This window comes from Macaca nemestrina, chromosome 5 (assembly GCF_043159975.1).
Source record: "Macaca nemestrina isolate mMacNem1 chromosome 5, mMacNem.hap1, whole genome shotgun sequence".
Lineage (NCBI taxonomy): Eukaryota > Metazoa > Chordata > Mammalia > Primates > Cercopithecidae > Macaca > Macaca nemestrina.
In genome coordinates, this window is record NC_092129.1 from 107,329,343 (window position 1) to 107,473,521 (window position 144,179).

The following is a 144,179-nucleotide window of genomic DNA, read 5'->3' on the forward strand; positions in this document are numbered from 1 at the left end:
GGCCTGGTGGTGTGCATCTGATGTTTCAGCTACTTAAAAAGCTGAGGTGAGAGGATTTCTTGAGCCCAGGAGATTTGAGGCTGCAGTAAGCTATGATTGAGCTACTTGCACTCCATCCTGGGTGACAGAGCAGCAGTCGCAAACAACAACAACGACAACAACAAACTCAGTGATTTGGTTGCAAATACCATACGTGTTAATAGTAAATGTCTAAATGTTAGCTCAAACTAATTTATATAGGTCTTTTTTTGTTGGAATAAATAAAGAATTTGCTTTCATTTTGGAATGCAGATAATCATATATTAACTCCCACATTTGATCTCATAATTCATGCATTTATTTTAGTAGGCTATAAGAACTCCTCACTATTACATTCTTATCAACAAATCTGACAGAATTGAGATATCCCTAGCCCACATTCCTGAGAAGGAAAATTACAAAACAATAATTATAGGATATGAGGTACAGCATCTTGAGTTACAAATTATTTTTCTAAGTCCTATTTGTTTACATTGAACTCAAACTGACTGTCAAATAAGAATACTGCTAAAAGTACATTGTTACTATAAAAAAAGGAATTTTTAGTATGCAACTGAATGGAATCCTAAAATTCATTATGAATTATCAGTAATATATGAAATCTTATTTTAATAGCATTTCCTTTTAAAAAGGAGTTTAGAATATAGTGGGTCTGTTTCAAATACCCTATTTAGAATTTTATTTTGTCTTTTGGAAAATAGAAATTATAACTTTCCACTTTCTGGAAAGATTTTTTTTTTTAAGGGAGTTCAAAAGAAGGAAATTCTAACAAGATTAAGGTTAGGATAGGTTTATTCTAGTAGGCTTTGTGGCACAGGTCTCCCTAAGTAATTCATCATAAGAATCCAGTGTATGCCACATATCAAGAAATTAAATTGCTATCAACTGACAACTAAATTTGATACCCTTTAGCATACAGAATACTACACATAAGTCTTTCCAACCTTTGAAGGATTTCTTCCCTAAGATCTTCTATGGAAAGATGTAGGATTCTATACTTTACAGGATTTTTTTTTTTTTTTTCAGAAGCAACATCTTTAAAAGTTCCTGGATATTCTAAAAAGTGCCTGCTAACTTAAAAAAAAAATTGCCTTTAGGTATTTCATGCTAAGTTGAAAGCTTCTTTATCAAATATGATGAAACCAAATATAGCATGAACCCATAGCTAAAAGAAAAACTACCCATGTGATTAAATTTTTATTGAGAATGAACAATTTTTTTCTTGATGCACAGTCTCATTCTACTTTTCTGTACAACTGGATAGTAACTTTTGGTAATAAAAATTCAACATATGTTACATTGGTTTTCTGATAACTTTATTTTTAATATGGCTATTTAAAAATTCTTCCAAATGGAGGATTTGGAAAAGCCAACTTTTAACTGAGCCGACAATAATCAAACAATGCGGTTGATATATTTTGGCTACTACTTTCAGAGTGACTGCTATGTGCTAGCCATTGTTCTCATGATCATGTATTTATCAACTTTAATTCTTATAATGACGCTGCAAGGTAAGTACTATTAGTCTCTTTCATTTGTAAGGAAAAAGGAAGATTAAAGAGATTAAAGTAACTTGTCTTTTATCCAGCTAGTAAATTTTCCCAGCAAATATTTGAGAGCATACTTGGTATTGGCCTTGAGACTACCTCTGGGGCTGGGAACACAACTGTGAACAAGACAGATAAGATCCCCATTTTTAAGGAGCTTACAACTCCAGTTTGAATATAATGGTGTTGGACTCAAACTCTTCTTAGCTTCTACTCTTCCCCTACAGCAACACTCCAATAAGATGAATAAAATTGTTTCAGGACCACTTTAAAAAGTAGGTGAAGATGGACACTGTATACTGGAATATGTTGTAAGAAAGTAATGTTGGCATATAAACATCCAGATTTATCAATAGAAAAACGCTATGACCTAGATGTATACAGAATGGAAAGCCTATGCTGCACAACAGATATGGCTTATGATTGCCTGTAGATAATATGTAATTCAACAGCAGTAACACATACTTGCTGTCAACTTTCAAATGGCCTTAAGAATCATTATTATCTCAGTGCTGGACCTTGCTCTGTCCAGCAAGGTAGTCACAAGCCATTTGCGGCTTTCAAGTACTTGAAATATGGCTAGTGTGACTGAGGAACTAAATTTTAAATTTTATTTAATTTTAACTAATTTAAAAAATGATACTTGATCCAGTTACAAGATTTTTTAGGCATGCTAGAACAACCTGGGTATGTGAATCTCTTTTTCTCAATTGTATATTTTAGGAAATTTAAATATGGATCAAATATTTCTGATGAAAATTTAGCATCTGAATTGAGATGTGCTATAATGTAAAAAAATACACTGCATTTTGAAGGCAAGATAAAACATAAATATCTCACTAATTAAAAAAATACTGATTACATGCTGAAATAATATTTTTGCTATATTTGGTTAAATAAAATCTTATTAAAATTAGTTTCAACCCTTTCTTTTTTAAAAAAGTTTTATTTTTAAAAATGTGTGTACAGGGCCAGGTGCGGTGGCTCATGCCTGTAATCCCAGCACTTTGGGAGGCTGAGGCGGGTGGATCACAAGGTCAAGAGTTCAAGACCAGCATGGTCAACATGGTGAAACCCCATCTCACAAAAATTAGCCAGGCATGGTGGCATGTGCCTGTAATCCCAGCTACTCAGGAGGCTGAGGCAGGAGAATCCCTTGAACTAGGATGGTGGCGGTTGCAGTGAGCCAAGATCGTACCACTGCACTCCAGCTTGGGTGACAGAGCAAGACTCCATCTCAAAAAAGAAAAATAAAAAACGTGTGTATTAGGAAATTTTAAATTACACGTATCATTTGCTTTGTATTTGTATCATTTTAAGGAGTCCTGTTGGAGTCTGATTCAAATATTAACTCTTTTATTTTTGGCATCAAAACATTTTCCCATTATACCTCATTATTCTTTTGTAAAAAGCTATGAATTATCTATCACTATTTCTATTCATGTTGTGAAGTTGTTAAGGTTGGGGTTATTGTCTGCATCAAATGGTTTCTGGTCCTAGTAAAGAAACTGTTAGATGTGAGATAGCCCTCAATAGACTTCACCTTCCTACACATATTGCTAGGTGTGGCTACCATGCAAGACCTTGACTGTACTATACCTGGGCCATTTCTCAGTATTGAGTTTTGAGTGAGCATCTGTAAGGGATAAGGCAAAGAGCAGGTTTGCATCTGTTCATGGATAAAAAGCAGTGAACCCTCCAAGCTCAGTATTCTTTACCTACAACTAAAGCCCACTGTATATGTAGCCATATTGTGTATGGCCATATCATTTTGCCCCCACGGGACTTGGGACAAGGGAAGCAATGAGAATGTGCTGATGCTTATACTCCTTGTTGTGCCATGAGTAACAGTCCTTTGTTTCTGTCCAGGAATCTCATGTCTTCTGTTAGCATCCATGAAAAAGTAACAGAGTAACTACTTAGCTTCTAAGTAAAGTAAAACCAAATATCAGACCTGACAGGATACACTTAAAATTATGTATTTATACTCATTTTTAGTTGTGGAAAATTATTAGGTTTGATGGGATATAAGAATTCTTTTACATAAAAATTTTGTCTTACAATTTAAAAAGTTTAACTTATTGAAGCCTAGTTTTTACATAAAATTTGGTTTTATATAAAAATGTGGCTGAGAAAATGTTAGCTTAAATATCTTTAAAAATTATCAAATGCAAGGGTCAATATTTGTCCTTATAATAGAAATATTACACATGTGCTTGTACGAACTGTCAGTATATAAGTATATACATAATACATTTATTTCCCAAGAGTGTTTTCCAGAGTAGTCTTTTAAAAATAGGAAGTGAATGTAAGTATTCTGTGGGACTATATTCAAAGATTTATAGATTTTGGAAAGAAATAGCTTATCTCCTATACAATATATATATATATATTCAGGACAAAAGCAAACATTATAAAAAGTATAAAAATAGGTAAAAAGATACAAGTACAATAATAATTTGGTTGGAATTTCAAAGGTGCTTTTTTCTCTTCTCTTTCCCCTTTATCTCAAAAGTTATAAATACTTTTGAAGCAGCATGTATTGTTGCACTTTTGATTTTTTGTTGTACAGTTAACGAACTTGAGAGTCTGGATGACTGGTGATCATCTATTTGGCCTTCCCATTCTTTTGTTTCTTCTTCTTTGATTAGTAAAGGTTTTCCTAAGGTTTGGCCAACAAGGTTACAGACTTCTTGAGCTTTGCGCCACGCATTCTCAACAGCAACAAGACAGGCTTGCCGTCTTAGGAATTAAATGGAGAGATTATTAATATGACACTCAATGAAATGTAGCACTGGATAGTTTTGTTTAAAGAATATCTTAGTTAAAGATGTGCTTAAACTTACCGAAGATTCTCAACAGAACCTGGAGTATGATAGAACTGGGGTGGGCTGATGACAACAGAGCTATCTAGCTTTTCAACAAGAAAGTTACAAATATTTTGCATTTTTCCAAATTCAGTAAATGTAATGCAGACCTGTAAATGAAATGACACGATATTATTTTCATGTCTGATGTACTGTTTCAAGATTTTCTCTGCATCTAAGTAAAAAAGTATAGCCAGATGATGAGGTCATTATATAGTATGTAACAGATTTTTAAAAGTCTATTTGATACTTGTAACTGAATTATTTTGTTCTTTTTTTGCTTTTGAATTTTCAAATTTAATTAATATTGTCTTGAACATTAAAAAATTTATATTTTAAACCAGGGATTTTTAAATGAAATTGGAGGAGTTTCCCTTAAATCTTACTACTTGGCTAAATTTTAATCCTGATAACTCGACATGATTCCTTTGTCTGGTCAATGCCCTTAGCTTCCTGATTAGTAGTAATTATGTCATACGTCACTGCTGTCATTGAGAAATGTTTCTTCTTCCAATAGTTCTGTTCAGATCCATATGTGGAAGCTAATGTATTTCACTCTGTCTTCTGCCTTTAAATATGTGGAAGCAGTCCTTATATTTGGCAATACTTTAAAACTGGTCTGTAAACTCTTCAATGAAGAGAACTAAACCTTGTCTTTTTTTTTTTTTTTTTTAAAAGAGAGACAAGATCTTGCTACGTTGCCCAGGCTGGAGTGCACTGGCACAATCATAGCTCACTGCAGCCTCAAACTCCTGGGTTCAAGCGATCCTCCTACCTCAGACTTCCAAGTAGGAAGGGCTACAGGCATGCACCACCATGCCCAGCTAATTAAAAACAATTTTTTTGTAGAGGTGGAGTCTCACTATGTTCCCCAAGCTGGTCTCAAACTCCTGGCCTCAAGCAATCCTCCCACCTCAGTGGTTGTAGGCATAAGCCACCACACCCAGCCTAAACCTTTTGTTCTAAAGAACCCTTACACAATCTCAATATGCAAAACAAAAAGTACAGATATTAGAGAATAAGCTGGAGTAGCAAAGACAGATATAAGATAACCTCACCTTATACAATGCAGAACATCTGTCTTTAATCATATATATACACATATATATATACATATATATATATATATATTTTTTTTTTAAGACAGGGTCTCTTTCTGTTTTCCTGGCTGGAGTGCAGTGGTGTGATCATGCGCTCACTGCAACCTCAACCCTCGGGTTCAGATGATCCTCCTGCCTCAGCCCCCTGAGTAGCTGGACTACAGGAAAGTGCCACCATACCTAGTGAATTCTATTACTTTTGAAAAAGGGATAGGACTTTGTAACCACCATAACAAAAATTTAGACCTGTTCCAACACCCCTAAAAATTATCTCGAGTAACTCCTTTATCAGTTCCTTCCCCAGTTCCTAAACCCTGGCAACTAACTGATACATTCTCCACTGTTAAAGATTTGCCTTTTTTAGAATGTCATATACATGGAAGCATACAGTCTGTAATCTTTGAGACTACTACTTTCATTTAGCATAATATATTTGCAATTCATCCACATCGTTGCATAATAGTTTTTGTTCCTTTTATGCTGAATAGTATTCGTTATATGATCTAATCACAGGTTTGTTTGTTTGTTTGTTTGTTTTTTTCCATTTAGGTTGCTTCCAGTTTGGGGCTATTATAAATAAAGATGCTGCTTTTTCAAAGTAGTTCTAGATCCTTTGTATTTCCAAATATATTTTGTAATCAGTTTTTGTCAATTTCTATTTTTTGAAAAGCTGGCTGAGATTTTCATTAGGATTGTATAGATTAATTTAGGGAGAACTGATATCTGGAATAGTGAATCTTCCAAACCATGAACAAGAAATGTTTCTCCACTAATTTAGGTCCTCTTTAATTTCTCTCAGCAATGCTTTGCAGTGTTTAGCATACAGGTCTTTCACATCTTTATAACAGATTTATACCTATGTATTTTAAATTTTTTGATGCTTACTAGTTCTAATAGCTTTTTTGTAGATTCTGTCAGATTTTCTACAAAAATGGTCATGTTGTCCATGAATTAAGATAGTTTTACTTCTTCATTTCCACTCTGGATGTCTTTCATTCTTTTTCAAGCACAATGGTGAAAGAAGACATGAACGAAGACATCTTTGTCTTGTACCTGATTGTAGGCACAAAGCATTCAGTGTTTCACCATTAAGTATGACAGCTGTAGGTTTTCATGGATTCCTCTTATCAGTTTGAGGAAAATCTCTACTGTTCTTATTTTACTGATAATTTTTACTAGGAATAAATAAATAATAGATTTTGTTAAGTGCTTCTTCTGTATCTATTGAGAAGATCAGGTGATTTTTTTCAGTTTGTTAATACAGTGAATTAGATTGACCAATTTCTCAATGTTAACCAACTTGAGATACACAACACTTGGTCATTAAGTATTAATATTATTCTTTATACCTGCATGTAAAGGATACATGTGTGTGTGCAGTGTGTATGCGTGTATGTGTATAAATCATTAAATTTGGCTAAAATTTAGTTTATGATTTTTGCATATGTTTATGATGGATATTGGTCTGTAATTTTCTTTGCTTGTAGTGGTATTTTTCTGGTTATCTTCTGACCTCAAAGAATGAGCTAGGAAATATTTCTTCCTTTTCAGTTTTTCTGGAAGAATTTGTATAGAATTGGCATGATTTCTTCCTTACACACTTTCTAGTTTCCTTTTCAACTTCTTTTTTGACACATGGGTTACTGAAAAGTACGTTTTTAAAATTCAGCGTATTTGGGGGATTTTCCTGAGACCCTTCTATTAGTGGTTTTTAATTTAATTACACTGTGGTCAGTGAACTTTGTACGATTCAAATCCTTTTTTTTTTTTTTTTGAGATGCAGTCTCGCTCAGTCACCCCAGGCTGGGGTGCAATGCCATGGCATGATCTCGGCTCACTGCAACCTCTACCTCCCGGGTTCAAGTGATTCTCCCGTCTTAGCTTCCCGAGTAGCTGGGATTACAGGTGTGCATCACCATGCCCAGCTAATTTTTGTATTTCTGTACAGATGGGTTTTCACCATGTTAGCCAGGCTGGTCTTGACCTCAGGTGATCTGCCCACCTCGGCCTCCCAAACTGCTGGGATTACAGGTGTGAGCCATTGTGCCTGGCCAAATACTTGTATATGACACAGAATATGGTCTATGTCGGCAAATGTTCAATGTACACTTGAAAGGAATGTGTAGGCTGCTGTTTTTGGAGTGTTCTATATATGTCAAGCAGGTCAAATTGGTTGACAGTGTGATTCAAATCTGATATATTCTTACTGATTTTCTGTCTATGGTTTTATCAACTTGAAAAGGGGGGGTATTGAAATCTACAAAAACTGTAGACTTATTTCTTTGTAGTTCTATCATTTTTGCCTTAAGTATTTTGTAGCTTTATTATATGTATAAATATTTAGTGCTGTATGTCCTCTTGATTGACTTTTATCGTTATGAAATGACCGTCTTTATCTTTGAAAGTCTTTGCTCTGAAATCTACTTTGATTACTATAGCCACCCTAGCTTTCTTTTCATTTATGTTAGCATGACATATCTTTCTCCATCCCATTAATTTTAAACGATACATGTCTTCATATTTAAAGTACACTTCTCTCAGGCAGCATGTAAGTGGAGTTAACTTTTTAAATACAACTGAAAATATCTGTATTTTAATGAAGGTATGTGGACCATTTACATTTAATGTGATTATTGATATGGTTAAATATAAACCTGTGGTCTTGTTATTTCACTTTTACTCATTTTCTGTTTTCTTTTTGATATTTTTATTATATTATTTCATAGCTTTCATTGACTTATTAGCTGTAACTCCATTATTTTAGTGTTTGCTTTGGATTTACAGAATACATTTTTAAGTTATTACAATCTACTGTCAAGAGCTAGAATACCATTTCACATACACCTTTATAACATTGTACTTCTGTTCTTCCCTTCCTGACCTTTGTGCTATTGTTGTTATATATTTTATTTTTACATATGTTATAATCCCCATAGTTTATCATTATCATTTATTTAGTCATTTTTTTTTTTTTTTTTTGAGACAGAGTCTTGCCATGTTGCCCAGGCTGGAGTGCAGTGATGTGATCTCGGCTCACTGCAACCTCCGCCTCCTGGGTTTGAGCAATTCTCCTTCCTCAGCCTCCCAAGTACCTGGGCCTACAGGTGTGAGCCACCATGCCTGGCTAATTTTTGCACTTTTAGTAGAGACGGGGTTACGCCATGTTGGCCAGGCTGGTTTTGAACTCCTGACGTCAGGTGATCCACCTGCCTCGGCCTCCCAAAGTGCTGGGATTACAGACGTGAGCCACTGCACCCAGTCTAGTCAGTTATCTTTTATATAAATATAGAGATTTCTAAAGAGATTTATATTAAGAAAAACCCACATAGTGTAAATTCCTATTTCTTTCTGGTATCATTCTTTCCTGCTTAAATGATGTCATTTAAATTTCTCAAAGAGTAGGTCTACAGGTAATGAATTCTTTCAGTTTACTGGAAAAGTCTTTGATTGGTCTTTGTTTTTGAGCACTACTTTTGCTGGATACATTAATAGAAACTCTTGGTTGAGATATATATATATATATATATATATATACCTTTTAGTCGTTTAAAGATGTGGCACAACTGTCTCCTTGCTTGCACTGTTTTCAACAAGAAATCTGTTGTCTTATCTTTGTTCCTTTGTAGATAATATGTCTTTTTTCCCCTCCTCTGGCTGTTTTAAGATTTATCACTGGTTTTGAGCAATGTGATTATAATGTGTACTGGTGCATTTTTTTTTTTTTTAATTTATTGTGCTTACAGTTAGTTGAACTTTTTGACTCTGTAGGTTTATAATTCTCATCAAGTTTGGAGATTTTTGGGTCATAATTTTTCCAAGTATTTTTCTTGTCCCCCAATTTCCTCTGCATTGGGACTTCAATTATATGTATAACAGGCTATCTGACGTTGTCCTACGTTTTATTAACTCATTTTTATGTCTTTCTTTTCTGTGTTTCATTATGGATAGTTTTTATTGCTACATTTTCAGGTTCACTAAGCATGTCTTGTATAAGGTCTAATTTGCTGTTAATCCTATTGAGTGTATTCATTATCTCATACACTGTAGTTTTCATCTCTGGAAATTCAGTTTTTTTTTTTTTTTAATATCTTGCACATCCCTCCTTAATTTCTGAGCATGTGAATTACAGTCAAAATAACTTTTAATGACTATGTCTTTTAATTCTAACATCTGTGTCACTCCTGAGTTGGTCTGATTTTTCTCCTTATTATGAGCTTTACTTCTCTGCTATTTTACAGACTGGAAATATAGGTAAACCAAATTAAGATAAAATTTCATAGAAATAAATGTAAAATCCCGTAGTTCACACTAAAATAGCAGTAACACAGTATAAGATGAAAGAAATATGATTTAAAGGTAGCACATGATAAAGACACTTTTATTGGTTATAATTATTATGACTATAAGCTGAATTGAGGGAACAATGTGAAGCAAATGCCAAAAAGTTAATTCAGTCTTACATGTGTTATTAGAAATAAATATTCTAGAATAAGGGAGATAATCAACTTTCTCTAGTTTGGACTGGCTAAATCATAAGCAGAACAATGTAGTTGTAGATGGTTTAGAATGAAACTGGCTAACTAAAGAAAGAGTTTGTTACATAAGAAATGGCCAAACAGGATTATTACCCTGGAAAAGAAAAAAGTAGCATCAATATTAAAATGAACTTCAAGTATATATTTTAAGGAAGAAGTATTTACCTTGTTTTGTTTCTTCTTACAGAAGTACACTAACCTATGGCTACTAGTGAGACAATTTTGGCTTAATGTTCAAAGATTCTGTATTGATCAGATGTCTGAAATGGAATGAGTCTTATATATTCCTGCCTATATATGTATAAAATATTTCACAATAAAAATAAATATTTAAAAAAGATTGGATGGAATAATATATGGAAAATGCTTAACACATAGCAGGCACGCAAGGAAAAGGAGGGGGAAAGAAGAGGGAGAAAACTATATGAGAAGTTACACTACTACTTTTTCTACCTGATACACAGTATTGAATACCTATTATTTCCCAGGATTAAAAAATTCCTCTAGGCTGGGCACGGTGGCTCACGCCTGTAATCCCAACACTTTGGGAGGCAGAGGCAGGTGGATTGCCTGAGGCCAGGAGTTCGAGACAAGCCTGGCCAACATGGTGAAACCCTGTGTCTACTAAAAATACAAAAATTAGTCAGGTGTGGTGGCAGAGCCTGTAATCTGAGTTACTCGGGAGGCTGAGGCAGGATAATCACTTGAACCTGGGACACGGAGGCTGCAGTGAGACAAGATCACGCCATTGCACTCCAGCCTGGGTGACAAGAGCAAGACTTCATCTCAAAAAAAAAAAAAAAAAAAAAAAAAAAAATCCTCTAAACACTAAGGTTATAACATGAAAATAATGTAAAAACTGGAAAGAGTACTGGTATAGGAATCACAGAGTTAGGATTTTAATCCAACCCTCCTTCCCACCTCCAGTCATTCACCTACCATTAAAGTCATCACTTAGAAACTTTCTTTTAAAATTAAATCAACAGTCAGTGTTTGTATTATTATAATTGTTTACAGCTGAACAATATAGTGTACTATGATCGCATTTCTTTTCTTTTAGTCTTCATTGAACTCCTAGGAGTTAATAATCACTTCATTTTTATTTGTTTGCTTTCTTAGCTGTACATGTCCTTCAAACCCTCTGACAAGAGCTACAAAATTCAAATAAATAGGTCAAATTAATTGGGTAATCTATGAGTTCCTTTATTTTTTTCTTGGAGGCATTTTACTGAAGCCTTAGTCCTCCTGTCCCCTGAATCTGGGGATATTCCTTTGCCATTACCTGGGAACCCCTGTTTTTCTATTTCTTGGTTTACTTCCTCATGTATGGTAGGGAAATGTTTTGAGACCTTGTATGCAGGAGTGATGTTTCACATTTTTAACATCTTTAAGAGGGCATTAATCCATCAGATCCTGGTCAAATAAAGAACAGTGTGACAGTTCTGGTCAGCCCTGTCTGCTTGTCCTTGTATTACCTTCTCCTTTACTGTTTTTTGGATGGGTAAGGATTTCTAGATTAGACATTGTTTTCTCTCAGAATTGGAAGATGTTGCTGTCTTGCCTTTTAGTTACTAGCTTCCAGTGTTGACACTGAGAGGTCCAACTGCTGTTCAGATTTCTGACCCTTGGTTTGGAACTATTTTTCTTTCTCTAGAACTTTTGGGGTCCTTTTATTCCTGGGGTTCTAACATTTCCAGTACGCTTTGATGAGTTTGTTGTTGTTGTTGTTCATTGTGTTGGGCACCCACTGGGTCCACTGAATATGGAAATTCAAATCTTTCATTTTAGTACATTTTGGAGAAATTTTTTTGATTATTCTCTTTCACTCTGTGCTCTCTTTTTGGACTTTTTTTTTTTTTTTAATTATACTTTAAGTTCTGGGATACATGTGCAGAACATGCACGTTTGTTACATACACATACCATGGTGGTTTGCTGCAACCATCAACCTGTCATCTACATTAGGTATTTCTCCTAATCCTATCCCTCCTCTAGCCCCCCACCCCCCTGACAGGCCCTGGTGTGTGATGTTCTCCTCCCTATGTCCATGTGTTCTCATTGTTCAACTCCTGAGTGAGAACATGCAGTGTTTGATTTCCTGTTCCTGTGTTAGTTTGCTGAGAATGATGGTTTCCAGCTTCAACCATGTCCCTGCAAAGAACGTGAATGCATCCCTTTTTATGGCTGCATAGTATTCCATGGTGTATATGTGCCACATTTTCTTTAACCAGTTTATCATTGATGGGCATTTGGGTTGGTTTCCAGTCTTTGCTATTGTAAATAGTGCCACAACAAACATACATGTGCATGTGTCTTTATAGTAGAATAATTTATAATCCTTCCGGTATATATCCAGTAATGAGATTGCTGGGTCAAATGGTATTTCAGGTTTTAGATCCTTGAGGAATTGCCAGACTGTCTTCCAAAATGGTTAAACTAATTTACCCACCTATCAACAGTGTAAAAGCGTTCCTATTTCTCCATAATCGCCATTCTAACTGGCATGAGATGGTATCTCACTGTGGTTTTGATTTGCATTTCTCTAATGACCAGTGATGATGAGCCTTTTTTAATGTTTGCTGGCCACATAAATGTCTTCTTTTGAGAAGTATCTGTTCATATCCTCCACCCACTTTTTGATTTTTTTTTTTTTTTTGTAAATTTAAGTTCCTTATAGATTCTGTATATTATCCCTTTGTCAGATGGATAGAATGCAAAATTTTTCTTCCATTCTGTAGGTTGCCTGTTCACTCTGATGATGGTTTCTTTTGCTGTGCAGAAGCTCTTCAGTTTAATTAGATCCCATATGTCAACTGTGGCTTTTGTTGCAATTGCTTTTGTTGTTTTAGTCATGAAGTCTGCCCCTGCCTATGTCCTGAATGGTATTGCCTAGGTTTTCTTCTAGGGTTTATATAGTTTTAGGTTTTACACTTAAGTGTTTAATCCATCTTGAGTTTAACATTTTTATCTTTGAAACAAAGATAAGCGGCATGGTAGGTGGAAGGTAGATAAAGAATTTCATGCCTTTTGGAATGAAATTTTCGGATATTATGTCAAAAGTAATGTTCTACTGTCTAATATTTCTTCGTTTTTTTATTTTTTATTTTTATTTTTTTGAGACAGAGTCTCACTCTGTTGCCCAGGCTGCAGTGCAGTGGCATGATCTTGACTCATTGGAACCTCTGCCTCCTGGGCTCAAGCTATCCTCCCACCCCAGCTTCCAGAGTAGATAGGTCTATAGGTGCCTACCATCACATCTATCTAATTATTGTATTTTTTTGTAGAGACAGGGTTTTACCATGTCGCCCAGGTTGGTCTGGAGCTCCTGGGCTCAAGCAATCCGCCCACCTCAGCCTCTCAAAGTGCTGGGATTACAGCCTTGAGCCACTGTGTCTGGCCTCATCTATTCTTTAAAAAAAAATTATTTAGGGCAGGCTGGGTGGCTCACGTCTGTAGTCCCAGCACTTTGGGAGGTCGAGGCAGGTAGGTCACTTGAAGTCAGGAATTTGAGACCAGCCTGGCCAACATGATGAAACCCCGTCTCTACGATAAATACAAAAATTAGCCAGGTACCTGTAATCCCAGCAACTCCAGAGGCTGAGGCAGGAGAATCACTTGAACCTGGGAGGCAGAGGTTGCAGTGAGCTGAGATCATGCCACAGCACTCCAGCCTGGGCGACAGAGTGAGACTCAGTCTCAAAAAAAAAAAAAAAAAAAATTGGAGCTGTACTGAGGTGTAATTTATACATAAAAACTGCACATATTTAGAATATACAATTTGATGAGTTTGGACATACACATATACCTGTGATATCACTATAATCAAGACAATAAACGTTATCTATCACCTCTAAAATTTTCCTTGTGTTCTTTGCTTTGTGCATGTGTATGATAAAAGCATAACATGAGATCTACCCTCTTAACAAATTTTTAAGTGCACAACACTGTGTTAACTGTAGGCACTATGCTGTATAGCTCATATCTAGAATTTATTCACCTGCATAACTGTAACTTTATACCCATTGAGTAAGAAATCCCATTTCCCCTTCCCTCCATTCTTTGGCAACCAGCTTCTATTTTTTGCTTCTATGATTTGATTATTTTAGACTCCTCATGTAAGTGGAATAATCCAGTATTTATCATTCTGTTACTGACGTTTCTCTTAACATACTGTCTTGCAGGCACAGCAATGTTGCAAATGGTAGGAGCTCCCTTTTTTTTTTTTTGAGGCCAAATAATATTTCATTGTATGTATATAACACATTTTCTTTATCCATTTATCTGTCTATGGACATTTGGGTTGCTTCCATATCTTGGCTGTTGTGAATAATGCTACAATGAACATGCAAATACAGTTATTTCTTCCAGATCCTGATGTCACTTCTTTTGGATAGACATCCAGGAGTGGGATTGCTGAATCATATGGTAGTTCTATTTTTAATTTTTTGAGGAACCTGTATACTGTTTTCCATAATGGTTACACCATCATACATTCCCACCTGCAGTGCACAAGCGTTCTAATTTTTCCACTTTCTCATCAACACTGTCTTCTGTTTTTTTTTTGTTTTTTTTTTTGAGACAGAGTCTTGCTCTGTCGCCCAGGCTGGAGTGCAGTGGCGCTATCTTGGCTCACTGCAACCTCCACCTCCCGGGTTCTAGTGATTTTTCTGCCTCAGCCTCCCAAGTAGCTGGGATTACAGGTGCCCACCACCACACCCGGCGAATTTTTTTGTATTTTTAGTAGAGATGGGGTTTCCTGACCTCGTGATCTGCCCACCTCGATCTCCCAAAGTGCTGAGATTATAGGCATGAACCACCGTGACCAGCCAATCTTCTGCTTTTTTGATAATAGCCATTCTAATAGGTGTGAGATTATAGCTCAATATAGTTTTGATTTGTATGTCTCAAGTAATTAGTGATGCTGAACACCTTTTTTTATACCTTTTGTCCATCTGTATGTCTTCTTTTGATAAATGTCTATTCAAGTCCTTGGTTCATTTTTAAAATCAAGTTATTTGCTTTTCTTCACTTGAGTTGTAGGAGTCTACCAACCATCTAATCTTCCATATATCTAACAGTACTTAAGAATACTGGTATGTGTTATACATTAGGTTTTAGTGTTTGCTAAATCCATAGCCATAAAGCCACACATTGTTATTAATGCTTAGGTTAGTACATTTTGTATTTTGTGATCCCAGTACTCTGGTTTCCACTGACTGCTGGTGCTGACCTAAGGGCAATCATGTATTGGACTGTGTGATATGATATAAATTCTGGCTACCTGGAATCCCTATACAAAATATAATCAGATTATCTCTTAAGAAATCTGAATATAAAACATTAAAAAGGTAAGTAAAGTAGAAGGAAGAGGAGCAGAGTTTAGCCAAACTCCCATTTAGTCATGTTTTAAAACAAGCAGCTCTAATGCTCTCTTTCTGCATCTGAAAGGTCAGTTCCTAGAACAACTCAGTGGTTTCAAACACGTTCCAGTTTTCCATGAAGCCTGGCTGTGTAGTTTCTGGGACTGTTTCCTTTTTCCCATTATTCCCTTGGTTCCTTCTTAATAAACCTACTTAACTAAGATAACTTGCTCCTATTTATATTCATTACAATCTGAAGTGCTAACACGTGATAATTACTGGAGGAGTACTATAACATACTACCAGCTTTTAACCTCTGTAATTTGGATCAGACTGCTCTTCATACTGTTTTGAAAGGCATTTTTCAGTTCCTACTACTACAAAATAAGTTTTGCCAAGTGGATCCCTAAAATCATAACGAGTCATTTAAGAATTCCTTGACACAGTAAAATTTTAAGTGGAGAAATCACAAAATGATTACAGGAAGCATTGGGGCAACAAACAGAATACTGTGGAAGTTGCTTCTCAAGAGATAAGAACCCAGGGTTCTAATTTCTAATCTAATTCTTGTTATATGACCTTTGAGAAATCTGGGCCTAAGTGATTTGAACCTAAGGTCACCTCCTTAAAGTCAGAAAACCAATGTATTGTCTGCCTGAAGACAGAAACAGGTGATGGGGATATTTTCTATTTCAAAAGACAAAGATTCTCTCATTTGATACACAAGATTTCAATATAACCCCACCCTTTGTTTCCTGTTACAAGGAAGTGACATGGACTAGGCACATACTCCAAAATGTTTGGAATCAGAAACAGCAGTCCTGTAACCTAACCACCACTAGAACACACTCTGATTTCACAAAATCCTGGCCATCAAATCTTTAAATATAAGTAAAAAGTATAGGCAGCTGTAGGAACTAAATGGTGTCATTAATTGAGTATACTGAAAATAGTTTTATTCTTTTTAATTTGTATAAAGGTTAAAGGGTTTTCATTTTTAAACAATATTTATCACAATACAGTAAAATTGCACTGCAAAACAAAAGACTGCTGAAAAGTATTTCAAATCCTTTAGGTTATCACTTTGTTTATTTGCTTTTTATCTAAAAAGAGATTTCTGTAGTGTTACCTGCACATTAGATGATAGTACTAAAATTTTATTTAGTGGCAATTAACTACTATTTCCCACTTGCTGTTTTTATTCCATTTTAAACTATTTCTCTTAAATCTCACTAAATTTATTTAAAAGCTGAAATAGATACATAACACCAACATGATTTTGAGAAAAATAATCTTCTATCAATATCATGAGAAGCATTTTTCACCATTCCAGTTCAAGAATAAAAATAAATGTCTCCACAAAATCATGCTGCTTCCAATTATTTGTTAAGAAAAGTACATACCTCTGCTTCCATGTGATAAGCATTTTCCACTCTCCTAAAATCCTTTGTCACAGTGGTATTTTCTGCCTGAAACAGAAAAAGTCCAAGAGTATGATTACTAAACATTTGATGCAATTACACTAAAACATAAATTAGAAACCTACACTAATTAAAATCAGAAAAACATAAAGTATGCAAAAAGAACTCTGCCTGATGTTTTAAAATTTTCCTAAAAGTGACATAAAATGAATTCAGAAATCTATAAATATTTGCTTAAAATTTCATGTCACTCCTTTTATAATTTATATTAGCTTGTAATGAAAGTATGAAGTTAGGGTGATATATATATGAGCAATTGTTTGCACATAAAGCATACTTAATGTTGAGTGTCAGCATTTTAAAAAATATTTAATTTACAAATATTTTAATACAAAATTACCAAATATGTATCATGTGCAACTCTGGGCAAGTTACTCAATATTCAATTTTTTGAGCCTTAGTTTCCATATTTATAAAATCAGGTTAATACCATGTACATCACATAGCATCGTTTTGCAGACTTAATGAGAAGTTATATATCAAGTAGTTGGCATAGAGAAAGCACTCGCCAAAAGTTGAGACTATACCACTATGATATAAATATTTATTGAAACATCTAACCTGAGCCAGTCTGGTTTTAAAAAAGTAGTATTAATACTTACATATTCTCAGGGTAAATACAAGGCATATAATTCTGACAAAAAAGTTGAATTTCTTATTTGCTTTCCAAAAGGGTTTTTAAATTCAGTGACTAAAATCTTCAGCTACTATCATTCTTTGGGGACAAGCAAAACTTGTATTTTATGTAATTTTTTTGTACCTTTCAAAATATATGTTAAATCAATATATGATTATGCCAAGCAATTTAATTATGTTATTTGAAGAAGACATGGTTGCATCTAAATTTTAAGATATAAACTATTTACAAGCAGTTTATGTTATCCAGAAAAATTCTTAAAAGTTTTAACCTAAGTTAAAAGCTTTTGACTCAAGTTCCAAATATCACTCTGATGTTGGTCAGTCCCATGAAAATATTAGTGCAACATTTTTATTATGAAAGTAATACCTACTCATTGTGGAAAATTTAGAATACAGGTTAAGTACAAAACAGTACAGTAGTTCTCCCTTGTCTACAGGGGATAACTTCCAAGAGATACCTGGAACTTGATACCATTTTCCAGTAATTTAGGACACTCTCTGCCCCCATCATCTTAAGCAGTTATGTCACTCATTTGTAAGAACTGGGTTCATTTGTCAAGAGAATACATTTTATCCTGGGATTGATCCTGTGATAGGTTCTTTGATGACTTTTTCCCCCAGTTTACATACATCAAGCTTCACTATTTGTGATTTACAGCTCTGTGAGGTTTGACAAATGCATAAAGTCATGTACGTACCACTCCAGTACCATAAAGAATAGTTCTTTCACCTTAAAAATCCAGCAGATACCTGAAACCACAGATAGTATCCAACCTTATGTATAATATTTTTTTTCTGCTCTGATAACCTAGACAGCTACAAGTGACTAATGGGTAGGTAGCATATACAGCATGGATACACTGAACAAGGTATGATTCACATCCCCAGGTGGGACAGAGCAGGACACAGAGATTTCATCACTCTACTCAGAATGGTGTACAGTTTTAAACTTATGGATTATTTCTGGAATTTTACATTTAATATTTTCGGACCAAGACTGACTGCAAGAATTAGGGGTCTGTACTATACATATTGCTTGTAATCATTTTTTCACTTGATTAACATGAAACTTTTTGTCATTTAATATTTTATGACATGTAAACATACGTCATAAAACGTGTCTCATTTTTCACTTTTCTGCAACTTCACTTGATGAACTTCTGATTGAAAAATTATGAGAAATAATTTTATGAAAGGTAACCGGAAAGCAAAGTATCTTTTATTGCTATCTTTGTTTTTAATAGTGTTTTTTAAATAAAAATACATGCCAATCAAAGAAAATCTAATACTAGCGAAAATAACCAAAAAGTAGTAGCATTCTCAAATCCCATTACTGTTAATATTTTAGTAAACATTTTAATAAACCATCAATGCATATAAATGTATCTAGATCTATATACAGACTTTTTCATAAATAAAATTATATTGTACATTTTGTTTTTAACTATTGATTGACAGGGTCTTGCTTTGCTGCCCAGGCTGCAGAGTAGTGGTACAAGCATGCCTCACTGTAATCTTGAATCCCTGAGCTCAAGTGATCTTCCTGCCTCAGCCTCCTGAGTAGCTAGGAGGACACCCGAATTTTCTAAAAATTTTTTTGTAGAGCTAAGATCTTGCTATGTTGATAGGGTGGTCTCAAATTCCTGGCCTCAAATGATCCTCCCACCTTAGCCTCTCAAAGTGCCGGGATTACAGGCATGAGCCACCACACTTGGCCTGAACTTTTTAAAATAAACTTTAAATTTTGGAATAATTTAAAACTTTAAATTTTAAAATAATTTATGGAGAAGTTACCAAGATAGTACAGAGTTCCCATCTACCTCAGTTTCAGACTTCTCTGATGTTAATACTATAGTATATCTGTCTAAACTAAAAGCCAACATTAGCAGATTACCATTAACTAAACTCCAAACTTTATTTGGATTTCACCAGTTTTTCTATTAAATGTGCTTTTTACTACTACAGGATCGAATCCATGATACTGTATTGCATTAACTCATCAAGTCTCCTTAGTCGCCTCTGGTCTCTTGACAGTTTCTCAGTCTTCCCTTGCTTTTCATGACTTTGAAAGTTTTTGTCATGTATTTTGCAGAATGTCCCTCATTTTGATGTTTTCTCATGATTAGACTAGCATTATAAATTTTAGGAAAGAATACTGTAGAGGTGAAATGCCTTTTTAATCACAACACATGAGGCAGTACATGGTATCCACATGACACTACTCAAGATACCAATACAGGTCACTTGGGTAAAGTAGTGTTTGCCAGTTTCTTCCACTGTAAAGTTACTATTTTCCCCTTTCCATACTTTATTAATTGGAAGCATGTCACTAAGTGTAGCCGACACTCACTCAATAAATACTACTTTGTTTATTTTGTTGTTCAATTGTTCTAGCTTTGGCCATTGGCATTTCTTTCAGCTTGGCTCCTTTATCTGTTTGAAATACCCCTTTCCTTTACTTGTTGAGCACTTTCTTACTTTCTGTTACAATATATTACAGGCTTATGTAGTTTCCCTGTCCCAGTCCTAGAATAAGCCATTTCTCCAAGAAGCATAGTACCTTTTCTTTGAGATTTGTATGTAAAACCAAGATCTGAATGCTGAGACTGCTCACTGCTATTGGGGTGTCATTCCTTCCAGGCTATCTCAGTGGACAGAGCTAGGGTATATATATACACACATAGACACACACACATACATACATACATATATATATATATGCACACACATAAAATTTTGTTTTTCCATCTGTACAATATACAAAGCTAAACATGCGTTCACACTGATGTTTTCAATTCTAATCCTGAATCACAGAATTCATTTTAACCTTCCATTTTTATCTGTAACTTCCCTCTCTTAGAGTGAGAAACCTGGCTCCCACCATCCGCTATCTACTTATTTGTTTAATCTCAGTACACATGTAAAGCAGTTTCAGACATGTTAACAAATACTCCTTTGAAAAACATATTTACCAACTAGAACATACAGTTTTTGTATCTTTATTCTTCATCCTTATAATTTCCAGTCAAAACACCATTTTCCAGTAATTTAGGACACTCCCTGCCCCCATCACCTTAAGCAGTTATGTCACTCATTTGTTAAGAACTGGGTTCATTTGTCAAGAGAATACATTTTATCGTGGGATTGATCCTGTGATAGGCTCTTTGATGCCTTTTTCCCCCAGTTTACATACATCAAGCTTCACTATTTGTGATTTACAGCTCTGTGAGGTTTGACAAATGCATAAAGTCATGTATGTACCACTCCAGTACCATGAAGAATAGTTCTTTCCCCTTAAAAATTTCTCCGCGCATCTCTTTTAGTCAACCACTTCGCCCTCCAACAGATTGTTAACCACGAATCTGTTTTCGGTCCCCATAGTATTGCTCTTCTCCAGGAGATCATGTGAATAGAATCATAAAATTCAAAGCTTTTGGATCTGGCTTCTTTCACTGACTAACATGCAGCTAAGATTCACTCACATGGTTTTGTGAATCAATTCTCATTCCTTTTTATTGCTGAATAATATTCTTTTGCTTGGATGTACCAGAGTTTTTAAAATCCATTCCACTGCTGAAAGACATCTTGGCTGCTTCCAGTTTTAGAAGTTATGAATAAAGCTGCCATAAACATTTGTGTACAGATTCTTCTATGTACTTAAGTTTTCAATTCACTTTGGCAAATTATCCTAGAATGCTGACTTCTATGGTAAGTCTAATTTAACTTTATAAGAAACTGTAAGACTACCTTCCAAAGTGGCCATATAATTTTGCAATCTCACCAGCAATGAATGAGAATTCCTGTTGCTCTGCATCCTTCCCAGCATTTGGCATCAGTGTTACCATTCTAATAGGTACACAGTAGTATTTCATTGTGGTTTATTTTCCATTTCCCTAATGACAAGTAATGTTGAGTATCTTTTCATGTGGCTACTTGCCATCTGCATAAGTTCCTTGGTGAAGTGTCTGTTAAGATCTTTTGCGCATTTTTATTGAGCTGTTTGTTACTGCTGAATTGAGTTGTACATATGTTCTTGATAGAAGTCTTTTATCAGCTATGTAATTTACAAATGTCTTCTCCCAGTCTATAGACTGATTTTTCATTTTCTTAACAGATACAAGTCCTTTATCAGCTATGTAATTTACAAATATTTTCTCTCAGTCTGTAGATTGACTTTTCATTTTCTTAACAATGTTTTTCACAAAGTGAGTTTTTAATTGTGATAAAATACAATTTATCTTTTTTCTTTGATTCATGGACTGTGCTTTTTGGTAATACAGGATGAGCATCCTAAATGTGAAAATCCAAAATTCAAAAATCTCCAAAATTCAAAACTTTTTTTTAGCACCAACATGATGCTCAAAGAAAATGCTCCTTGGAGCATTTCGAATTTTAGATTTTTGGATTTGGGATATTCAGCCATTAAGTATATAATGCAAATATTCCAAAATAAAAATCTGAAATCTGAAACATTTCTGGTCCCAACATTTCAGATAAGGGATACTCAACCTCCGTATCTAAAAACTCATCTTCAATCCCAAGGTCACATAGATTTTCTCCTTTTCTTTTTTCTAGAAGTTTTGTGTTTTACTGTTGGGAAAGGCAATCTCATGCTATAGTCTTTTGATCTACACTCAACTGCCCAGGAATGGACCGTGGCCCTGGAACACTTGGTTACTAAGAGATAAAGTATCTTTCAGAGCTTGTGCTGGGCTTGTTTCCTGGTATGGGAATATCTTCCCCATTTCAGACTCAATATGTACTTTTTTGTTCTACTTTTTAAAGGTTGTATGTTGTATGACACCTGGCCAACCTCACACTACTGTATCTGTACCCTTTAGGAAGGGGACTGAGTCCTTCTGTTGCAGCACAAGAGATGTGCATCCTGGTCAACTGCTCCTGCATTAGCTTCTGGGAAGGAGTTGCTGGTCATGGGGGACTGACACCTACTAGTGACTCTGATCTCACTCTTGTCTTTTCTCTACATAAGTAAGGTTTGTTCCATCCAGTGCTTGACTGCATTGTTTTCTTGGTGACTCTCATACTAAGATGCAGTGGGCAGAAGTGCTTGGACTTCTATCCTGATAACAGGCAACAGATGCTACATGCGCAATACTGACCAATTTTGAACAAAGTTTTGTATAAGGTGTGAGGTGACTGTGGAGGTCCATTTTTTTTTTTTGCATATAGACATTTGACTGTTACAGCAACATTTGTTAAAAAGACTCCTTACTTTACTGAATTGCTTCCACACTCGTATTGTTTTTCTCTCTGAAAAACAATCTTAGAACCAGTAAAATACTTACTCATTTTAGTCCAGTGACTTTTATTTTCTATTTTTTAAAAAAAATTTTATTATTATACTTTAAGTTCTAGGGTACATGTGCACAATGTGCAGGTTACATATGTATACATGTGACATGTTGGTGTGCTGCACTCATTTACTCGTCATTTACATTAGGTATATCTCCTAATGCTATCCCTCCCCACTCCCCTCATCCAATGACAGGCCCTGGTGTGTGATGTTCCCTATCCTGTGTACAAGTGTTCTCATTGTTCAACTCCCACATATGAGAGGGAACATGTGGTGGCTGGTTTTCTGTCCTTGTGATAATTTGCTCAGAATGATGGTTTCCAGTTTCATCCATGTCCCTACAAAGGACAGGAACTCATCCTTTTCTATGGCTGCATAGTATTCCAGGGTGTGTATGTGCCACATTTTCTTAATCCAGTCTATCTTTGCTATTATGAACAGTGCTGCAAAAAACATATGTGTGCAAGTGTCTTTATAGCAGCATGATTTATAATCCTTAGGGTATATACCCAGTAATGGGATGGCTGGGTCAAATGGTATTTCTAGTTCTAGATCCTTGAGGAATCGCCACACTGTTTTCCACAATGGTTGAACTAGTTTACAGTCCCACGAACAGTGTAAAAGTGTCCCTGTTTCTCCATATCCTCTCCAGCACCTCTTGTTTCCTGACTTTTTAATGATTGCCATTCTAACTGGTGTGAGATAGTATCTCATTGTGGTTTTGATTTGCATTTCTCTAATGACTGGCAATGATGAGCATTCTTTCATGTGTCTGTTGGCTGCATAAATGTCTTCTTTTGAAAAGTGTCTGTTCATATCCTTTGCCCACTTTTTGATGGGGTTGTTTGATTTTTTTCTTGTAAATTTGTTTAACTTCTTTGTAGATTCTGGATATTAGCCCTTTGTCAGATGGGTAGCTTGCTAAAATTTTCTCCCATTCTGTAGGTTGCCTATTCACTCTGATGGTAGTTTCTTTTGCTCTGCAGAAGCTTTTTAGTTTAACTAGATCCCATTTGTCAATTTTGGCTTTTGTTGCCATTGCTTTTGGTGTTTCAGTCATGAAACTATTGCCTAGGTTTTCTTCTAGGGTTTTTATGGTTTTAGGTCTAAGATTCAAGTCTTTAATCCATCTTGAATTAATTTTGAATTAATTAGTAGTATAGTTTGAAGTCAGGTAGTGTGATGCCTCCAGCTTTGTTCTTTTTGCTTAGGATTATCTTGGCAATGCGGGCTCTTTTTCGGTTCCATATGAATGTTAAAGTAGTTTTTTCCAATTCTGTGAAGAAAGTCATTGGTAGCCTGATGGAGATTGGTAGCATTGAATCTATAAATTTCCTTGGGCAGTATGGCCATTTTCACGATATTGATTCTTCCTATCCATGAGCATGGAATGTTCTTCCATTTGTTTGTGTCCTCTTTTATTTCATTGAGCAGTGGTGTGTAGTTCTGCTTGAAGAGGTCCTTCATATCCCTTCTAAGCTAGATTCCTAGGTATTTTATTCTCTTTGAAGCAATTGTGAATGGGAGCTCACTCATGATTTGGCTGTTTGTCTGTTATTGGTGTATAAGAATGCTTTCAATTTTTGCACATTGATTTTGCACCCTGAGACTTTGCTGAAGATGCTTATTGGCTTAAGGAGATTTTGAGCTGAGATGATGGGGTTTTCTAAATATACAATCATGTCATCTGCAAACAGGGACAATTTGACTTCCTCTTTTCCTAATTGAATACCCTTTATTTCTTTCTCCTGCCTGATTGCCCTGGCCAGAACTTCCAACACTATGTTGAATAGGAGTGGTGAGAGAGGGCATCCTTGTCTTGTGCCAGTTTTCAAAGGGAATTTTTCTAGTTTTTGCCCATTCAGTATGATATTGGCTGTGAGTTTGTCATAAATAGCTCTTGTTATTTTGAGATATGTCCCATCAATACCTAGTTTATTAAGAGTTTTTAGTATGAAGGGCTGTTGAATTTTGTCAGAGGCCTTTTCTGCATCTATTGAGATAATTATGTGGTTTTTGTTTTGGGTTCTGTTTATATGATGGATTATGTTTATTGATTTGCATATGCTGAACCAGCCTTGCATCCCAGGGATGAAGCCAACTTGATCATGGTGGATCAGCTTTTTGATGTGCTGCTGGATTTGGTTTGCCAGTACTTTATTGAGGGTTTTTGCATCAATGTTCATCAGGGATATTGGTCTAAAATTCTCTTATTTTGTTGTGTCTCTGCCAGCCTTTGGTATCAGGATGATGTTGGCCTCATAAGATGAATTAGGGAGGATTCCCTTTTTCTACTGATTGGGAGAGTTTCAGAAGGAAAGGTACCAGCTCCTCTTTGTACCTCTGGTAGAATTAGCCTGTGAATCAGTCTGGTCCTGGACTTTTTTTTAGTTGGTAGGCTATTAATTATTGTCTCAATTTCAGAGCCTGTTATTGGTCTATTCAGGGATTCAATTTCTTCTTGGGAGGGTGTACGTGTCCAGGAATTTATCCATTTCTTCTAGATTTTCCAGTTTATTTGCGTAGAGTTGTTTATTGTATTCTCTGATGGTAGTTTGTATCTCTGTGGGATCAGTTGGTGATATCCCTTTTATCACATTTTATTGTGTCTATTTGATTCTTCTCTCTTCTTTATTAGTCTTGCTAGAGGTCTACCAATTTTGTTGATCTTTTCAAAAAACCAGCTCCTGGATTCATTGATTTTTTGAAGGGTTTTTTATGTCTATAGCTCCTTCAGTTCTACTCTGATCTTACTTATTTCTTGCCTTTCGGTAGCTTTTGAATGTGTTTGCTCTTGCTTCTCTAGTTCTTTTGTGATGTTAGCAGTCAATTTTAGATCTTTCTTGCTTTCTATTGTGGGCATTTAGTGCTATAAATTTCTCTCTACGCATTGCTTTAAATGTGTCCCAGAGATTCTGGTATGTTGTGTCTTTGTTCTCGTTGGTTTCAAAGAACATTTTTATTTCTGCTTTCATTTTGTTATGTACCCAGTAGTTATTCAGGAGCAGGTGTTCAGTTTTCATGTAGTTGAGCAGTTTTTACTGCGTTTCTTAATCCTGAGTTCTAGTTTGATTGCACTGTGGTCTGAGAGACAGTTTGTTATAATTTCTGTTTTTACATTTGCTGAGTGCTTTACTTCCAACTATGTGGTCAATTTTGGAATAAGTGCGATGTGGTGCTGAGAAGAATGTATGTTCTGTTGATTTGGGGTGGAGAGTTCTGTAGATGTCTATTAGGTCTGCTTGGTGCAGAGCTGAGTTCAATTCCTGGATATCCTCATTAGCTTTCTATCTCGTTGATCTGCCTAATGTTGACAGTGGGGTGTTAAAGTCTCCCACTATTATTGTATGGGAGTCAAAGTCTCTTTGTAGGTCTCTAAGGACTTGCTTTATGAATCTGGGTGCTCCTGTAATGGGTGCATATATATTCAGGATAGTTAGCTCTTCTTGTTGAACTGATTCCTTTACCATTATGTAATGGTCTTCTTTGTCTCTTTTGATCTTTGTTGGTTTAAATATCTTTATCACAGACTAGGACTGCAACCCCTGCTTTTTTTTGTTTTCCATTTGCTTGGTAGGTCTTCCTCCATCCCTTTATTATGAGCTTATGTGTGTCTTTGCATGTGAGGTGGGTCTCCTGAATACAGCACAGTGATAGGTATTGACTGTTTATCCAATTTGCCAGTCTGTGTCTTTTAATTGGAGCATCTAGCCCATTTACATTTATGGTTAATATTGTTATGTGTGAATTTGATCCTGTCATTATGATGTTAGCTGGTTATTTTGCTCATTAGTTGATGCAGTTTCTTCCTAGCATCGATGGTCTTTACCATTTGGCATGTTTTTGCAGTGGCTGGTACTGGTTGTTCCTTTCCATGTTTAGTGCTTCCTTCAGGAGCTCTTGTAAGACAGGCCTGGTGGTGACAAGTCTCTCAGCATTTGCTTGTCTCTGAAGGATTTTATTTCTCCTTCACTTAGGAAGCTTAGTTTGACTGGATATGAAATTCTGGGTTGAAAATTCTTTTCTTTTATAATGTCAAATATTGGCCCCCGCTCTCTTCTGGCTTGCAGAATTTCTTCCGAGAGATCCGCTGTTAGTCTGATGGGCTTCCCTTTGTGGGTAACCTGACCTTTCTCTTTGGTTGCCCTTAACATTTTTTCCTTCATTTCAACTTTGGTGAATCTGACAATTATGTGTCTTGGAGTTGCTCTTCTCCAGGAGTATCTTTGTGGCATTCTCTGTATTTCCTGAATTTGAATGTTAGCCTGCCTTGCTAGGTTGGGGAAGTTCTCCTGGATAATATCCTGCAGAGTGTTTTCCAACTTGGTTCCATTCTCCCCGTCACCTTCAGGTACACCAATCAGACATAGATTTGGTCTTTTCGCATAGTCCCATGTTTCTTGGAGGCTCTGTTCATTTCTCTTTACTCTTTTTTTCTCTAAACTTCTCTTCTCATTTCATTTCATTCATTTGATCTTCAATCGCTGATATCCTTTCTTCCAGTTGATCAAATCGGCTACTGAAGCTTGTGCATGCGTCATGTAGTTCTTGTGCCATGGTTTTCAGCTCTGTCAGGTCATTCAAGGATTTCTCTACACTGTTTATTCTAGTTAGCCATTCGTCTAATCTCTTTTCAAGGTCTTTAGCTTCTTTGCGATGGGTTCGAACATCCTCCTTTAGCTCAGAGAAATTTGGTATTACCGATTGTCTGAAGACTTCTTGTCTCAACTTGTTAAAGTCATTCTCTGTCTAGCTTTGTTCCGTTGCTGGCGAGGAGCTGCATTCCTTTGGAGGAGAAGAGGTGCTCTGATTTTTAGAATTTTCAGTTTTTCTGCTCTGGTTTCTCCCCATCTTTGTGGTTTTATCTACCTTTGGTCTTTGATGATGGTGATGTACAGATGGGGTTTTGGTGTGGATGTCCTTTCTGTATGTTAATTTTCCTTCTAACAGTCAGGACCCTCAGCTGCAGGTCTGTTGGAGTTTGCTGGAGGTCTACTCTAGACCTGTTTGCCTGGGTATCACCAGCGGAGGCTGCAGAACAGCAAATATTGCAGAACAGCAAATGTTGCTGCCTGATATTTCCTCTTGAAGCTTCGTCTCAGAGGGGCACCTGGCCATATAAGGTGTCAGTCAGCCCCTACTGGGAGATGCCTCCCAGTTATGCTAATCAGGGGTCAGGGACCCATTTGAGGAGGCAGTCTGTCAGTTCTCAGATCTCAAACTCTGTGCTGAGGGAAGTTTCTTCCCTTAGCACTCTCTTCAAAGCTGTCAGACAGGGATGTTTAAGTCTGTAGAAGTTTCTGCTGCCTTTCAGCTATGCCCTGCCCCCAGAGGTGAAGTCTATAGATGCAGGCAGGTCCCCATGAGGTGCAGTGGGCTCCACTCAGTTTGAGCTTCCCAGCTGCTTTGTTTACCTACTCAAATCTCAGCAATGGTGGACGCTCCTCACCCAGCCTTACTGCTGCCTTGCAGTTCGATCTCAGACTGCTGTGCTAGCAGTGAGCAAGGCTCCATGGGCATGGGACCGTCTGAGCCAGGTGCAGGATATAATCTCCTGGTGTGCTGTTTGCTAAAACCGTTGGAAAAGCACAGTATTAGGGTGGGAATGACCCGATTTTCCAGATGCTGTCTGTCCTGGCTTCCCTTCACTAGGAAAGGGAATTCCTTGACCCATTGCGCTTCCCAGGTGAGGTGATGCCTCACCCTGCTTCAGGTCATGCTCCCTGGTCTGCACCCACTGTCTGACAAGCTCCAGTGAGATGAACCTGGTACCTCACTTGGAATGCAGACATCACCAGTCTTCTGCGTCGCTCATGCTGGGAGCTGTAGACTCGAGCTGTTCCTATTCGGCCATCTTGGAACCTATCCCAGCCCAGTGATTTTTAAAGGGAAGTATGTGCAGTCTGAAAGCAACCCATATAAGAAGATAGTTATCTTGCTTCTCAATATAGTAAAATATTTGATAAATTTTGAAATTCTAAATAATATTACAGGGAATGGAGAAATAAAAATTGCCTGTTAACAATCAGACTGAGGTGGTCTAAGCATAACATAAACAGCGTTTCCAAGAGGACATAGAATCTAAGGAAAGTTTTTAACAGAGCCAAAGTTTCTAACAGAAACTAACAGACCTGTAACCACAAAAAATAATTAAAATTCTTTTTCTGCTTGATTGCTGTGCCTTTGGTAAAGGCACACCTAGCCTAACTTTAATCCTCTGGGTTTCCTATGAAAAAAATCAATAAAATAGTCAGTTACCAATCTGTCCCTGCCTGCTTCACTGATCCTTCCCTTGCACTGCTCGGCATACGGCCAAAACCTGTAAGAGGCTCCTCCTGAACACCTGTTTCTGAAACACTCCTAAGGTCCTTTCGGATGCATTCTTCTTTGTTGCATCATGCTAAGTAAACCTAACTTTGTTTCACTATAGATATATTTCTGATAGTCTGGTTGGTGGTTCCCACACAGAGCATGAGATTTTTTGTTTATCGATAGGGCAGTGGTTCTCCACCAGATGACTTTGCCCTAGGGGACATTGCCAATGCCTGGAGACATTTTTTGTTGTCACAGTTGGGGAAGAAGAGTACACTACTAAGTGGATACACAAGATGATCAAGTGTCCCTGTGAAACTCAAACTGAGGAGGTTCCTGAGACATGGGCCTGCCAGTCTAAAAAGTTGAACAGTTTCAGGTAAAGGAGGACATGGTAGTCACTCCATGGGTGGGGGCCAGGAATGCTCCTAAATATCCTATAATGCACAAGACAGCCCCCAACAAGAAAGAATTATCAAATCCATAATGTTAATACTGCCAAGATTGAGAAAGCCTGCTATAAGGGGCACAAAACTGAAAATTATTGAAATATATCAGCCTAGTCTGCTAAGTTATCTTGATTAAGCTACTGTTTATTTCTAAATACAAAAGGCAGAGTTTTAAGACAAAATGGTCAAGACAGGAATAACTACTTAAGTAATATGGGTGTATTAGTCCATTTTCACACTGTTATAAAGATACTACCTAAGATTGGGTAATTTATAAACAAATGAGGTTTGACTCACAGTTCCACATGGCTGGGGAGGCCTCAGGAAACTTACAATCATGGCAGAAGGCAAAGGGGAAGCAAGGCACGTCTTACATGTTGGCAGGAGAGAGAGAGAGAGTGATAAAGTGTCACACTTTAAATCATCAGCTCTCATGAGAAGTCCCTCACTCTTACAAGGACAGCATGGAGGAAACTGCCCCCATAGTTCAATTACCTCCCATCAGATTCCTCCCTCAACACATAGGGATTACAATTCTAGATGAAATTTGGGTGGGGACACAGAGCCAAACTATATCAATAGGGAAGCACAAATCATGATGATAACAATCTCAATAGCCATAAAAATTATTTTCATAGGAATCAAAAAGAGTAAACAAGAAGAAAACCCTAAAACTTCAAAAAGTCTTTTAAAATCTTTTGGTAAAACATCCCATCTACTCAATATATATATTTTTAATTTTATTTATTTATTTTAGATTCAGGAGGTACATGTGCATGTTTGTTACACGTGTACATTGAGTGATGCTGAGGTGTGGGGTACAACTGATCCCATTGCCCAAGTAGGGAACATAGTACCTGGTTACTTTTTTAACCACTTCTGTGCTCCTTCCCCACTTTTGGAGTTCCCAGTGTTTATTGTTCTTATCTTTGTGTCCATGGGTACCCAATGTTTACTTCTCACTTATAAGTGAGAACATGTGGTTTTCTATTTCTGCACTAGCGTAGGATAATGGCTTCAAGCCTTATCCATATTGCTGCAAAGTACATGAGATTTTTCCTTTTTATGGCTACATAGTATTCCACTGTGTATAAGTATCACATTTTCTTTAATCCATTGTTGATGGGCACCTGGGTTGATTCCATGTATTTGCTATTGTGAATAGTGCTGCAATAAACATACAAGTGAATGTGTCTTTTTCGGTAGAACAATTTATTTACCTTTGGGTATATGCCCCGCAAAGAGACTGCCTGGTTGAATGGTAATTTTATTTCTAGTTCTTTGAGAAATCTCCAAACTGCCTTTCACAGTGGCAGAACTAATTTACATTTCCACCAAGAGTGTAAGCACTCCTTTTTCTCTACAATCTTGCCAGTATCTGTTATTTTTTGACTTTTTGATAAAAGCCATTCTTACTAGTGTGAGATGGTATTTCACTGTGGTTTGGATTTGCATCTCTCCAATGATTAGTGATGTTGAGCCTTTTTTCATATGTTTGTTAGCTGCTTGTACGGCTTCTTTTGAGAAGTGTCTACTCATTTCCTTCGCCTACTATTTCATGAGATTGTTTTTTGTTCCTGCTGATTTATTCCTTATAGGCTTCTGGACATTAGACCTTTGTCAGATGCATAGTTTGCAAATATTTTCTCCCATTCAATAGTGTTTCTGTTTACTCTGTTGATAGTTTCATTTCCTGTGCAGAAGCTCTTTAGTTTAATTAAGTCCCATTTGTCTATTTTTTATTTTGTTGCATTTGCTTTCGGGGTCTTCAGCATAAATTCTTTGCCTAGGTCAATGTCTAGAAGAGTATTTCCTAGAAAACCAAAAAACTTTACAGAAAAACACAGCATTTAAATAAATGGACTGGGACACAACACTGTAAAATCAGCCATTATCCTGAAATTAATTCATAAACTTAATGCAAAATATAAATAGAAATTTTATTTGTTGTATAGAAATTTTCTACCCTCTGGAATTTCTGACTATAATTCCATGCTGTCACTTAAAATGTCCCTCTGTTCCTTGCAGACAGGGAATTTTTTCAGAAGAGTAATGAGGGGAGAACTTGCCCTACAAATGTTTTATGAAGATAATAATTTAAACAGAGTCGTACTGACACAGGACCATAACAAGGATCAAATGAACTAATTAATTCTGTAACTAATACAAGAACATTTGAAGATTACAAATAGCAATAACCAGTAACATTTCAAAGCAGTAGGTAAAACAAGGAATACGGAATCCTCATATCATACATCCTTCCCCTACTCCCTCTGAGCAGTAACTATGTGATTCAGGTAAGCCATAACAGGTCTAAACTATTTAGGATGATCACATCTGATTTACTACAGGGTTAGTTAAAAAATGGACAGAAATCCGAATCTAAACTAACTGGTCTGGCATTTCTCTGGCCACAAAAATAAGCTTAGGTTTTCTATTTAGAGTAAACTGTAGTATTTTTAAAAATAAATGTGGTTGCAGGAAACAAAGACTATTATTTTTCTTTTTAAGCTACAGTATAAGATGCAAGGCTTGGGAATGTTGCAGCCATTTTAGTATCACGCAGGAAGATGAAGGTAAAGCCAAGAGAACTACATCAAAGTATGCAGAGCCTTGACAATGAAAGCCCATATTACAACTTGACTTTTCAATTATGTAAAGCCAGGTTCTTGCATGTGTAGTAAGGGAAAGACAGACTTCAGTAAATGGTGTCAGTACAGTTATTTACCTATGTCAAGAGAAAATAAAACCCTTATCCTTATGCCAAAGTAAATTCCAAGCACAGCACACATATCTAATGTACTACAAAGGTTCCTTAAGAGACCAGGAAATATTTGTTAATAGTTCTATAAGGCTAGGTGTGGTGGCTCATGCCTGGCATTCCAGTGCTTCAGGAGGGCAAGGTGGGAGGATTGATTGAGGCCAGGAGTTTGAGACCAGCCTGGACAACACAGTAAGACCCTGTCTCTACAAAAAATTAAAAAAAAATAGCTGGGCATGGAGGTGTGTGCCTGTAGTCCGAGCTATTTGGGAGGCTGAGGTGGGAGGACAGCTTGAGTCCTGGAGTTTTAGGCTGCAGTGAACAATGATACTATCACCCTACTCCATACTGGGCAACAGAGTGAGACTTTGTGTTTAAAAAAAAAAAAAAAGTTATATAGCTTTATGCTTGAGAAGAACCCAACACACCCAATAAACGTTATATACAAAGGTAGAAAAAATACAGAAAAAAATTAATGACTTTGGCTAAACAAAACTTTAAGATTTTGAATGTTCAATACTATAAACTAAGTTATACAGCAAATAAAAAACTGAGAAAAATTTTTGCAATATATGACAGGTTATTTACAATCTTTTTTTTTTTTTTTTTTTTTGAGACAGAGTTTCACTCTGTTGCCCAGGCTGGAGTGCAGTGGCGTGATCTCAGCTCACTGCCACCTCTGCCTCCTGGGCTCAAGTGATTCTCCTGCCTCAGCCTCCTGAGTAGCTGAGATACAGGTGCCCACCACCATGACTGGCTAATTTTTATATTTTTAGTAGAAACAGGGATTTTCATGTTAGCCAGGCTGGCCTTGAACTCCTGACCTCACGTAATCTGCCTGCCTCAGTCTCCCGAAGTGCTGGGATTATAGGTCTGAGCCATCGTGCCTGGCCAGGTTATTTATAATCTTAATTTTAAGTTTCTTATAAATGTAGTAAGGTAAGGACAATATAAAAATGGGCAAAATATTGTGAACTAGAAATTTGTATTTTAAAAGTTTAAGTTCAAATGATAAAGAAAAAAGAAATGACAGTATCAATTTTTGGACTACTAAATTGGCATAATTACAGAAGAAAATAATGCCTACTGTGCCAAGTGAAGGTATAAATGTATATTTTTAGAGTACAATTTTTCATAAGCCTTCAAATATACATAATCCAGGAATTAATGTCCAAAGAATATTACTAGTTGAGGATCCCTAATCCGAAAAACCAAAATGCTCCAAAATCTTAAACTTTTTGAGTGCCAACATGACACTCAAAGGAAACTGGAGCATTTTGAATTTTGGATTTCCAGATTACAAATATTCCACTGGTACATATAAAATACAAATATTCCCAGATCCACAACTTCTGAAATCCAAAACATTTCCGGTAAAGCATTTTGGATGGGATGTTCAACCTGTAATTACGGACATGTGTAAATATGTAGCTTACAAGGACATTCATGTTGTGACCATTTTTAAAAATGAAAAACTTTATCCAATGTCTATGTTCAATTTGTTGCCACTACTTCTTAATTTGGATGCCCCTAGAAACAGATCCTAAGACAAAAATTTGCATACAGTTAATTTTGAAGGTGATCCCAAAAAACACCATTAACAGAGTGGGATGCAAGACAGATAAGGAAAGAAAGGCACTAAAGGATGTGTTGTCAAGCAAATTACCACTGTGGTCAACTCAAATTTAATCCTGCAGAGAAACTCTAGGAACCAGGGTGCAACATATACCTCAGAATTATCCTACCCCAAGGGGTGAAGATGCTGAGGTCTCTTTCCATTCATTTCCCTCAGTCATTCTAGTTCCACATTAGCCTTCAGATGAAGGCTGGTGGGGCTCGGGGAGAGGACTTTAATTCCCTGGCATTACACTCTGGCCCCCTTTGCAGACAGAGTGGATTCTGGCACCCAGGGAAAGCTTTCAGGCAAAGAATTTACAAATGTTGTTGGAAGCTGGGCCTGCATGCACACAAATGTGAAATGCCAAAGGATGTAAGCAGTGGTATCAATAGCATCAGCAACATCTTCCCTACCTAACACCTCAATTACCCACTGTCAAGAGAATAAAGCAGCAACACCCTGTAGTGGTTAAGAGCATGGACCCTAAGGTTAAAATTCTGCCACTTCTTGGCTATGACCATGGGCAAGCAACCTGCCAATAATCACCCTGGTCCTCGGAGTTCTCATCTATAAACAGCCTTATCCTCATGTCCCAATCACCTCCTAGAAGCCTCCTCCAAATGCCATCATACTTGGGATTAGGTTTCAACATACAAACATTTAGTCCATTGCAAGAACTATATGACTTGATATGTCATGATACAAGGTAAGTTCTCTTCTGCTGCTCCTGTGGAATACCTCCTACTGGGTGTCAGGGTGGCTGAGGCGGTCTGTTGTGAAGCAAAAAGGAGAAAAGGGGTCTCTCTTTTGGCTGCACTCTGTTAGAGGAATCTTACAGTAGTTTTGCTCATACTGCAATGGGTTAAAGGGGTTAAACACTCCCTTCAGCATTTACTCCTAGTCCTCTCTTGCACTAGAACTTACATATGCATCCTGAATGACAGAAACACTTTTGTGAAGGGAGGACCAGACATTGTGAGGTCATTTTATGCCTATAGTAGGAGAAAGGAGAAAATAAAAGGGAAGCAGAGATATCAGGGTAATTCTTGGAAGCATTCACTATATACCAAATCTACTAGCTCCTTGATCTTGGATGCCCAGCTTCCAGGACTGTAAGATATAAATTTCTGTTGTTTACAAGCTACCCAGTCTATGGTTTTTCATTACAGCAGACCAAACAAACTAAGACAATATTAAGTGTTGTTTAAAAATGAACAATGGGCCAGGTGCAGTGGCTCATGCCTGTAATCCTAGCACTTTGGGAGGCCGAGGCAGGGGATCAGTTGAGGTCAGGAGTTCGAGACCAGCCTGGCCAACTTGGTGAAACCCCATCACTACCAAAAATACAAAAATTAGCCAGGTGTGGTGGAAGGCACTTGTAATCCTAGCTACTCGGGAGGCTGAGGCAGAAGAATCGCTTGAACCTGGGAGGTGGAGGTTGCAGTGAGCCTAGACCGCCTCCATTGTACTCCAGTATGGGCGACAAGAGTGAAAGTCCATCTCAAAAAAAAAAAAAAAACAAAGACAAAAACAAAAATGAACAATGAAAAGAAAGGCTTAATGTTTGTTGGTTGAATGAGTAAATACTGCTTAAAACTTTAAAACACTTTTCAATGAAAACCACATAGCTGAATAATTTGTTCATTTATTGTTTCATTGTTTCTTTTATTCATGCAGAAGGTATCTTCTGAGTAAACATTATGTGAAGTGTATGGACCATAACTCATACAGGCAAAAAAAGAACAAATGGTCTCGGCTCTGGAGAAGTTTAGAATATGGAGGAGAGACAAGTAAATTAAGAATTATGATACGGGATAAGTTTTTATTACAAGTATAGGGAGTGAAGTGTTGTATGGCAGGGATTAGTGTTATATTAGGAAAGGAATGCCAAGAAGGTGAATTTGGGCTGATTTTTTTTTTTTTTTTTTTTTTTTTTGAGACAGGGTCTCATTCCATAGCTCAGGCTGGAGCTAATTCTTAAAGAAAAATACAATAGAGGGGAGGAAGATATGATAGGAAATGAGGATAGACAGTCAGGCTGTTTTGGCTTTTTTTTTTTTTTTTTTTTTTTGAGATGGAGTTTCACTCTTATTGCCCAGGCTGGAGTGCAATGGTGCGATCTCAGCTCACTGCAACCTCCGCCTCGCAGGTTCAAGCAATTCTGCCTCAGTCTCACAAGTAACTGGGATTATAGGCATGCACCACCATGCCCGGCTAATTCTGGTATTTTTAGTAGAGACGGGGTTTTGCCACGTTGGTCAGGCTGGTCTTGAACTCCTGACCTCGGGTGATGTGCCCTTCTTGGCCTCCCAAAGTGCTGGGATTACAGGCATGAGCCACCTTCAGCTCTATCTTTTAAGCAAAGGAGTTTGGATTATGAGGAGCCCTTTAAGCAGGGAATTGATGTTTATAAACCTTACAGCTCAGAATTCTAAAGTTTAAAATGAATAAGGACTTTGTGAAGACCCATAATTCATCCTAATAATATAAACGATATTTTGTATTCTCTCCTAAACAAATTATCTACATGACTTCTTTCATCAATTAGCAGAGATAACTGCGAGGTTACTGTCCTTCTCATGTATTGAATTGAACACTGAATCTTAATATAATTACTCTAAGTTGGACTTAGTAATTTATTTACTTACTTATTTGAGAGAGTCTCTTTCTGTCGCCCAAACTGGAGTGCAGTGGTGCCATCTCGGCTCACTGAAACCTTCACCTCACGGATTCAAGAGATTCTCCTGCCTCAGTCACCCTAGTAGCTGAGATTACAGGAGTGTGCCACCATGCCCAGCTGATTTTTGTATTTTTACTAGAGATGGGGTTTTGCCATGTTGACCAGGCTGGTCTTGAACTCCTGGCCTCAAGTGATCCACCTGACTTGGCCTCCCAAAGTATTGGCATTACAGGCATGAGCCACCATGCCCAGCCTATGTTGTTTTATAGAGTCATGTGAGCTCCATTTTTATTTTATGTAAATAACTTAAAAACTTGTTATCTTATTCAACTATGGCACTAGTAGCAGTTTTTAAAATGATTTTTCTACATATTAAACCCACTTTACTCACATTATTTATATTTGTATTTTTCTAAATTGTAAAATCGTTTGAAGAAATCTTGTCCAAATGACTTTGTAATAACTCACATGTTTGTATTATAAAGGCAATGCAAATATCTTTTCTTGTTAAAAATAAGGACTTGCTTTTTCGGGGTATGGCATTTCTTGCAATAGACTGGAAGTAACAATGTCTGCACTTTTACCAACTTAATGTTATCCTGGATAAGTCACATCTGTGGCCTTTGGGGTCCTACTCTGTAAAATGAGAAAACTGAAATAGTTCATCTCTATGATTTCTAATTTTCTTTCATTCTAATTATCAGCAGAATTGGAAGCAACTTACATTCTGGTTTCAGGAATACATGAGTTCAAATATTGCTCTACCTAAAGTTCACAGCATTGTTTAACCTCTTTAAATTTGGAAAACGGGGATATTAAAACACGCCTAACAGTGCTATTGTGTGGATTAAATGATGGTTTCAATCTTTTTTTCTTTCCTTAGGAGTAGGCTTAAGGTAAGATTTGCTTAGTGATTTGTCTCATGGACATCTCCGTTAAAAGTATTTCATGTATGTGGTATCCACAATACTGGCTTGACTTTTTCTTTTAAGTTAAACCTAAGAAGGCCGGAGAAATTTTGGGGAAATCATTACAAAATGAAAATCATTATAAAATGAAAATGGACGCAACTTCTTCCCCACTCCCCAACGTTACTGTTTGCGGAACATATTCAAGAACCATTCCATGCAAAGTTTTACATGATCGGAAGGAAGCAGGTCGTGCTCTTCACTTGCCAATTCCATGGTGCAGAATAAAAACAAAACAAAACAAAATATTTAGTGTCCAGCACTCCACTTGGGCAAATATTTACAACTAACATTTCAAGTTTTACCATTTCATCACTTCAAATTTAAAACAAAATTACTGAAGCAAATATCGCCTGATAAAAACCTACCCAATTTGCATTCTTTCATTTTTAATTTGCCTGAGGCCAATAATGACCTTCGTCTAGGAGAAGAATGGTTCAAATATTCACTCTGCCAGGTCCAGGCGTCCCGGAGTACCTTTGCGACGAAGACGTCCTAAACGCTCCAGACCCTCCACATTTCCCTTCCCTCTAGAGCCGGCCGTGGGGCCCGACCATCTGCCAACCCTTTTGTGTCGTCCGGCTCGCATTTCCTCCCCCGCGGAGATCTCACCTGCACGCCCTGCTGCTGGAGGCTCTGCGTGATGTAATCTAGACGGCGACAAACGCTCTTTTTGGCCTCGGCTGCCGCCTCCTTGGTGCTGCTCACTCGCATCACCACTTGCGCCCGGTCCGGGCCCCCAGACACTTCTGAGGTTCCGCTTACGTGCACCTCACGGGTAGCAGTTTGGGCTTGTGTTGAGGAAAGCGGGTGGCGGAGGCCGGGTAGCGTCTCTCCGCCTGAGACCAGGTTGTTCGCCGGGCCCCTGTCAGCCCAGGGAACCAGTTCCACGAACACCCGGGTCGGAGGGGTCTTTTGTAGAGACATAGCGAAAGCAGCTCGGTTTCCATAGTAACTACCGGCAGACGGCGGCCGAAGGGGCCAATGCGCGCCAGGGCTTTCCTGTGCACGGCGCAAAGTATGCCGGGATGGCTGTGGAGGCCGCGGAGTTTGTGGCGGGCGGAAGCTACGCCTTGTTGATCTTGCCGCATCTTTACTAGGTGTCGGCTGAGTGAGTAGCTACGGTTTTTAACATATTTACCTTACGGCCTTCAAAAAATGTTAGCGGGCTTTCTCTGTGGCTTCCTCAGTGAGCCCTGCCCTTTCTCGCAACTCCTTGGCGTCCCACTCGCGTCTCTGTACCTCAGAGGAAGAAGAGTAGCGAGGCCGAGCGGGTGGTTTTAGATTTCTCTGTGATTGCACCCAGCCCTGTCTTTTCTGACTTTACCGTCCCCGCTTGGGGTACAGCGTTTGAGGCTCCCTCGGCCACATTTTTGTGGTTCGTGAGAGGTTTCAGTTGAGGCGAACTTTTTGCCCCTGTGATCTTGGACAGTTTATGATTCTTCGTATCTCAGTTTCATCTTCTCTAAAGCAGCGTTGATAATATTTTTGTATTATTAATATATATTGTATTCGAATATATAATATATTAATAATATTATCAAACCAATGTTGACAATATTTTTCACATTTGCTATGTGCTTATAAGGTGCCCATTGTATGTAGAGTGCGTTGCATATGGAAAGCAGAGTGAACATAATGGATGTCTGTAAAAATAGCTATGGCTTTGGCATCATTTTCATGTCTCCCCATTTTTTTCTAAAATCCTTGGAATGGTTCGGTCCTTGAACTCGGACAGGAGAGATTTAGGTGGTATCAAAGCACATCCAACATGGACATTGCTGGGCGTGTACAACTTGGAGTTTCTCTGTACCCTTTTCTTGAGAGAACCTTTAGAACACAACCCTCAACTTCCCGTCTTCTGGATTCTCTTCCTAGCACTAAGCAATGATCTTTGTAAAAATAGCCCCACTGGCTTATACCTCTTTACTGTCTGAATTTTATTAAGAGAATTGAGGGGGGAAAAAAGAATTTTGAATAACTGGTTTTAGAAGGATAAGAACTATTGTTTTAAAAGGAGCCTGAAAAAGCTGACAGTCTTCTTGTAGTTTCTTCACCATTGTTTTTTCTGTTCTTTTCGATGAGTATAATGCAACTAAATCAAATGGTACCCCCCTCCTTTAATTAGGCTCATCACTGGATTAACATAATTTTGTGTATATTCATCCTGTTCGCTGAACACAATTTTAATTTAAAAACTAACGTTAAGAGCTTTCCCTCATAGTCTTTTATGATTTAAGACACCCAAAATAATGTTTCTTAAACTTGCTGGAAAATTATTTTTCCGTTACGATAAATGTGGAAGAATATAGCCTCCAAAATAAATTACTGAATGAATGAATGTCATAAACAAAAAGCAACAGGAGTTAAAGTGTAAGTATTTAGTATACGATAAAAGATTTCATATCAGTGGAAAATGATTACATGGTACAGGGATAATTGTAAGCGCTCGCTCTCTCTCTCTCTCTCTCTCTCTATATATATATATATATTTTTTTTTTTTTTTGAGGGGGAGTCTCGTTCTGTCACCCAGGCTGGAGTGCAGTGGTGCGATCTCGGCTCACTGCAAGCTCCGCCTCCCGGGTTCACACCATGCTCCTGCCTCAGCATCCCCAGTAGCTGGGACTACAGGCACCAGCCACCACGCCCAGCTAATTTTTTTGTATTTTTAGTAGAGACGGGGTTTCACCGTGTTAACCAGGATGGTCTCAATCTCCTGACCTCGTGATCCGCCCACCTCGGGCTCCCAAAATGCTGGGATTACAGGCATGGGCGACCACGCGCGACCCATTGTAAGCTATATTTTTAAAAAATGTATACCTTACATCATACATTGAAAATGATAAATGAGACCAAAAAGAAAAATAACTGGAAGAACCTATATATAAATATAAATATTCTGGGGGATGAGAAGGCTGGCCTTAATCATAATTTCATGTGCAGCAACCATAAAGGAAAAGTTTGAAAAATTGGACTTTCCAAAAAAAATCAGTTATATAAAGCAAAATGAAAACAAAGGTGGGGGGGCAAATAAATTGGGAAAAATGTTTGTTAATGTTTATTGTGTATAAAGGGCTAGGAGTCTTAATGCCTAGAGAGCTGTTATTAGAAGAAACAAACGTGTCAAAAGAAAAATAATGAACACTGAGGCAAACTGCATTAGATTGCATTAGATTGCCATTGCCATAACAAAAGTCTTTAAGCTTCAAAGACTTTGGAGCTTACACAGCACAAATTTGTTTTCTTATAGTTCTGGGGCCTAGAAGTCCAAGATTTCGGTGTCAGCAGGTTTGGTATCTCCCAAGGCCTTTCTCTTTGGCTTGCAGATGGCTACTTTCTTGCCGTGTCCTCACATAGCCTTGCGTCTGTGCATATTACCCTGATGTCTCTTTCTAGAGCCTCACCTTTATGACTTCCATTAAACCTTAATTACCTCCTTAAAAACCCTATTCCAAATACAGTCACATTGAAGTTAGCACTCCAACATATGAATTTTGGGGGATACAATTAAGTCCACAATACAGACCAAGAAAGCAGAAATGTTAATAGTCTGTAGGATGGAAAAAAAAAAAGTTTATCCTCCCCAGTAGTTTAAGAAATGCAAATGTAACTGCAGTGTAATGTCTGTTTTTGAACTGTCATTTTGGCAAGTAATAAAGTCCATGAGAATAGAGAAGAAATAGATAATACTGGATTTTGAAAGAAGAATGAATTAATTCTTTGTGACAGAACTATAAATCAATAGTATATGAAAGAGAAGGATAAGCCTAAACTGACTTAGGTTTTCACCTGGGATGATTGGGAGAATGAATGAAGAGGATAGAGCTATTTGTTCAGATCATACTAGCTCAATTCTCTCTCAGAGTCAAGGCTGAGCCCCTAGCAACTGTTTTGAATAAGGTGACTACCAAGTTGATTGGACTAAGAATAGGTACCTAATTCCGGTTGAATCTGTTGGAATTTTTCACACGAGAATCTGTATTTATTTTTTTTTCCTTTTTTTTTAAATTATACTTTAAGTTCTAGGGTACATGGGCAAGAAGTGCAGGTTTGTTACATATGTATACATGTGCCATGTTGGTGTGCTGCACCCATTAACTCGTCATTTACATAAGGTATATCTCCTAATGCTATCCCTCCCCCTCCACACCGACAATAGGACCCGGTGTGTGATGATCCCCTTCCTGTGTCCAAGTGATCTCATTGTTCAGTTCCCACCTATGAGTGAGAACATGCGGTGTTTGGTTGTCTTTTCTTGTGATAGTTGGCTGAGAATGATGGTTTCCAGCTGCATCCATGTCCCTACAAAGGACACAAACTCATCCTTTTTTGTGGCTGCATAGTATTCCACGGTGTATATGTGCCACATTTTCTTAATCCAGTCTGTCACTGATGGACATTTGGGTTGATTCTAAGTCTTTGCTATTGTGAATAGTGCCACAATAAACATACATGTGCATATGTCTTTATAGCAGTATGACTTATAATCCTTTGGGTATATACCTAGTAATGGGATGGCTGGGTCAAATGGTATTTCTAGTTCTAGATCCTTGAGGAATCGCCACACTGTTTTCCACAATGGTTGAACTAGTTTACAATCTCACCAACAGTGTAAAAGTGTTCCTATTTCTCCACATCCTCTCCAGCACCTGTTGTTTCCTGATTTTTTTAGTGATTGCCATTCTAACTAGTGTGAGATGGTATCTCATTGTGGTTTTGATTTGCATTTCTCTAATGGCGAGTGATGATGAGCATTTTTTCATGTGTCTGCGGGCTGTATGAATGTCTTCTTTTCAGAAGTGTCTCTTCATATCCTTTGCCCACTTTTTGATGGGGTTGTTTGTTTTTTTATTGTAAATCTGATTGAGTTCTTTATAGGTTCTAGATATTAGCCCTTTGTCAGATGAGTAGATTGCAAATTTTTCTCCCATTCTGTAGGTTGCCTGTTCACTCTGATAGTAGTTTCTTTTGCTGTGCAGAAGCTCTTTAGTTTAATGAGATCCCATTTGTCAATTTTGGCTTTTGTTGCCGTTGCTTTTGGTGTTTTAGACATGAAGTCTTTGCCCATGCCTATGTCCTGAATGGTATCACCTGGGTTTTCTTCTAGGTTTTTATGGTTTTAGGTCTAACATTTAAGTCTCTCTAATCCATCTTGAATTAATTTTCATATAAGGAGTAAGGAAAAGATCCAGTTTCAGCTTTCTACTTATGGCTAGCCAATTTTCCCAGCACCATTTATTAAATAGGGAATCCTTTCCCCATTTCTTGTTTTTGTCAAGTTTGTCAAATATCAGATGGCTGTAGATGTGTGGTATTATTTCTGAGGGCTCTGTTCTGTTCCATAGGTCTATATCTCTGTTTTGGTACCAGTACCATGCTGTTTTGGTTACTGTAGCCTTGTAGTATAGTTTGAAGTCAGGTAGCATGATGCCTCCAGCTTTGTTCTTTTGGCTTAGGATTGTCTTGGAGATGCGGGCTCTTTTTTGGTTCTATATGAACTTTAAAGCAGTTTTTTCCAATTCCGTGAAGAAACTCATTGGTAGCTTAATGGGGATGGCATTGAATCTATAAATTACCTTGGGCAGTATGGCCCTTTTCACAATATTGATTCTTCCTATCCATGAGCATGGTATGTTCTTCCATTTGTTTGTGTCCTCTTTTATTTCACTGAGCAGTGCTTTGTAGTTCTCCTTGAAGAGGTCCTTTACATCCCTTGTAAGTTGGATTCCTAGGTATTTTATTTTCTTTGAAGCTATTGTGAATGGGAATTCGTTCATGTTTTGGCTCTCTGTTTTTCTGTTACTGGTGTATAAGAATGCTTGTGATTTTTGCACATTGATTGTGTATCCTGAGACTTTGTTGAAGTTGCTCATTAGCTTAAGGAGATTTTGGGCTGAGACAATGGGGTTTTCTAAATATACAATCATGTCATCTGCAAACAGGGACAATTTGACTTCCTTTTTCCTAACTGAATACCCTTGATATCTTTCTCTTGCCTGATTGCCCTAGCCAGAACTTCCAACACTATGTTGAATAGGAGTGGTGAGAGAGGGCATCCCTGTCTTGTGCCAGTTTTCAAAGGGAATGCTTCCAGTTTTTGCCCATTCAGTATGATATTGGCTGTGGGTTTGTCATAAATAGCTCTTATTATTTTGAGATACGTTCCATCAATACCGAATTTATTGAGAGTTTTTAGCATGAAGGTCTGTTGAATTTTGTCAAGGCCTTTTCTGCATCTATTGAGATAATCATGTGGTTTTTGTCTTTGGTTCTGTTTATATGCTGGATTATGTTTATTGATTTGCATATGTTGAACCAGCCTTGCATCTCAGGGATAAAGCCCACTTGATCATGGTGGATGAGCTTTTTGATGTGCTGCTGGATTCGGTTTGCCAGCATTTTATTGAAGATTTTTGTATCGATGTTCATCAGGGATATTGGTCTGAAATCCTTTTTTTAGTTGTTGTGTCTCTGTCAGGCTTTGATATCAGGATGATGTTGGCCTCGTAAAATGAATTAGGGAGGATTCCCTTTTTTTCTATTAATTGGAATAGTTTCAGAAGGAATGGTACCAACTCTTCCTTGTACCTCTGGTAGAATATGGCTGTGAATCCATCTGGTCCTGGACTTTTTTTGGTTAGTAGGCTGTTAATTATTGCCTCATTTCAGAGCCTACTATTGGTCTATTCAGGGATTCAACTTCTTCCTGGTTGAGTCTTGGGAGAGTGTAAGTGTCCAGGAAATTATCCATGTCTTTTAGGTTTTCTAGTTCATTTGCATAGAGGTGTTTATAGTATTCTCTGATGGTAGTTTGTATTTATGTGCGGTCAGTGGTGATATCCCTTTTATCATTTTTTATTGCATCTATTTGATTATTCTCTCTTTTCTTCTTTATTAGTCTTGCTAGCGGTCTATCAATTTTGTTGATCTTTTCAAAAAACCAGTTCCTGGATTCATTGATTTCTTGGAGGGTTTTTGTGTCTCTATCTCCTTCAGTTCTGCTCTGATCTTAGTTATTTCTTGCCTTCTGCTAGCTTTTCAATGTGTTTGCTCTTGCTTCTCTAGTTCTTTTAATTGTGATGTTAGGGTGTCAATTTTAGACCTTTCCTGCTTTCTCTTGTGTGCGTTTAGTGCTATAAATTTCCCTCTACACACTGCTTTAAATGTGTCCCAGAGATTCTGATATGTTGTATCTTTGTTCTCATTGGTTTCAAGGAACATCTTTATTTCTGCCTTCATTTTTTTATGTACCCAGTTGTAATTCAGGAGCAGGTTATTCAGTTTCCATGTAGTTGAGCAGTTTTTACTGCATTTCTTAATCCTAAGTTCTAGTTTGATTGCACTGTGGTCTGAGAGACAGTTTGTTATAATTTCTGTTCTTGTACATTTGCTGAGGAGTGCTTTACTTCCAATTGTGTGGTCAATTTTGGAATAAGTGTGATGTGGTGCTGAGAAGAATGTATATTCTTTTGATTTTGGGTGGAGAGTTCTGTAGATGTCTATTAGTTCTGCTTGGTGCACAGCTGAGTTCAATTCCTGGATATCCTTGTTAAATTTCTGTCTTGTTGTTCTGTCTAATGTTGACAGTGGGGTGTTAAAGTCTCCCATTATTGCATGGGAGTCTAAGTCTCTTTGTAAGTCTCTAAGGACTTGCTTTATGAATCTGGGTGCTTCTGTATTGGGTGCATATATATTTAGGATAGTTAGCTCTTTCTGATGACTTGATCCTTTTACCATTTTTTAATGCCTTTCTTTGTCTCTTTTGATCTTTGATGGTTTAAAGTCTGTTTTATCAGAGACTAGTATTGCAACCCCTGCTTTTTTGTGTGGTCCATTTGCTTGGTAGATCTTCCTCCATCCCTTTATTTTGAGCCTATGTATGTCTCTGCACATGAGATGGGTCTCCTGAATACAGCAGACTGATGGGTCTTGACTCTCTATCCAGTTTGCCAGTCTGTGTCTTTTAATTGGACCATGTAGTCCATTTACATTTAAGATTAATATTGGTATGTGGGAACTTGTTCCTGTCAGTATGATATTAGCTGGTTATTTTGCTCGCTAGTTGATGCAGTGTCTTCCTAGCATTGATGGACTTTACATTTTGACATGTTTTTGCAATGGCTGGTACCTATTGTTTCTTTCCATGTTTAGTGCTTCCTTCAGGATCTCTTGTAGGGCAGGCCTGCCTGCCACCACCTACCTGGTGGTGACAAAATCTCTAAACATTGCTTGTCTGTAATGGATTTTATTTCTCCTTCACTTATGAAACTTAGTTTCGCTGGATACGAAATTCTGGGTTGACAATTCTTTTCTTTTAGGATGTCGAATATGGGCCCCCACTGTCTTCTGGCTTGGAAAGTTTCTGCCAAGAGATCTGCTGTTAGTCTGATGGGCTTCCCTTTGTGTGTAAGCCGACCTTTCTCTCTGGCTGCCCTTAAGATGTTTTCCTTCATTTCAACTTTGGTGAATCTGACAATTTTGTGTCTTGGAGTTGCTCTTCTCGAGTAGTATCTTTGTGGCATTCTCTATATCCTGAATTTGAATGTTGGCCTGCCTTACAAGGTTGGGGAAGTTCTCCTGGATGATATCCTGAAGAGTGTTTTCCAACTTGGTTCCATTTTCCCCGTCAGTTTCAGGCACACCAATCAGATGTAGATTTGCTCTTTTCAGTTAATCCCATATTTCTTGGAGGCTTTGTTCATTTCTTTTTACTCTTTTTTCTCTACACTTCTCGCTTCATTTCATTCATTTGATCTTCAGTCGCTGATACTCTTTCTTCCAGTTGATTGAGTTGGTTACTGAAGCTCTGCATTTGTCACGTAGTTCTCGTGTTATGGTTTTCATCTCCATCAGTTCTTTTAAGGTCTTCTCTGCATTGATTATTCTAGTTATCCATTCATCCATCCTTTTTTCAAGATTTTTAGTTTCTTTGCACTGGTTATGTAGTTCCTTCTTTAGCTCTGAGAAGTTTGATCAACTGAAGGCTTCTTCTCTCGTCTCGTCAAAGTCATTCTCCGTCCAGCCTTGATCCATTGCTGGAAATGAGCTGCGTTCCTTTGCAGGGGGAGATGCGCTCTTATTTTTTGAATTTCCAGCTTTTCTGCACTGCTTTTTCCCCATCTTTGTGATTTTATCTGCCTCTGGTCTTTGATGATGGTGACGTACTGATGGGGTTTTGGTATAGGTGTCCTTTCTGTTTGTTAGTTTTCCTTCTAAAAATCAGGGCCCCCTGCTGTAGGTCTGTTGGAGTTTGCTTGAGGTCCACTCCAGACCCTGTTTGCCTGGGTATCAGCAGCAGAGGCTGCAGAAGATAGAATATTGCTGAACAGCGAGTGTACCTGTCTGATTCTTGCTCTGGAAGCTTTGTCTCAGGGGTGTACCCCATCATGTGAGGTGTGAGGTGTCTGTCTGTACCTAGTGGGGGATGTCTCCCAGTTAGACTACTCAGGGGTCAGGGACCCACTTGAGCAGGCAGTCTGTCTGTTCTCAGATCTCAACGTCCGTGCTGGGAGATCAGTGGGAGATCAGAGCTCCCTGTAGAGCTCTCTTCAAAGCTGTCAGACAGTGGCATTTACCTCTGCCGAGGTTTCTGCTGCTTTTTGTTTAGCTATGCCCTGTCCCCAGAGGAGGAGTGTACAGAGGCAGGCCGGTCTCCTTGAGCTGTGGTGGGCTCCACCCAATTTGAGCTTCCTGGCGGCTTTGTTTACCTACTTAAGCCTCAGCAATGGCAGGTGCTCCTCCCCCAGCCTCGCTGCCACCTTGCAGTTTGATCTCAGACTGCTGTGCTAGTAATGAGGGAGGCTCCGTGGGCGTGGGACCCTCTGGGCCAGGTGTGGGAAATAATCTCCTGGTGTGCCGTTTGCTAAGATGCCTGGTAAAGCGCAGTATTAGAGTGGGAGTTACCCGATTTTCCAGGTGTTGTGTGTCTCAATTTCTTTTGGCTAGGAAAAGTAATTCCCTTCCCCCTTGTGCTTCCCAGGTGAGGCGATGCTTTGCCCTGCTTCAGCTCTTGCTGTTTGGGCTGCACCCGTGGACCAGTGCCAACTGTCCGACATGCCCCAGTGAGATGAACCTGGTACCTCAGTTGAAAACGCAGAAATCACCCGTCTTCTGTGTTGCTCACACTGTGAGCTGGAGGCTGGAGCTGTTCCTATTCAGCCATCTTTGAGAATCTATATTTACACCAAATTTTTAAAATTTGGTGTCTTAAGTGGCAGGGCTGTAACATACACTCATATATATTTATATAAAACCTTGGGAAATATAGATTGGCCATTTTTCCACTAGAGAAATAGAAAAAGTGTAGAGATGTGGTGGGGAGAAAGAGAGAATGATACTTTCCAAAATGATGAGATGGAATAATAGTGCAGATGCAATTCTAGTCTCTTTTTTAAGAATTTTTTCTTTGGCCTGGTTTCATTCCTGCCCTGGAGTTCTGTAAAATATTCCTGTATCCTTATAAAATTCCCACTTCTTTTTTTCTTGCATAAATAACTTGACTAAGTTTTATGTTATCTTAAAACTAAGACTGATAAGAATAAATGAGAAAGAGAATTTAAAGCTGACTTTTATACCTTTCAGCCTTAAGGAATTTATAGAACTTCACACAAAGTGGATCTCTAGGTGCATTGCTCAAAGCTTCACCTTTTGGGGAAATTTTCCTTCTACACTGTTATTCAAAGACTTTACAAGTGATGTTATCACACAGCTGCTTCTCATTTTTTACTGGCATCTGCATACCAAGCCAGCCTATCCATAATCTCGCCATAAAAGCTCAGGTTTTTTCCTCCTCCTTCAACTGGCCATAGAGTAATCCCTATGTAACCATTGGTGTGAGGTGAGGGAGGTGTTTTGGTGCAAACTTGGTGGGTTGCATGGGCATCTGAACTGCTTGCTCATGCAGCTTGCTCATACCCTCAGGTGCTTGTGTCTCAGATGTGCCATTATCTTTTTATCTATTTCTGGTGGGGTATCTGACTTTGAGTTGAAGTCTCTGACAGTACCCAGCTTATGGTGGGCGATTTCAAATATCTCAAAAATTAAAATCCCAACTGTCAGAAGAGAATGGAATAATACATTCTAAATGCTGAGGGGGGAAAAAAACTAACCTAGAAGTGTGTATTAAGGTCCTTGGCTTGTTCAAAAAGATGTCAGAGGTACTAAAAATCACTTTAGACTTTACTATACTTTATAATTAAATACTTATGGAAAATATATTGGTAAATGAAGAAGCCAAAAGAAAAAGAAAAAAGGCTCAAAGCGGTAAGGGAAAGATTGATAGTACAATGTTGTAGAACCAAAGTTTGTATAATTGTCAAAAAGAGGTGATCTATATGTCATGATACAGGTCAAAAACTTGAAGATGAAGACATGCCTATTGAATGTAATATTTAGCAGGTTTTTAGTGACCTTTCAAAGAAATGTTTTATGGTTAACCAGATGGCAAAGGGTTAAGGAAGAGTGATTGGGAAAAGGAGAAAGAGATAAATATTTGTTAATATTGTCTATAGTGAGTTTTGTTTAAGTCACTGGATTCAGACCTTCCAGAAATGAAGTGAGATATTATCCTGTTTTATCTCACAAATACCCCCAGACACTGGGTATAGCTTTCCTTCTAGCCTTTTTTTTTATTTCCAGGTTGGTTTCTTGCTTTCTTAGTAGGTTGCAGATGTTTATCTTCTGGTACCTTAAATGATACAGGTAGAATAGGATGCTGTGTGGACTATAGGGATTTTTGCCAGTCAGCTTTATATACTTGTCTCCACTGCCCTCCTTACACAGGGTTCTATTCTCATGATTGCATCTTCACTTTGAAGGTTACAACTTAGTCCAGATAAAGTACTCTCAAGTATATCTCTGATCTCTGAGTGAAAATAAACTTCAATCAGCCAATCCACTGTATCATTTTGTTGTTAGACTGAGCTACCCTATATTTTGCTGTTAGATTTCATACCACCTGATTCCGTGTACATCCTTGACTGACCTCTTGGACACCTCAAATTTCCAAAAAGGTTATGGTTTAAATGTGTTTTCACTTTGCTCATTTTTGCCATAATTCGTTTCACATCACTGTTTTTCTTTTGTATTATCTGGCTTATTATTCTTGGTTTTCACACATTTAGCTGCATAATGTAACTACTTAACATTTTAGTTGGTTATGTGAAGCACCGAATGCTTCGTTTAATTAGGGAAGAAGTAATATTTTGTAAATGAAGCTATGGTAGTAATAGTAACAATTATTAGTTGTAATTATATCTTAACTAATTTACACTGTATCCAAGAGAGTAAGAAATGTTTGACAGTTCTTTTCAGATTTAAGCTGTGAAACTCTCACTTTGGTAAAGACTGCTTCTTCTTGATGTCTCTCCTTGAAAGCGGTGGATTAGAGGTAGCTTTGCCTACAGATATTTTAATCTTCAAAAAGTATTTCATTCCAAATTTTAATAGTGTCAAAGCTAACAGGATATTGCAGATACATAAATTAATTAGTTAGGAAATCTTAATTTCTTGATATTTTATGTAGAATAAATAGTCAAGTTTATAGCATCCTGGCAAAATTGTAACAAATAAGAGAAGACTGCTTACATAAATTCTGTGTTCATGAATACTATATTAGATGTTTGTAAAGAGTTATCGTAACTGTAATTCTCTAAGCATGCAGAGGGAAATGAAATCTTGGTTAGATGGTTAGTCATTGAAGATCTAACAGGGCACAGAGATATAGATGATAAATAAATTAGCAAAATTTTCAAAGAAAAAAGTTGTACAAAAAATTGACAAAGGGAAGATCCTGTAATAAAGAAAACATTGAATTTAGAAACTAGAGACGCATAGTCTTATTTTACAGATGAACACACTAGAACCTAGAAAAAATTTTCAAGTCATGTGCCCCAGGTTACCAGCAGAGGCAGTCTAATACTCTTTCCACTCTGTCCTGCTGCCTCCCAGTGATCACTGATTATTTGCACTACATACAGAGCCTATTGCTGCTGGCAAAGCTCTTTCTCAAAACAAATAAAAAAATCTACTTCACCTCTAGCCTTTTTTGATTCTTACAACACTGCTCTTCTTATTCTACTTCCTTCTCTCTCATCACATCTTTCCTGTATGTTTCACTGGCGTCTCTTCTTCTCCCTCTAAATTTTTTTTTTTTTTTTTTTTGAGATGGAATCTCGCTTTGTTGCCCAGGCTGGAGTGCAGTGGCACAATCTCGGCTCATTGCAACCTCTGCCTCATGAGTTCAAACGACTCTCTTGCTTCAGCCTCCCAAGTAGCTGGGACTACAGGCATATGCCTTCATGCCTGACTGATTTTTGTATTTTTAGTAGAGACCGGATTTCATTATGTTGGCCAGGCTGGTTTCGAACTCCTGACCTCATAATCTGCCTGCCTCGCCCTCCCAAAGTGCTGGGATTACAGGTGTGAGCTACCGTGCCTGGCCTCTCCCTCTGAATTTATAGCTACTTTCATGGATTCAGTTTTCACCTCTACTGGCTCAATTTTCTTATTTGTAATATGAGAGAATTTAAGTTGCTTCTTTTTAATTCTAAAAGCTGAGTAAAGTTTAATACAAAATGATGAATGTTATAAAAGTCTTATTTTAAAAACCAGTTGTCTGACTAGAACACCTTACCAAAGAAGTTATACATATGGCAAGTAAACATATAAAAATATATTCAATATCCTATGTCATTAGAGAATTGTAAATTAAGATAACAAGATAACAATACACACCTGTTAAAATGATCAAACTCCAAAACGCTAACAACTCCAAATACTGGTGAGTATGTGGAGCAAAAAGACCACTCATTTATTGCTGGTAGGAACGCAACATAGTACAGCCACTTTGGAAGACAGTTTGGCAGTGTCTTACAAAATTAAACTTGTTTTTACATGAGATCCAGCAGTTGTACCCTTAGGTACAATGCAGAAACTGTGGGCCAGGCATGGTGGCTCAAGCTTGTAATCCCAGCACTTTGAGGCTGAGGTGGGCAGATCACCTGAGGTCAGGAATTCGAGACCAGCCTGGCCAACATGGCAAAACCCTGTCTCTACTAAAAATACAAAAATAGCTGTGCATGGTGATGGGTGCCTGTAATCCCAGCTACTCAGGAAGCTTAGGCAGGAGAATTGCTTGAACCCAGGAGGCGGAGGTTGCAGTGAGCCAAGATCACGTCACTACACTCCAGCTGGGTGACAGAGACTCCGTCTCAAACAAACAAACAAACAAAAAACCCCATAAAAAACACCTGTGGACTTCAGGTGATAATAATGTGTTAATATAGGTTCATTGATTGTAGCAAATATACACTTGTGGTGCAGCATATTGATAAGGGGGGTTATATCTGTGTGTGGAGGTAGGGAAGGCAGATATGGAAACTCTCTGTACTTTGTGCTTGCTTTTGCTGTGAACCTAAAATTGATCTAAAAAGTAAAGTTTAGACTGGGTGTGGTGGCTGACATCTGTAATCCCAGCACTTTGGGAGGCCTAGGCGGGTGGATCACATGAGGTCAGGGGTTTGAGACTAGCCTGGGCAACATGGTGAAACTCCATCTCTACTAAAAATATAAAAATTAGCTAGGCGTGGCGGTGCATCGTTTGGGTGATCAGACCCAACGATGGGGGCGTGGGGGCGATGAAGTCTGGTGGTCAAAAGATTGAGAAAAAGACAGTTTGAGAAGTAAAGTGGGACCAGGGGGCCATCACAATTGTGGAGGCTGCAAAGGCCCTGAGCTCTGGGAGCCCACACTATTTATTGGTAATCCAACCAAGAAACAGGTGATGAGAATGTGGGGGTCAAAAGGGCAGGCACATAATCTACAGCTGTGACAGTTTAGCATTTATATGGAACATTTTCTGCTACTTGAGATAATGGGAATACAATCGATCTAGGAGCCTGAGAGGGCTAGAAGCAAGGAGCCAGCAAGTCTAGACACATTCCAGAGGACATTATATCAGACATGCAAGCCCTGCCTCAGTTTTTTCCCCAACACTCAGCTTTTCCCCAATATGCCCCCCTTCTCTTTTTTGTAAAAGAGAAGTTATCATTATTACTGTCATTACTATCATTATTACTAGCATAAAAAGTGACCTCTTTTAATTGAGCAAGGCAATTGCAGGCTGTGCAGCCCTTAATTGTGGGTTGGTGATCCAGCTTGTTTTTCTTAGCCCTTATTCAAACTGGAGCTGCTCTGGTTTGAATGCTTCACACGTATCTCTCCTTTCCCTTTTACAAGAGGACTCTTAATCCTAGGGGTTGCAGAAGGATGAAGGTCCATGTTCTGTAATTTCTTCATGCTGAATAGGGGTGATGATATTTCTGCCTAACTACTAAGGTCTCTTGTATTCAGGGTAGAGAGGAGCTGAGTCAGAAAGCATTGGTCCATTAAACATTGTGACTCTGGTCGGTCTTCGTTCTATCTTCGCATTCAGATTCACCTGGCTCATGGCTCATACTGGGGGAGCCCAGTCCATGGTTGGGATCCATGGGTCCCTCCAGTCTCCCGTTCCATGGTCGTACACATCTTGAGGGCATCCACATGGTTCATTCATCTCCTGCAAAAACACAATCATACCCTTACCCCCACCTTAGTAAATCTACTGAAACAGAAGCAAAAATTTTTGTGGCTGTAGCCAGGAGGCCACTGATAATGAGAAACAGGCCCCTTTTAACACAAGGCACAGGGAAAGCAAATTGAGGCTTTTCAAACCTTCAATTCATACTGTACAGGTGGGTGCACTAGATTCTGTGGCTCATGGTAGATCTTCAGATGTTTGGTGGGCACCCACACTGGCACCTGATTGTCACCTGGTGAGACACAAGGAAATCCTCTTCCCCATATAATTATCTTTCCTTTTTCACAGCTCCCTGCATATGCATCCCTCTATCACATATCCTGTCCATCCCCTTTACCTTCCTTCTGTCTTGTCAGGCATCGTTCCGCTGCAGCCATGGGTTGAATTACAGCATTAACAGCCCTTAAATCTGTTAACATTCTCCATTTCCCTGATTTTTTCATGTTGACAAATACAGGAGAATTCCAAGGGGAGAAAGTAGGTTCTATATGACCCTTTTGCAAATGTTCCTGCACCAGCTCATTTAAAGCCTCAGTTTTTCCTGTTTCAGCAGCCATTGGTCCACCCAAACTGGTTTGGCAGTTAGCCAAACAAGAGGAATGGGAGCTGCAGGCTCAACAATGGCTGCTCCTAAAAATGACACCCCAATCTGGTCCAATCTGTTTGTCCTTTCAATTCTAAAGGTTCTGATTGGCCATATTTATTTTTTTCCTAGTCCTTTTCCCAGGCAATATCCCATATTTCTCATTACTACTATATTGATCCATAGGAATAGATATTTCAGCATCACATTGTTGCAATAAGTCTCTGCCCCATAAATTGACAGGAATAGGTGTAGTGATAGGCTCAATTGTCCCTTCCTGATCATCCGGCCCTTGACATGGTAAAATCAAGGAACTTTGAAAAACTTCCAAGGCAACTCCTACTCCAATAATACGAATGGATGCCTTTTGCTTAGGCCAATGTCAGGGCCATTGATTTATAGTAATAATAGAGACATCAGCTCCAGTATCTACTAGCCCTTCAGAATCTTTTCCCTGAATAGTTACTGTGCAAATAGCTCTTTTGTCAGACATTTGATTAAACCAATATACAGCCTTTCCTGTTGGATTAGTACTACCAAAGCCTCCTATTCTCTTCACTGTGCTGCTTCTTAGTTTTATGTAAGGTAACAGCAACAACTGAACAATTCTTTCTCCTGGGGAAGCAGACCACGGAGTTGAGGAACTAATAACTAATTGAATTTCTCCAGTATAATCAGAATCAATTATTCCCGTATGCACAGTGACACCTTTCAAATTTAGACTAGACTTTCCAAGTAATAGACCAACTGTTCCTGCAGGTAAGGGTCCCCTAACTCCCATAGGAGTCCCCCATAGGGACCTTTTTTGGTGTGGCTCCCCAGGAAGTAAGGATACGGGAATTGCGCTGCAGAGGTCTATGACAGCATTGCCTGCTGTGGCGTGGACAATTGTTGTACATTTGTAAGGGCACTCGCTGTGCCAGTTATGCCTCGGTTTGTTGAGGGGCTCGAGGTGGGCCCCTCTTCCAGTTTCCTGAGAGAGGTTGTCCATCTTTGCTAATTTTAGAATGACACTGACTTGACCAGTGATGGCTTTTTTCACCACGGGGTCATACACTGGGACTTTTCTGTTGTTTGATGGTAGCTCTTGCCTTTTGATTTCCTTTTCTACATTCCCTTTTTTCTGTGTCCAAATTGCCCACAATTAAAGCAAGAGCCTGAGAAATGGGGCATATTCTTTCTGACTGTTAATCCAGCCATAGCCTGAACTAAAAGAGTAGCCTTATGTAAGTTACCTCCAATGCCATCACAAGCCTTAATATATTCAGCTAAATGAGACTTCCCTCTCAGGGGTCTAATAGCAGTTTGACACTGCATTAGCATTATCGTATGCAACAAGGTGCATTACAAATCTTGAGCTGTTTTATCAGTTACGGCTTTATACACAGCCTCTTGGAGCCGAGCAATAAAATCAATATGATTCTTCAGGTTTTTGTCGGACAGAACTGAAAGAAGGATATTTTCCCCCTTTAACATTTATCCTTTCCCTTGCCTGTAAGCACACAGAGTATAGCCGAACAATGGCAACATCCTCCATTATGGCTTAATTTTATAATTGACCCCAATCAGGTCTGATTCCCATTAACTGTTCAAAGGAAACAGGCACACATGGTTGTGCTTGTGTATTTTCCCTTGCCTGAGTTTGAGCTTCATCAGCCCACCAGGTTTTAAACTGCAAGTACTGAGATGGAGTGAGAACAGATTTTGTTGAAGTATCCCAATCATACGGTATTAATCTATTATTGAGAGAAATGTTTTCTAATAAAGTTTGCACAAAAGGGGAGTTTGGCTCATATTGACTAATGGCTTGCTTGAATTCCTTTAACAGCTTAAAAGGAAAGGTGGTCCAATTAGCTATATTCTGTCCTCCCTGCTGGATTATAGTTACAGGAAATTGCCATGCTTCAAGATCTCCCTCGGCTCTAGCCTTTTGAATAGAATTTTGTATAGCACCACCAATTGCTCCAGATTTTAATGTTGCAACTACAGGAGCAGTTAGTTTTGTAGCTAATTCATCTTCTCGCCCATTAAGGGGAGAGAGAGGAGGTGGCCTTTCACTTAATTCAGCAGGTGGACTAGTAAAACATACTTTTTTCATTTCCCTTTCTTTTATTTAATTTCCTCCATTTCCTGTTCCTCACATTCAGAATCTGAAGTTAGTTTTTTACACTTGTCCTCCTCTTCCTCATCTGAATCTGCCTCATCATCTGTTTGAAATGGCTCAAGAGCTGCTTTTATTAGCGCCCACATTGACCAAACTGAGACTGGAATCTTTGCTCTATCTTTATACGCTTTTTAAAAATCTCTGCCAATTCTCTCCCATTCATCCAACTCCATAGTCCCTTGTTCCGGGAACCATGGGTAAAACTGCTTTACTGCACTAAAGAGTGATAACAGATTCTGAGTACTGACTTCCACTCCACCTCTTCATAGTAAATGCCTTAAGAAATTTAAATAAGCAAAATGTTTGCTTTCACTTTGTCCAGCTGTTACTCTGGTTCTTCTGAGCACTCAGCCTTCCTACCGAGCTTCTTTTAGATGTCCTTGGGTGTCCTTTGACAATGCGTCCTCCGCTTTCACACGCTCTAGTGTTTCTTCACCAGGGTCTTTGTCGCCCCACATTGGGCAGCTAGGAATGTTGGGGTGATCAGACCCAACACCATGTCATGGGGGCAATACAGTCTGGTGGAGTCAAAGGATTGAGAAAAAGACAGTTTGAGAAGTACAGTGGGACAAGGGGGCCATCGCGATTATGGAGGCTGCAAAGGCCGTGAGCTCTGGGAGCCCACGCTATTGGTAATCCAACAAAGAAACAGGTGGTGAGAATGTGGGGGTCAAAAGGGCAGGCACATGATCTACAGCTGTAAGGGTTCAGCATTTATATGGAACATTTCCTGCTACTTGATATAATGGGAATACAATGGATCTAGGAGCCTAGGAGGGCTAGAAGCAAGGAGCCAGCAAGTCTAGATGCATTTCAGAGGACATTATGTCAGACATGCAAGCCCCAACTCAATTTTTTGTTTTCTCCAACACTCAGCTTTTTCCCAACAGCGCATGTCTATAATCCCAGCTACTTGAGTGGCTGAGGTAGGAGAATTGCTTGAACCTAGGAGGTGAAGGTTGCAGTGAACCAAGATCATGCCACTGCACTGTAGCCTGGGCGACAGAGTGAGACCTGGTCTTTAAAAAATTAATAAAAATAAAAAACACAGTCCAATTTAAAAAAAAGTAAAGTTTATGAATTAAAACATGCTTTTAAACCAGCTTTGTGTTTTTAAAAGGCAAAGGCATTTAGAGTAAAATGGCCTGCATTTTTAAGATAGGTGAGCTATGTAATTCATCTCTTGTGAGGCCCAGTTGCTTAATTAATTTTTTTTTTGAGGCAGAGTCTCGCTGTGTCGCCAGGCTAGAGTGCAGTAGTGCGATCTCGGCTCACTGCACTCTAGCCTGGCGACACAGTGAGACTCTGCCTCAAAAAACCCGCCTCCTGGGTTCAAGTGATTCTCCTGCCTCAGCTTCCCGAGTAGCTGGGACTACAGGCATGCACCACCACACCCAGCTATTTTTTTTTTTTTTTTTTTTTGTATTTTTAGTAGGAACAGGGTTTCACCATGTTGACCAGGGTGGTCTTGATCTCTTGACCTCGTGTTCCACCTGCCTCAGCCTCCCAAAGTGCTGGGATTACAGGTGTGAGCCACTGTACCTGGCCTGCTTTATTGTTTAAATTGTGTGTATATAAATAAATGTATAAAAATAAAAATACATATACATATGTATTTATATATATATTTAGTGGGCCAAAAATATTATGAACCAGTGGTACTAGAGTTCCACTTAGGGAACTGGGCACTGTCTTCATTTAGAAAAAATGCCTTGATAAGCTTTTCTGAGTGTGGAAGGTGAGGCCTTGAGCATAAGATCCAGAAGGTGACTGCAATACAAAGAAGTAACTAAACAGTTATGTACAAAGAAATGAAGAGATGTGGGAGCAGAAATGCCAGAAAGGCAAGGGGGTGGAATTAGAGAAAAGGGCATGCAAGATAGATAGGAGGCTGAATCCTGTGGAGAAGGAGACAAATGCTTTGATAGCAATAGTGGCCAAGAACTTTAAATACCACAGAAGTCTAATTTACAATGTTTAGTTGTTGGCATCTTGGCAATGTAACAATGTGACTGTATTGCATAGTGGTTTGGGAGAAATCTAGGAAAGAAGCTATGTGTATAACAAAGATAAGGAGCATCTGCAAAGGGCAAGACATGTGAGATCAAGAGTTCAGCAAAAGTAGAAGACACAGTCAATTATGAGAAAGCAAGTCCATAGGATTAAGAGACAATGGAATTTCCCACAGGAGCCTGTCTCAGAGGATGAGATTCCAGTTGACAGATCAGATAACTGGATTGACAGAATGGTTGTGCAGATATTTAAAGGTTTGCAGCACAATGCTTGACATGTGGCAGTAAAAACTTAACAATGCACTGAACTGCAATGGTCTTGTATAGTCTGGCATCATCACTTTTGGAGCTGAGACAGACTTAGCTTTAAGGATTATTTCTGAGCAAATTAGTACAGAAGTTTTGATGGAACAAAACTCTTCTGTGATTTCTAACAAAGCATGGAGGAAAACTGCTTATCTGCAAATGGCATTCACCCAGTTAAGAGACAGTACCTGTGAGACGAAAAGGTTTAACTGAAGTTGTGTGCCCATGAGAATGAAGTTATGACATGTCATCTTTTTCCCCCAGACTTTTATCCTTCTCATACAAAGCATAAATTATACTTCTCATACAAAGCTAGAGACTATAATATACTGTGAGAACCATAGAAGATTGCCCGAAGGAGACTTACGTTAGATAAATAACATTCAGGGAATGACAATAGAACTGAAAAAGAAACTATATTCTCTTGGAAGCATGTTTATAAAATTCAGTACATTCAAGAATACTGATTAATAAGATAGAGAGATGGATGAAGTGCTCCTGAGATGCAATGAATATAAAAATAGAGAAAACACATAGCAAATGACTAGTAGTATCCTTGGAATCTGCTCCTTTTCACAACCATAATCATTATTCTGTCATAGTCATAGTTTTCCTGTCCCTTTGCTTCCAGACTTTCCTTCCTGAACCAGTTGTCTAATTCAGTGGCCACTAAAAGAAATTTGATCATTGGTATCAGCAATTTTGAATCTAAAGTGATCTTTCATATCAGATTTAAATTTCAAATCTGTGAACTTCAGGGTTTCCTATGAATGGTTCCAGCACTTTTTATCTTACTAATCTTTTGGTGTACCTTGATTTCCATCTCATTTATAGCCAGATTAGTTTAATGGTTTTCATATACATGTAACTATTTTATCTGCACTTCATAGCCAACTCACTAGTCATCTGTCCAGAAGAAAATGTTCTAATTTCCTATTAGTCATTCCATGTTCTGTCCTTCCCCTTATTACAATTAATTTTTGTTCACTCAGAAATATCAGGGATTAAATGATTCTGAATTTTTGGGCAATGTGGCTGATTTAATGTAAGTAGTCTACACAAATTATCAACATTAAATGAATTATTTTATAATAGAATCCTTAATGATAATGTTAAAACATAATAAAATTTCTATTTTATAATAGAATCCTTAATGATGATGTTAAAACATAATAAAATAAAACATAATAATTCAAAAGAAACTTCAGAATGTTATAGTGACTTAGGCTCATCAATACAAGCAATAATTGTAATTCAATAGTATTGCAAAATAAACCTGATTGTTAAGATGTTCTAGGTGATTCTTGCTTCAGGATAAATAAGAGATAAATAAATATTTTGAGAGGTAACAGACACTAATCCTGCTAGACTGTAATTATTTATTAAACATCCTGGGGACTTATGTATTTGACTACTCAGCATTTTGGCAACGAATAACCCACCCCATTTGTTCTGTACTTTTTGCTTATTTGTTGAAAGTTGATTTCAAGTCTCATAGATATATTATTTAATGATGCAAAGGGAACTTTTGGTTGTCTAAACTGATTTTCCCAACACTGGTCTTTTGTAATGGTGGGAGAGGACAGAAGATTCAATTCCTGTCATCTCTTGCTCATTTGCCTAATCCTTCTTCTGAGGTAGGTTTACATACTGAGATAGTGACCATTTTTGTGAGTTCTGCAACGTTGCCTGGAAAAAGCCTGGGCTTTGGTGTCCTACAGAACTGTGAATGCCATTTTCTAGGTCTGTGACACTGTAAAATTTAAGTGTTTCTGAGAGCCAGTTTTTCAACTATAAAATAGAGATAAAATTTACCAGTTGCAGAGACTGTTAATGCTCACCAATATCCATGTGTTTTCATTTTCTTCCTGGGCACAGTTAAACTATATTTTCAGCTTCCCTTGTAGGTTGGTGTCTTCATTGCTGACTTCTGGCACTGGAATGTGGGTGGAAATAAAGTGCACCACTTCCTGACTTAGCTCATGAAAATCTTCCATGTGCCCTCTTCTTTAGCTGGCTGACTGGAGAGGACTCCAGAGTCCTATGAGAATGAATAGCTAAGACAGAAGAGGCCTGAGTCAAAGTTTGCTGCCAGTCCCTTGCCACCCCCATCATTTGCAAACAAGAATTAGTATTTATTTTATTAAGGCACTGAAACTTGGGGGATGTTTGTTTCAGCAGTTAGCCAACCCTGATTAATACACTTCATTGGATTATTATGAAGATTACATGAGGAAGTTTTGTAAAGTGCCTGATATAAATTAGGTGTTTGGTAAATGATAGTTATCATCACCCTCATCCTTTACACATATAAACAGGTAAGCATTCAGGCATTGCAGGTGCTAAGAATTACCCACATGACCAGATTCTAAAGGATCTGAACTGGCAGAATTGAAATTTTGCTGCCACTATTATAATTAGACCCATTGTTACAATTTCCCCTATTTTTTAGTTGTATAGGTGGATAATTCATTTAGTGATAGATTTTAAGGTTATATGTTTCATTCCTTTATTGGCTTATTAATTTTATCTAGTATAATCTTAACATATAAGACCCCTAACTTAATTTGTATATCTTATACCTGTAATTGTGTTTATTCAAGAGCTAGGAGAGAGAGACGAGATCAAAGATGTTCAACAGAAATCTAATCCAAGCCACATATTTGATTTAAAATTTTCTAGTAGTCACATTAAAAAAGGTAAAGAAAAAAACAGGTAAAATGAATTTTAATAGTATATTATTTAACCTAAGATTTCTAAAATATTTCAACATGTAATAAATATTATTTGTATTCTTTTTTGGTGCTGATTCTGAAATCAGTATGTGTTTTAAACTGACAGCACATCTCAATTGGACTAGCCTAATTTCAAGTGCTCAATAGTAACATTTATATAGTAGCTACCATATTAGACAGTTCAACAATAGATAATTCAGAAAAGACCTACTACTACAGCTGAAATAAATGGGAAACATCAAAGTCACATGCCACTGATACTGGATTTGCCACGTTTTCTTTGTACATGAAGGATAGCTTATTTTTATTGTTCTGGGAAAACAGATGAGGATCACATCACCAGGATGCTCATCCAGGAGATGAGCATTTTACATATGAGATGTTATTTATTGGGAGACACAAGTCCTGAAACTTCACTGTAGCTCCACTTTCTGTGGTACTTTGCATATAGAAGTCTCTTGCTGAGAGTCATTCATGGAGGTGATCAATGTTCACATAATTATGTGCTCAATATTAATATATTTATAATAAAATATGTATATCTCTTACAAGAAGCCTAACATTCTGAGCTCATATCCTATGGGAACCCATGAACCTGAAATACAATAACCCTAAAATTTAAAGGCAATAAAAGTTTTATTTTTCTTAGGAATAACTGTTGGTTATTACTGTTGGTCTCAATTTTTAAAGGAAATTTATTTTTATAAATAAAATATGGACTTTAGAAATCTGTGTATTGAAATACACATCTATCTTTGTTTCAATTATAGTGCAGAAACTAGTCATTTTCCAGTATACAAAAGGTAAAACAGAGTTTAGTTCAAAGACATTGGATTTACCATTGTAAACAATGTTTGAATACAGTAGTATGGTTAAAGATGACAGGTAGTCACTTCTGGGAGGGAATAATATGTTGCAAGTTTGAAAGAGTATGGTTATTCAAGATGTCATGTCATGAGAAGGAAATAGTGTCTGATATTGAAAGCACTGAAAGAGAATTGAACATATTGTGCTAGAGAAACAAGAGATACATCTAATGCTTAGGAAAGATAGGGTTTTAGGACCCCTTCCTTATACCTTATACAAAAAAATCAACTGAAGATGGATTAAAGACTTAAATATAAAACCCCAAATTACAAAAACCCTGGAATGCAACCTAGGTAATACCATCCTGGACATAGGAATGGGCAAAGATTTCATGACAAAGACCAAAATAAAGTGCAGCAAGAGAAAAAATTGACAAGTGGGACCTAATTAAACTTAAGAGCATCTGCACAGCAAAAGAAACAATCAATAGAATAAACAGACAGACTACATTCTGGGAGAAAGTATATGCAAACTATGCATCTGACAAAGGTCTAATAGCCAGCATCTATAAGGAACTGAAACCAATTTACAAGAGAAAAACAACCCCATTGAAAAGTGGGCAAAGGATGTGAACAGACACTTTTCAAAAGAAGACATACATGTGGCCAACAGACATATGAGAAAAAGCTCGATATAACTGATCAAGGCCATCCTGGCCAACATGGTGAACCCTGTCTCTACTAAAAATACAAAAAATTAGCTGGGCATGGTGGTGCATGCCTGTAATCCCAGCTTCTCGGGAGGCTGAGGCAGGAGAATTGCTGTAACCAGGTAGTCGGAGGTTGCAGTGAGCCAAGATTGCACCACTGCACCCCAGCCTGGCAACAGAGTGAGACTCTATCTTAAAAAAAAAATACAGATTCACTTTTGCAGTTTTTCAGATACTACTTGATGTGACACCTCCCCTGGGCTTGCTGTGGGCCTCTTGGAAGATAGAGCTAGATTAACTCCTTGACTTAAAGGGCAACAGACTATATAAAGTCTCTTTACAGACGGAGTAGGGAGAGTAATGAACAACTTTTTGATTTCTAGTGAGAAGACAGAAGATATAGCAATGGAACTGTTCTTAGCTTTGTTTGCCACAACTCTTCAAAGTTTAATTTTAGATTCAGTGCATTTATTCATAGAGCATGAAACATATAATCATGCCTTTTACTAATTGCAGATACTTAAAATTATATGTTTTTTACCTACTGTGTTATGGTCAATTTGAAAAAGAATGATTTCATTATATATTATTGTCTGCAGATTCCCTCTACTATTCTAGGATGATATGACATATTATCATTACTAAATATAGCACTAATTATTGATGCTCCCTATGGTATTTAAGACTAATTTAATTATAATGTTCCCCTAAATTCATATGTTAATAAAGCAGAAGAAACTGATTACATTTAAATGTACAAGCTTATGCTACTAGAAACAATTGTTTTCTAAATTCCTTAATTTATTAAAAAAATAACGATGGCTCTCTTAAGGAGCCATTTGTGCACTGAGTATAGAAAGGTGTATAACTGTGTTAAAATTTAAGGTAATGAATATTTTTATAGCTTCCTTATCCCCTAAACACTTCTGTATTGACTGGTTTACATACAGAAAATGACACCTTTTCCTGCTGACCAGAAACTTCTTCAGATTGTCTAGTGACTTAGGAGACCTTAAACAGACATTCTTAAGCAGTAGTTCCCAACATAGTTACTTTGTAAGTTATGTTCTTTAAATGTCATGGTTCTTCACATGATTGTAGATGTGTATTAAAGAACTTGCTTCCCCAGGGTCCATGTGCCAGCTTGTTATTATTTTCCCCAGTTATTCAGAGTTCCCCATAGGAGGTTTGTACTTTCCAGCCCCAGGGTTGGCCATGTGCTTTTCTTTAACTAATGGGAACATGAATGACTTATATGTTGTCTGACCATAAACTTTACTTGCCATCAGTCATTTCACCATTGCTCTTTTCCCTGTGGCACAAGAATGGTGTGTCATAGAGAATGTTCCTTCAGCCTGCATCCTGGAATGAAGAAAATGTGGAACACAGTCACAGCCCACCTGCAGTCAATATGGAACATAGGCTGGAAATAAACGTTCTCTTTTGTAAAACAACAGGATTTGAGGGTTGATTTTTACCACAGCAGAAACTTGCAAAATCTTACTGCTCAGACTATAATTGCAGCTCTTGTTGAAACAAAAAAAGGAAACTTAGGTGGTCATCTAACTCACTTCTATTCTACCAACCTGCACTTCAGCCTGCAGTTGCTTGGGTCCAATCCACTCCTATTTTTTGCTCTTGAGGATTTGAACTGAGAGGCACAGAATGTTGTGTTCATATGATGACCTCAAGCTGAAAGGTTTTGTAGGGCAAGGGTTACAGTTGGCTCCACAAGCTGAAGTCATGAGTAAGCAGAAGGTATAAGTGAGCAGAGGAAGCTGATGTGCAGATCATAATAACAGTCAGCATTTATTGAGAAGTTACTTTAGGCCAAACATTTCTCCAAGCACACCCCATGTATAATCTCCTTTAATTTTCATATCCATGCTATGGACAGGGCCAAATTGAGACTTACAGCTGCAATAAGCACTGAAAAGATTATGGTGTTTTGTTGCCACTCCTGCAATGTAAGCACAAACCCAAGATAATTTCATATAATACCTATTATCTTACAAAATCACCACTTTAATGACCATATGGATGCTTTTTCATATCAATTTTTTTCAAAATATTTTCTCACTTCATCTTGATTCCCCTGCTTTGCTGGTGCATGGAGCACATTCTTATTCTGCCTATTGGGTAATATATGACTGCTTATGAGGTAGGTGCTGATTATTATTCCACTTTACAAGTAAAGAAATGGAATCTTCAAGAGGTTGCATAGATGTCTATGGTCATATACATACTAGGCGCTGGAATTGAAATTCAAATTTGGATCTATTATCATAGATACAAAAATCAGTGCACTTAGCCACAGTGGAAAAAAAGATGAAGCTTAGGAAGCCCCTGGGAGACACCGAGAAGAACCTCTGCTCCTCATTTTCCAGTTTCTAACTCTTACGTGGCCTGCCTATGGTTAATGTACTGCTCTTATATGTGCACTGGAGGTGAGGAGAGAAGAGAGAAGTCAAAGAAAATGCCCTCATTTGTCTACCTTTAGGGTTACTCTTCGTTTGAGGTATCCTAAAACAATACTGCTTGTTTCTTAATAAGTATTTAGTGGAAACGCATTTAGGGTTTGTCCAAGCCCTCTTTCTTATTACGCCACAGATGGAAGTCTAGGCAGCTAGGCCAAGGTGGGCTGAATGATAGCTATGCAGATTGTACAAATACTTGGCAACTAAGACTTTGTCACCTAGTCAAGCTTATTGTGCCTGACTGGCTCTTCTCTCCCTTAAAATAAGAAGTCCTGTCTTGTGTCGTTTCTCAGTCCCTCAAGCAAAATTTCTCTAAGGTTTAGTGACTCAGTTTCCCAGATATTTGCATATTTCTGAGCCCAAGTGGTAGTGTTAAGAATATTTATTTTTGAATTAGACCGCTGTCAACATCATTTGCTAGCCAGAGGACCTTGAGTAAATTACTCTTTTAAGGAACTACCACATAGGGTTATTGGGAAGCTTGGGTGAGGCTTTCTGGTATAGGCTGAGCATAGGCTAAACATGGGCTGCTTTGTTATTTATTATCGACATGTGCTTTATGTGTCTACAAACTGATAATCTCTTAAAATAACTGAGGTCCACGCTTTCCAACCCAATAGTTTAGAAAACCTAGAGTCTCAGTTTATCTAAATGGATTAAACCTTTAAGGTAATTTTGATTTATCTCTTAAAAGGGAGTTGGAATATTGTTAAGGACCTTCTAAGTCAAGTCTCCCTTGAAGGCCCCTTTGTTACCACTGATATTAGTGAACAGTGTCCAGCTTCATGGTGGTGGCATCGTGGGAAGGAACATGAGGTCCTTACTCTGATTGCAACTGTGTTCATTCTGGCTAGGAATTTCTCATAGGGAATAAAATTCAGGGCCTTCAGCTGTCCAGTATCTTGAGGCTATACAACATGAAGTTTTGCCAAATCCCTCCCCTTCACCCTTCATGGGTTTTTGGCAGTTGGTTATAGAGCAAGGAACTTCACCTATAATCACATGGCAGGGACCAAGAATTCTAGGTTCTTTATCATCTGCAGGTGCAGCCCCTCAGGTATTACGCAGCTGCAGTGAGGGGTGTTTAAAGCAGGAAACATATCTACTAGAGTTTAGACAAGTGATTATCAGACTTTTGTGTGTGTCAGAATCAACTGGAGGGTTTGTAAACATAGATTGCTGATCTCTGACCCCTGAGTTTCTGATCCATTAGCTGTGGGTTGGGCCTGAAATTTTGCATTTCCAGCAAGTTCCCAGGATATGATGTTGCTGATCCAGACACCTAGAAATATTTCTCTATTAATATTTGTATTATGTCCTCTCTTCATAGGATTTTACCACTCAAATATCTTTTTATAAACCAATGTGATATCAGATATGCATATAGTTGACTGGCAGACATGGTTGCATAAAATCTATTGATGGGGACTTGTTTTACTGAATTTTCTGTCAAATCATGTAACAATGACATTTATCTATATGCTCACTGTTTTACATTTATTTATAAACATTAAATGGAAGAATATTTGGGTGAACTACAAAGATAGATAAAATTAGGTTAACAATATGAAACATATTTTCAAGAAGCGTAATTCAGTTTTACTCTTGGGGAATGTATTTTTATAGAAATAAAAGTAAATCATGTCCTAATCTGAGAGGCCTGAAATAACGCTGCTGAAATTTATATACTTTGTTGTACATGAATGAGACTATTAGAAATGTTTACTCCCAAGAAGTCTAGGTTCAAGATATATATATATTAAAAAAAGCAGCAGAAACCTCTGCAGACACAAACGACTCTGTCTGACAGCTTTGAAGAGAGCAGTGGATCTCCCAAAATGGAGGTTGAGATCTGAGAATGGACAGACTGCCTGCTCAAGTGGGTCCCTGACCCCTGAGTAGCCTAACTGGGAGACATCCCCCACTAGGGGCAGACCGACACCCCACACCTCACAGGGTGGAGTACACCCCTGAGAGGAAGCTTCCAAAGCAAGAATCAGACAGGTACACTCGCTGTTCAGCAATATTCTATCTTCTGCAGCCTCTGCTGCTGATACCCAGGCAAACAGGGTCTGGAGTGGACCTCAAGCAATCTCCAGGAGACCTACAGCTGAGGGTCCTGACTGTTAGAAGGAAAACTAACAAACAGGAAGGATACCCACACCAAAACCCCATCAGTATGTCACCATCATCAAAGACCAGAGGCAGATAAAACCACAAAGATGGGGAAAAAGCAGTGCAGAAAAGCTGGAAATTCAAAAAATAAGAGTGCATCTCCCCCTGCAAAGGAACGCAGCTCATTTCCAGCAATGGATCAAGGCTGGACAGAGAATGACTTTGACGAGACGAGAGAAGAAGGCTTTGGTTCATCAAACTTCTCAGAGCTAAAGGAGAAATTACATACCCAGCACAAAGAAACTAAAAATCTTGAAAAAAGAGTGGAAGAATTGATAACTAGATGAATTAATGCAGAGAAGGCCATAAACGAACTGACAGAGATGAAAACCATGACACGAGAAATACGTGACAAATGCACAAGCTTCAGTAACCGACTCGATCAACTGGAAGAAAGAGTATCAGCGATTGAGGATCAAATGAATGAAATGAAGTGAGAAGAGAAATCTAAAGAAAAAAGAAGAAAAAGAAATGAACAAAGCCTGCAAGAAGTATGGGATTATGTAAAAAGACCAAATCTATGTCTGATTGGGGTGCCTGAAAGTGAGGGGGAAAATGGAACCAAGTTGGAAAACACTCTTCAGGATATCATCCAGGAGAACTTCCCCAACCTAGTAGGGCATGCCAACAATCAAATTCAGGAAATACAGAGAATGCCACAAAGATACTCCTCAAGAAGAGCAACTCCAAGACACATAATTGTCAGATTCACCAAAGTTGAAATGAAGGAAAACATCTTAAGAGCAGCCAGAGACAAAGGTCAGGTTACCCACAAAGGGAAGCCCATCAGACTAACAGCAGATCTCTCAGCAGAAACTCTACAAGCCAGAAGAGAGTGGGGGCCAATATTCAACATTCTTAAAGAATTTTAAACCCAGAATTTCATATCCAGTCAACTAAGTTTCATAAGTGAAGGAGAAATAAAATCCTTTACAGATAAGCAAATGCTTAGAGATTTTGTCACCACCAGGCCTGTCTTACAAGAGCTCCTGAAGGAAGCACTAAACATGGAAAGGAACAATCGGTACCAGCCATTGAAAAACATGCCAAAATGTAAAGACCATCGATGCTAGGAAGAAACTGCATCAACTAAAGAGCGAAATAACCAGTTAATGTCATAATGGCAGGATCAAGTTCACACATAACAATATTAACCTTAAATGTAAATGGACTAAATACTCCAATTAAAAGACACAGACTGGCAAACTGGATTAAGAGTCAAGACCCATCAGTTGGCTGTATTCAGGAGACCCATCTCACATGCAGAGACATACATAGGCTCAAAATAAAGGGATGGAGGAAGATCTACCAAGCAAATGGAGAACAAAAAAAAAAAAAAAGTAGGGGTTGCAATCCTAGTCTCTGATAAGACAGACTTTAAACCATCAAAGATCAAAAGAGACAAGGCCATTACATAATGGTAAAGGGATCAATTCAAAAGAAAGAGCTAACTATCCTAAATATATATGCACCCAATACAGGAGCACCCAGATTCATAAAGCAAGTCCTTAGAGACTTACAAAGAGACTTAGACTCCCATACAATAATAATAAGAGACTTCAACACCCCACTGTCAACATTAGACAGATCAACGAGACAGAAAGTTAACGAGGATATCTAGGAATTGAACTCATCTCTGCACCAAGCAGACCTAATAGACATCTATAGAACTCTCCACCCCAAATCAACAGAATATACATTCTTCTCAGCACCACATTACACTTATTCCAAAATTGACCACATAATTGGAAGTAAAGCACTCCTCAGCAAATGTACAAGAACAGAAATTATAACAAACTGTCTCTCAGACCACAGTGCAATCAAACTAGAACTCAGGACTAAGAAACTCAATCAAAACCGCTCAACTACATGGAAACTGAACAACCTGCTCCTGAATGACTACTGGGTACATAACGAAATGAAGGCAGAAATAAAGATGTTCTTTGAAACCAATGAGAACAAAGATACAACATACCAGAATCTCTGGGACACATTTAAAGCAGTGTGTAGAGGGAAATTTATAGCACTAAATGCCCACAAGAGACAGCAGGAAAGATCTAAAATTGACACCCTAACATCACAATTAGAAAAACGAGAGAAGCAAGAGCAAACATATTGAAAAGCTAGCAGAAGGCAAGAAATAACTAAGATCGGAGCAGAACTGAAGGAGACAGAGAGACAAAAAACCCTCCAAAAAATCAGTGAATCCAGGAATTGGTTTTTTGAAAAGATCAACAAAATTGACAGACCACTAGCAAGACTAATAAAGAAGAAAAGAGAGAAGAATCAAATAGACGCAATAAAAAATGATAAAGGGGATATCACCACTGACACCACAGAAATACAAATTACCATCAGAGAATACTATAAACACCTCTACGCAAATAAACTAGAAAATCTAGAAGAAATGGATAATTTCCTGGACACTTACATTTTCCCAAGACTAAACCAGGAAGAAGGTGAATCCCTGAATAGACCAATAGCAGGCTCTGAAATTGAGGCAATAATTAATAGCCTACCAACCAAAAAAAGTCCAGGACCAGATGGATTCACAGCCGAATTCTACCAGAGGTACAAGGAGTAGCTGGAACCATTCCTTCTGAAAATATTCCAATCAATAGAAAAAGAGGGAATCCTCCCTAACTCATTTTATGAGGCCAACATCATCCTGATACCAAAGCCTGGTAGAGACACAACAAAAAAAGAGAATTTTAGACCAATATCCCTGATGAACTTTGATGCAAAAATCCTCAATAAAATACGGGCAAACCGGATCCAGCAGTACATCAAAAAGCTCATCCACCATGGTCAAGTTGGCTTCATCCCTGGGATGCAAGGCTGGTTCAACATACGCAAATCAATAAACATAATCCAGCATATAAACAGAACCAAAGACAAAAACCACATGATTATCTCAATAGATGTAGAACAGGCCTTTGACAAAATTCAACAGCCCTTCATGCTAAAAACGCCCAATAAATTCGGTATTGATGGAATGTATCTCAAAATAATAAGAGCTATTTATGACAAACCCACAGCCAATATCATGCTGAATGGGCATAAACTGGAAAAATTCCCTTTGAAAACTGGCACAAGACAGGGATGCCCTCTCTCACCACTCCTATTCAACATAGTGTTGGAAGTTCTGGCTAGGGCAATCAGGCAAGAGAAAGAAATCAAGGGTATTCAGTTAGGAAAAGAAGAAGTCAAATTGTCCCTGTTTGCAGATGACATGATTGTATATTTAGAAAACCCCATTGTCTCAGCCCAAAATCTCCTTAAGCTGATAATAAACTTCAGCAAAGTCTCAGAATACAAAATTAATATGCAAAAATCACAAGCATTCTTATACACCACTAACAGACAAACAGAGAGCCAAATCATGAATGAACTTCCATTCACAATTGCTTCAAAGAGAATAATATACCTAGGAATCCAACTTACAAGGGATGTAAAGGACCTCTTCAAGGAGAACTACAAAGCACTGCTCAGTGAAATAAAAGAGGACACAAACAAATGGAAGAACATACCATGCTCATGGATAGGAAGAATCAATATTGTGAAAATGGCCATACTGCCCAAGGTAATTTATAGATTCAATGCCATCCCCATCAAACTACCAATGAGTTTCTTCACAGAATTGGAAAAAACTGCTTTAAAGGTCATATGGAACCAAAAAAGAGCCTGCATTGCCAAGACAATCCTAAGTCAAAAGAACAAAGCTGGAGGCATCATGCTACCTGACTTCAAACTATACTACAAGGCTACAGTAACCAAAACAGCATGGTACTGGTACCAAAACAGAGATATAGACCAATGGAACAGAACAGAGTCCTCAGAAATAATACCACACATCTACAGCCATCTGATCTTTGACAAACCTGAGAGAAACAAGAAATGGGGAAAGGATTTCCTATTTAATAAATGGTGCTGGGAAAATTGGCTAGCCATAAGTAGAAAGCTGAAACTGGATCCTTTCCTTACTCCTTATACGAAAATTAATTCAAGATGGATTAGAGACATAAAAACCCTAGAAGAAAGCCTAGGTAATACCATTCAGGACATAGGCATGGGGAAGGACTTCATGTCTAAAACACCAAAAGCAAAGGCAACAAAAGCCAAAATTGACAAATGGGATCTTATTAAACTAAAGAGCTTCTGCACAGCAAAAGAAACTACCGTCAGAGTGAACAGGCAACCTACAGAATGGGAGAAAATTTTTGCAATCTACTCATCTGACAAAGGGCTAATATCCAGAACCTACAAAGAACTCAAACACATTTACAAGAAAAAAACAAACAACCCCATCAAAAAGTGGGCAAAGGATATGAACAGACATTTCTCAAAAGAAGACATTCATAAAGCCAACAGACACATGAAAAAATGCTCATCATCACTGGCCATCAGAGAAATGCAAATCAAAACACAATGAGATACCATCTCACAGCAGTTAGAATGGCAATCATTAAAAAATCAGGAAACAACAGGTGCTGGAGAGGATGTGGAGAAATAGGAACACTTTTACACTGTTGGTGGGATTGTAAACTAGTTCAACCATTATGGAAAACAGTGTGGCGATTCCTTAAGGATCTAGAACTAGAAGTACCATATGACCCAGCCATCTCATTACTGGGTATATACCCAAAGGTTTATAAATCATGCTGCTATAATGACACATGCACATGTATGTTTATTGTGGCACTATTCACAATAGCAAAGACTTGGAATAAACCCAAATGTCCATCAGTGACAGACTGGATTAAGAAAATGTGGCACATATACACCATGGAATACTATGCAGCCATAAAAAAGGATGAGTTTGCGTCCTTTGTAGGGACATGGATGCAGCTGGAAACCATCATTCTTAGCAATCTATCGCAAGAACAGAAAACCAAACACCGCATGTTCTCACTCATAGGTGGGAACTGAACAATGAGATCACTTGGACTCGGGAAGGGGAACATCACACACAGGGGCCTATCGGGGGAGGGGGGAGGGGAGAGTGCATTCGGGGTTATACCTGATGTAAATGACGAGTTGATGGGTTCTGACGAGTTGATGGGTGCAGCACACCAACATGGCACAAGTATACATATGTAACAAACCTGCACGTCATGCACATGTACCCTAGAACATAAAGTATAATAATAAAAATAAATAAATTTCAGGGGACCACAATTCAATTCATAACAATAAAAAAAATTGATAGCCCAGCGCGAGTGACCCAGAAGACCGGTGATTTCTGCATTTTCAACTGAGGTACTGGGTTCATCTCACTGGGGAGTGCGGGACGATCAGTGCTTGTCAGCTGCTGCAGCCCGACCAGCGAGAGCTGAAGCAGGGCGAGGCATTGCCTCACCTGGGAAGCGCAAGGGGGAAGGGAATCCCTTTTCCTAGCCAGGGGAAGTGACACACACAACACCTGGAAAATCGGGTAACTCCCACCCCAATACTGTGCTTTAAGCAAACAGGCACACCAGGAGATCATATCCCACACCTGGCCGGGAGGGTCCCACACCCACGGAGCCTCCCTCATTGCTAGCACAGCAGTCTGTGATCTACCGGCAAGGCAGCAGCGAGGCTGGGGGAGGGGCGCCCGCCATTGCTGAGGCTTAAGTAGGTAAACAAAGCTGCTGGGAAGCTCGAGCTGGGTGGAGCTCACAGCAGCTCAAGGAAACCTGCCTGTCTCTGTAGACTCCACCTCTGGGGACAGGGCAATAACAAACACAGCCGAAACCTCTGCAGACGCAAACGACTCTGTCTGACAGCTTTGAAGAGAGCAGTGGATCTCCCAACACGGAGGTTGAGATCTGAGAAGGGACAGACTCCCTGCTCAAGTGGGTCCCCGACCCCTGAGTAGCCTAACTGGGAGACATCCCCCACTAGGGGCAGTCTGACACCCCACACCTCACAGGGTGGAGTACACTCCTGAGAGGAAGCTTCCAAAGCAAGAATCAGACAGGTACACTCGCTGTTCAGAAATATTCTATCTTCTGCAGCCTCTGCTGCTGATACCCATGCAAACAGGGTCTGGAGTGGACCTCAAGCAATCTCCAACAGACCTACAGCTGAGGGTCCCGACTGTTAGAAGGAAAACTATCAAACAGGAAGGACACCTACACCAAAACCCCATCAGAGTCAAGACCCATCAGTCTGCTGTATTCAGTAGACCCATCTCACACGCAGAGACATACATAGGCTCAAAATAAAGGGATGGAGGAAGATTTACCAAGCAAATGGAGAACAAAAAAAAGTGGGGGTTCCAATCCTAGTCTCTGATAAGACAGACTTTAAACCATCAAAGATCAAAAGAGACAAGGCCATTACATAATGGTAAAGGAATCAATTCAACAGGAAGAGCTAACTATCCTAAATATATATGCACCCAATACAGGAGCACCCAGATTCATAAAGCAAGTCCTTAGAGACTTACAAAGAGACTTAAACTCCCATACAATAATAATGGGAGACTTCAGCACTCCACTGTCAACATTAGACAGATCAACGAGACAGAAAGTTAACAAGGATATCCAGGAATTGAACTCATCTCTGCAGCAAGCAGACCTAATAGACATCTATAGAACTCTCCACCCCAAATCAACAGAATATACATTCTTCTCAGCACCACATCGTACTTACTCCAAAATCGACCACGTAATTGGAAGTAAAGCACTCCTCAGCAAATGTACAGGAACAGAAATTATAACAAACTGTCTCTCAGACCACAGTGCAATCAAACTAGAACTCAGGATTAAGAAACTCAATCAAAACCGCTCAACTACATGGAAACTGAACAACCTGCTCCTGAATGACTACTGGGTACATAACGAAATGAAGGCAGAAATAAAGATGTTCTTTGAAACCAATGAGAACAAAGATACAACATACCAGAATCTCTGGGACACATTTAAAGCAGTGTGTAGAGGGAAATTTATAGCACTAAATGCCCACAAGAGAAAGCAGGAAAGATCTAAAATTGACACTCTAACATCACAATTAAAAGAAGTGGAGAAGCAAGAGCAAACACATTCGAAAGCTAGCAGAAGGCTAGAAATAACCAAGATCAGAGCAGAACTGAAGGAGATAGAGACACAAAAAACTCTCCAAAAAATCAATGAATCCAGGAATTGGTTTTTTGAAAAGATCAACAAAATTGACAGACCACTAGCAAGACTAATAAAGAAGAAAAGAGAGAAGAATCAAATCGACGCAATTAAAACTGATAAAGGGGATATCACCACCGACCCCACAGAAATACAAACTACCATCAGAGAATACTATAAATACCTCTACGCAAATAAACTGGAAAATCTAGAAGAAATGGATAATTTCCTGGACACTTACACTCTTCCAAGACTAAACCAGGAAGAAGTTGAATCCCTGAATAGACCAATAGCAGGCTCTGAAATTGAGGCAATAATTAGTAGCCTACCAACCAAAAAAATCCAGGACCAGATGGATTCACAGCTGAATTCTACCAGAGGTACAAGGAGGAGTTGGTACCATTCCTTCTGAAACTATTCCAATCAATAGAAAAAGAGGCAATCCTCCCTAACTCATTTTATGAGGCCAACATCATCCTGATACCAAAGCCTGGCAGAGACACAACAAAAAAAGAGAATTTTAGACCAATATCCCTGATGAACATCGATGCAAAAATCCTCAATAAAATACTGGCAAACCGGATTCAGAAACACATCAAAAAGTTTATCCACCATGATCAAGTGGGCTTCATCCCTGGGATGCAAGGCTGGTTCAACATTTGCAAATCAATAAACATAATCCAGCATATAAACAGAACCAAAGACAAGAACCACATGATTATCTCAATAGATGCAGAAAAGGCTTTTGACAAAATTCAACAGCCCTTCATGCTAAAAATGCTCAACAAATTCGGTATTGAATAATAACAGCTATTTATGACAAACCCACAGCCAATATCATACTGAACGGGCAAAAACTGGAAAAATTCCCTTTGAAAACTGGCACAAGACAGGGATGCCCTCTCTCACCACTCCTATTCAACATAGTGTTGGAAGTTCTGGCTAGGGCAATCAGGCAAGAGAAAGAAATCAAGGGTATTCAGTTAGGAAAAGAATAAGTCAAATTGTCCCTGTTTGCAGATGACATGATTGTATATTTAGAAAACCCCATTGTCTCAGCCCAAAATCTCCTTAAGCTGATAATAAACTTCAGCAAAGTCTCAGGATACAAAATTAATATGCAAAAATCACAAGCATTCTTATACACCACTAACAGACAAACAGAGAGCCAAATCATGAATGAACTTCCATTCACAATTGCTTCAAAGAGAATAATAAACCTAGGAATCCAACTTACAAGGGATGTAAAGGACCTCTTCAAGGAGAACTACAAAGCACTGCTCAGTGAAATAAAAGAGGACACAAACAAATGGAAGAACATACCATGCTCATGGATAGGAAGAATCAATATCGTGAAAATGGCCATACTGCCCAAGGTAATTTATAGATTCAATGCCATCCCCATCAAGCTACCAATGAGTTTCTTCACAGAATTGGAAAAAACTGCTTTAAAGTTCATATGGAACCAAAAAACAGCCCGCATCTCCAAGACAATTCTAAGTCAAAAGAACATAGCTGGAGGCATCATGCTACCTGACTTCAAACTATGCTACAAGGCTACAGTAACCAAAACAGCATGGTACTGGTACCAAAACAGAGATATAGACCAATGGAACAGAACAGAGTCCTCAGAAATAATACCACACATCTACAGCCATCTGATCTTTGACAAACCTGAGAGAAACAAGAAATGGGGAAAGGATTCCCTATTTAATAAATGGTGCTGGGAAAATTGGCTAGCCATAAGTAGAAAGCTGAAACTGGATCCTTTCCTTACTCCTTATACGAAAATTAATTCAAGATGGATTAGAGACTTAAATGTTAGACCTAATACCATAAAAATCCTAGAGGAAAACCTAGGTAGTACCATTGAGGACATAGGCATGGGCAAAGACTTCATGTCTAAAACACCAAAAGCAACGGCAGCAAAAGCCAAAATTGACAAATGGGATCTCATTAAACTAAAGAGCTTGTGCACAGCAAAAGAAACTACCATCAGAGTGAACAGGCAACCTACAGAATGGGAGAAAATTTTTGCAATCTACTCATCTGACAAAGGGCTAATATCCAGAACCTACAAAGAACTCAAACAAATTTACAAGAAAAAAACAAACAACCCCATCAAAAAGTGGGCAAAGGATATGAACAGACATTTCTCAAAAGAAGTCATTCATACAGCCAACAGACACATGAAAAAATGCTCATCATCACTGGCCATCAGAGAAATGCAAATCAAAACCACAATGAGATACCATATCACACCAGTTAGAATGGCAGTCATTAAAAAGTCAGGAAACAACAGGTGCTGGAGAGGATGTGGAGAAATAGGAACAATTTTACACTGTTGGTGGGATTGTAAACTAGTTCAACCATTATGGAAAACAGTATGGCGATTCCTCAAGGATCTAGAACTAGATGTACCATATGACCCAGCCATGCCATTACTGGGTATATACCCAAAGGATTATAAATTATGCTGCTATAAAGACACATGCACACGTATGTTTATTGCAGCACTATTCACAATAGCAAAGACTTGGAATCAACCCAAATGTCCATCAGTGACAGATTGGATTAAGAAAATGTGGCACATATACACCATGGAATACTATGCAGCCATCAAAAAGGATGAGTTTGTGTCCTTTGTAGGGACATGGATGCAGCTGGAAACCATCATTCTTAGCAAACTATCACAAGAACAGAAAACCAAACCCCGCATGTTCTCACTCATAGGTGGGAACTGATCAATGAGATCACTTGGACTCAGGAAGGGGAACATCACACACAGGGGCCTATCATGGGGAGTGGGGAGGGGGGAGGGATTGCATTGGGAGTTATACCTGATGTAAATGATGAGTTGATGGGTGCAGCACACCAACATGGCACAAGTATACATATGTAACAAACCTGCATGTTATGCACATGTACCCTACAACTTAAAGTACAATAATAATAAATAAATTTAAAAAAAGATTTATATAAAATGATATTGATAATTCACATGTATTAATTGTCTATTCTTTGCCAAGCATTGTGCTAGATGCTTTCCTCATACGACCACATGAGCTAGGCACAGTATTTGCATCCTTGTTTTAAAGATGAGAAAACTGAAGCTTAGGAATATTAAATGACATGCCATACTCATACCTCGGCAGGATTTGAGTGAAAGTCTGACTCTGAAATTTAAGAGTTTAATTAGTATCCTATACAGATTTTAGTGTAGGATAAATTTGTTAAGTCAGAGATAGAAGCCTTCTATGTTGTCACCTTTTAACAATCTTTCTTCCTTCAGAGAATTCTCTTACCCTTCAAGTACACAGCTTCTTCCTGATTTCTAGGGATCTTTCTTTATTGAGAAATGTCATGCTTTATTTGCATGTTAATCTTTTCATCTCTTTTCAATTAAAGGCTCTGTTTCCTGATGAAGAAGTTTTAGGTAATATCAAGTAGGATTTTTTTTGAACAAAGAAAAATTCTTGTCTCTGAAATAATACTATTTCTGAGGTTAAGTTTAAAAGCTGACCTGCTTGTGTCATATTAGGATTCTTTCGATCTTAGGAGAGAGAGAACAATGGAATTCTCGAACTTTTCCCATTCTTTCTTCTGGCTCTACTCTTGATGAGCTCTATGGACTTGACCAAGTCACCTACCCAATTTACATCTCTGTTCTCATCCACCTTTTGTTTTATGCATGCTTAGTTTTCATATTTTGACATATCCGTGGCATGATCTCTTTGAGCGCAATATTTAAAAATCAAAGAGGCCAATGCTTTCAATCATTAGACTTGTTTTAAAAGGCAAATAAACTATTGAAAACTGGAATTGCATTTCATGCATTTTATGCATGCCTCTAACTTACATTAGAGGCTAACTTATTATGTTTATTTCTTGTTCTATGAAGGTAGATTTTATAAGAACTCTTCTGTTCTGGTTTTTACTTTTTATTCTTACTAAGAGTCTATGAGCACTACTCTTGAAATGCTTGATCTGACCCAAGTTGACAAGTGCTTATTTTCCTTCCTGAAGCAAAAGCCCATTAACACTTCAAAAGGTTTCAAACCATAAGATTACCATTACTCCAAATATTCTCTCCAATTCAAATTGACAGAGTTCCCACTCCATCAAACTCTTGGTAAAAGAGCATGTTTATCTTTAACTTCAGAAGAGTATAACACAGAAAGTATAAAGTGTTACATAAAAATTTTATTCCCAGAGTATCAAAAGAGAAAAAAAGCAAGGAAAATTACATTATATGTTCTTTCAGCAATCAATTTTTTCACAAATTTAACATTTATTGAGGGCCCACTATGTGTTGTTGAGGGCCCACTATGTGTGAGACAGTGATGCCGCTAGACTCAGACCATCTTTAATAACATTTGAATGTGTAAGATTTTTACCTTGGCTTTCTTCATAGATATTTCCATCAGTATAAAAATAAAATATTCTTTAAAATAGTTTGATAGAATGTTCCACAGCCAGTTCTATATTTCTATGTGTACAAAATCAGGAAGAACCTCTTTTTTTCCCTAGAGCGGATCTTGGGGATGTTGCATACCAGTTCACATTTCTTGAGTGCTTTTAGGTGCTACACCAAGTGTTGAATGGATACTATCTCATTTAATCCTCTCAAGCGTCCTCAGACACAACCATTATTATCACATTTCTATGGTTGTGGAAACAGGTATGGAGCGTGAACTCACTTGTGCAAAGTCACACGGCATCAGTCAGGATTCAGATTGTTTTCTGTTGACTCTGAAGTTCATGCCATTAACTGCTACACTCCAAAAGGTGCTTGTCTAAAGATGGTCCTATACTTTTGACTTTATAGTCTCTAAAGCTTAAGTACCTCTGGATTTTGCAGCAGCTATGGACATAGAAGCATGTATGGTAATAATAATGATAAAGCTATCAATTGTAATAATTATAATGGCTAATATAAATGATAGCAATTATAACAATATAATTAGATAATATAGTAATATTTTTACAATGTGTTATATGTTAATAATATTATAAAATAGCTACCTTCAATAACCCTTACAATATGTTAGACAATGTTCTCTGAATTAAACGATGCATTCACTCATATGGCTTAAAAGCAAAATGTAAGAGAAGCCAGATGGAGGGATCTTGAGAGGCATACTGAGAAGTTGGAAGGCATGTCTTATACCTGTTAAAGTGCTGATGATGTCAAACGTCCAGATACTTGTAAATTTTGGGAAAAAGATAAAATTTTTAATTTTTATTTTCATATTTAAGTTCTTTAGGTTTAGCTTTGGTATCAACTAAATGCTACCCCAAATGATAGTGAAGAGTTGTCACATTTAACTCCTTTTTGTTTGTAAAATATAAGAAAAAATAGTGAGGGAAGATATATGGTACCTTCCAGTAAATTGTATTCACCTTTCATATTATATTTGTTCTCATGGCTTTTGAAGAGTAAGAGCACCAGGGAGAGTACTTGCTTTAGTTTCTTTCAGTATCTCAGCAATCAGCTCCTCAGATAATGTCTTGGTGCCTTGGCTACTATAAATTGTCATCTTTGTATTCTGGGACTACCAACATTGCCATATTTGTGTTCTAATGCTCTTTGGAGCTCTCTGTTGGTCGGGAACACAATTCTGTGTTTTGGATGTTTTCAACCTGAATAATATTGTTTGCTTGATATCATCTATTGCTATGCTTTTTAATTCGTCCTCTGTATTAGAGCATCATCTGGTAAATAAAAAAAATAAAAAGCATGAGCTCAATTTCTAAAGGTTCTGATTTAATTAATCTGGTATTTTTAAAAAAGACTCCCCTGGAGATTCCAATTTGCAGCCACTGATTTCCCAGATGCCCAGCATTTTATTAGTTTCCATTTCTGAATTACAATGTCTTTTCTTAGCGCCATGAACAGGATGGCATCGAAGTAGAATTTCTTCAGCCTGGTCTTCTGAAATAAGTTTAAGAAGCTCAGGCCAAATATGCAAAACATAGAATTAGAGGAATGACTCAGGTTCTTTATGTTAGCACTAGGAAATCAGGGGATCCTTGTGTGGCTTTAGACCTAATTTGGTTTAAATTGACTTGTTAATAGGTTGATTTAACAGCGATTTGTATAGGTACTTTTAGGAAACTAGGCTGATAAATGATCTGTTACATATATGTGTTCCTGTTTGTGTCTTTGTCTTAGTAAGAAGTATTCTATATTGTTATGATTGGATTTAGTCCAGTTTTTATGTGGCCTTATGCTTTTAGTGGAAGAATTATTTTAGTGTGTTCTTTTGTAACTTTGTTGATCAGTTTTTGTAGTTCTATCATATAATGAAGCAGAACATGGTTATTGTTCATTATGATACTTACATACTTTATATAAAGAAAATTATTTAAAGACCTGGGTGGTGAATAGGTTGGACAATTATTATTTTCCATTTCATCTTTTTTTCTTAAATGATCAGTATGATATAGCTTATTAATTAGGTTTTTTTGTATACTTTTATTTTAAAGGGGGAAACTACTACTACCACCCTTCCTCTAGCATCCATAATTATTGCTAAAGAAGTTAAATAACCATGAAGTAATTGAACAGTTGAGAGAACTACATTAGTTATTACTTAGATGTTGAAGAACTTATTGAGTATATCTATATTCTTAAATTTTGTATTAATATTTCATTAGAAATTTTTGAACTGGAAAATAATTTGTGGAAGAGCTTTTTCCTTATAGAATAAAAGGCCTAGGAGACTTCTGCATCTTCCCCACTCTCGTCTTTCAGGCAGCTGATGTTCTCAACCATGTTAGCTTTTCAATTTTTATTTTTTCCATTTTGTTTTAACATAAAAAACAACACACATTTAGACATTCTAGCAAGGTACAAAGGAAAAAGTGAAAATCACTCATAATCCCATAATGATTGATTGTTTCTTTATTATTATTTTACTTTTAAGTTATGGGATATATGTGCTGAACGTGCAGGTTTGTTATGTAGGTATACATGTGCCATGGTGGTTTGCTGCACCTATCAACCCGTCATCTAGGTTTTAAGCCCTACATGCATTAGGTATTTGTCCTAATGCTCTCCCTCCCCTTGTTCCCAACCCCCCTGACAAGCCCCAGTGTATGATGTTCCCCTCCCTGTGTCCATGTGTTCTCATTGTTCAACTCCTACTTATGAGTGAGATCATGCTGTATTTGATTTTCTGTTTCTGTGTTAGTTTGCTGAGGATGATGGTTTCCAGCTTCATCCATGTCCCTGCAAAGGACATGAACTCATTCTTTTTTATGGCTGCATAGTATTCCATGATGTATATGGCCAAATTTTCTTTATCCAGTCTATCATTGATGGGCATTTGGGTTGGTTCCAAGTCTTTGCTATTGTAAATAGTGTTGTGATAAACATATGTGTTACATGTGTTTTTATGTTAGAATGATTTATAATCCTTTGGGTATATACCCAGTAATGGAATTGCTAGGTCAAATGGTATTTCTGGCTCTAGATCCTAGAGGAATTGCCACACTGTCTTCCACAGTGGTTGAACTAATTTACATTCCCACCAGCAGTGTAAAAGCATTCCTATTTCTCCATGTCCTTGCCAGCATTTGTTGTTTCCTGACTTTTTAATGATTGTCATTCTAACTGGCCTGAGATGGTATCTCATTGTGGTTTTGATTTGCATTTCTCTAATGACCAGTGATCATGACCTTTTTTTTCATGTTTGCTGGCCACATAAATGTCTTCTTTTGAGAGGTGTCTGTCCATATCCTTTGCCTACTTTTTGATAGAGTTGTTTTTTTTTTCTTATAAATTTGTTTAAGTTCCTTGTAGACTCTGGATATTAGTCCTTTGTCAAATGGATAGATTGCAAAAATTTTCTCCCATTCTGTAGGTTGCCTGTTCACTCTGATGATAGTTTCTTTTGCTGAGCAGAAGCTCCTTAATTTAATTAGATTCCACTTATCAATTTGGCTTTTGTTGTAGTTGTTTTTGGTGTTTTAGTCATGAAGTCTTTGTCCATGCTTATGCCCTGAATGGTATTGCCTAAGTTTTCTTCTATGGTTTTTATGGTTTTAGGTTTTACGTTTAAGTCTTTAATCCATCTTGAGTTAATTTTTGTATAAGGTGTAAGGAAAGGGTCTAGTTTCTCTTTTCTGCATATGGCTAGCCAGTTTTCCCAGCACCATTTATTAAATAGGGAATCCTTTCCCCATTGCTTGTTTGTGTCAGGTTTATCAAAGATAAGATGGTTGTAGATGTGTGGTGTTATTTCTGAGGCCACTGTTCTGTTTCATTGTGCCTAGAAATGGAAGTTAGTTCCTGATCTGATAGCCTATTTCAGTGTTTATGATCTTGAAAGTCATAGAGTCTGTCTTTTGTGTACCAATTCTGTTCCAATTTGAGTCTTTTTTCCCCACTGGGAACAGTAACTTAATTTCCTTCCGAAATATTTTAAGTACTTTCAAAGAAGAGCTTGAACATAGCACACATGTGTTTTTTATGTGAAATGAAGCGAATCCATTTTATTTTTGTTCATAATGCTGACATTCCATCTACTGGACAAACTTTAACATCCCTTAGATCTTTCCAGTTTCTCTAAAACTCATTTAAATTTGTGTGATTAGGACTAGACACAAGCCTAGGAATGTAGAAAGGTGAGTCAGCAGTACTCTGATAGTTATTTGTGTATCTCCCACAGTCCTACAGATCTTTCAAAATTCAGCTGAAAATTCATCTCTTTAGGAGGCTTTTCTTGGATGGAGGCCCTCATCTGGTCTACTACATTTATCCTTGTGGCCATGTTTTGGAGACCTTCAGGGTCAGGGAGTATATCTTGCAATTTTTGATTATATAACCTCTGTCCTATATCCCTTAGCTCCTTAAAATACAGTTGGTTTTATATTGATTTTTTCTTGTAAATGACTCTGTGTCCTTTAGCTCTTTCATTTGTTTTCTATGAATGACATGTAAGCTTATTTTAGGGTCATGGGAGAAAAGGGATAAATCAAGTCCTGTTTTTCTTTAATACTTTTTCTTGTTCTCCTTCCGTAACTCCCCAGAACTTTGTATGGATTATATTTATGGCTTTTATTTTTTAAAGGTGAAAGAGTCTGACAAAGACTAGATTTGAAAAGACCAATAACTAATTCTTTTTAAAATATATGTATTCCTATAAAATGCATCAAATATTAATCTTTGGAAAATTCTTCAAATGATATCCTAAAAACCTGCTAACCACGCTACAATGATGAAGTTCAGATTCTTAAAGAATTATTTGTATTCTGAGATATTTCTCATTTGTAAAACATATTTGGTTTACTTTAAAATCTACCTGTTCTTTTTCATAATGACCCAATCTTGCCTTAATAGTTACAATTTCTTTAAATATTTTAAACACCTTATTATAGAGTTACTTTGAGATTGCTCTATTATCTGTGGATCCCTGGGGATGATTTCTTCCATTTGATGTGCCACTCATGGCATTTGCTTTTCCAGCAACTTAATCTTTTATAGCAATTATCTTCTATGTGCCCATGGTTATGAAGGTGTCCCTTTGAGGAGGTTTTATGCTTCTCAGTTACAATGTCTTACATAACCTGTTGTAGACCATTTCCATTGGTTTTACTTTTTGAGGTTTCCATTCTGTGTGAGTTGTGTAAGGATTCAGACTCCACATCCGCATACAACACAGGCCAGGAACTTATTTCTTACAAAAGATTGTAGTTTGGCCCAGGCCTGAGGTATACTGTTCATATCTGTGCCATATCTTTGCATTGGTAGGAGATGTCCTCCCAGTTAGACCTTCTATTCCCAGCTTCCAGGTCAGTGCCCACTCTTGCCTGTGCATGGCATCAGGCATCTTCCTTTCTGCTTCTTGGGTGCATTCATTCCAGTTACCTCTGTAAAGTTTGGACTTCAGCTTCTAAGCATTATTATTGGTTCTCTTTGTCTATGGCACTTGAAGATTTCCTTGCTTGCTTTAAGCTTGGCTATGTATTTTTCCTAATATTTTACCTATCATTATTATATGTTTGGAAAGGGAGGGAGGCTTCTTGCTACTACTTAGCCCACTCTCTGGACCCAAAATCTTAATTATAGACCAATATTAATCTCATTCTTTTGGCAGACATTGTTTCTTTCCACTGTCCGTTCTTCTCTGTACCTTGTTAATTTTGTCACAGTGACTATGCTGAACTAAATACTCATTTTTTCAGCTTCCTTTGTAGCTAGAAATGGCTGGATGAAATAGTTCTGGCCAATGAAACTAATAAGGATAATAAAGGGATGGGTACATCTGGTACTCTCCTTTTCCCCTTTGTTCCAATTTTGATACTGGACTTAATGTTTAGAACTATAGTAACTCTTTTGTGACTATGAGATGACAAGCATGAGGACAAAGGTCATTGTACAAAGGATAGTAGAATGGGAAGCTGGAAAGAACCTTGAGAATTGATGACATTGTTGAGAAATAGAATCAAAGGCAACATACTGCTGCTTGTGGAGACAAACTCTTATTTGTAGAAGCCATGGTCAGTTGCTGTTTTTGTTATTTGTGGATGAGCACATTCCTAGTTGATATATATCTCTAATAGTTCCAGGGTTGCTATTATGTAGCAAAATAAGAGTGGAGACACTCTCCTAGTGACAGCCTTCCAAATTATACTGGGCTATATGGACTTTTGAATAGTGATCAGTTTGTGACATGTATTAAACAAGAATTGTTAGAATTTATAGACAAATCAATATATATTCAGCCTACTTGCTCTGTGATTTTTAAATTAAAATACTGGCATATATTTACAGTTGACATTGTTGGCATCAGGACAAACGTCTTGAAGAAAGTCTGTTGACTTCTGTTGCTTTAAAAAAGGGAATAGTACTTTGATTGTACTTTATTATAAATTTTAAACTCTAGCTTTTGAATTACTCATGCATCTGAATAATATATAGTGCTATATAGCATTTTAAATTATAATAAACTATATAAAAGATAAACATGATGAATAGAAAGTTTACAAAATTAATAGGGAAGAAATTAGAAATAATTTCTTATAAATAAATAGTATAATTAGAGTGAGAAATGGAACAATATATATTTAATTTTTTATGTGATGGGTTTGAAATACAACCTCCAGAAAGTGCTTTTGGTTTTCCTTCATGCATATTCCGTATTGTGTAGTGACAAGACATTACATAAGATGGCAGTAGGAGATTACAAATGTTCCCTCTCAGAGTGACATGTTCCAATGAATAAACACAATTATATAATAGCTGTTTTGGATTGCTAGATTTTTATATATATATGTAATCGTCATTGACTACCCATCCCTTTCGTAATGGAATGAAGAAAGCTTCTTTTTATTTCACATACTTTTTAAAAAAAGGATTCATATACAATGTTATATTTCAGTTCAGTTTTTTCTGTCCAACTCTCTAAAAACTAAAATTTTGCTTTTTTTTCTAGACTATAACTTAATAGAGTAAGGCAAGATTTCTTATAATATTTTAGCATTTTATTAAAAAATAAAAAGATATTATTGCTGCTGTAAACTCATAAAAGGATATGTTTGCAGAGATTAACTATTTCATTATTGTTTTTTCTTACATATTATTGGATTTGATATTTTAAAGATTATGTTATTATTTTTAATCTTAGAAAATTAATCTGAGATGAACTAGGTTTTCCAGGATGTAGATATAAGAGATTGATAGTAAGCTTTATGCCCTTTGCTGCTTCCAAAAAGATGAATATATTGCTTTGTGCCTCTAACCATTAGAAACCCAGAAATTAAGATAAGCTATAAATGATGACTGTATATTGATAACAAAAGCAAAAATTGGGTGCAAAATTTCTAATATTTGTACTGTTTATTATTTTTCTGAAAGAACTTATGCATTCTTTAATGTCAGTCCATAAACACCAGAGGACCATCTGAATGTAGACAACTCTGCAAATCTGCTAAATCAGAGAGGAAAACATCGAATCTATCTATATAGAATCTATGTAGAATCTTGATATAGATTTGTTGTTAAACCTAGAGAATTGAAGTCCATAAACCAATGAATAAATTACCACAGGAGAAACACTTCATTGATAACAAATATGATCTTGTTTAATTATTACTCTTCTTATGTAAAGGAAATTGCATCTTAATTCTTCCATTATTGACTTTCCAGAATATGAAAAGTTGTGACATTCTTATATATACCTAAACATTGAGGATTTGATATTTTTTTTCCTGCTCTGTTGGGATAAATTCTGTATACTTGGGATAAAATAAGGGGCATAGCTTTTGTTTTACAACAACATGCATATTAAACCTAATGTAATTTGTTTATCCAAAATGCAATTAAACAAATATGAAATTATAAACATAATATAAACCTGTTACATAATTGAATTTGATACCTGAAAACTGATAGATTTAAAAATATGTCAATCAGCAAGTGTTACAAGTCATAATTTAAGAGGAAATTGCAGGATATTATTACTATTATTATTTTAGATATGAAATATGAAATTTTATGTTTATTGCTTTCTGATAATTTAAATCATATAAGTAAAAATCTTAATTATAATGCATAGTTTATTTTACTCTCATCCAGTACATGTTGTTTATTTCATGTGTATATTTTAAATATTTTATTATCTTTTATCATCCTAGTCACTTAATTTTTCTTTAAACATTTCATAATGTCATAACAAAAATTAATAATTTAATAGTGTTATATTAACTCATCATCAGATTTTGCTAGAGAGTGTAGAATATTCTTGGAGGTAAGATTTTTAAAGTTTTACTTTTTAAAGAAGTTATGTTGTCTCTATTTGTAGCCCTAATGTCACAGTTTTTATATTCAGATTTCTGTTTTTCCTTTTCATCTAAATTCAGCATACCCACTATACCTGAATACCAATTCTTACCCATGCAGTCTGAGTGAGCAATACTCATAGTGCCCCAAGAAGCTTCCACAATTAGTATCCTTCAATATCTACAGCTCTTAGCTGGACATCTTTTCATAGTGGGGGAATCTATTCTCTGCTGCCCTTTATTTTTGGGTCTTAACTGTTTCCACAAATGCTGAACTAATTCTCTGTCATATAGACAGCTGTCTGTAGAAGTCAGCATCTCAGTTACACTAGATCCTAAATATTGTGCAAGCTCTAGAGTTTCTATTTAGCTCTGACCAGCAACTAGTGGCCTTTTAGCAACGAGCACAGTTAATGCAATAAAGTGCCATACTGAGGCAGCAGTGGGATGGGGTTCTCTGTGTGTGCCTTCCCATGAAATTGTCCCATGTGCTTATTGTTCAATTGATAAAATTCTCAAAGAGTGACACAAAAACTCTACTTTGAAATGCCTTCTGCCCAGGGCTGCAGAGGAAAAAATATGCAAATATTCCTGTAGACTACCATTTTTTTAAAGATTTTTATTTTAGAAAGGAAATCAGTATACCGAAGAGATATCTGCACTCCCATGTTTGCTGCAGCACTGTTCACAATAGCGAAGTTTTTTTTTTTTTTTTGAGATGGAGTCTCACTCTGTGGCCCAGGCTAGAGTACAGTGGCACAGTCTTGGCTCACTGCAACCTCTGCCTCCCAGGTTCAAGTGATTCTCCTGCCTCAGCCTCCCAAGTAACTGGGATTACAGGTGCAAGCCACCATGCCCAGCAAACTTGTATTTTTAGTAAAGACAGGGTTTTGCCATGTTGGCCAGACTGGTCTTGAACTCCTGACCCTGGGTGATCCACCTGCCTCAGCCTCCCAAAGTTCTGGGATTACAGGCATGAGCCTTCGTGCCTGACCAAAAACTATGCTTCTTAAACAGATTTTTTACAGGGAGGAATTTGCTACCTGAGAAGACATGGTTCCATCCAGTGGTAACTAATCCAACTCTAATCATATGCTCCAGAATGATCCTATAGTTAAGACATCCAAACTCAAAGTTAATAATAGCTCTTTCCAACTAATTCCAGATAAAAACAGTCACTTTTAGTATGAATTAGCTTCAATGCTCTCTATTAAAAAAACCAAAAACTAGTGGTTCTGACACTCACCAGCTCCATGATCTTGGGCAAATGACTTAACCGTTCTAAACCTCAGCTCTCTGGTCTAATAATGGCATAAAGATTGGATGAGTTAATGAAAGTAAAAACACTTAGTGCATTGCTTACCACTAAGTAAGAAATGTTAGCTCCAATTATTATATTATTCAAAACTGTAGCCCAAAAGAAGTAGTTTCAGAGAATAGACGGGAGGCATATTCCACAGGAGCAAACTTGAAAAATAGCTCTTAGGGAAGATCTTGAACTTCCAACAATGACAGGAACACCAAAATGAGAATGAAAATTTCTAGTTTGAAATGTATGAGCATAGATCCAGGAGCTGATGTGAAAGTACTTGGTCCTTTTTGCTCTCTTCAATAGATAATTACACTTAAAAATGGCAGCACTTTGATGAAGAGACCAGTGTCACACCAGATCAAATGACCATGTGGTGAACTTGGTAATTATAAGTATTAGCAGCAAGCTGGCCCATGGCCAGTCAGCATTTCCATTCCACAGGTGCTCTTCAACAGCAAAGCCTGGTTACATTCCCATTAGTTGTTTGTACAGAATGCTCAGACTCATGTGGTTTCTGCCTTGTCGGTCATAAAGTGCTCAAGGAATGGCAAGAATTCAGTGCTGAACTCAGTGTAATAAGTCACAGGTATTAGACAGTTTCAGCAAACTAATTATACTTTCATATTTCTAGTCTATTAAAAAAGGATAATTTCTATACAACTGAGAAACATCTAAAAGCCAGTTTTTTGAGGTCTGAAACTCAAACTCAGCAATGAGATCAACCTTGAAAGTATGTGAAATGATTAATGTGGTGTTTCCACAGTAACTTACTTCCTAGTTACTCCCTAGGAAGTAAGTAACACTAGAATGCCCCATCGGAAAAGGGTAATGATAAATTGGTGGTTTGGGGGAAATGGCACAGTGGGTGCCAAATGTCAAATCCCTGATGTGTATCCTGAGGTATGGAAAATTCCTCAGGCTTTTGCTACTGTGAGGATTTGGGAATGTTTCTGCTTCCTGAATCTCCTTCTGAGGAAATTTCAGTTTCCCTATAAGAGGGACTCAGCATTCATTTAGGGACCATTTGTACTGAGATCACAAGAGCCCTTTCTGGGGACATCAGTCCTTAGAAGAGGGTTTTCTATTTAACTCCTAATCACTTTGCTACACTATAATCCCTATTTCAGTAGGATCACTAAGTTTTGCCAAAGGAAAAAATCAATGTAATCAATAGGTTATAATTAAATTTAAATGCCGTATTTGGGAACTTTGCCTTGAAGGAGGATGAGGGGCTGTTTTCAGGCACAGAAAGCAAGAACAGTTTGGAGATTTGAAAGAACATTCTGTGATTGAACAATGTCAGATAGTCTAGTTTATTGCTAACACTGGGGCTGGAACCTTGGAGGGAGGCCAGTAAAAGAAGAAAGATAAGCTTCTAGATCCCTGGAACAAAAGTGTCAAGCAAAAACTACCTCCCACTCAAAGCTCTTCTCAACTGTGTGTGCTTTTGCTGTGATTTGCCTTCACAATGCATTCTTCTTGTCAGTTCTATGCAGCTGTTAACTGAATTATTGTGGTAACTCTGGCCATAAGTGATGGTCTTGGCTAACAGTTGCTCATAATAAGAAGAGATTGGCCAGGTGCGTTGGCTCATGCCTGTAATCCTAGCACTTTAGAAGGCCGAGGTAGGTGGATCAACTGAGGTTAGGAGTTTGAGATCAGCCTGGCCAACATGTTGAAACCCCATCTCTACTAAAAATACAAAAAATAGCTGGGTGTGGTAGTGCACGCCTGTAGTCCCAGCTACTCCGGAGGCTGAGATAGGAGAATCACTTGAACCAAGGAGGCGGAGGTTGCAGTGAGCCGAGATTATGCCACTGCACTTCAGCCTGGGCAACAGAGCAAGACTCCATGTCACACACACACAAATAAGAGACAACAAAAACATAAATGGTTATTATTTCATAATAATATTATTTTTACCTAATGGACTGTGCTCTCACTTACCCGGTACTGGAGGTCGGCTTTTACCCTTCTCTGCCTGGCATCTCCCTTACTCACCTATCAGGCAAGGCTGTAGCCCTGTAAACCACACCCATGTGTGCCTTCTGTTTCTATATCTTTCTTTTCCTCTTTTGCTCAAGACACTCCACTCAATCCCACCTTTGCTCCTTGGACACTTTTATTTCTTCTGGCTTGGCTCCTAATACTGTTCTCTTTGTTCGCTAATTTCTGCTCGTTTATATTTTATGGAGTCTCTCTCCTTTGCTTTTTGCCCTATGTGAACCAGATTGTGTCCTCTCCCACCCCACCTGTACCTCCCCTAGAATTTCAGCCATATTTTCTCAGGCAGAATTAATTCCTCCCATAACTTGGTATTGACACTTCCTGCATCCTGCCTTGCCATATAATTCATTCATTTTCTCTCCCTCTCTGTCTCTCTCTCTCTGTCTCTCCTCCGCTCCCCCCTCCCTCTCCTTCTCCCTCTCTCTCTCCTTCTTTTCCTCCTTTCTTTCCCAGCTAAAATATAAGTTTCTCAGGGCCTAATTTATCTTCAAACCATAAAACACTTAGTAAATATTTGAGTTCTATTGAATAATTGACTTTTTTATTTCTTGTTCTGTCTAGTAACTCAATTTATTGCATTTCTTTTTCTTTTTTTACTCTCCATTAAAATATTTTAATTTGAAAGTTAATAAATGACATTGTTTCATTACTTTTTTTTATTATTATACTTTAAGTTCTAGGGTACATGTGCATAACGTGCAGGTTTGTTACTTTTATACTTCATGCCTGGGTGGCAAATCCATGGAAATTATTTTCTGTGATCACTTTTACAGGCCTCTGAGGGTGTTGTGGGGATTAAATGGGAATAATGCATAGAAGTGCAGCATCTGGCATAGAATTGAGCTCACTAGCATTCGTGTTTTTAATAATTAGAAGGATTGCAAATGTTGAAGTTCTGTGCTTAAACACGTGAACTTAAGGTAAAAATAACATCAGAAAGGAATAGTCAGTTCTCCCAAGTACTTATGTAATACTGTTCAACTTTTTTTCTTGACAGAGATCAGCAGCATTATGACAAAAGTAAAACTTGAGATCTGTAATAGTCTGTGGCATAATCATATTTAGATGGTTACAAATGAAAAGACTATAAATCTCCAACTTGAATGAGATGCAAAGAGGTCTTTCGTAGTACCATAAATAAATGATTCTAGCTAAACAACTGTCTATCATCTTTTCCCAGAAATCTTGTGTATTTCTTATATTTTAGTGTGTGCTAACGTGCATGGGTTGGCCCAACGTACCAGAGTAATGCCTCTAAATCATGCTGATAGCCATGTAAACTGGCACCCAGACTTTCTCTCTCTCTCTGTCACACACACACACACACACACACACACACGCACACACAATTATAACAGCCCACCACCAGGAGGGTAGAGAATCCATGAGTGAGTTTTCTGATTGTGGGGATGAAATTGCTCTGGCTCATTTATTCTCTCTCCCAGGCTTCCGAGTGACAGTGACATATTTTTCTTTTCTGATTTAAAGATGTATTATTGACTTTGTAAAAGAGTGTCCACCTGGCCCCCGGAGGTTCTCATTTGTGGTTTCAGTTTCACTGCTGTCCCTTAAACACCCCAAGAAGAATTCTGCTTCATGTGATAGCACTTTTATTTCCTCTGCCAGGACAACTCTTGTTCTAGATAGCCACATGGCTTACCTCTTTGCTTCACCAGGACCTCTGTCACCTTGTTAGAGAGTCATATTTGCTCATCTTAGGTAAAATAGAACACCCCTAGCACTCTATTCTTTATAACTCCATTACTACCTGACATTGCTATTTCATTATTGTCTCTCTGTCCCTTGTAGAATGTAAGCACTGTGGCATAGGGGTTTTTTTCTGCATTGTTCATTAGTCTGTCTCCAGCATTTTAAACTTTATTTAGTAAAGAATAAGCATCAAAAAATATTTGTTGAAATAATATGTAAAACTAGCTGAGATAGAGACAACTGTCATCTATCGAAAATTACAAGTCCTGATTTATAAAGTATGCCATTGGGTACAAATATTACATGATAGCTTAGGCGTGGACTTGTGTCTGATGACTGAGGTGGCTTCTGGACTGATTTCCCTGCCTCTAGTCTCTTCATCTTTGTCTTCATTGTTCTGAGTTTTCCTCCCACAAAAATCTGATCATGCCACTTTCCAGACCAACTTCACTTCATAGTTCTCTAGGTCTTTTAGTACCAAATCGAGGCTTCTCAGGGTGACTACAAGATCCCTTAAAGATCTACCCTAGTTTGCTTTTCTAGTCTCATCTTTTCCCACTCACTTCCCTGCTTACACAGAGTAGCTACATATACATCCCTGCACAGTCCACATTGTTTCATGTCTTTTTTACTTTGCCCACATTCCCTGCTTAGTGTTTTTATTTATCACTACCAACCCGATAAGAGTTCCCTGTAAACTCTTTACTCAGGTTCTGTTTAAACATCATAGCCTCTGAAAAACCTCTACTCTTCCTTCTAGTCCCAGCCAATCATGGTCAAATGTCGTTTGTAGGCTCCCTTATGCATATGTGTCTTACTAAGGTGCAGCAATTTGCATTCACAACCATTATTATTGGCTCTTGAGGTATGAGTCACGTACATCCTGTCCATCTTTGGCCATCAGTAACCATCAGTTGTCTGAACTGTCACATGTGCTGAATTTTGATTATCTGGGAAGGGTGATGGCTCCTTTGTGTCCCCCAGGATTAATTTCTGGTGCTCAGTTAATATGAGCCAATTTAAATATTAACATAAAGAACACTTGATAAGGTGACTCAATTAGGAATCCTAAGCACAGTATTTTCTTAGCCATATGTAAATGATATCTTGTTATTTATTTTAAGCATCTTATTTTAGCTGTTCTCTTATAATTTTGAAAAGCAAATGATTAATTGATGTGTAAAATTATGAAGATATATTTTTTTCACCTTAAGTAGATGGAGTAGGAATTTTCTATTGATAAACTATGACTATGTTTAAGTTTTCAACTAACATAAATATGACACAGGATTTTCTAGAACAGCAGCTTCCAGACTTGATATTTCTTACTCACGTCAGAAAAACATGCTGGCATATATTCCATTTGTGTTTGTTATTTTTTAAAATAGTAATGTTTTAATTTAATTTAATGATACTTGTATGGAGCTGGCTATATTTAAGGCACTGTTTAAAGAACTTTACAAATATATGAAGTAGATAGTTATTCTTCTTTGCATGAAAAGAAACTGAGTCATAGATTAAATAAGTTGCCCATGTTAGACAGTTGTAAGTTGCAGAGCTGAGCAGTCTGTCTGCATGCTCTTGCTGTCAATCCACTAAGCTGCCTTTAAAATAAATAAAAATTTACTCTAAACAACAAATTCTAATATATTCTGTATGTTACAAAATATACATAAAATAAAAATTTAAAAAAAAAGGCAAAAGGGAACAAAATAATGGTGTTTTAAAATATCAGGCTAATTGTAATTACATAAGGGCTTCACATAATCAATGACTAACCATCACAGGAAAGAATGTATGCATTAGGATGGTTTATAATGTATGATTATAGATATAAATCTGTCCTTCAAACTGCAGTCTTGATAACTTTGAATCTTTTGGCCAACAACTTTTTGTCAAACCTAATTTGATCATCTTCATTTTTAATCTTATAATATGGTGGCTGAATAGCTTATACCAGGAGTAGAATTTTCCATGTTACCATTTTCTTGTTCACTTATGCACCTCCATCACTGATATTATCCTCAGCATGTGATGCCTTTGAATTAATATTTTAGACCTATATGTCCTTGTAAAGTTTAGTATAGATAAAACTTGACAATATACTCTACAAATTCTCCTAACTGGTCTCTTATAAACTGCCATAGGGTGTAACCTACTGAAATCAGAGAAGGCTACATGAGGGCACCACTGTCTACCCCTCTGTGCCTGGAACATGCATGCTTCTTTCAGGATATTTTGCTCACTGTATGAGATATAGATCCTCTGATATAATTACTGAACAAGGATGCCTGTGAAAATCCATATATCAAATATAGACTCATGTTATATTTAGATAAAATCGAAATAGAAATTGTAGTATTTTTCTTTACTCACCCCAAAGGATTGTCGTGTGCTGCTCCCATCCTTTTTTTGGGTTAGAGAACCCTTGAAATGCAATGAAAGAAGTCACCTGGATGTAAAGCCTCAAATATGAAGATAAAACTGTGGCTCAAAGAGGCAAAAGAGGCTTATAAAGGTGAAACTCAGCAGAGTTGCAACAGACACTTGGCTTACAAATAAAAATAGATATTGTTAACACATTTAAAATGTGAGAACAATTTAAGTTGCAGTAGTTCTTTCTGTTAAAAGTCTTTTTCCCTCCTTTTTTGTTGTCAGCCAATTACTTCATGGTTATTATGTTCAATCCTTAATTCAAACCTTTTGGCTGAGGCCAAGGGCATATTGTGGTATTAACAAAATGGGAACCAACTATTGCTTCTCCCTTTCCACTACTGGATCAGAATCTGTTGCTTGGTTGCATGCACTAATGACCCGTGAAATATTATTGTTCTGTTAATTTAACTCAGGGAGACCATTGGGGATTTGTTTGAAAAGTTGAGAGATGGTTGGAGTACTTGGCTTACAGATAAACTCACTAAAATACATGAGATTTTTCATTGCACACACCCAGTAAAACAACAACCCAGCCAACTAATCAAATGGAAGAAAAAAAAACAAACAAAAACAGTCAAGAAAGTTGTATGCCAAACAACTATTGCACAAATTAAACATATATTTTTCAGGTAAGTATTAAATTATTTAGTCACAATTTAGACACTTAAAGGAGAGATCATGTTTCATAAAGTTATAAAGTACTGAGTTCTGTGATACTTGCATGGTCTTTATAGTGCTTCCCTTTCTGTAGTGTTTCCTGTTCTTGTTTTTCATTTGCCTGACATAAGACTGTATTTTACCTTTTTGTAGTTCAGGAAATTTAGCTCAGAGTAATTAATAGATCTATTATTATCCATGTATAAACATATTTGTATGTATGTTTGGATATATCAACAATGAAAATATCACAGGAGAGATTATACCTCCCTTTTGTTTGCTTACCTTTAACTATAAGTAGATAAATAATTTTAAGAAACAGTACTTTAAATTTGAAGTGTTATCAATCCTTTATAATCCAAAGATATGTTTTGATAGATGTTGATCAATACAGAATGAGTAGCATAATTGAATAGATTAAATTCACAAATTATACTGCATTTGTAGAATGTATTCATCCTCAATTTTTACTAAATGAAAATTTTCGATTTTTCAAGCAGAGTAAATGGCACAAATACTTCTTGAACATACAGAGTTTGACTGTTTCATTTATTCTCACTTGTATCTCAAAGTATTTCATAAATGTGAAAAATAAAATAGCATAATAATGAAAAACTGCTGTCCTTTGTCTTGCCCCTCCAAATCTCCAGTCCTCCCAGAGGCAATCATTTGTATTTATTTCAGCCATTTCTTCTAGTATTTTCACCCACATTATCCATTGATTTCCCATTAAATAAGATAAGATAAGATAAGGCTTGTTTGCTTGCTTTTTCTTTCTTTCTTCCTTTCCTCCTTTCTTTCTTTCAAGACAGAGTCTTGCTCTGTCACCCAGGCTGGAGTACAGTAGCCTGATCTCGGCTAACTGCAACCTTCACTTCCCAAATTCAAGTGATTCTCCTGCCTCTTCCTCCTGAGTAGCTGGGATTACAGGCACACACCACCATACCTGGCTAATTTTTGTATTTTTAGTAGAGACAGGGTTTCACAACATTGGCCGGGCTGATCTTGAACTCCTGATCTCAAGTGATCCACCTGCCTTAGCCTCCCAAAGTACTGGGATTACAGGTGTTAGCCACCATGCCCAGCCAAGATAAGGCTTTCTGAAATGAAATCTTATATTCTTTTCCCACACTTTACTTTCCTGCCCAACTACTCTTTTGATGTAATCATATAATAATTTTTAGAATAAATCAGTATTCAGTTTTTATGTTGTTATTGTGAAAATATTTTTTACTACAAAACCAAGTGGTAGTCTATGACTGTTTTTTAATAAGATACTTTCTTTGTAGTTAATAATTCCCCCCTTTACCACATACATTAGTTTTCAGTGTATCTATCATTAATTATTTTTTATCCATTCAGCCACTCTGTATCTTTTAATAGAATGATTAAATCTATTTATTTTTTAATTGTTTTCTAGTTGTTTTGTAGATTTTTTTTCTTCCTCTCTTAGTGTATTCCTTTTTGGTTAAGTGATGTTTTTCCATTAGCATATTTTGATTTCTTGCTTTTTAATGTATCTGTAATAGATTTTTTGCTTTGTGGTTACCATGAGGGTTTCAAGAAACATAGTTATAAAAGTTATTTTAAACTGATAACGACTTAACTTCAATTACAACAAAGGAAGAAAAAAGAAAACCTCTACCCCTTAACTATGTTCTCTACCCACACTTTGCATTTTTGATGTCACAATTTATGTCCTTTTATATTGCATAGTCATTAACAAATTATTATAGTTATTTTTTATTAGTTTTTCCCTTTTATATTAAAGATATGTGATTTACACACTTCCATTACATTATTAGAGTATTCCAAATTTGACTGTGTACTTTTATTACTGAATTACATACTTTCAGATGTTTACCTGTTACTTATTAGCACCTTTCATTTTCTTCTTGAAGAACTCTCTTTAGCATTTCTTGTAAGACAGGTCTGGTGGTGATAAATTCCCTCAGCTTTGTTTGTCTGGAAAAGTCTTTACCTCTCCTTTATTTCTAAAGGCAGCTTTGATGGGTAGAGTATTCTTGATTGGCAGTTTTTTTTTTCCTTCAGCACTTTGGATATATTATTCTACTTTCTCCTGAGTTTTAATGTTGCTGCTGAGAGTCTGCTCTTAGAGATACTGGGATTCCCTTGTATGTTATTTTCTTTTCTCTTGCTGCTTTTCAGGATCCTCTCTTTGTTTTGGATTGTAGAAATTTTGATTAAAATATGTTGTGGGGTAGTCTTACCTGGATTGAATCTGATTGGAGACCATTGACCTTCCTGTACCTGGGAATTTATATCTTTTTCCAGATTTGGAAGATAGTCTGTTATTATTTCTTTAAATAAGCTTTCTACTCCTTTCTCTACTCCCTGTTGAACACTAATGACCTATAATTTGCTGTTCTGATGTTATCCCATACATTTCATAAGCTTTCTTCATTCTCTTTTATTCTTCTTTCTACTCTGACTCTATTTATAAGTAACCTGTCTTCAAGTTTATAGATTCTTTCCTCTGCTTCATTAGTTCTGCTGTTGATGTTCTACATTGCATTTCTCATTTGTTTTCATTGTATTTTTCAGCTCCAGGATTTCTGTTTGTGATATGATTTGGCTCTGCATCCCCACCAAAATCTCATCTTGAATTGTAGCTCCAATAATTTCCATGTGTTATGGGAGGGGCGTGGTAGGTGATAATTGAATCATAGGGGTGGTTTCCTCCACTGCATACTGTTCTTGTGGTAGTGAAAAAGTCTCACGCAATCTGATGGTTTTATGAGGGGTTTCCCTTTTCACTTGGCTCTCATTCTCTCTTCTGCTGCCATGTAAGATGTTCCTTTCACCTTCTGCCATGATTGTGAGACCTCCCCAGCCATATGGAACTGTGAGTCCATTAAACCTCTTTTTCTTTATAAATTACCCCATCTCAGATATGTCTTTATCAGCAGTGTGAAAATGAACCAATACAGTTTGATATTTGAAAAAATTATTTCAATTTTTAAAATTTCTCTCATCAACTTCTGACTTGTTTTTCTGTATTTTATTGATGTTTACTGAGCTTCCTTAAAGATAGCCATTTTGAATTCTTTGTCAGGCAGTTCCTCCATCTTCATCTCTTTAGGGTCAGTCACTGACACTTATTTTGTCCATTTGGTGACATCATATTTCTCTAATTTATCTTAATCCTTTTGGCCATGCATTAATGTCTGTACATTGACATAGGTACCTAATTCAGCCTTTGCAGTCTGGCTTTGTTTATGAGCTTCCTTTGGCATTTTTAAAGCTTTCTTTGTAAGCTTTTTCAGAGATTCATAAAAAGTTACCTGATAGGTCCCTAAGTCTGTTACCACTCTATCTATTGCAGGGCTAGGGAGTACTCTAAGACCAGGACTGCCATGGCTGAAATCCTTTGGTTGTCGAGGCTGAGAGTGCTGGTTGCACCTGAAGTCCATGGCTGCCAAGACCAGCACAGCACTGAGGCATGCCCAAGTCTTGCAGCTTGTATGACCTGTGCACAACTGAGGCTTTTCAGGGCTCAAGGTCGATGCAGTTGGTCATCTGCCATTATTTATTAAGGGTTCTATCTTATGCTTATCAATATTAATTTCCAAGTGCACAAACATTTCAGATAATCTATCAATTTCATGAATTCTTAGACTCCTCTTCCAGGTCCCTGTATCCTACTTTTCCCATCTAGACTGGTTTCTCCCTTGGCCTGATGAATTCTTGTAATCCTAGGACCTTCTTTTGTAGCTCTAGCTTATGTTGGCTCTACTCTTTCCTAGATTCTGTGTCTTCGTCTTAAAAATAGTATATATCCTCTTTTTCTGAGGCATATCCTACTATGGCTACTGGGAAAAGGTGCAGTGGCAAACAACTTAAAAAATTCATTGCACATCCAAAATTTCATTTACTTTTCACTCACACTTTATTGATATCCCCTCACACTTTATTGATTTCATGATATTGATTCTTTCTATCCATGAGCATGGAATATTCTTCCATTTGTTTGTGTCCTCTTTTATTTCTTTGAGCAGTGGTTTGTAGTTCTGCTTGAAGAGGTCCTTCACATCCCTTGTAAGTTGGATTCCTAGGTATTTTATTCTCTTTGAAGCAATTGTGAATGGGAGTTCACTCATGATTTGGCTCTGTTTGTCTGTTATTAGTGTATAAGAATGCTTGTGATTTTTGCACATTGATTTTGTATCCTGAGACTTTGCTGAAGTTGCTTATCAGCTTAAGGAGATTTTGGGCTGGGACAATGGGGTTTTCTAAATATACAATCTTGTCATCTGCAAACAGGGACACTTTGACTTCCTCTTTTCTTAATTGAATACCCTTCATTTCTTTCTCCTGCCTGATTGCCCTGGCCAGAACTTCCAACACTATGTTGAATAGGAGTGGTGAGAGAGGGCATCCCTGTCTTGTGCCAGTTTTCAAAGGGAATGCTTCAAGTTTTTTCCCATTCAGTATGATATTGGCTGTGGGTTTGTCGTAAAGAGCTCTTATTATTTTGAGATACGTCCCATCAATACCTAGTTTATTGAGAGTTTTTAGCATGAAGGGCTGTTGAATTTTGTCAAAGGCCTTTTCTGCATGTATGGAGATAATCATGTGTTTTTTGTCTTTGGTTCTGTTTATATGCTGCATTAGGTTTATTGATTTGTGTATGCTGAAGGGATGAAGCCAACTTGGATCGTGGTGGACAAGGTTTTGGTGTGCTGCTGGATTTGTTTTGCCAGTATTTTATTGAGGGTTTTTGCATCGATGTTCATCAGGGATATTGGTCTATTCTCTTTTTGTGTGTGTGTCTTTGCCAGGCTTTCGTATCACAATGATATTGGCCTCATAAGATGAATTAGGGAGGATTCCCTCTTTTTCTACTGATTGGGATAGTTTCAGAAGGAATGGTACCAGCCCCTCTTTGTACCTCTGGCAGAATTTGGCTGTGAATCCATCTGGTCCTGGACTTTTTTTGGTTGGTAGGCTATTAATTATTGCCTCAATTTCAGCGCCTGCTATTGGTCTATTCAGGGATTCAACTTCTTCCTGGTTTAGTCTTGGGAGGGTGTATATGTCCAGGAATTTATGCATTTCTTCTAGATGTTCTAGTTTATTTGTGTAGAGGTGTTCATAGTATTCTCTGATGGTAGTTTGTGTCTCTGTGGGATCGGTGGTGATATCCCCTTTGTCATATTTCATTGTGTCTATCTGATTCTTCTGTCTTTTCTTCTTTATTAGTCTTGCTAGCGGTCTATCAATTTTGTTGATCTTTTCAAAAAACTAGTTCCTGGATTCATTGATTTTTTGAAGGGTTTTTTATGTCTCTATCTCCTTCAGTTCTGCTCTGATCTTACTTATTTCTTGCCTTTTGGTAGCTTTTGAATGTGTTTGCTCTTGCTTCTCTAGTTCTTTTAATTGTGATGTTAGTGGTCAATTTTGGATCTTCCTTGCTTTCTCTTGTGGGCATTTTGTGCTGTAAATTTCTCTCTACACACTGCTTCAAATGTGTCCCATAGATTCTGGTATGTTGTGTCTTTGTTCTGATTGGTTTTAAAGAACATCTTTATTTCTTCCTTCATTTCATTATGTACCCAGTAGTCATTTAGGAGCAGGTGTTCAGTGGTTTTGAGTGAGTTTCTTAATCCTGAGTTCTAGTTTGATTGCACTGTAGTCTGAGACACAATTCGTTATAATTTTTGTTCTTTTACATTGCTGAGGAATGCTTTACTTCCAACTATGTGGTCAATTTTGGAATAAATGTGATGTGGTACTGAGAAGAATGTATATTCTTTTGATTTTGGGTGGAGAGTTCTGTAGATGTCTATTAGTTCTGCTTGGTGCACAGCTGAGTTCAATTCCTGGATATCCTTGTTAGCTTTCTGTCTTGTTGTTCTGTCTAATGTTGACAGTGGGGTGTTAAAGTCTCCCATTATTGCATGGGAGTCTAAGTCTCTTTGTAAGTCTCTAAGGACTTGCTTTATGAATCTGGGTGCTCCTGTATTGGGTGCATATATATTCAGGATAGTTAGCTCTTCTTGTTGAATTGATCCCTTTAATATTATGTAATGGCCTTCTTTGTCTCTTTTGTTCTTTGTTGGTTTAAAGTCTGTTTTGTCAGAGACTAGGATTGCAACCCCTGCTTTTTTTGTTTTGTTTTGTTTTCCATTTGCTTGGTAGATCTTCCTCCATCCCTTTATTTTGAGCCTATGTGTGTCTCTGCACAGGAGATGGGTCTCCTGAATATAGCACACTGATAGGTCTTGACTGTTTATCCAATTTGCCAGTCTGTGTCTTTTAATTGGAGCATCTAGCCCATTTACATTTACGATTAATATTGTTTTGTGTGAATTTGATCCTGTCATTATGATGTTAGCTGGTTATTTTGCTCGTTAGTTGATGCAGTTTCTTCCTAGCATCGATGGTCTTTACCATTTGGCATGTTTTTGCAGTGGCTGGTACTGGTTGTTCCTTTCCATGTTTAGTGCTTCCTTCAGGAGCTCTTGTAAGGCAGGCCTGGTGGTGACAAAATCTCTCAGCATTTGCTTATCTGTGAAGGATTTTATTTCTCCTTCACTTGCGAAGCTTACTTTGGCTGAATATCAAATTCTGAGTTGAAAATTATTTTCTTTAAGAGTGTTGATTATTGCCCCCCACTCTCTTCTGGCTTCTAGAGATTCTGCCAACATCTGCTGTTAGTCTGATGGGCTTCCCTTTGTGGGTAACCTGACCTTTCTCTCTGGCTGTCCTTAACATTTTTTCCTTCATTTCAACTTTGGTGAATCTGACAATTATGTGTCTTGGAGTTGCTCTTCTTGAGGAGTATCTTTGTGGCGTTCTCTATATTTCCTGAATTTGAATATTGGCCTGCCTTGCTAGGTTGGGGAAGTTCTCCTGGATAATATCCTGCAGAATATTTTCCCACTTGTTTCCATTCTCCTCATAATTTTCAGGTACACCAATCAGTTGTAGATTTGGTCTTTTCACATAGTCCCATATTTCTTGGAGGCTTTGTTCGTTTTTTCTTTTTACTCTTTTTTCTCTGAACCTCTCTTCTCACTTCATTTCAATCATTTGATCTTCAGTCACTGATACCTTTTCTTCCAGTTGATCAAATTGGCTACTGATGCTTCTGCATGCATCACGTAGTTCTCGTGCCATGGTTTCCAGCTCCATCAGGTCATTCAAGGATTTCTCTACACTGTTTATTCTAGTTAGCCATTTGTGTAGTCTTTTTTCAAGGTTTTTAGCTTCTTTGCGATGGGTTCGAACATTCTCCTTCAGCTTGGAGATGTTTGTTATTACCAATTGTCTGAAGCCTTCTTGTCTCAACTCATCAAAGTCATTCTCTGTCCAGCTTTGTTCCGTTGCTGGCGAGGAGCCGCATTCCTTTGGAGGAGAAGAGGCGCTCTGAGTTTTAGAATTTTCAGTTTTTCTGCTCTGGTTTCTCCCCATCTTTGTGGTTTTATCTACCTTTGGTCTTTGATGATGGTGATGTAAATATGGGGTTTTGGTGTAGATGTCCTCTTTGTTAGTTTTCCTTCTAACAGTCAGGACCCTCAGCTGCAGGTCTGTTGGGGTTTGCTGGAGGTCCACTCCAGACCCTGTTTGCCTGGGTATCAGCAGTGGAGGCTTCAGCACAGCAAATATTGCAGAATGGCAAATGTTGCTGCCTGATCCTTCCTCTGGAAGCTTCATGTCAGAGGGGCACCCAGCTGTCTGAGGTGTCAGTCCACCCCTACTGGGAGGTATCTCCCAGTTAGGCTACTCGGTGGTCAAGGACCCACTTGAGGCAGTCTGTCCGTTCTCAGATCTCAAACTCCGTGCTGGGAGAACCACTACTCTTCAAAGCTGTCAGACAGGGACGTTTAAGTCTGCAGAAGTTTCTGCTGCCTTTTGTTCAGCTATGTGCTGCCCCCAGAGGTGGAGTGTACATAGGCAGGCTGGCCTCCTTGAGCTGCGGTGGGCTCCAGTCAGTTCAAACTTCCTGGCCGCTTTGCTTACTTACTTAAGCCTCAGCAATGGCGGCCGCTCCTCCCCCAGACTCGCTGCTGTCTTACAGTTCAATCTCAGACTGCTGTGCTTAGCAGTGAGGGAGGCTCCATGGGTGTGGGATCCTCTGAGCCAGACACAGGATATAATCTCCTGGTGTCCCATTTCCTAAGACCTGGAAAAGTGCAGTATTGGGGTGGAGGTGTCCCGAATTTCCAGGTACCATCTGTCACAGCTTCCTTTTGCTAGGAAAGGGAATTCCCCAACCCCTTGTGCTTCCCGGGTGTGGCGATGCGCTGCCCTACTTTGGCTCATTCTTCCTGGGCTACACCCACTGTCGGACAAGCCCCAGTGAGATGAACCTGGTACCTCAGTTGGAAATGCAGAAATCACCCATATTCTGTGTCGCTCATGCTGGGAGCTGTAGAATAGAGCTGTTCCTATTCGGCTATCTTGGAACCTCCCCCTCTGTAACACATTTTCTTTATCCTGTCTACTGTTGATGGACATTTAGGTTGATTCCGTGTCTGCTGCAGTAAAAGTACTTGTGAATGTCTTTATAATAGAATGAGTTACCATCCTTTGGGTATATACCCAGTTATGGGATTGCTAGGTTGAATGGTAATTCTGCTTTGAGTTCTTTGAGAAACCTCCAAACTGCTTTCCATAGTGGCTGGACTAATATACACTTCCATCAGCAGTGTATAAGCATTCCCTTTTCTTTGCAACTTCATCAGCATCTATTATATTTTGACTTTTTATTAATAGCCATTCTGACTAGTGTGAGACAGTATCTCATTGTGGCTTTGATTTGCATTTATCTAAAGATTAGTGATGTTGGGCATTTTTTCATATGCTTGTTGGCCACTTCTTTTAAGAGTGTCTGCGTATGTCCTTTGCCAATGTTTTTTTTTTTTTTTTTTTTTTTTTTTTTTTTTTTTTTTTTTTGTTAGGTGGAGTCTTGCTGTGTTGCCTGAGCTGGAGTGCAGTGGTGCAATCTTGACTCACTGCAGCCACCGCTCCCCAGGCTCAAGTGATTCTCCTGCCTCAGTAACTGAGTAACTGAGTAACTGAGACTACAGGCACACATGACCACACCGTCCTAATTTTTTTTTTTTTTTGTATTTTTAGTAGAGATGAGGTTTCACCTCATCTCTGTTGGTCAGGCTGGTCTCAAACTCCTGATCTTAGGCGATCCGCTTGCCTAGGTCTCCCAAGGTGGGATTACAGTCATCAGCCACTGTGCTCAGCCTTTGCCAACTTTTTAAGGAGGTTATTTTTTTTTTTTGCTTATAAATTTGTTTTAAGTGCTTATAAATGTTGGGTATTAGATTTTGTCAGATGCATAGTTTGCTAAATTTTTCTCCTGTTGTATAGGGTGTCTGTTTACTCTGTTGGTAGTTTCTTTTGCTGTGCCAGAGCTCTTTAGTGTAATTAGGTCCCATTTATCAATTTTTGGTTTTGTTGTAATTGCTTTTGGAGTTTTCGTCGTGAACTCTTCACCAGTTTGTATGTCCAGAATGGTATTGCCTAGGTTTTTTTTTTTTTTTTTTTTTTTTTGAGATTTTTGTATATGGTGTAAGAAAGGGGTCCAGTTTCAATCTTCTGCATATGGCTAGCCAATTATTCTGCCACCATTTAGTGAATAGAAAGTTTTTTCCCCATTGCTTGATTTTTGCAACTTTGCCTAATAGCTGATAGTTGTTGGTGTATGACATCATTTCTGGGCTCTCTATTCTGTTCCATTGATCTATGTGTCTATTTTTGAAACAGGACCATACTGTTTTGGTTACTGTAGCCTTGTAGCATAGTTAGAAGTCAGATAATGTGATGCCTCCAGCTTTGTTCATTTTGCTTAGGATTGCCTTTGCTTTCTGGGATCTTTTTTTGGTTCCCTATGAATTTTAGAATAGTTTTTTTTTTGGAAAAAAAATCTGTGAAGAATGTCAATGGTAGTTTAATAGGAATGTCATTGAATCTGTAAATTGCTTTGGGCATTATGACCATTTAAAAAATATTGATTCTTCCTACCCATGATCGTAGAATGTTTTTCCATTTATTTGTGCCATCTCTGATTCCTTTGAGCAGTGTTTTGTAGTTCTCATTGTAAAGATCTTTCACCTCCTTAGTTAACTGTATTCCTTGGCATTTTATTCTTTTTGTGGCATTTGTGAATGAAATTGTGTTCTTCATTTGGTTCTTGACTTGGATGTTGGTGTATAGGATTGCTACTGATTTTTATACATTGATTTCGTATCCTGAGACTGTGTAATTGTTTATCAGATTAAGGAGATTTTGGGAAGAGACTATGGGGTTTTCTACGTATATAATCATATCATCTGCAAATAGGAATAGTTTAACTTCTTCTCTTCCTATTTGGATGCCTTTGATTTCTTTCTCTTGCCTGATAGCTCTGGCTAGAACTTCCAGTACTAAGTTGAATAGGAGTGATGAGAGAATACATCCTTGTCTTGTGCTGGTTTTCAAAGGGAATGCTTCTGACTTTTGCTCATTCAGTGTGATCTTGGCTGTGGGTTTTTTATAGATGGCCCTTATTATTTTGAAGTAGGTATGTTCTTTCAATGTCTTGTTTGTTGAGGGTGTTTTCACATGAAGCAGTGTTGAATTTTATTGAATACCTTTTCTGCATCTATTGAGATGATCATATGATTTTTGGTTCTGGTTCTGTTTATGTGATGAATCACATTTATTGATTTGTGTACGTTGAACCAACCTTGCATCCCAGGGATAAAGCCTGCTTGATCATGGTAGATTAGCCCTTTGATGTGCTGCTGGATCAGTTTGCTAGTATTTTGCTGAGGATCTTCGGATTCTGTCCTTGATGGACCCTGACTGGTACATTTACTAAAATACAGCTTGGTGTTGACCATCCTGTTATCTTTCCAGGAACATAATGTGCTTGTACAGTTTATAGATTCAAATCTTATGTTGTTTCTATGACTTTTTCATGATTGACATTTTAAATATTTATCATTCCCTTAATTTCCATTGTCTCAGTATCTCCAATTTTGTGTATGTTGAATTTCCTTTCCCTTCCATACCTATCATTTTCTCTTTGATTGTTAACCGTTTCACTTTAATTAAAAAATACTTTAAATCATGTTTTCTGTGTATCTGCATTTTTTCATGACTTCTTGTGGGCTTAATTGCCAGAATGTCTTTATTTTTCTTTCTCTTTTTTTGTGTGCTTACAAACTTATTTTTAACTAATTTTGTTGTGTCACCATGTCTTTCTTGATCTTGAATAATTCTCTTTTGAAGTTTTACTTTATCTGGGAATTTGTTTTAAAAAATGTTTTATATTTATAATTTATATTTGATTACACTTTTATTGGTTCCATGGCAATATTAATATAAATATTCTTCATCTTATTCTGGCTCTTTTTTAATTGTTACACATCCTCAGGTGAGTTAAATTTCCCCTCAAACCAAGATGCTCTACTTAATTTCCTTATAAAACAGTATTGAGTGTATGTGTCTTCTATTAACTTTTATTTCATTTTACTCAACAGGACAAAGCAAATTCATGTATACTTGTGAGACAGGGTATATTTCAGTAGTCCTGATAGAATGAATAGTTGCACTTTCTAGGTATGCCAATAACTTTTTGAACTACTGATATTTTCCAGTTTTGTCTGGGCTTGCAGGCACAAAATTTTCTTAAAAGCTTACCACACTCCAAATTTACCTTTTGCTGAACTTGTCATTTCTTTCTCATATTGTGATTAGGGATGCAGTTTACATTTTTGTTTTCTATTCTCTTTTGGAATGACTTCCCATGATAAACAGGTCTGTATTTATACTGTGTTTAATACTAAAGATTTGTTGGAATTTATAAACTGTGAGCTTTATGAAGACCAAGGTTTGTGTAGTGACTACACTCAGACTCTGGAATGAGTGCTAAACATTATTTTAAGCTCAATTTGATATGCATTATTATTATTATTATTATTATTATTATTATTTTAGATGGAATTTCGCTGTTGTTGCCCAGGCTAGAGTGCAATGGCATGATCACGGCTCACCGCAACCTCTGCCTCCCAGATTCAAGTGATTCTCCTGCCTCAGCCTTTGGAGTAGCCGGGATTACAAGCATGCGCCACCACGCCTGGCTAATTTTGTAATTTTAGTAGAGACGGGGTTTCTCCATGTTGGTCAGGTTGGTCTGGAACTCCTAACCTCAGCTAATCCACCCACCTCAGCCTCCCAAACTGCTGGGTGAGCCAGTGTGCCTGGCCAATGTAAAAAAAAAAAAAACAAATAAAAACTCTATAAAACTTTATCCCAGATAGGCGTGATCCAAGGAACAATCTCTGTTCTGATCTATTGTTTATATCTCCTTGTGTTGTCTCAGTTATTCTTTTATTTTCATAATATTTTGCTCTGTGATACTTGCACGAATTGTTGTTTTCTCATTATAGAGTCCTTTATTTGTATTCAGCTCTCAGACTGTGATCCTGTTAATGATCAAAGGTCATGCTAAAAAAAGACTTTGCTCCTTTTTTATATAGTCTGAGGAGTTCGGGCAGCTAAATTCCCTGTAAAAGAAATAGGTTTTATGGATTCCTTGGCCATTGTGTTTTCTCAGTATCCCAAGTTCTGTTTGTCTTGATTCTTTTTTCTCTCACTACTGGTTGCATTTTGTGTTCTTTACCATGATTTTCTTTGTTTGCTACAGTTAGGACCTGCACGGGCTACATCAGTAGGAAGATTGATTAAGTTCTTCCTGGTGGAAAGGATTCCTTCCTGCTTGGTGTATAAATTGAGTATGTGATCCCTCAATTTGTAGCGAGAAGATAACATCTCTAACATCATTGACTTCTTCTGCATATCTAACAGAAGCTCTAAGAAGAATGGAAGAGATGTGAGTATTTAATTATTTTCTGCTCAGTATTATATAGCCTCTTCCAAGTATCCATTATACTTTAAAAATAATCATTTCAGTAATAATTATTAATACAAAGGATGACTCTAGAGATTGGATTTTTAAACTCTTTTAGCAGCAGATTTAGAGATGAATGGGAGTTTCTGTGTCACTGTATTAAACAGACAGGCAGTCAGCCTCATTCATTTGTTAGTAGGGGGAAACAAAATCCAAGGGCTGGGGTTTTCTCCCTTGTATTAATGGGATGTGGATGGACTCTGGGGGATGTTCCACAAAGGAAGGATATAAAATATAGTGCAACAAAGAAAGCCTAAGGAAAAATTCAGTAAACAGATTCATTGTTGCCTGGAAGCAATAATGACACTTCTAGGAAACTCCAGTCCTTGGGCTTTAAAACATCTGGAAGAGTTACAAAGGTATTACGTTGAGAGGTAATTGAAAAGGCTATTTTAGAAAGAAGTCATTTTAATGGGTTTTTAAAGATACCTGACACACAATGTAGGTTTAATAAATAGTACATAAAATGTTACCTTTAGGGAAAAATTGCATTTTAGATCTCCATTTTCCCTGCCACAGAACAGAATGTGGAATGAAGTCAAGAGAGATAAGGGTTTATATGGCAGTCCCAGCAGTACGTTTAACATGATCCAGGGTTATTAATAGTAAATTTGTTCTATTTTAGGGGAAATCAAAACAGTCCTCTCACAGATCATTTTCAGACTTTTACCAATATCTGTTTCAACTCTTTTTAAAGGGTGTATGCACTGGCATATAAATGACTATGGAAAAGGAGGAAAAAATGGAGGTTTAAAATAGTAGATGTTAGGATTAGACTTCAGTGGCTTATTAGATTATTGACACCTAGAAGACTTTGTAGATAAAATTATTTCCATACATGAAATCCCACTCTTTTGTAGAACAGAACACATCTGGAAGAACAATCTGTTACCTCTGGACAAGCCCAGCTACAGGATCCTTGGGACCGAACACAAATGAAAATGCAGAATCCCTTGTTCAAAAATTACTGAAAGTTTCAAGATGGCAGCAGCAGAACATTAAACCAAGTGGGGGATTCTTATAGGTGCAGGGCACTGTTTGACTATACATGTCTCCCACCCACGAAGCTGGCCCTGCCTCCGGCTGCGCTCCCCACCTTCCTTCCTATTCTACTACTGATGTCTGCCATTCTGTCTTTTACACTTAAACCCTTTCCCTGGTAAGCTTCAATTGCCCCTCAGTTATCAGTCACTGTAATCTCAGTGAATGTGAGTCTCATGGAAGCTCGCATCTGAGAGCAGGTTTGATGTATGGTAGGATAGAGATAAATCAGGGTTGGGAGAAAGATGAAGGATGGCAGGCTACAGGAGGCTGACAGGGTATGGCACGGGGATCTTGAGTACCTTATCAGGAAAATGCCTTTATTCAGAGTAAGATTCTTGGAATGACCTAGTAGAAGTGCGCTGAAGAAGAAAAGCTTTTATGTTTTGCTCTTATGTAGATTTTGTGTTGTGGTGGACCTTTTTAGATAGAGTAGATGGTGGTGGGCTAAGCTGCTGATGTAGGTAAGTTTGGACGTCTCTATGAATGTGCTGAGGACTTCTAAACTGGAGGTATTAAGGATGAAAGAAACCACTCCTCTAGCCTGCAAATGCTCGGGTCCTCTTTTATGCCTTAACAGATTCATTAGCAGTTTACTCATGCTCATGTCTAGCAACTCCAAAGATGGTCCTGGGAAAAGTTTTCACCCTGACTTACAGTATACCTAACCATTACCTAGAAGCTGAGGTTGGATATTTTTAATGTGGGAAAATAAGAAGGAATCTGAGCTTTCATAGTAAAACATCTGCTACCCATAAACCTGTGTGGTATACAAATCATGTTGCTTTCATCTATTAATATATAGAAGGAAAGTGTATTAGTTAACACGAATTAGTGTTGTTATTGTAATGCTGTGTAATAAACAAAACATCTGTGTAGTATACAACAGTAAGCATTTATTCAGCTTATACTCTGGAGTTCCCCTCATCTAGTCTGGTCATGGCAGGGCTTGCTCATGTATCTGTCAGCTAGGCAGCTCTGCTGTTCTTGGCTGGGCTTGCTTCCATGACTATGTGCCAGCAGGCTGTTGGTTGATCTAGTCATTCTTGCAAAATTGGATGACTTGGTTTCACTCCATGTGTCTTATGTCCTCCAGTAGGTCAAACTGGACATGTTTTCATGACAATGGCAGTGGGCAATAGGTAGGCAGAGACATATAAATAAAATTTCAGGCTTCTGCTTGCATCACGTCTGATAATATTGGCTTGAGCAAGTTGCAAAACCATCCAAGAACAGGAGAGCTTTCCAAATTCAAAAGGTAAGGAAGTGGACCCTGCCTTTTTAGGGGTCAGAACTGCAAAGGCATGTGGCAAAAGATATGGGTAAAGGGAGGAAGGAAGGATTGGAGTCATTTATGTCATCCATTTGCTATAGTCTGTCAAAAGCTCTGCTAAGACTTGATGTTTAGATTACAAGGATATGCTAAGTTTTTGTTCCTTTATATCATTAAATAAAGCTGAATCACCAGAAAAATCTTACACCTATATATCAGTTTTCAATGTATTGTCTTTCAGCTCCAACTACCATTCTGCATACTGCTTTGTGATACTGGAGCTGAACCTGGTAAAGATTTTTTCTCCAGCTGGCTTGATGCTAAGCTTTATCAACAGAGGGTGCTAGAGGGACATTGTTGAGGGGATGATGGCAGGAGGGTGCTTCCCTTCCAGGTTCCAGTCCTCATTCCTTGTTATTCTTTGTGAAAGTCAGTAGATCAGTGTGCAGATGGCCTAGTGGAGCTGACCATCAAGGCCAACTCCTCCCTCTCACCTAGGGCCTGTTTTACTGGCAGCTCTGGGCATACCCTTAGGGAGCTGTCTTCCTACCTGGCTGGACCACTTTTATAGTTCAGATCAGATCTGTTGCCTCTGATGTTTCTTCCCCTCTGATGGGAAGTGGTAGCCCTACCCTCTTAAAAATCCTTGGTTCTTCATTGCCTGTACCCCTTCAGCCTAATAATTCTTTTTCTGTAAGTGCTATTTCTGAATCCCTTAGAGCAGGAGTTGGTAAACTATAACTAGTGGACAAAATAAGGGGATATCATTCTATACTTATCAAACTAGCTAAATATTCAGACTTATGACAACACTTAATTATGGGAAGGTTGTGGGGAAGCAAATATCCTAATAAAATGTTACAAGGAGTATACTATCTTTTGGGAGGTCAATATAAAATATGTAACATGTAATTATATATACGATATGCAATAAAACATTTAAAATGTGCATATTCTTCTTAGCTCAGCAACTAAAAAAATAATTAAAAGGATATGTAAAGACTGATGTAGATTGGGGGCAAGATGGCTAACTAGATGCAACTAGAAGGAACATCTGTCTCTGAGGGACTGTGACATTAAGACTGGCACACTCCTAACAGATCTTCAGAGGAAAGGCATTGAGAGTGGATGGAGGGAAGACACAGATGCTAGGCTGAAAAAGGAAGAATCTGGGAGCCCTGCATGGGGCTACTGGGACTAATTCCTGGCATTCGGTGACTACCAGGAAAGGAGTGAGTTGAGCAACCTATTTGCCTGCTCAGGACAATTGAGTTGGCAGGGAGAGCTTTATAGAGAAGTGGTAGAGTCAGAACTTCAGCTGACGTGAAGACCAGAGGGTTTGCTGCAGGAGCATCTGTAGTGGAGCATAGCCAGGGGCGCCCACTTCCCTAGGCTTGACTTGCTTCTCTAGGAGACATTAGTGCTGGGGGAACTGTAAGACCTGAACTCTGCAGGATGATCTTGCCCATGAGATTGGGCCAGTACAATCTGAGTACCCCTTGGTATACTGGCCTCCCCTGGGGCCCCAGCCTGGCTGTGCCTGCTTGCAGTGTAGCCTTGGGTACCCAAAGGGTACCTCCTGGGCACCTTCATCATAGCTCCTGTGCTGGCAGACCATGCCTGACCACAGAAAGCTCCAGCAGAGTAGCCACCATGGACATGCACCCATCCACTCACACCTCCCACTGCAGCCTCTTCATGCTGCTTTGCCTGCATGCACTTACCCACATCCACCCCTACATTGCTTTGTTGGCATGTGTATGTGTGGGCAAACCTTACATCCCCTTCCTTACCAGTGTGTGTATGTGGGCACACACCCTGCCATGCCACTGGTGCTGCTGTGAGTGCACCCCTCCCCATGACCCCATTGAACTGCCATTGCTGTGGGAGTTTTGATGGGTACAGAGCCTGCCAACCCCACTACCACTAGCATCACACCCCTGCCCTACACTGCACCTGGGTGAAACTAGGCACAGAGAACAGCAGACCTGCCCCTACTCTGAGCTGCCACTGCTGCCCATGTGAATGTGCACAGAGGGTGCACACAATCCTGTGCCCATTAGTGACCCATCCTCGTGCCAACACCACCACCAGTGTGAATGCATGTGCAGACATCAATGGGGGCCCCCGATACCCCTGCATTGTGCTGCCTGTGCGGCTGCGGTGAACACTCATACAGAAGCTGGCGATCCAGCACCTGCTAGCACCCCACTGTAGCCAATGGGCATGAACTCAGCTGTGCTGCTGCTGCTGCTGCTTCTGGCATGCGCAAATGAGGATATATCTCACTGCTACCATCCTATGAAGTGCTTTAGCTGCAACACTCATCAGAGTGTTGTGGCCAGTGGTCTGTGAGCACCTTGGCCCCTCCAGTACAGCAAGTTCCTAACCTTGAAGAGCCAGGGAACAAAGCTGGGCCAGATACCAGCTCCCCAGTCGAAGAGTTCCAAGCTGAACCTTGGCCCCCTAAAGTCTTCCAGAAACAAAGCCAGTCAGCTAAACCCACCTTATACCACAGTCAAACCCCCAAGGTTATAAAATAGGATAAAATAAAAACAAAAACCAATCAAGGAATCTGCTGGCAAGATAGCTCAATGGGAACAGCTCCGGTCTGCAGCTCCCAGCAAGATTGATGCAGAAGTCAGGTGATTTCTGCATTTCCAACTGAGGTAGCCAGTTCATCTCACTGGGACTGGTTGGACAGTGGGTGCAGCCCACGGATGGCGAGCTGAAGCAGGGTGGGGCATTGCCTCACCCGGGAAGCGCAAGGGGTCGGGGAATTCTCTGCCCTACCCAAGGGAAGCCGTGAAGGACTGTGCTCGGAGGAACAGCGCACTGTGGCTCAGATACTGTGCTTTTCCCATGTCTTCACAACCCGTAGACCAGGAGATTCCCTCCAGTGCCTACGCCACTAGGGTCCTAGGTTGCAAACACAGAACTGGGTGGCCATTTGGGCAAACACTGAACTAGCTGCAGAATTTTTTTCCCCATACCCCAGTGGTGCCTGGAACACCAGGGAGACAGAACTGTTCACTCCCTTGGAAAGGGGGCTGAAATCAGGGAGCCAAGTGGTCTGGCTCAGTGGGCCCCACCCCAAGGGAGCCCAGCAAGCTGAGATCCAATGGCTTGACATTCTTGCTGACAGCATAGAAGTCTGAGGTCGGACTGGGTCACTCGAGCTTGGTGTGGGGGAGGGGCATCCACCATTGCTGAGGCTTGAGTAGGCAGTTTTACCCTCACAGTATAAACAAAGCCTCCAGGAAGTTCAGACTGGGAGAAACCCACTGCAGCTCAGCAAGGCTGCTGTGGCCAGACTACCTCTCTAGATTCCTCCTCTGGGCAGAGCATCTCTGAAAAAAAGGCAGCAACCCCAGTCAGGGGCTTATAGATAAAACCCCCATCTCCCTGGGACACAGCACCTGGGGGAAGGGGTTAATGTGGGCACAGCTTCAGCATACTTAAACACCCTGCTTGATGGCTCTGAAGACAGCAATAGATCTCCCAGCACAGTGTTCAAGCTCTGCTAAGGGTCAGACTGCCTCCTCCAGTGGGTCCCTGACCCCTGTTTATCCTGACTGGGAGACACCTCCCAGTAGGCGCCGACAGACATCTCATACAGGAGAGCTCTGGCTGGCGTCTGGCCGGTGCTCCTCTGGGATGAAGCTTCCAGAGGAAGAAACAGACAGCAATGTTTGCTGTTCTGCAGCCTCCACTGGTGATACCCAGGCAAACAGGGTCTGGAGTGGACCTCCAGCAAACACCAGCAGATCTGCAGCAGAGGGGCCTGACTGTTAGAAGGAAAACTAACAAACAGAAAGGGATAGCATCAACATCAGCAAAAAGGATGTCCACTCAGAGACCCCATCCAAAGGTCGCCAACATCAAAGACCAAAGGTAGATAAATCCACGAAGATGGGGAGAAACCAGCGCAAAAAGGCTGAAAATTCCAAAAACCAGAAGGCCTCTTCTCCTCCAAAGGATCACAACTCCTTGCCAGCAAGGGAACAAAACTGGATGGAGAATGAGTTTGACAAATTGACAGAAGTAGGCTTCAGAAGGTGGGGAATAACAAACTCCTCCAAGCTAAAGGGGCATGTTCTAACCCAATGCAAGGAAGCTAAGAACCTTGAAAAAAGGTTAGAGGAATTGCTAACTAGAATAACCAGTTTAGAGAAGAACATAAATGACATGATGGAGCTGAAAAACACAGCATGTGTACTTCATGAAGCATACACAAGTATCAATAGCTGAATTGAGCAACCAGAAGAAAGGATATCAGATATTGAAGGTCAACTTAATGAAATAAAGCAAGAAGACAAGATTAGAGAAAAAAGAATGAAAAGGAACGAACAAAGCCTCCAAGAAATATAGGACTATGTGAAAAGACCAAATCTACATTTGATTGGTGTACCTGAGAGTGACAGGGAGAATGAAACCAAGTTGGAAAACACTCTTTAGGATATTATCCAGGAGAACTTCCCCAACCTAGCAAGGCAGGCCAACATTCAAATTCAGGAAATACAGAAAATACCACAAAGATACTGCTTGAGAAGAGCAACCCCAAGACACATAATTGTCAGATTCACTAAGGTTGAAATGATGGAAAAATGTTAAGGGCAGCCAGAGAGAAAGGTCAGGTTATCTACAAAGGGAAGCAGATCAGACTAACAGCACAAACCCTAAAAGCCAGAAGAGAGTGGGGGCCAATATTCAACATTCTTAAAGAAAAGAATTTTCAACTCAGAATTTCATATCCAGCCAAACTAAGTTTCATAAGCAAAGGAGAAATAAAATCCTTCACAGACAAGCAAATGCTGGGAGATTTTGTCACCACCAGGCCTGCCTTACAAGAGCTCCTGAAGGAAGTGCTAAGTATGGAAAGGAACAACCAGTACTAGCCACGGCAAAAATCATACCAAATTGTAAAGACCATCAACACTATGAAGAAACTGCATTAACTAATGGACAAAATAACCAGCTATCATCATAATGACAGGATCAAACTCACACATAACAATATTAACCTTAAATGTAAATGGGCTAAATGCTCTAATTAAAAGACATAGACTGGCTAATTGGATAAAGAGTCAAGACCCATCTCATGTGCAAAGACACATACAGGCTCAAATTAAAGGGATGGTGGAATATTTACCCAGAAAAAAAAAAAAAAGGGATGCAATCCTAGTCTGATAAAACAGACTTAAACCAACAAAGATGAAAAGAGACAAAGAAGGGCATTACATAATGTTAAAGAGATCAATGCAACAAAAAGAGCTAACTATCCTAAATATGGTACAGGAGCATGAAGATTCATAAAGCAAGTTCTTAGAGACCTACAAAGAGACTTAGACTCCCACACAATAATAGTGGGAGTCTTTAACATGCCATTGTCAATATTAGACAGATTAACAAGACAGAACATTAACAAGGATATTCAGGATTTGAACTCACCTCTGGACCAAGCAGACCTAATAGGCATCTACAGAACTCTCTACCCCAAATCAACAGAATATACATTCTTCTCAGCACCTCATCGCACTTATTCTAAAACTGACCACATAATTGGAAGTAAAACACTCCTCAGCAAATTGCAAAACAACAGAAATCGTAACAGTCTCTCAAACCACAGTGCAATCAAATTAGAGCTTAGGATTAAGAAACTCACTCAAAACTGTACAACTACATGGAAACTGAACACCTGCTCCTGAATGACTACTGGATAAATAATGAAATGAAGACAGAAATAAAGATGTTCTTTGAAACTAATGAGAGTAAAGACACAATGTACCAGAATCTTTGGGACACATTTAAAGCAGTGTGTAGAGGGAAATTTATAGCACTAAATGGTCACAAGAGAAGGCAAGAAAGATCTAAAATCGACACTGTAAAATAAAAAATTAAAAGAACTAGAGAAGCAAGGGCAAACACATTTAAAAGCTACCAGAAGACAAGAAATAAGTAAGATCAGAGGAGAACTGAAAGAGATAGGAAGACTTAAAAACCCTTCAAAAAAATCAATGAATCCAGGAGCTGGTTTTTTGAAAAGATCAACAAAATAGATAAACTACTAGCCAGACTAATAAACAAGGAAAGAGGGAAGAATCAAATAGACACAATAAAAAAAGATAAAGGGAATACCACCACGGATCCCACAGAAATACAAACTACCATCAGAGAATACTATATACACCTCTATGCAAATAAACTAGAAAACCTAGAAGAAATGGATAAATTCCTGGACACATACATTCTGCCAAGACTAAACCAGGAAGAAGTTGAATCCCTGAATAAACCAATAACAAGTGCTGAAATTGAGGCAGTAATTAATAGCCTACCAACCAAGAAAAGTCCAGGACCAGATCAATTCACAGCTGAATTCTTCCAGAGGTACAAAGAGGAGCTGATAAAATTCCTTCTGAAACGATTCCAAACAATAGAAAAAGAGGGAATCCTCCCTAACTCATTTTATGAAGCCAGTATCATCCTGATACCAAAACCTGATAGAGACACAACAAAAAAAGAAAATTTCAGGCCAATGTATCTGATGAACATCGATGCAAAAATCCTCAATAAAATACTGGCAAACCGAATCCTGTAGCATATCAAAATGCTTATCCACCATGATCAAGTTGACTTCATCCCTGGGATGCAAGGCTGGTTCAGCATCCTGAAATCAATAAACATAATCCATCACATAAACAGAACCAATGACAAAAACCACATGATTATCTCAATAGATGCAGGAAAGGCCTTTGACAAAATTCAACAGCCCTTCATGATAAAATCTACCAATAAACTAGGTATTGATTGACCCCTTCAAGCAGAACTACAAACCACTGCTCAAGAAAATAAGAGAGAGCACAAATAAATGGAAAAACATTCCATGCTCATGGTTAGGACGAATCAATATTGTGAAAATGGTCATACTGCCCAAAGTAATTGATAGGTTTCAATGCCATCCCCATCAAGGTACCACTGACTTTTTTCACAGAATTGGAAAAAAGTACTTTAAAGTTCATATGGAACCAAAAAAGAGCCCACATAACCAGGACAGTCCTAAGCAAAAAGAACAAAGCTGGAAGCATCACGCTACCTGACTTCAAACCATACTACAAGGCTACAGTAACCAAAACAGCATGGTACTGGTACCAAAACAGATATATAGACCAATGGAAGAGAACCAAGGCCTCAGGAATAACACCATACATCTATAACCATCTGATCTTCAACAAACCTGACAAAAACAAGCAGTGGGGAAAGGATTCCCTATTTAATAAATGGTGCTGGGAAAACTGGGTAGCCATATGAAGAAAACAAACTGGACCCCTTTCTTACACCTTATACAAAAATTAACTCAAGATGGATTAGAGACTTAAATGTAAGACTTAAAACCACAAAAGCCCTAGAAGAAAACCTAGGCCAATACCATTCAGGACATAGGCATGGGCAAAGACTTCATGACTAAAACACCAAAAGCAATGGCAACAAAAGCCAGAACTGACAGATGGGATCCAGTTAAACTAAAGAGCTTCTGCACAGCAAAAGAAACTATCATCAGAGAGAACAGGCAACCTACTGAATGGAAGAAAATTTTTGCAATTTATCCATCTGACAAAGGGCTAATATCCAGAATCTACAAAGAACTTAAACATATTTACAATTTAAAAAACCCCATCAAAAAGTGCGCAAAGGATATGAAGAAGCACTTCTCAAAAGAAGACATTTAGGTGGCCAAAAACATGAAAAAATGCTCATTATCACTGGTCATTAGAGAAATGCAAGTCAAAACCACAATGAGGTACCACCTCATGCCAGTTAGAATGGTGATCATTAAAAAGTCAGGAAACAGCAGATGCCAGAGAGGACGTGGAGAAATAGGAATGCTTTTACACTGTTGGTGGGAGTATAAATTAGTTCAACCATTTTAGAAGACAGTGTGGCAATTCCTCAAGGATACAGAAGCAGAAATACCATTTTACCCAGCAATCCCTTTACTGGGTATATACCCAAAGGATTATAAATCATTCTACTATAAAGACACATGCACATGTATGTTTGTTGTTGCACTATTTACAATAGCAAAGACTGGGAACCAACCCAAATGCCCATCAATGATAAACTGGATAAAGAAAATGTGGCACATATACACCATGGAATACTATGCAACCATAAAAATCGATGAGTTCATGTCCTTTGTAGGGACATGGATGAAGCTGGAAACCATCATTCTCAGCAAACTAACACAGGAACAGAAAACCAAATACTGCATGTTTTCACTTATAAGTAAGTGTTGAACAGTGAGAACACATGGACATAGATAAGGGAACATCACACACTGGGGCCTGTTAGGAGATGGGGGACTAGGGGAGGTATAGCATTAGGAGAAATACCTAATGTAAATGACAGGTTGATGGGTACAGAAAACCACCATGGCACGTGTATACCTATTTAACAAAACTGCATGTTCTGCACATGTACCCCAGAACTTAACATATAATAAAAAATTAAATAAAATTAAAAATAAAATAAAGTAACCCATCGAAAGGACAAAAACTTAAATGATTGAAGGACTGGCAGTCCACAAAGATGAGAAAGAACCAGGGCAGGAACTCTGACACTCAAAAAGTCAGAGTGTCTTCTCTCCTCTAAATGACAACACTAGTTCTCTAGCAAGAGTTCTTTTCCAGGCTCAGATGTCTGAAATGACAGAAATAGACTTCAGAATATGGATAGAAATGACATCATTGGGATTCAGGTAAAAATTCAAGAAAGCTAAGAATCACGATAAATGATAGAGGAGCTGACAGACAAAATATCCACTATAGAAAAGAACATAACCAACCTGTTAGAGTTAAAAAACACAGTATAGGAAGTTCATAAGGCAATCACAAGTTTTAAAAGCAGAATAGACCAAGCTGAGGAAAGAATCTGAGAGCCTGAATACTGGCTTTCAGAAATAAGGTAGTCAGACAAGACTAAAGAAAAAGGAATGAAAAGGAATGAACATACCTCCAAAAAATATGGGATTATGTAAAGAGACCAAGTCTATGATTCATTGGTGTCCCTGAAAGAGATGAGACTGGAAGCAACCTGCAAAACATAGTTCAGGATATCATTCCTAAGAACTTTCCCATCTTGTTGAAGATGCCAACATTTAAATTCAGGGAATGTTGAAAACCCCTGAAGATACTTCAGAGGAAGGCTGTCTCAAAGACACATAATCATTAGATTCTCAAAGGTCGAAATGAAAGAAAAAATGTTAAAAACAGCTAGAGAGAAAGAATAGGTCACCTACAAAATAAAGCCCATCAGACTGACAATGGACCTCTCAACAGAAACCTTACAAGCCAGAAGAGATTGGGGGCCTATTTTAAACATCCTTTAAATAAATTCCAACCAAGAATTTCATGTCTGGCCAAACTAGACTTCATAAGTGAAGGAGAAATAAAATCTTTTTCAGACAAGCAAATTCTGAGGGAATTTGTTACCACCAGACGTGCCTTACAAAAGCTCCTGAAGGAACACTAAATATGGAAAGAAAAAAACACTATCAGGCATGACAAAAACATATTGAGGTGCACAGACCAGTGACACTATTAAACAACCAAATAAATAAGTCTGCAAAATAACCAGCTAGCATCATGATGACAAGATCAAATCTACACATGACAATATTAACCTTAAATGTAGATGGACTAAATGCCTCAATTATAGAAAAGACACAGAGTGGCAAGCTGGATAAAGAACCAAGACTCACTGGTGTGCTGTCTCCAAGAGCCCCATCTCACATGCAGTGATGCCCATAAGGTCAAAATAAAGGGATGGAGAAAAATCTACCAAGCAAATGGAAAACTGAAAATAGCAGGGGGTTGCAATCTTAATGTCAGAAAAAACAGGCTTTAAACCAAAAATGATCAGAAAAGACAAGGGCATTACATAATGGTAAAAGGCTCAATTCAACAAGACCTAACTATCCTAAATGTATATGTACCCAACACAGGAGCACCCAGATTCATAAAGCAAGTTCTTAGAGACCTTCAAAGAGACTTAGACTCTCACACAAAAATAGTGGGAGACTTCAGGACTCCCCTAACAGTATGAGATCATTGAGGCAGAAAATTAACAAAGATATTCAGAATCTTAACTCAGCACTGGATCAAATGGAGCTGATTGACATCTAGAGAACTTTCCAACACAAAACAACAGAATATACATTCTTCTCATTGCCACATGGGACAGTCTCTAAAACTGACCACACTATTGGACATAGAACAATCCTCAGCAAATGCAAAAGAACTGAAATCATAATGGTCTCTTGAGTCACCGCACAATAAAACAATAAAAATAGAAATGAAGACTAAGGAAATTGCTCAAAACTATACATTTACATAGAAATTAAACAACTTGCTTCTGAATAGCTTTTGGGTAAATAATGAAATTAAGTCAGAAATCAAGAAGTTATTTGAAACTAATGAGAACAAAGATACAACATACCAGAATCTCAGGGACATGGCTAAGGCAATGTTAAGAGGGAAATTTATAGCATGAAATGCCCACATCAAAAAGTTAGAAAGATCTCAAATTAGCAACCTAACATCACAACAACAACAAAAAACTATTGAAGCAAGGGCAAACCACCTCCAAGCTAGCAGAAGATAAGATATAACCCAAATCAGAGCTAAACTGAAGAAAACTGAGATATTAACAAACCATTCAAAAAGTCAGTGAATTCAGGAGTGGGTTTTTTGAGAAAAACAAAAGAATGCTAGCTAGACTAATAGAAAAAAAAAGAGAGAAGTTCCAAATAAACAATTAGAAATGACAAAAGTTCTGTTTACCACTGACCCCACAGAAATGCAAATAACCATCAGAGACTAGTATCAACACCTCTATGCACACAAACTAGAAAACCTAGAAGAAATGGATAAATTCCTGGACACATATACCCTACCATAACTGAACCAGGAAGAAATTGAAAGCCTGAACATACCAATAATGAACTCCAAAATTCAATCAGTAATAATAGCCTACCAACCAACAAAAACCCAGGACCAGATTGATTCACAGCAGAATTCTACCATATTTGCAAAGAAGAGCTGGCACCATCCCTACTGAAATGTTTCCAAGAAATTGAGGAGGGACTCCTCCCCAATTCATTCAATTAGGCTAACATCATACTGATATCAAAATGTGGCAGAGACACAATGACAACAAAAAACCTTCGGACCAAAATTCTTAATGAACATCAGTGCAGAAATCCTCAACAAAATACTAGCAAATTGAATCCAACATCACATCAGAAAGCTAATGCACAATAATCAAACAGGCTTTATCCCTGGGATGCAAATCTGGTTCAACATATGCAAATCAATAAATGTGATTCATCCCATAAACAGAACTAAAGACGGAAACCACATCATTATCTCAATAGGTGCAGGAAAGGCTTTCAATAAAATTCAACATCCCTTCATGTTAAAAACTCTGAATAAACTAGGTATTGAAGGAACATACCTTGAAACAATAAGAACCATCTACAGCAAACCCACAGCCAACACCATATTGAATGGGCAAAAGCTAGAAACATTCTTTTTGAATACTGACACAAGACAGGATGTACTCTCTCACTTCCTGTTTAACATAGCATTGGAAGTCCTGGCCAGGGCAGTCAGGTGAGAGAAAGAAAGAAACGACATCCATATATGAAGAGAGTCAAACTATCTCTGTTTGCAAATGACGTCATTCACAGCCCCATAGTCTCAGGCCAAAATCTTCTTGCTGATAAACAACTTCAGCAAAGTCTCAGGATACAAAATCAATATGCAAAAATCAGTAGCATTCTTATGCATCAACAACAGCCAAGCCAAGAGCCAAATTAGGAACACAATCTCACTCACAATTTCCACAAAAGAATGAAATACCTAGGAATACAGCTAACCAGGGAGGTGAAACCACATTTTGATATCTCTTTCCAATGAGAATTACAAACCACTGCTGAAATGAAATCAGAGTTGACACAAACAAATGGAAAAACATTTCATGCTTATAAATAGGAAGAGTCAATATTGTTAAAATGGTTGTACTGCCAAATCAATTTACAGATTCCATGCTATTCCTATCAAACTACCAATGACATTTTTCACAGAACCAGAAAAATTTCAAAATTCATATGGAACCAAATAAGAGCCCGAATAGTCAAAGCAAACCTAAGCAAAAAGAACAAAGCTGTAGGCATCTCGTTACCTGATGTGAAGCTATACTACAGGGCTACAGTCACAAAAACAGCATGGTACTGGTAAAAAAACATGAACATAGACCAGTGAAACAGAATAGGAAGCCCAGAAATAATGCTGTACACCTACAACCATCTAATCTTTGACAAAACTGACAAAAACAAGTTATGGGGTAAGGACTCCCTATACAATAAATGATGTTGGGTTAACTGGCTAGCCATATGCAAAAGATTGAAACTAGACCCCTTCCTTATACCATAATTAACTTGATTTATTGAAGACTTAAATGTAAAACCCCAAACTATATAAACCCTGGAAGGCAACCTAGGCAATATCATTCTGGTCATAGGAATTGGCAAAGACTTCATCACCTACATGCCCAAAGCAATAGCATCAAAAGCAAAAATTGACAAATGGGATCTAACTAAATTAAAGAGCTTCTGCACAGGAAAAGAAACTATCAGCATATCAAACAGACACCCAACCTTTTTGGCACCAGGGACTGGTTTCATGGGAGATAATTTCCACAGATGGCGGGGTATTTGGGGGATGGTTTTGGGATGAGACTGTCCCACCTCAGATCATCAGGTGTTAGTTAGAGTCTCATAAAGAGTGCGCAACCTAGATCCCTCACGTGCACAGTTCACAATAGGGTTCACGATCCTATGGGAATCTAATGTCATTTCTGATCTGACAGCAGGTGGAACTCAGACAATAATGTGCACTTGCCTGCCACTCACCTCCTGCTGTGCAGCCCGGTTCCTAATAGGGCATGAACTGGTACCATTCTGTGGCCTGGGGGTTGGGGACCCCTGCCCTATAGAATGGGAGAAAATATTTGCAAACTCTGCATCTGAATAAGTTGTAATATCCAGCATTTATAAGCAATTTAAACAAATTTACCAGAAAAAACAAACAACCTCATTAAAAAGTGTGCCAAGGACATGAACAGACACTTTTCAAAACAAGACATACATACAGCCAACAAACATATGAGAAAAAGCTCAACATCACTGATTATTAGAGAAATGCAAATCAAAACCACAATAAGATACCATCTTACACCATTCAGACTGGCTATTCGTAAAAAGTCAAAAAAGTAACAGATGCTGGCTAGGTTGAAGAGAAAGGGAATGCTGGTACATTGTTGGTGAGAGTGCAAATTAGTTCAACCAGGTGGAAAGCAGTGCAGCAGTTCCTCAAAGAGCTAAAAACAGAACTATTACTTGACTCAGCAATTCCATTACTGGGTATATACCCAAAGGAATATAAATCATTCTATGATAAAGAACATGCACATGTATGTTCATTGTAGCACTATTCTACAATAAGTGGATAATATTTAAGTATAAATAATAAAAGTCATAAAAAGATATTTGAAGTTAGAAAAACTGCAGTCTGAGGGAACAAATTTGAGGTGAAATTTCATGCCTTTTAACTTGTGGAGAGGGGGATTATCAAGAAGATAGATCCTTCTTTCTTCCTCAAATCAGTGTTTAAGGGACAACCTTTTCCATCTATAAACAAGGACACAGTTTATGAGTGTGACAGGCAGAAGAGTATACAGTCTCAAAAAATCTTGAACCCTCAGGGACTGAGGGTAATGTACAATTCTAGAGGTCACTATTCACATGTCTTTTATGTGAATGATGACCCCATGGAGTTGGGAAATGTGTAGTTGCTGTGCTCTCCCCATATATTTATTTACTTCTAGACCACCTATTTACACTGTCAAGAATAAGCAGCAGCCCCGGGGACACTCTAGATTGCTTCATAATTTAATGTGCTAAATAAGTTTCTCTAAGGGGTGACACTTTGATACTTAACCCGCTGTCCGTATAAAACAATGTACTTCTCTGAACCACTTTTCAATTCTTGAAAAAGGTCAGAGTCGCTTGCTTGATTTCTTACAAAAGGAGACTCCTGGTACCAAGCCACAAGAGACTCATTAACATAAATTCACATAGTCCCCCTGTAAAATTGTTTAAAATGATTGATATGTGTGGTAGGCCCTTGTGTCTTTTAGATTCTGGGATAAATACTCTAAATTGAAATTTTTGGTTTTAGTCTGAAGGTTATGTTGCTGACACATCTTTGGGCAAAGCAAGATAAGAGTACTCTCACATTGCTGGGCATGGTGGCTCATGCCTGTAATCTCAGCACTTTGGGAGGCTGAGGCGGGTGGATTACCTGAGGTCAGTAGTTGGAGACCAGCCTGGCCAATGTGGTGAAACCCCATCTCTACTAAAAAGTACAAAAAATTAGCCAGGTATGGTGGTGTGTGCCTGTAATCCCAGCTACTCGGCGGGTTGAGGTAGGAGAACTGCTTGAACCTGGGAGGTGGAGGCTGCAGTGAGCCAAGATCGTGCCACTGCCCTCCAGCCTGGGTGACAGAGCAAGATTGTCTCAAAAAAACAAAAAAACAAAAAAACACCTCTCACATTATATATTTTCAGTTCAAGTTCACAAAGGTTTTAATTTTTTCTTAGAGACTGGAGTCTCTAAGAAAAAGAGGAAGGAGTCCAATTTCAACCTCTGCCTATGGCTAGCCAGTTTTCCCAACAACATTTATTGAATAGGGAATCCTTTCCCCATTGCTTGTTTTTGTAAGGTTTGTCAAAGATCAGATAATAATAGGTGTATAGTCTTATTTCTGGGTTTTCTATTCCATCCCATTGGTCCACATGTCTGTTTTTGTACCAGTATCATGCTGTTTTGGTGACTGTAGCCTGGTACAGTGGTTTGAAGTCAGATAGTGTGATGACTCCAGCTTTGTCCTTTTTGTTGAGGAATGCTTTGGCTATTTGGGCTCTTTTTTGGTTTCATATGAATTTTAAAATCATTTTCTCTAGTTCTGTGAAGAATGTCATTGGTAGTTTAATAGGAATAGCATTCAATTTATAAATTTCTTGGGGCAGTATGGCTATTTTAACGATATTGATTCTTCCTATCTATGAGCATGGAATATTTTTCCAATTGTTTGTGCCGCCTTTGATTTTTTTGAGTACTGGTTTGTAGTTTTCCTCATAGAGATCTTTCACTTTCCTAGTTAGTTGTATTCCTAGGTATTTTCTTTTTATAGCAATTGTGAATGGGAGTTCATTCCTGATTTGGCTGTAGGCTTGACTGCTGCTGTTGTATAGAAATGCTAGTGATTTTTGCACACTAATTTTGATATCCTGAGACTTTGCTGCAATTGTTTATCAGCAAGAAGCTTTTGGGCTGAGACTATGGGATTTTCTAGTTACAGGATTATGTTATCTGTGAACAGGAATAGTTTTACTTCCTTTCTTCCTTTTTGGTTGCCTTTTTCTGTCTTTTGCCTGGTCGTGCTGGCTAGGCCTTCTAGTTCTATATTGAATAGGAGTGGTGAGAGAAGCCATCCTTGTCTTGTGCTGGTTTTCAAGGCAAATGATTCCAGCTTTTCCTAGCTAATGAAATTTTTTTTCTTAGAGATTAGGTCTAATTATGTTTCCCAGGCTGGTCTCCAACTTCTGGCCTCAAGTGATCCTCCTAACTCGGCCTCCCAAAGTGCTGGGATTACAGGTGTGAGCCACTGTGCCCTGCTCAAATCCATCAACTTTTGAGAGTGGAAATGTATGTGACTTTCTTGTCAGAAAGCTAAGACCTGTTCCATGTCTGAGTCTCACTGCTCATAATTTCTTTGATTCATTTGCTGACATGATCCTGCTCACACACAGAGAAAGCTGGGTGGCACTGTGGAAGAAACCGTGGAATGAGAGCCAAAAAACATAAGGTGTAGACTGTCTAGGCCCTGTGAGCAGCTGATGATAGCCCAGATGCTGGACTTCTCTGCTTTATTTTATCTGTAAAACAATCTTAATAATATCTACTTGTGTTAGCTTTCTATGACTGATGTAACAAATTACTACACACTTTAAAACACGAATTTATCATATTATGGTTTCGTAGGTCAGAAATCCAACACAAGTTGCTTGGGGCTAAAATCAAGGTGCCCACTGGGCTGTGTTACTTTCTGGTTGTACTAGGAGAAAATCCATTTCCTTGTCTTTTATAGCTTCTAGAGCTTGTTCATATTCACTGACTTGGGGTCTCATTCCTCCATCTTCAAAGCTAGCAATGTAGCTTTGATGATGCTTTTGTTCTTATATGTTTTTCTCTGACACTCCCTCTTCTGCTTCCCTCTTTTTTGAATGATCCTTGTGACTACATTGGACCCATTGGATAATCCAAGACAATCTCTCTATTTTAAGGTCAGCTGATTAGCAACTTTAATTTCCTCTGCAACCTTAATTTCCCTTTACCATGTAACCTAACATATTCATAGGTTCTGGGATTAGAATGTGAACATTTTGGGGAGACATTGTTATGCCTTGCATGTGGCTATGCCCACTTTAGTTGGTAAAGGAATCAAATATAAAGGTACATCATCATTATGAGTTACCATAATGATATAATATACTATTGGTTGGATAAAGTATTTTCATGTTCTTCAAGATAATTTAAAAACTCATTGCAATCAACATTTGATATGCTCTGGTTTTTGTTTTAATGTTAGCCATTTGGGGGATATTCAGTAGTATGTCATTATTATTTTAATTTGCACTTTCCTGAAGACTAATGGGAATAAACACCTTTAAATGTGTTTCTTGACCATTTATATATCTCATATTGTGGAAGGTATATCTAAACCTTTTATTCATTTGAAAATTGCATTTTGTCTGCATTGTGTTGTATGAGTTTGTGGTGAATTTGCTATTGTGTCACCTTAACTTAACTGGAACTACTTTTTTCTAGGATCTCCATCTCTGGTTGTTTTGGGCCTGAAAATTTGCACAGGATTTACAATGCAGACATAAAGCAGCAACTATCTTCTTTTTATTCATGGAAAGTTGGAGCAAGGCAGGTGGCGCTGTTGCAGCTCACATACACTGTTGCTAATTTGCTGGTCACCCTGTGAGCATGAGGCAGTATCTGAGTTCATAGCTCGTCCAGCCAGACTTCCCCTTTACATTGCACTGAATCCTGGGCCAGGTGCATGCTTATCTCCTGTAGTCAGTTGAATTTGTGTCCCCACAAAAATATGTTGGGGTACTAGCCTTCAGTACCGCAGAATTAACCTTATTTAGAGATAGAGTCTTTATAAACTAGTTCAACCATTATGGAAAACAGTATGGCGATTCCTCAAGGATCTAGAACTAGATGTACCATATGACCCAGCCATCCCATTACTGGGTATATACCCAAAGGATTATAAATCATGCTGCTATAAAGACACATGCACACGTATGTTTATTGCGGCACTATTCACAATAGCAAAGACTTGGAATCAACCCAAATGTCCATCAGTGACAGACTGGATTAAGAAAATGTGGCACATATACACCATGGAATACTATGCAGCCATAAAAAAGGATGAGTTTGTGTCCTTTGTAGGGACATGGATGCAGCTGGAAACCATCATTCTTAGCAAACTATCACAAGAACAGAAAACCAAACACCGCATGTTCTCACTCATAGGTGGGAATTGAACAATGAGATCACTTGGACTCAGGAAGGGGAACATCACACACTGGGGCCTATTATGGGGAGGAGGGAGGGCGGGAGCGGGGAGGGATGTCATTGGGAGTTATACCTGATGTAAATGACGAGTTGATGGGTGCTGACAAGTTGATGGGTGCAGCACAGCAACATGGGACAAGTATACATATGTAACAAACCTGCACATTATGCACATGTACCCTAGAACTTAAAGTATAATACTAATAATAAATAAATTAAAATAAAATAAAATAAAATAAATAATAAAAAAAGAGAGTCTTCATAGAGACAAAGGTAATCAAGTTAAAATGAGTCATTAGAGTGGGCCCTAATCCAAATAAAGTGGCGTCCTTTTGAAAAGGGACAATGTGAACACAGAGACACACACATTCACAGAGAATGCCAAGTGAAGATGATGGAAGAGATTAGGGTGATGTAGCAGATACCAAAGAATGCCAAAGATGGCCAGGAAACCACCAGAAGCTAAGCAAGAAGAATGGAAGAGGTTCTCCCTCACAGCTCTCAGGAGGAACCAACCCTGCTAACATCTTGATCTGAGATTTCTAGCCTCTGGAACCAAGACAATAAATTTCTATTTTAAGCTATCCAGTTTTTACGTATTGCTCTGGCAACTCTTGCAAATACATCTCCCTATTCACTGAAGTTGGAAGCTTGATTGAAGTTGGTGATAGATTGGTACAGTCTGTTCTTGGCGATTTCAGACCATCCTTATAGGTGAGTTTCTTCTTGCTTCTCTCATATTGCATTTAATTTCTCTTCCTGACTGCTTTATTAGCAGATCTCAGACTCTAGCATCAGATGTACAGACAACAGTTTCACGGAGACAGCCTCCCATAAATGTATGAGATCAAATCCATATAATGAAATCTGTCTATATACATATGTATATATACATACACACATATGTATGGAACTCTCAGTGGTTCTGTTTTATTGATCAAGCCCTGATTGATACAGAATTCTTTGTATATCTTTAATACTAGTCAGATACGTGTTTTGGAAAGATTTACGCCCCCCAATCTGTGGATTGCCTTTTCATTTTCATAATGGTGTTTTTGAATAGTAATAATTTTTAATTTTGATGAAGTAAAATTTATTATTTAAAGTTTATGGATATGTACACACACACACACACACACACACATATTTTTGTCTAGTGTAAAAAAATCTTTACTCCAAAGTCATGAAGATATTCACCCCCTACCTTTTTTTTTTTAGCATGGTAAGAGATAGTGGTCAAGATTCTTCTTTTTTTCTTATGGAGATTCAGTTGTTCCAGACTATTTATTAACATTATCTTTCTTTCTTGAATTGCCTTAGTATTTTTGTTGAAAATCAATTGGCCATATATAGGTGGGCTTATGGCTGGACCTCATCTTGTTCCATTGATTTATTTCTCTATTCTTGGCCAAAGATCACATTGTAACAACTACTATAGCTTTGTAGTAAATCTTGAAATCAGGGAGTGTAAATCCTACAACTTTGTTGTTTTTCAGAATTTTTTTGGCTATTCTAGATTCTTTGAATTTGTATATAAATTGTAAAGTGAGTTCAACAGTTAAATTTTTTTTTCCTGGGATTTTGGTTAGGGTTGAATTGGATATACAGATTAATTTGGGGGAAGTATTGATAGTTTAATAATGTCGAATCTTCAAATATATGATCAGAGCATATATATATTTAGATTGTCTTCATTTATTTAGACCTTCTTTAAATGTTCTTAAGAAATGGTTTTTAGTTTTCAGTGTTTTCATTAAATTTATCAGTGTTTTTAGGCTATCATAAATAGCATTTTAAAATATCATTTTCTTAGGAACGCTTTTACAATGTTGGTAGGAGTGTAAATTGGTTCAACCATTAGGGAAGACAGTGTGGCAATTCCTCAAGGACCTAGAACCAAAAATACCATTTGACCCAGAAATCCCATTACTGGGTATATACCCAAAGGATTATAAATCATTCTACAGTAAAGACACATGCACACATATGTTTAATACAGCATTGCTATTTAATACAATAGCAAAGACTTGGAACCAACCCAAATGCCTATCAATGTTAGACTGGATAAAAAAAAATGTGGCATATATACATGATGGAGTACTATGCAGCCATAAAAAAGAATGAGTTCATGTCCTTTGCAGGGACATGGATGAAGCTGGAAACCATCATCCTCTGCAAATTAACACAGGAACAGAAAACCAAACACCACATGCTCTCACTCATAAATGGGAGTTGAACAATGAGAACACATGGACACAGGGAGGGGAATATCACACACCAGGGCCTGTCGGTGGGGTGGCGGGAAAGGGGAGGGAGAGCATTAGGACAAACACTTAATGCATGCAGGGCTTGAAACCTAGATGATGGGTTGATAGGTGCAGCAAACCACCATGGAACGTGTATACCTATGTAACAAACCTGCATGCTAAGCACGTGTATCCCAGAACTTAAAGTAAAAAATATATATATATATAAAATAAAATATTGTTTTCTAATTATTTGTTGCTAGTATATAGAAATACAATCTATTTTTGTATTCTGACCTTGTATCTTACAACTTTACTAAATTCACTTGTTTGTTCTAGTAGTTTTAAAAAATAGATTCCTAAATAAAATACAGAATACTGACACTACCAAATGCTGGTGAGGATGTGCAGCAAGAGGAGATCTCATTCATTGCTGATAGGAAGGTGAAATGGTACAGCCTCTTTGGAAGAGTTTGGCAGTTCCTTATAAAGCTCAGCATAGGCTTACAATATTATCTAGCAATCATGCCCCTAGGTATTTGCCCCTAAACCTGCGCGTGAATATCTATAGCAGCCTTATTCCTAATTGCCAGAAACTGATCAAGGTGTCTTCCATTGGTTAATGGATGCGCAAACTGTGGTTCATACATACAATGGAATACTACTCAGCAGTTAAAAGGAATGAGTTTGCCAAGCTATGAAAAGACATGGAGGAACCATAAAGGCACATTGCTAAATGAAAGAAGTCAATCCGAATTAGCTGTACACAATGTGATTTCAACTATATGATAAGGAAAAAGCAAAACTGTTGAGACAGTAAAATGATCAGTGCTTGCTAGGGCTTTGAGGGGAATGAGGGAGAGATGAATAGGTAGAGCACAGTGTAGTTTTAAGGAGGTGAAAATGTTCTGTATGATACTGTAAATATGGATACTTGACATGATGAACTTGTCCAAATCTATTGAACTTGTATAACACAAAGGGTGAAACTTAATGTAGACTGTAGACTAGTTAATAATGTATCAAGATTAGTTCAATTGTAACAAGTGGAGCACATAAATGCAAGATGTTAATAGGAGAAACTGTGTGTAGGGGAGTGAGGGGGTATATGGGAACTTTCTACATTTGCTGCTCAATTTTTCTATAAACTTAAAAGTGCCCTGACAAAGTCTATTAAAAAGTAGATTACGTAGGATTTTGAAATCTTAGTATAAAATCATGTCATCTTTGAATAAATACTATTTTATGTCTTCCTTTGTAATCTGTACCTGTCTCTGTCTCACTATCTTTTCAAATTGTCTCCTGACCTTTGCTGAGACCTCTGTATACTGTCAAATAGTAGTGAATGTGTACACATTTGTTTGTTTTTGATCTTAGGAGAAACATTTTATCTCCTTTACTGTGACAATAATGTGAATTACATCGATAAGATTTTCTCATGTTAAACCAATCTTGCATTCCTGGAATGAATTTTAGTTAGCCATATCTTATTATTATTTTGTATATATTGCTAGATTCTGTTTGCTACTACTTTGTTGAGTATTTTTATGTTCTTAAAGGTTTTGGTCTAATTTTTTTCTTATAATGTTGTTGTAGTGTTTTGGATTTAGGGTTATCCTAACCTCATAAAACAAGTTGGAAGTATTCTTTCCTCCTAGGTAATCTGAAAAAGATTGTGTAATTTTGATATTATTTCATCCTTAAATATTTGATAGAATTCACCAGTGAAGTGATTTTGGCCTGAAGTTTTTTTAGGAAGAAATTACAAATTCATTTACTTTACAGAGTTATTTAGATTTGGTGCTTCTTACATCAACTTTTTAAAAAGGATTTTAAGCTAGTTTCATCTAAGTTTTCTTATATATTGGCATCACAAGTGAATATTATGAGGAACTTTATGCCAATAGAGGCTGTACTAGTTTACATTCCCACCAGCAGTGTAGAAGTGTTCCCTGTTCACCACATCCACACCCACATCTACTGTTTTTTGATTTTTTGACTATGGCCATTCTTGCAGGAGTAATGTGGTATTGCATTGTGCTTTCGATTTACATTTCCCTGATCATTAGCGATGTCGAGCATTTTTTCATATGTTTGTTGGCCATTTGTATATCTTCTTTTGAGAACTGACTATTCATGTCTTTAGCCCACTTTCGGATAGGATTTTTTTTTTCTTACTTATTTGTTTGAGTTCATTGTAGATTCTAGATATTAGTTTTTTGTCAGATGTATAGATTGTGAAGATTTTCTCCCACTCTGTGGGTTTTCTGTTTACTCTGCTGACTGCTCCTTTTGCCGTGCAAAAGCTCTTTAGTTTAATCAAGTCCCAGCTATTTATGTTTGTTTTTATTGCATTTGCTTTTGGGTTCTTGGTCATGAAATCCTTGCTTAAGCCAATGTCTGGAAGGGTTTTTCCAATGTTATCTTCTAGAATTTTTATAGTTACAGGTCTTAAGTTTAAGTCTTTAATCCATCTTGAGTTTATTTTTCTATAAGGTGAGAGATGAGGATCCAGTTTCATTCTCCTACATGTGGCTAGCCAATTATCCCAGCACCGTTTGTTGAATAGGGTGTCCTTTCCCCACGTAATGTTTTTGTTTGCTTTGTCGAAGATCAGTTGGCTGTAAGTATTTGGGTTTATTTCTGTGTTCCCTGATCTGTTCCATTGGTCTGTGCACCTATTTTTATACCAGTACCACACTGTTTTGGTGACTATGGCCTTATAGTATATTTTGACGTCAGGTAGTGTGATGCCTCCAGATTGGTTCTTTTTGCTTAGTCTTGCTTTAGCTATGCAGGCTCCTTTTTGGTTTCATATTAATTTTAGAATTGTTTTTTCTAAGTCTTTGAAGAATGATGGTGGTATTTTGATGGGGATTGTGTTGAATTTTTAGATTGCTTTTGGCAGTATGGTCATTTTCACAATATTGATTCTACCAATTCATGAGCATGGGATGTGTTTCCATTTGTTTGTGTCATCTATGATTTTCAGCAGTGTTTTGTAGTTTTCTTATACAGGTCTTTTGATTGCTTGGTTAGGTATATTTGTAAATAGTTTATTTTTTTGCAGCTATTGTAAAAGGGGTTGAGTTCTTGATTTGATTCTCTGCTTGGTCATTGTTGTTGTATAGAAAAGCTACTGATTTGTGTACATTAATCTTGTATCTGGAAACTTTGCTGAATTCTTTTATCAGTTCTAGGAGCTTTCTGGAGGAGTCCTTACGGTTTTCAAGGTAAATGATCATACCATCAACAAACAATGATAGTTTGACTTCCTCTTTACCGACTTGGATGCTCTTTATTTCTTTCTGTTGTCCCACTGCTCTGGCTAGGACTTCCAGTAATGTGCTGAAGAGAAGTGGTGAGAGTGGGCATCCTTGTCTTGTTCCAGTTCTCAGAGGAAATGCTTTCAACTTTCCCCATTCAGTATTATGTTGGCTATGGGTTTGTCATAGATGGCTTTTATTACATTAAGGTATGTCCCTTGTATGATGATTTTGCTGAGAGCTTTAATCATAAAGGGATGCTGGATTTTGTCAAATGCTTTTTCTGAGTCTATTGCGATGATCATGTGATTTTTGTTTTTAATTCTGTTTATGTGATGTATCACATTTATTGACTTGTATATGTTAAACCATCCCTGCATCCCTGGTATGAAACCTACTTGATCAGGTTGGATTATCTTTTTGATATGTTGTTGGATTCAGTTAGTTAGTATTTTGTTAAGGATTTTAATATCAATGTTCATCAAGGATATTGGTCTGCAGTTTTCTTTTTTGGTTATGTCCTTTCCTGATTTTGGTATTATGGTGATGAATTAGGAAGGGTTCCTTCTGTCTTTATCTTGTGGAATAGTGTCAAAATAACTGGTACAAATTCTTCTTTGAATGCCTGGTAGAATTCTACTGTGAATCTGTCTGGTCCTGTACTCTTTTTTTTTTGTTGGTAGTTTTTAAATTACCATATCAATCTTGCTGCTTGTTATTGGTCTGTTCAGGGTATGTAATTCTTCCTGATTTAAGCTATGATAGTTTATGTGCATAAAGGTGTTCATAGTAGCCTTGAAGGATCTTTTGTATTTCAGTGGTGTCAGTTGTAATTATTTCCTGTTTCATTTCTTAGTGAGGTTATTTGGATTTTCTCTCTTCTCTTTTTGCTTAATCTTGCTAATGGTCTATCAATTTTATTTATCATTTCAAAGAACCAGCTTTTTGTTTCATTTATCTTGTTTTTTTTTTTCAATTTCATTTATTTCTGCTCTGATCTTGGTAAGTTTCTTTCTTCTGCTGGGTTTGGGTTTGGTTTGTTCTTTTTTCTCTAGTTCTTTGAGGTGTAAACTTAGAATGTCAGTTTGTGCTCTTTCAGTCTTTTTGATGTAGGCTCTTAGGGCTATGAACTTTCCTCTTAGCACTGCCTTTGCTGTATCCCAGAGGTTTTGATAAATTGTGTCATTATTGTCATTCAGTTTGAAAAATTTTTAAATTTTCATTTTGATTTCATTTTTGACCCAATGTTCATTCAGGAGCAGGTTATTTAATTTTTATATACTTGCATGGTTCTGAAGATTCCTTTTGGAGTTGATTTCCATCTTTATTCCACTGTAGCCTGAGAGAGTGCTTGATATAATTTCAATTTTCTTTCATTTGTTGAGCCTCGTTTTATGGCCTATGATATGGTCTATCTTGCAGAAAGTTCCATGTGCTGTTGAATAGAATGTGTATTCTGCAGTTGTTTGATGAAGTGTTCTGTATAAATCTATTAAGTCCATTTGTTCCAAGGTATAATTTAAATCCATTGTGTATTTGTTGACTTTCTGTCTTGATGACCTGTCTAGTGCTGTCAGTGAAGACAGGGCCTCAATCCCTTCTAGCTTAAAAGGTTTCTCCTGAGAAATCTGACAGTATTTTTTTTTTTTTAATAGATTACCTGGTGCTTCTGTCTCATAGCTCATAAGATTCTTTCCTTCATCTTAACTTTCGATAACCTGATGACAATGTGCCCCGGTGAAGATCTTTTTGCAGTGAATTTCCCAGGTGTTCTTTGTGCTTCTTGTGTTTGGATGCCTACGTCTCTAGAAAGGCTGGGGAAGTTTTCCTCGATTATTTCCCTGAATATGTTTTCCAAGCTTTTAGAATTCTCTTCTTCCTCAGGAACATGGATTATTCTTAAGTTTGTTCATTTAACATAATCTCAGACTTCTTGGAGACTTTGTTCATATTTTTCTTATTATTTTCTCTTAGTCTTTCTTGAATTGGGTTAATTCGAAGACCTTGTCTTCGAGCTCTGAATTTCTTTCTTGTACTTGTATAATTCTATTGCTGAGACCTTCCAGAGCATTTCGCATTTCCAAAAGTGTGTCCAGAGTTTCCTGAATTTTTGATTGTTTTTTTCTTTAAGCTATCTGTTTCCTTGAATATTTCTCCCTTCACTTCTTGTATCATTTTTTGGATTTCTTTGCATTGGGGTTTGCCTTTCTCTGGCCCCTCCCTGATTAGCTTAATAACTAACCTCTTGAATACCTTTTCAGGTAAATCAGGAATTTCTTCTTGGTTTGGATCAATTGCTGGTGAACTAGTATGATTTTTGGGGGGTGTTGAATAACCTTGTTTTGTTATATTCCGGGTTGATTTTCTGGTTCCTTCTCATTTGGGTAGGCTCTGTCAGAGGGAAGGTCTAGGGCTGAAGACTTGTTCAGATTCTTTTGTCCCATGGGATGTTCCCTTGACGAGTACTCTCCCCCTTTTCCTATGGATGTGGCTTCCTGTGAGCCAAACTGCAGTGATTATTATCTCTCTTCTGGGTCTAGTCACCCAGAGAGTTTACCTGGCTCTGGGCTGGTACTGGGGGTTGTCTGCACAGAGTCCTGTGATATGAACTGCCTATAGGTCTCTCAGCCATAGATACCAGTGTCTGTTTCAGTGCAGGTGGCTGGGTATGTGTGCAATGGACTCTGTGAGGGTTCTTAGCTTTGATGGTTTAATGCTCTACTTTTGTGCTGGTTGGCCTCCTGCCAGGAGGTGGCACTTTCCATAAAGCATCAGCTGTAGTAGTATAGAGAGAGACTGGAAGTGAATGGGCCCCTAGAACTCCCAAGATTATATGCCCGTTGTCTTTCACTACCACGGTGGATAGGGAAGGACCATCAGGTGGGGGCGGAGGTAGGTGTGTCTGAACTCAGACTCTCTTTGGGTGGGTCTTGCTGTGGCTGCTGTGGGGGGTGGGGGTGAGATTCCGAGGTTACTGGAGTTGGGTACCTAGGGCGATTGTGGCTGCCTCTGATGAGTCATGCAGGTTGTTGGGGAAGTTGGGGAAAACCCAGTTTCCATGCAAACTGAAGGGCTGGTCTCACTCCCACCATGCCCTCCCCAACAGCCCTGAGTCTGTTTCCAGGTGGCGGGCAAGAAGGGCTTGAAAACTTGCTCCAGGCTACCTGCCTTCCAGCTGCAAAAGAAAAGGGCTTGGTTTTTCCACTGCCTGTAGAGTCTGCACACTGGATTTGCACCTTCCCTTGATTTCTGGCCAGGGGGCTTCTCACCCTGTTCAAATTGTTACAAAGTTCAGCTAGAGACTTCCTTCTCCCTGTGGAGTTTTACCCCCTTTCTCCTCTGGTCACCCTCCCGATGGATCCCTGTTGTGCCAGGCAGGAATGGTCTGCTAGGGAATGCAGTGAGCTCCCAGGACCTTTCTGCTGCTTCCTCTACCCCTGTATTTTGCTCGGCTCTCTAAATTGCCTCAGCTCCAGGTAAAGTCAGAAACTTCTCCTGCAAGCAGACCTTCAGCTTCTCCAATGGGGGTGTGTTTGGGAGATGAGGGTCTCCCTTTCCCACTTACGCAGTTGGGGCACTCACAGTATTTGGGGTGTTTCCCAGGTCCTGCAGAAGCAGTCTGCTTCCTTCAGAGGGTCTATGGGTCCTCTCGGGATTGATGATTTGTTCTTGCAGTCAATCTAGAGCTAAAATTCACAGTGCAAACTTCCACAGGCTGCTCTGAACAGAGCTGCAATCTAGTCCTGCCTCCCATCCTCCATGATCTCTATCTCTCCAAGTGTAACTTTTAATAAAGCAAATAAGCAATATCAAGGCCTCTGGTTTTTATGAAGATAATGAATCAACCAGGGCTGTTGGCTTGCTTCCTTAAATAAACTTTGGTGAAATGGTAGAATCAAAGAACAGAAATGGATTCAATGAACTAACAACAACAAAAATCCATCAAGAAACCCTTGGAGATACTGAAGTCTGTTCTCACCTACTATGCATATAGAAGGTAGATGACTGCAGCCCACAGTAGAATATGTCAGTAGGATAACTTGTTGAAAGAATGCAATGGATAAGATAAACAATAGCTTAGAAATATGTGGAGGATAATTATCCAGCCTAACGAAATGTGGTGAAATAGATTCCACAGGACTAAGCAAATTCATAGCAAGGGGCCGAAGTTTCACCGTAGGGCTCAGTGCACTTCCTCACAAGAGTATAGTCATGGAGCCAAGAAACACAGGACTCAAAGGAGAAGTAGAAATGAAGAGGTTTTGAATGTGCAAGAAAAGTCACTTCAAATCGGACCCAGTGACTATGGGTGACATCGTTGCAAATTTCTAAATTTTGCAAGAAGACAGTAATATCTCAAATACTAGTTCTCTGAGACAGGTGTATTTTCTCTACATCTATACTACATATAGAGTTATTATTATTAATAGAATTAAATGAGAAGATGAAATGAAAGTGCTAAGCCCCAAACTAGGAAAATAGTGAGTGCTCAATAAATATTAGTCATCAGTTAAAATTAGATTCAAGATCAATCTAATATGTAGGATACTCCTTGAGTGGCTAATTGAACTTACTTGATAAAATCTCTGTTTTGCTGCTCATTTCCTTCTATATGACTATCAAAAAAAAGGTCTTATTATGATGCAGAAAAAAATAAATAATGCCTATGAAAATGATATATATTTGCATGAATATCAATGAGTCGACAAGCAGAAGTACCCAGGAAATCCTTTGGGGGGAATAAGCATAAATGATATTGTTGGAGAGTATTAGAAGTTGCTTGGTGTGATACATAGAACATGTATGATGTATTCTTGAAATAGATTACATAAATTGCACAGAGGCAAGGGGTAATGAAGACAGGGCTTTTCCTTTTGTGAACATGTATTGGTTGGCTTATTTAGTTAAAATCAGACACTACTTTAACAATTTATTTTGTAAAAGGTAAAGAGAGTAATAGAGTGAATTGCTTTGCTAGTACTAATTCTGGCCAAAAAAGAGTCATTAGTTGGTGAAATAGGAGTGATTAAAACTTGGGGATAAAACAACTTTTTATTATGTCAAGTTAGAAAAAGACAGAAAAGTAGAGAGAGTGATATAACAAACATCCAAGTATTGGATCCTTGGATCACTTGTATTTAATAATTGCTTACATTTTGCAAAAAATTAGTTCTCTCTTGGGTTTTCGAATATTGCCAAATGCCAATATGAAAAATAGGAAGTTAGCAATAATGCTTTGATAACTCAAAAATGAAGGAATGGAGCTATTTATCAGGATAGTACTTCCTTCTCCTAATTTCATATCATACCTGATGTTTATTTTTGAAATTCCATTGCCTATTGTGGGTGGATTCAAGTTTTTCATAAGTAATCTACATCTGTGTAATTCCCCCCTTTGAAACAAGTGGGTGGCCATTTATTCTCAATGGAATGCACTATTTTCGATGCTGAAAATAGATCATTTCAATGAAATATTTTAGCTCTGAGGACCCATTACATAGAAAATAATAGCAATCAATAATATAATTTTTATTGATATGGAAAGTAATGATTCTGGGAAATATCTGTATATATACAATAAAATGCTCTATTTCAAAATATGTATTGAATTTGTAAATAAAGTAATACTTCATCTTTATATACTGCTCTTCCTTCTAAGAGCTAAAAAATTCTTTCAAATTTATTTCTTTATTTATTTCCATCATAACTCTATGATGTAGACAAGAAGGTACAGATGTAATTTAATCATTAACATTTTAAGGGGAAAATGTATCTTTTGAAATTTTATTTGAAAGTTGAGAGGATATATCTTATGGCTCTTGCTAAGAATTGTGAAGATCATAAAATATATTGAAAAATATAAATATAAATTTATAGTGCATATATCCATTTTTTCCTGAAAATTTATATATTGATGCTTATAACCCATAAAGTAGAAAAAAATGAAACACATAAAAATGCTATATGTTTTGTTTTATGACTGTAGATGCTGTGATATGTCATTGTATCTCCGAAAGCCATGCGTTTGTCTATGGTAAATCCTGAAATCATAAAATCAGTTTAAATATATCCCTGGATGGAAAGTGATTAATAGAGAAGAATGTTTCAGACTTGAAGAAGTCCTGTTAGATAACAAATAAGAAAGATCACTAATGCTGTTTAACATAATACTCTACTAGGTTTCTGACAATTTAAACCCTGTGTGTATAATTCTTATTACAACATTTGAAATAATATCTTTCATTGAATAATACATTTCAAAGTATTATTAGTGGTAACATATTGTTGTAGAGATTGTAGAGCATTTTATTTTTCTATTCATATTTCCTAATATTTTAAACAGTTTTTTAATATTAAGAGAGCAAATACATGTTTTTCCAAAGAAAGAATGTCTTTGTGAATTCTTAGAAATTTACTTGTAAGAAGAATGCAACCCTAAATACTATATTTACCAAACCATGGCATTAGAGAAAATAAAGATTATTTGATGTACTTTTAAGTTATTGCTGGTATAATTCTTGCATGTTTAAGGATTTGGGATTATGATCTATTAATCATTATTTGTTAAGCATCCCTTATGGAATTAACACTTTAATATGTATTATGGGACAAAAAGATGATAAATTCTGAAATTTTCTTGTAATGAGCACAAATAGTCTTTATCGACAAAACATGCACAGTAAAAATTAGAGAACTGTCAAAAGCTGAATTGCATCACTGACAGTTCAGAGAACAGAGAAACCAGGCAGGAGCAGCCTGTGAATTGATGAAGATGAGATTGGAGCTTGGCTTTGAAAGAAGTATAATTAAGGAGCCTTGGAAGTCAGGGCATACAGGAAATAATTTTTTTATATACTAGGCCATAGGGATTAATATCATCTGGATTAAGCAAATTATAGGGGAAATTCTGTTAGGAGAATTAGTCTACATGTTCTCTGCTAAATAAGGAAAAATAGGAAGAGGAGACTGGCTATCCCTGATTTGCCATCTCTTTTATTTCCTATAGGGAAATACCCAGGGAATTTTCAGTATGGTACAGGGCCATCCATTGCCCAGCCTTCCTTGCACTTAAGAGTGGCCCTGAGGTTATGTTCTAGCCAGGGGCTTGTGAGTGAAAATGGCACGTGATATTTCCAGAGACATGTCCTTAAGGGAAGGGGCTGTTCTACTTATCCCCACTTCCTCCATCCTGCTGCTGCCATGGGAGAGAGAAACTGTCTTCTCTCTAAATGTATGTTAGCTTGAGTCTCTATTTTTATGCAGCTAAACCTGTATCTTAACTAGTATACAATTTAGTATATGAAATGGAGTACTGCACATAATGAGAACTTAAATAGCTGCATTTGTTGGATGGTTTCAAGTATATAGACATTGCAGAATGTAAGGGGGAGGCATTTTTATTAATGGTGTGGCAAAGCTATGGACAACGTGCCTTTGATAACTGGACAGGCAGATTATGGGCCAAGTTAGCCAATAACTCCAGGAGAATGGTGAAAAAAAAATCAATGTCTGTTCGCTGCTCCTTTTGTAGAAGGCCCCACAAGAGAGGGGAGAAGTCAGGCAAGTTCATAAGTAGAAATAGAGGGAATACAGCTCAGCTGAGGGACTCTGTGTTTAAGGCAATATTAGATGACTGGGAGTCTAGTAATTTGGGGCTTATAGTACTGAAAAAGTCAACTGATTCTGTAATCCAAATTTAAGGAATTATAGAACTGTCGGCTTTAGCAGGAGATAAGAATAGACCCACAAACCTTTTCAAGCACCTTCATTAGACTATGGGAACTGGTGTACCTGCAAAGATGAAATTAAGAATGTTGCCTTGCCACCCAAGCCTGCTGCCTCAGTTGGCTTTCAGGAGCTGCCAGTTACTCCAGAGAGTGTTCTAGCCATAGGACAGAGGATAGTAAGTAAAATGTCAGTCTTAAATTCTAAAAACGATGTGCTGATGAACCTTCAGCTGTACTTAGCTCTTGAAATCTAAAAGACTAGAAGCCTCGTATGATTTTGAGGGAATATTTTTGCCAAACAACCCATACATCAGCCCTGCAAAAACTTGAGATTTTCTGACCTTGAAAGCAATTTGCAAATCTGTAAACCTACATTAGTGGGGAGTAGGTTGTGAAAGCTGTGTAGTCCCACTTCAGAGGTATCTAAGGAGGATAATGGAAAAGAAAGAACCCCCTCACCCTGAAAACCAGAGACCTCTGAGGAAAATGGACAAGCAGACAGCAAAACTGAGGTCTTCTAGCTTGGCTAGTAGAGACAGTTGTGAGAGCGCTGGGAGTTTTCACTCTATAGCCCAGTGGCATATGATAATTGAGTAGCTTTTATTGTGATTGTGCTCTACCTACTCCAGCTTTGGGTTGGAGTGCTGCATAAGTTAACTTGCCTTATTGTTATTATTATTTTTTTTTGTAAATGACTAGACCATATCAGGATTTGATGTAAAGCAGTACATATCACTGAAAAAGTTTCCAACTGATGCAGTAATTGGATATAGCCATAAGGTAGTATCCTTTGGGTCTTGGTTTGTATATTGCATATTTTAGAAGTGTGCTGCACCATTCAGGCATCACTTTAAGAGAGCTTCTCCAGCAAAGAGTGTAATCACTGGCAACCTGAACTTCAGTACCTTCGAGATCCATCAAAGTGTTCTAGCAGAGGACATGCTCTCTCTGACTCTCTCTGGGCAACTCTAGCCAATGATTGAGCATTGTTGGGGTTCTAGGTACTGGTCACTGCTGCCCAAGATGGGACCCAGCACAGGATAATTTTTGCTCTGTAGGTCCCTTTTGGACTGGTTGAGTGTGGTGGAGAAGTACTACAATCTGGGTTCTTCCTACTGAAGATTCCTCCTTCCTTCTTTTCCTTTCACAGGTTTCAAACCTACATTGAGGTCTGAAGGTTTTTTCAACCAACTCCTACTCCCTGTCCTGTTTATCTTTCACAAGCATCCACATCCAATACATCTCCCACACTTCTAAGTCTGCCTTGACCACTGCTTCTTAGAGGTTCTGAACCCACACAGGTGTATTGTTCATTGTAGAGGCAAGTAATATGCCAGTATTATATTTCCTTTTGTGTGAGGTACAAAGTAACCATCCCTGTGCCATCTATTGGAGAATGTTCCTCGTATCAAGTTCAAATATTCTCCTTTTTACAGTTCACCGAATGCTTTGTTTATCCTCAAGTTTTTCCAGACTCCCAGCCTTATTTATTACTTGTTCTCATTTTCTCTCTGAGTCTTCCCACATAAAACATTCTGTTCTCTGGCCCCGGTCTTTACTAGCACTCTCTAGAACAGCTGTGTGGATGTCATCCTGGAATTTTGCTTCATTCCTCTCTTAGGTTGGTTATCACTGTTTCTGAGGACATTATGCTTTCTTCCTTTGTTTTGATGGAATACTTGCCTATTTTCTTGAGATACATTTTTATTCCTAAGAAATGGTGCATTTAAGTAAACTTCTGAGTCCTTGCATGTTAAAAAACATTTTTATGATGTTCTTTTTGGTGGTTATAAGGTTAGTTATAGAAATCTGGGTTGAAATAAATTTTTCCTGGGAACTTTGACGACCTTTCTCCATTGCCTTTCTACATTCGATGTTCTGATGAGCAAGCTAATGTCTTTGACTCTTATTCCTTTGCAGGTGAGCTGTATTTTCTCCTTGGCAGTTATTTGGGTCTTCTCTTTATCCTTAGAGGTATAACATTTTTTTCCAGGACACATTTAAGTCCTGGGCATGAATGAATTCTTTCAGTCTGAAGACTGGATCCATCTTAGGGAAATTATCTATGAGCATTTCCGTGATAATCTTTCCCCTCTTCTTTTTTTCTCTGATTTGTATTTGGATGTAAAACCTCTGGAATAGCCCATTGGATCTTTTGTCTTGTCTGTCATTTTTAAGTTTCCTTATATTGTAATTTGGGAGATTTGTTTAGATTTATTTTCTAAGTTTTCTATTAAATTTTTATTTTGGCAAACATATTTTAATTCCCAAAGGTTATTTTTCTTGTAATTCAATAATTCCTCTTTCATACCATGTTATAGTTATTTTATGAATGCAGTATTTTTTAAAAGTTAATTAGAGGAAAATAAGTCACATTCAAGAGAATGTGATATACATATAGACATATGTATATGCGTGTAATAAATGTATAACAAAATGAATACCCATGCACCTCTCACTGTGGTTAAACAGCATAAATGCTCCTGTGTTCTCCCTCTTCATCATGTGCCCCTCCCCTACAGAGGTAACACCTACACTGAAGGTTGTGATAATCATTCCTTTGTTATTAAAAATAGTTTTACCACCTATGTATGTGTTACTAAACAATTATTCTTTGGTTTTGCCTGCTTTTACATTTTATAAATAGATTTGTAATGCATTTTTTAGTGAATTGCTCATTTGATTTATTG

At 37.9% G+C, this 144,179-nt stretch overlaps 1 protein-coding gene and 1 long non-coding RNA gene across 3 annotated transcripts; one reads left to right on the forward strand and one right to left on the reverse strand.

Annotated features, from left to right (window-relative positions):
* Positions 1-314: 314 nt before the first annotated feature.
* On the reverse strand, positions 315-38,640 carry LOC105496829 (interleukin 1 receptor associated kinase 1 binding protein 1). Its single transcript, XM_011767437.3, has 4 exons — positions 38,282-38,640; positions 16,851-16,916; positions 4,433-4,563; positions 315-4,328 (listed from the first exon to the last, which is right to left on the reverse strand). The coding sequence occupies exons 1-4, from the start codon at positions 38,594-38,596 to the stop codon at positions 4,058-4,060; spliced, it is 783 nt and encodes a 260-aa protein (XP_011765739.1). The 5' UTR covers positions 38,597-38,640; the 3' UTR covers positions 315-4,057.
* On the forward strand, positions 38,627-110,681 carry LOC105496830 (uncharacterized). 2 transcript variants are annotated; one of them, XR_011623604.1, is made up of 4 exons: positions 38,627-38,780; positions 107,190-107,379; positions 107,899-108,084; positions 109,023-110,681. It is a non-coding gene; the product is annotated as an uncharacterized lncRNA (long non-coding RNA). The 2 variants fall into 2 exon arrangements; XR_011623605.1 differs by lacking the exon at positions 107,190-107,379 and having other exon boundaries at positions 38,668-38,780.
* The last annotated feature ends 33,498 nt before the right edge of the window (positions 110,682-144,179 follow it).

Bases quoted from the DNA above. Each gene is read 5' to 3' on its own strand.
- LOC105496829 (XM_011767437.3), bottom strand. From the start codon at position 38,596: ATGTCTCTACAAAAGACCCCTCCGACCCGGGTGTTCGTGGAACTGGTT. The intron at 16,917-38,281 runs GTGAGATCTCCG...TTTCTGTTTCAG, and splicing joins TCCAGCAGCAGGGCGTGCAG to GCAGAAAATACCACTGTGAC. The intron at 4,564-16,850 runs GTATGTACTTTT...TTTCATTTACAG, and splicing joins CTTATCACATGGAAGCAGAG to GTCTGCATTACATTTACTGA.